The 123,193-nt window shown below is 38.7% G+C and overlaps 6 protein-coding genes across 11 annotated transcripts; 3 read left to right on the forward strand and 3 right to left on the reverse strand.

Annotated features, from left to right (window-relative positions):
- Positions 1–14,047: 14,047 nt before the first annotated feature.
- On the forward strand, positions 14,048–21,995 carry LOC143726074 (uncharacterized; the record flags this gene model as incomplete). The annotated part of the gene is made up of 6 exons (XM_077219061.1): positions 14,048–14,134; positions 14,240–14,405; positions 15,097–15,290; positions 15,446–15,599; positions 15,896–16,023; positions 21,891–21,995. Coding segments are annotated over 6 exons (834 nt in total), but the record flags the coding sequence as incomplete, so codon positions are not given.
- A 4,626-nt stretch (positions 21,996–26,621) lies between these two features.
- ttll10 (tubulin tyrosine ligase-like family, member 10) lies at positions 26,622–45,679 on the forward strand. 3 transcript variants are annotated; one of them, XM_077219198.1, is made up of 12 exons: positions 26,622–27,040; positions 37,476–37,826; positions 39,174–39,279; positions 39,616–39,734; positions 39,816–39,936; positions 40,096–40,172; positions 40,297–40,477; positions 41,564–41,735; positions 41,831–41,971; positions 42,387–42,503; positions 44,271–44,364; positions 44,637–45,679. In XM_077219198.1, the coding sequence occupies exons 2-12, from the start codon at positions 37,550–37,552 to the stop codon at positions 45,356–45,358; spliced, it is 2,127 nt and encodes a 708-aa protein (XP_077075313.1). In that variant the 5' UTR covers positions 26,622–27,040; positions 37,476–37,549; the 3' UTR covers positions 45,359–45,679. The 3 variants fall into 3 exon arrangements, with proteins under 3 accessions (XP_077075313.1, XP_077075314.1, XP_077075315.1); XM_077219199.1 differs by lacking the exon at positions 26,622–27,040 and adding an exon at positions 37,047–37,161; XM_077219200.1 differs by lacking the exon at positions 26,622–27,040 and adding an exon at positions 37,047–37,161 and having other exon boundaries at positions 44,615–44,784.
- A 2,389-nt stretch (positions 45,680–48,068) lies between these two features.
- LOC143725500 (putative pleckstrin homology domain-containing family N member 1) lies at positions 48,069–54,120 on the forward strand. The gene is made up of 12 exons (XM_077217957.1): positions 48,069–48,637; positions 49,893–49,992; positions 50,440–50,490; positions 50,619–50,762; positions 50,906–50,992; positions 51,074–51,155; positions 51,290–51,426; positions 51,595–51,741; positions 51,833–51,919; positions 52,531–52,606; positions 53,465–53,541; positions 53,700–54,120. Exons 1-12 carry the CDS (start codon positions 48,549–48,551, stop codon positions 53,769–53,771), a joined length of 1,149 nt encoding a protein of 382 aa, XP_077074072.1. The 5' UTR covers positions 48,069–48,548; the 3' UTR covers positions 53,772–54,120.
- Positions 54,121–61,615: 7,495 nt separating this feature from the next.
- arhgef19 (Rho guanine nucleotide exchange factor (GEF) 19) lies at positions 61,616–78,133 on the reverse strand. 3 transcript variants are annotated; one of them, XM_077217910.1, is made up of 17 exons: positions 77,881–78,133; positions 77,158–77,624; positions 67,083–67,737; positions 66,120–66,644; positions 65,844–65,976; positions 65,671–65,750; positions 65,316–65,554; positions 65,067–65,227; positions 64,787–64,939; positions 64,524–64,653; positions 64,307–64,381; positions 64,128–64,217; positions 63,776–63,939; positions 63,492–63,650; positions 63,270–63,349; positions 62,558–62,662; positions 61,616–62,445 (listed from the first exon to the last, which is right to left on the reverse strand). In XM_077217910.1, exons 3-17 carry the CDS (start codon positions 67,714–67,716, stop codon positions 62,288–62,290), a joined length of 2,886 nt encoding a protein of 961 aa, XP_077074025.1. In that variant the 5' UTR covers positions 67,717–67,737; positions 77,158–77,624; positions 77,881–78,133; the 3' UTR covers positions 61,616–62,287. The 3 variants fall into 3 exon arrangements, with proteins under 3 accessions (XP_077074025.1, XP_077074026.1, XP_077074027.1); XM_077217911.1 differs by lacking the exon at positions 77,881–78,133 and adding an exon at positions 77,700–77,815; XM_077217912.1 differs by lacking the exons at positions 77,158–77,624; positions 77,881–78,133 and adding an exon at positions 76,133–76,320.
- Positions 78,134–79,678: 1,545 nt separating this feature from the next.
- On the reverse strand, positions 79,679–105,200 carry ano11 (anoctamin 11). Its single transcript, XM_077217913.1, has 23 exons — positions 104,789–105,200; positions 95,057–95,171; positions 94,778–94,971; positions 94,584–94,691; positions 94,325–94,461; positions 94,168–94,225; positions 93,451–93,561; positions 93,201–93,366; positions 91,277–91,367; positions 90,654–90,750; positions 90,280–90,423; positions 89,625–89,762; positions 89,404–89,502; positions 89,166–89,268; positions 88,774–88,885; positions 88,622–88,676; positions 87,793–87,890; positions 86,551–86,687; positions 84,238–84,443; positions 83,642–83,784; positions 83,240–83,330; positions 82,242–82,373; positions 79,679–80,275 (listed from the first exon to the last, which is right to left on the reverse strand). Exons 1-23 carry the CDS (start codon positions 104,918–104,920, stop codon positions 80,252–80,254), a joined length of 2,691 nt encoding a protein of 896 aa, XP_077074028.1. The 5' UTR covers positions 104,921–105,200; the 3' UTR covers positions 79,679–80,251.
- Positions 105,201–106,707: 1,507 nt separating this feature from the next.
- Positions 106,708–121,253, reverse strand: plekhm2 (pleckstrin homology domain containing, family M (with RUN domain) member 2). 2 transcript variants are annotated; one of them, XM_077218741.1, is made up of 20 exons: positions 121,127–121,253; positions 120,123–120,229; positions 119,917–120,026; positions 119,645–119,744; positions 119,447–119,534; positions 119,044–119,218; positions 118,557–118,616; positions 117,325–117,595; positions 114,389–115,135; positions 114,200–114,269; positions 112,977–113,067; positions 112,830–112,894; positions 112,665–112,753; positions 112,447–112,579; positions 111,512–111,702; positions 111,355–111,420; positions 109,527–109,686; positions 109,003–109,182; positions 108,675–108,791; positions 106,708–108,404 (listed from the first exon to the last, which is right to left on the reverse strand). In XM_077218741.1, exons 1-20 carry the CDS (start codon positions 121,184–121,186, stop codon positions 108,267–108,269), a joined length of 3,018 nt encoding a protein of 1,005 aa, XP_077074856.1. In that variant the 5' UTR covers positions 121,187–121,253; the 3' UTR covers positions 106,708–108,266. The 2 variants fall into 2 exon arrangements, with proteins under 2 accessions (XP_077074856.1, XP_077074857.1); XM_077218742.1 differs by lacking the exon at positions 118,557–118,616.
- Positions 121,254–123,193: the final 1,940 nt, after the last annotated feature.

A 123,193-nucleotide genomic window follows, 5' to 3' on the forward strand; every position in this document is an offset into this window, starting at 1 on the left:
TATTCAAGCTAGACTCATGAAAACGCGATGAACCGGTTTGAGTGCAGGTGTTTTTCAGTCATATCTGAAAAGCAATATTGCTCTGTGAATTAGTTTAGCATCGATATCACTCACCTGATATTTTTATATTTAATCAAATGAGTATGTGGCAAGAGGCCAAACATGTGAAGGATAAACAAATAGTACAGAGTACTATGATCACTGATCTATATCATGACATTCTACAGATGGCTTTCTCAGTTGAACTCTCACAGTCAGGGCGCCCTCTGTCGGTCATAGAGTATTGTTGCAATCAAGCTACTGCGGAACATTGAAGTGGATTGATAACTTTGTTTTGGGGGTAGCATTCGGGTTATTGTCATAAAGTAGTAATTTCGCTTCTACAGCGCAATATAACCAGTGGAGATTATGTAAGTATTTACACTTTTATTAGGGAGACATCAGCAGATGAAGTTCGTTTCACGATTGATTGCGTTAAATCTCAAATCAAATATATTAAAAGTAGCCTACATTGTTTAAAAAAAGAAAGAATAGATTTCAACACCGTTTTCAAACAACATTTCTGTAACTACAGACCTTTCAGTAGCTTTTGGTCTGAGCGGTCACCATAGCAACAATTGGCTATCGCGCGCTCAATGGATGATAATCAACAGTTATTCATCACTTAATTAAAAGTTTACTTATCACAAAAAAACACGTGTCTTGTTTTAAATGCAGGCTATTAAAGATTTGACCTGATAGAACTTGATCAAGGCTGGTACACCACCTTGCACAGTATGTAATGTTTTCAAAAATAAACACACACACACAAAAAAACATTGGCCATAAACTGACTTGTTTTTATTTATTTGTTTGTATTCTTATTTATTTATATTAATCGATTTCCAGAGAAGACAGATGCTTTTATCACTTTTCATGCAAGAACACACCTCACTCAATTTTTTTGCATTTCAACTGCAGCGAAAAACCGACAAAAAACTTTTGCATTAAAAATCTCTGATTTTTTTCTGAACTCTCTCAATGCTAAGATTTAAACTTTTTTTTTATCAAAGATTTAACAAAAATGGTTCTGCATACTTGACCCAAATGGACCCTATACGTGTGATTATAATTGATTTATTTTATTTGAAATGTAGGCTACTATAATTTATATATAAACATAAACACAAAATGTTTTAGCCTAATGTCTTCAAGCACGAATTGAATTTGTATTTATTAGCATAAATACCCAAAAAATACAAAATAATATATAGCCTATTTTATGTTTTAAATTTTTCTTTACATGCCTTCATCATCGTATGAGTAGAACCTCTCTCTCTCTCTCTCTCTCTCTCTCTCTCTCTCTCTCTCTCTCTCTATATATATATATATATATATATATATATATATATATATATATATAAGTGCTATATATATAAAATTCATTATTTTTTATTATGACATTTATGGCCTTTAAACATTGGTTCCTTGGGTGACGAGCTGCAGATTTTAGGTCGACTGATTAAATGGCTGATATATCAATATGATCCGAAAGGAGGCGCTGTTGTTGAGTTATGACAATGGCACGGGGAGCTCGCGGCGTTGTCATGTCGTCCTCTCTGATTCACACCCATCTGAAAAAGCCATTGAGTCTCTGGTACAGTAAACCAAGATTTCATCTGATACCTGTACCAGCCCTCAATAATGTGAGTCACAGCATTCAAAGTGTTGATATGCATACACAAATCATATTTAGCATTAAAGTAAAATAAATAAACAAATGAGAACCTTTCAGTGGCACACGATGAATAAGACCAGAGATAAATGTCACCCAAGTGGCTCGAGTGGTCATAAAGTTGCAGGATTGTTTTCAGATGTTATTTGCTTGTGAGTTAGAATGATATAAGACACTTTATTGTGACAGATAGATACTGTATTAAAGTTTATGTAACCTAGGCCTGGTTTCACATAGGCCTACACAGGGCGTTGATTAAACCAGGAGTATGCCTTAGTTCAATTAGGACATTTAAGTACCTTTTAAAACTGTGCCTTAGAAAAAAAAAACATTACTGGTGTGAATCTTGAGACAAAACAATGGCACTGACATATTTTAAGATATCTCAGTGCAAGTTTCTTTCCGTTAAAACAGCTCAAACATGCTCAACCACAGTTGGAGTTAGTTTATCATTCCCATTGTTTTGATTTAAAACAGTTAATATAATTCAGGATGTAGGGTACTTTGATTCTGTCAGGTGCATAACATATTATATATATTTTAATTTTAATATATTATATTATATATTATATATATATATATAGAATATTAAAAATTATATATATATAAATTAACCAACTTGATATAAAAGTAATTCATGTAGTTTCTCAATATAAGATCATTACAAACTGCTTGCATAGTAATTATAAAATGAGAAAATGTTTAAAATAGTTTTAAAGCTTAACATCTCACACTGCTGGTTACTACACTGTTTTAGATGTCAGCTAGCCTCTTAAAATTCCAGCTTAACATGGTTTAATGGTGTTGTATAGTAGTCTGAGGTTCCGTGCGAACACTTGTTTGTGTGTGTGCATTGCTCGATGGAGCGAGCCATGGAGGCCTGGTTTCCATAGCGCAGAAACACTGATGCAATGACACTGTCTAAAAGCCCTTATGGGATTGACTCCTATCTTATCTTCTACTGGTCTCCCCTGATATGTCACTATATTGTTTCCACGTACTGTTCTGTACTGAGTGCCACTTATGTCGGTGTTGAATATAAAAGAAATATGAATTTGTGGGGGATGCATTTTCTCCCTGAAGTAACGTGGGACTGAAGCCTAATACTGTTCACATAAGGCAGAAAGTTCCATTGACTGCACAAACACCTGTTAAACATCATATGGAGTATGTGGTAAATCTGGGGTAGGTGTTTTCTTTACCTCAGTGTACACTATAATTGAGATGTCCTCCTATGGACCATCTGTGCTGTTGTAGTGATGCAGATGGGCCTCGTTAACTCGGTCCGCTAATAATCACGTTCTAAATGAGTCTGTAGATTAGGAGTCATTCGGGGAATCAAGCAGAAGCTCAGAGCAATCTGTGGTTGGCTTTGACTTTCCTTTCTATTGTTGTCTGCCTCACAGACCTTGTACATATTGTCAGTGCCAGTAGAGCCTACCGTTTTTATTTTAAGTTTGAGTAAATGACTTTATACCCGTGGTTCTCAACTGGAGGGTCATAAGTCTGTTCAGCAGAGGAAATTATGTGACAAGATGTTTTTTGTACACAGTTAATCAGTGCATTCAGTGTCTTGAATACACCTCTTCCATTACAAGCATTTTTGTTTAAATTTCTGAATTAAAACCATACCATTTTGAAATATTATTACCATTTAAAATAACACTTTTCTATTTGAAAATATTTCAAATGTAATTTATTCCTTTGATGTCAAAGCTGAATTTTCAGCATCATTACTCTTCAGTGTCACATGATCCTTCAGAAATCATTCTAATATGCTGATTTGCTGCAATTTAATGCATCCACACACACACACACACACACACACACACACACACACACACATATATATATATATATATATATATATATATATATATATATATATATATATATATATTTTTTTTTTTTTTTTTTTTTTTTTTTGCCTGTTCTTTGTCATGGGCAGTCTAGGACAGTTACATTTATTTATATTATTATTTTATTTTATTTTATACTAATATTATATACAGTATTTACTATTAATTACCATTATTTTTAATATATTTTGTAACTTTTAATTTCTCTTGTATGATAAATCATTATGTTGCTGTGTTTGGAACCAGTGCACTCAGGGTTGTATCCAAACGGTCATGAGCAGGTGGTACAAATATATGACCTTGGTTATCAGTGCAAAAATTCTCCTTTACACGGAGCTAGTGCTCTGTTCTGTTGAAGCGAGCTTTGCATGTTGGTTTGGTTACACACATGGAGTCAGAAAAGCATCAGCCAGGCACAGAGCGCTCAGACCAACACCATGTGCTCAGACAACCCATGCAAATGTTTTTGAATAGGAAAATAAAAGCGCAAGTTCATCGCAAGCTCTACTACTCATAAAGTTTGCCTAAACATTTCACTTTCTGATCCTCGTTTCCTGTCTAACTTGTATGGTGTGCATTTTTAGGAAGGATTAAAATCTTTATTACTTGAAGATGACCTGTCCAATGATAGAAAAAAGTATTAACTAGACATTTATCTCATTGACTAATATTTATCCCACAGTATGTGTTTTACTTTGACTAATGTTTTTTTGCAGGTAATTGGTGAAATAAGGCCATTTTTCTACGTACTAAATTATCACACAATAGTGATTTGCTTGTGATGCAAATGTTAACTGAAGCATCGTAGAGGAAGACACACACACACACACACACATACATCCGAGGGCGTATTTGAATTTTAACAAGCGACAGGGGAAATTCAGCTGATTTACGTGCCGTTGGGGGATGGGCGGCCGCCTCTGAGTGTGAGTCTTGGATGTCACCTGTTGACATATGACCCCAGTGTTTACTTTGTCATTGATTTCACAATATTTTTTAATATATAAGAAGGGCATCGATTACTGTTGCCAGAGATGAAAAATTATTGATTTATATTGTATTATTAATCAAAAAAAGTGATTCCTCAGACTCATAAGGACACTGGGCTTGATAAATGCTGATTTGATGCAGACTTTGGGTGAGTTTAGGGCTTCTCTGAGCCTTGTGTGTGACGCTAATGACAGAGTTATGGAGCAGAGTCTACCACACCGCAGCAGTCTGTGTCTCTACAGACTTTGAAGTGTGTATTTGTGTGTGGTGTGTGTGTATTTGTGCCTCAGGATACTGCGTCTGTCTCGCCCTACAGATGAATAGGACCTAAGCCCTGTGCAGTCAGCAGCTGCTTCCTTTGAACACACGGAAACAAAAAGGCTCTAAATCTGCTCTGCCTCTTTCATCTGAGCATTTGATACCCGTCTTCCTCACCTTACCACCATTGATTGTAACCCCCCCCCCCCCCCCCCAAAAAAACAAAAAAAACAATGAAGTGTTCAAAGTCGCTGCGTGTATTTCATTCTAGAATTCTGCTTTATTTTGCTGTTTTCTTTTGTCTAAATGTCAAGTGTCTACCAAAAGTTTCAGTTGTAGGGGTAACCGATAGATTTTTACTCAGTTTACGCAGATTTGACCTGAAAGATTTCGAATATTTTTCATATTTAACATAGGAAAGAAAATATTTCTTTATAAATGCCTTTCATACTTCTCTTTAATGCCATTATTAAAGATTATAATAATGCCATCATTATTATTATTTTTAAAGACACTGCATCCTTTTTTTATGTCCTTTAATACCTCCTCTTTCAGCCGATGACCTCAGACTCAGGGAGGGAATAGGTTCAAAACTAAAATTAGTAAGAAAAAAAAAAGAGCGTGTGTGATAACCTAAGTGTTACATCCTGGGTGAGCCTGACAGATTCCTGCTCCGCGAGGACAATTAGGAATTTTTAGGGCAGGATTCCTTGGCTGCGTGAAGCAGAGGCCCAGCACTGTACCAGGCAAAGGTTTCCACCAAACTATTCTTGCATAACCTCCGGTGATAACACTAGTGCATTCTTCAAACCAACCATCCTAGACGCCCTACATCACTTCCTCACGCATGAGTCCACGCACATGAAGTACACGGTCTCATACAGATTTGGGAAACCGTTGTAAAAAGGTTTCAGGAAGTTCAGAGCGGTCACCATATTGCTTTCTGGATTTTTATGTATGTTTCTGTGAAGTGCGTTGTGATGATCCAGTCTTGAAAGGCCATGTGTTGGAGGACTGCTCTTGAGGTAGGTCACCTGGGGTTAAGACTGAGGAAGTTCTCAAGGTGTTTAATTTGTTATTCCTTCCTCTCTTTTGCTGTTAGCTGTCCATGGTCATCTTCATACATATGCTGTAAGCAACTATATATAAGTGTGAATCTTAAACAATGAAATGCATAAAATTAGTATCCATCTGAGTAGTATTATATGGCACAAGTAAAAATGTAAAAAAAACATGTGATGTGTTGTTGATCCTGAAATACTATGATGGAAAATGGTATGGGTGGAAATGGTTTTAGATTTAATGTAATTTTAAAGGTTTTATTTTGTAAAATGTATTACTTTTATTAAAATAGAATTAATAAAAAAAATGAGGTTACATGGTATGGAATAAATTTATTCTACTGCTTATAGAAATTCATTAAGAAGTTCTTAGCCATAAACTGAAAATTTCAGATACTGTTACAGTATTCTTGCACCTTACACCAGCACTTGCACCAGCTCGTGCTTTGCATCTGAACAGGTCATGTTGTTGGCCTTTCAGTCTCTTGTCTATATCGTATCTCTCTGCATTTAGAATTCTCTCTAATTGTTTGTGCTTTTTTTATTTTATTTCATTGCACAGACATCTGGCCATCTCTCTCTTTATTTGCTGATGCCATAGTATGATTCTTTTTAGTAATGCACAGTCTGTGAAATCGCAGCATACCAGTGCCATGCCATCAGTTATATTCATGAAATGAAACTTGATCAAATGTGATAGCAGCAGTTCTTTGATCTTAGCTTTGTCCTGATTGCTGATGATATTATCGGGGGAATGAGATCTGTGATGTCATAAGAGCGCTTGGGTTTGCCTGTCGCATTGCCTGCATACTTTTTGGCACATGGTAGTGTGTGTGTATATATATATATATATAGATAAACGGCTCAATGTCCTTGTCTACACACAGCTTATTGCTGATATGGAGCTCTTAAAAGCTATGTAGTATAGGCACACCTTGACAAGTTGGTCATGGCAGAGTTGTTCATCAGGAATTTGGCATGTTGTTAGTGAAGATTACACATGTTAGTGTACCAGCTCTATATTGTAAGTCATTAATAACATAGTTTCAATCCTTGTGGTTAGGTTCCATAACATTCTGCTTCACGACAGCCATAGAACTGCACACAAAACACTCAGGGATTCATGTATTCACAAAACATCTTAAGGCTAAAAGTAGCTCCTAACTTGCAGATTTAGGAGAACTCTTAGTTGTAAGATGTGAATACGGCCCCTGATGAAATATTAGTTAACCATGTATTGTGGTTTGGGATCATACTGCATGACTTCAGGATTAAATTGTTCTTCAGATTTTTATAAATGTATAAAAGGTTTTAGTTTTCTAAACTGTCTAAGCTATTAAGGGGTTTTGAAGAAGCTTGACTTTCTCTCTCTTTTGCTTTTTGTTGCAGAAGTAGACACTTTATTGACAGACTGGCCTTCTGGGCTATATTTGTGCAGCAATAAAACTACCCAAGCCCTCTGATAGTGCTGTGTTATTAACATCAGCAAATGTGCTGCGGTGTAGCTCTCCCGTAGAGACAGTATTTGGAGAATGGTGTCAGATGGTGCTTAGATCATTGGACTTTGATTCCTCACCATTCAAAAAATATTATTTGCATGATGTGAAGTAGGCTAAAAGATAGTCTTGCATTTTGAAAATATACATGAACAGCATGAGATCCACTCTAAATCTTGTTTTCTGTGTTTATGAATACACCTCTGCTAAAGTGTGTGTGTGTGTGTGTGTGTGTGTGTGTGTGTGTGTGTGTGTGTGTGTGTGTGTGTGTGTGTGTGTGTGTGTGTGTGTGTGTGTGTGTGTGTGTTCGTGTTCGTGTTCGTGTTGCGTTAGTTCTGCACAAACAATTCACCTCATAATCAGTTTCCAGTTACTTGGTAAGTTGTGCACTGCACTGATGTCCATCTTTCATTTGAATGCTATTTCTTTGTGGACTTTTGTGCTCACAAGTTCAGTTCTACATTCAAACTAATTTCTTAGATCACATCTGTAAATCAATTTTAATTGGGCCCGTCGGTTCCCTGCTCTTTTGAACTCTCTTAATCACAAGCGATAAAGGGCTGGTTGAGCTGTATACATTTCCTACTTATGAAAATGACTCATTATCCAGTATTCTTTTTAAAAACCAGAGGGATGCTTTGCAGTTTGTTTAATCCGTGTGTAAATCAAGTTTGCCTTGGGAGTAATTTTGTGCGTTTCATTCATCACATACAGTAAGAGTAACACAAACATGTTACCCTGCAGCCTACAATGTTGGTTTATTTGATTCATCAATGATTCATTGATGGATTCATGCTGAGATTTATAACAACAGGCGACAGATTTGAAAGCTGGTCTGAATGACATCAGAAAATTGTGGGAAATTTTGATTCACCATCTGTCTATGATGAGAATCCATGTGTTCCTAACTTGTTTCTCGCTGCGGTGAATATTGATATCACCCAGAGGAAAGCAGCATCACCTCTTGGGATTTGAGAACTGGCTCTAATTAAAGCGATTTATGATGTCATACAGTTTCTGTTCAAAAGGTGCCAGTCAGAAAAAATGCTAAAAGCATTTCACATACACCTGTTCTATCATTCTTTTTTTTTTTTTTCAGAAAATATCAAGAACAGAGACGTGTTGAAGATATTCATCACTTTCATTTGAAAATTGTTTCCGACACCTGACTTCTGGATTAATAATATTCTCTTACGTTTCCACATTTAGGCTAAGTTTTTGTACTCTATATATCGTCCTAAGTCACATTTTCATTGGAATTGCCATTCTGTTCAGCAACTTTCATATCTCTGTGAGCCTCTTTTGATCTGGCTAGGATTGTTAACACATAACCGTGTCATGTACATCCAGCATCCTCCATAGTAACGGGTCCAGAGGGGCCTGTGGATGAGTCTGTCTCCCCATGATCAGAACTCCCTGTGGGCAGACCGTCTCACAAACAGATCTTGCATCATTATCAGCCCTTCTGGTGCTCCTCCATCTGTGCTCACACACATTTCACAAGCGCTTTTCAAGCTGAAACAAAGCACAAAGGAACATGGACTTTTATGACATTGACATTAACTTTTGCATGAAATTTCGATTGATCCCTCATCATTATGAACAGAGACACTCATGCAGGATCATAGAGCAAAATGGGCTCTGATGTTGTCCGCAAAATTCTCCATAATGTAATAAGCAAACACGCTCTTAAAACGATTGCGCCGGCAGGTGTGTAATAGAAGTAGTTGTTGTAATGGCTGTTCATAGCATTGTCTCCTGAAAAGCATACATACACACTAAAAAACGTTGGGTTATTTTTTTAATCCAACCGTTGGTGTATGCATGTTGGGTCATTATGTTGGGTTATCTTAAAATTTGTTGGTTTATTTGGTTATGCCGTTGGGTTATTTTTAGTTATAACCTAACTGTTGGGTTAAATACGTTCGCGCTTCGATGGTTCAAATATTAACGGACCAAGTCAGTGACAGACAGTCAACGGACATCAGCGACAGCCTGATTGTAAAAGGTAAGTAATATGATGTTTAATGATGTATATATAACTTTATAACATGAAATAATGTGTAACCTTACTGAAAAGTTAAATATATCTTAGAACTCTTTTTTTTATGTTATCGTTCACTTTTGTAATTTTTTTTATTCTCCGGATCAGATCAATTGTTGTTAGCTATCCCAGTTTTCTTGCTAGCATTAATAACGTCATTAAAACATTACCCAAAAGATTAGTGAAACCGTTTAGAAATGTACTACCTAACGTTAATAACAAATACCTGGTGAAATGTATAGCAGCTACCGATAAACTAAAGTAGGTAACGTTAATCAGTATTTAACGTTACGCTGCACGGACCATTTATCAGCTAGGACCGGCACATAGTTCAGCTCTAAAAGTTAGCTAAGCTCGCACCTCGGACGGACACCACAACAATGCCGTGAGATTCAGTGATAAACGTTTGATTCACTGAATTCTCTGTTATAAAAGTATAAAAAAAACCTAGACGAAAGCGCCTCAGCTGTAAAGCAATCCTGCTCTTTCCGCGGATTTTTGTAACAATGCCCCACCACTCAAACATGTATAGCTATAACGTTAACAGATGTTTGTGGGGTCAGGTCAGTTAACCATCATGTTTGTGTAACGTTAGGTAAGTTAGTTCAGTTTACCATCAGAATGAGTTTGAAACTGATGTTTCAAGGTAAACGTACTGCTTTAATATAGTAATGAATGTTGTATTAACTTAAATGTAGCCTATTACAGGAGTAAGTTAATGGAATGGCATCTAACTATAGTATACGATATGACAATTTTGCATTTTTGTTAAATGTTTTGTACTAAACGTGTTTATACTTGTGTTTTAGATAAATGGATTCATTTGTTAGGGACAAACTAGAACAGTGGAACCTCTGCAATTTAATAGAAACATTTCAAGGTAAGTTAATCTATTTTTCATTTAGTGATGCATGTTTATATATATATATATATATATATATATATATATAAATTTTTGTTTGTTAATGGTAATGAACGGGTTCCCTCTTGCTCTGACATTTGCCTAAATCCCTGTGCATGTTCTAGACAACACTAAATACAGTAGGTATAGCTTCATCTAAATTCAGAGGATACTGTCATATTGCCCAGCCTTAAAATCCTGCTCTATTGTAAATGAGATATCCTAATTTACCTAAGGCCTAATCCTGGCTTAATCTGTGTCTGTGAAACTGAGTCCATGACTTTCTGCAAATCTGCATTGAATCAATATGCATTGTGAAAAAGCACTATACAAATTCATTTGATTTAATGTAAAAAAAAAAAAAAAGACTAGTTTACTTTTCATTGACTAAATGATTATTTTTCTGCTTCATTTTAACACAGAGGAAGAAGTCGATGAAGACAGCTTTATGCTGCTGGATGACACGAGCATTGCTGCGCTAATTCCGCGAATTGGTCTCAGGGTTAAATTCAAGAAATTTCATGCGGAATTTTTGGGAGTAAGTTTACAGTAGCTAAACAATGACTGCGTGTTTGCTGACATGTTTTAAGTGCAATAAGGCAATTTCAGGGAAAACAAAAGATCTTTTTGCACATTTAAGATTGTTTCATGGCATTAACAGTGCTAGCTCCTACTTCAGATGTAGTGAAAATGGCTGTAACAGAACATTCAATTACTTATGGTCATATAAGAGACACATATTAAAAGAACACATTTGTCAAACAGTATCATCTACAACAGATACATATTTGCACAACCAACATATTCCAACACTCTCACCATCAGAAAACATGACTATATCAACAGCACTTGATGATTTTGGGGGTGATGAGGAAACCGAGGACTGGGATGATTTAGCAGAGGAAGATATAACCTACAGAGTGGCATGCTTCCTTGCAAAGCTTAAAGCCCAATCAAATCAAACCTATTCTGCAATTAATTACATGGTGAAGCAAACATCTTCTTTGATCACCGATATTGTAGGTAACTTGCAGACCAAGACAATAGCTCTTTTGCATCGACTTGGTCACTCAGATCACCCCGATGTCACTACCTTAAATAATCACTTTGAGAGAGCTGCTGAACCATTGTTGGACCTGGATTCAGATTTTAAACAGATGAAATATTTTTCTCGAACAGGGTTTTTAATTAAGCCAGAGACTAAGCATTTTCCAGGCATTTCATATGTCCAGCGTTTGGATGCACTGACTGGCAGTGTGAGACAGGTAGCAGTCCAGGACACCTTTCGATATGTTCCTTTGCAGCCTGTCCTTAAAAAAATACTAGAAAGTCCAGGTACCATGGAAAAAATCCTTTCTCAGAAGCAAAATAAAGATGGTGCCCTCATTGATTACATTGATGGTGAGCAGTACAAAACCAGCCACTTGTTTTCAAAAGATCTCTGCATTCCGCTGTCCCTGTATAACGATGATTGTGAAATTGTAAATCCCATCGGTTCCAAGACTTCAATTCACAAACTGGGGCTCATTTACTTCCAAATGAGATGTCTACCACCTGAGCTGCTGTCTTCATTGTCAGCATGCTTTCTGTTGGCGGTGTACAAGTCAGATGACGTCAAGACATATGGCATTGATGCAGTTCTTGAATGCATTGTTAAAGATTTGAGGGATTTAGAACAAAATGGCATTCAAATTGAGACTGATCAATTCAGTGGTACCATAAAAGTTGGTGTTGCACAAGTGTGTGGGGACAATCTTGCCCTGAATTCTCTTCTTGGTTTTTCAGAAAGTTTTGTAGCAAATAGTGTCTGTCGTTTGTGCAAAATTCACAAACCAGTTCTCCACAGCCAGACAACAGAGGATCCAAATTTGCTGCGCAATGCACTGAATTATAGTCAGGATTTACAGACTAACAATCCTACAGAAACTGGCTTAAAACGGAGATGTATCCTAGACGAGCTTGCATTCTTCAGTGTTGTTGACAATGTTACACCTGATATCATGCATGATATTTTGGAGGGTGTTGGCCCTCTGGAGATGAAACTAGTGCTGTCTGAACTTGTAGCTGAAGGCCACATTAGCCTGGATACGGTAAACTACAGGTTAACAAGCTTTGATTATGGTTTTGTTGATAGGTGCAATAAACCATCAGTCCTGTCAAGTCATGAACTTAAGAACCACAGCAGTGCCATGCGTCAGACTGCAGCACAAATGTGGTGTCTATTGCGATTTCTTCCCCTTCTAATAGGTGACTTAATACCACATGGCAACAAGTACTGGGAACTGCTGCTTCTACTGTTGTCTTGTATGGAAATGATATTTTCCCCATCCATGACTGCTGAGGCCACAATATACCTCCGAAGTCTCATTCAAGACCATCATACACTATTCCTAGAGTTGTTCCCTCAGTTGCATTTAAGACCAAAACACCATTTCATGGTTCACTATCCATCTAGTTTCAGAAAGATAGGCCCACTTGTCAACTTCTGGGCCATGCGATTCGAAGCTAAACATAGCTTTTTTAAAAGACTAAGCCATGTCACTTGTAATTTTAAAAATGTCACAAAAACCATGGCATACAGGCACCAAATGATGCTGTGTTTTCAGCTGTTGACAGGCAGGTTGTTCAAGAAGGAAATCGAGATTGGTTCAGGTCAAAAGTCCGTTCTTCAGTCAGTCGAGGGTGTTCAAGATATTACTGGTAGCTTGGAAGATTTTCCCCGTTCCAGTGAGGTTTATATCCCCTCATGGGTCAAGGTTAATGGCACAGTATATAGGCCAGGTATGACTGTTTTCATGTCCTGCACTACAGATGGAGATGCTCAGTTTGGGTGTATTAAGAAAATAGTCACTCTTGATGAAAAAGTGAAGCTAATAGTTCAGAGATGGACAACAGTTTGTTTCAGTCATCATTACTTTGCCTATGTTGTTGTTCCTGACCAAGTTTTGGAAGCACTTAGTGTCAGTGAACTGTTTGATTTTCACCCATTACACGCAGTCAAGTCATTTGACTGTGATGATGACCATTACTATATTCCACTACGGTATCGACGTTTTTAAGTGTTCCATGCACTATAAATGATAGGGGGGAGGGGTTGTTTTCTTTTTATGATTTTTTTATTTTCTTTAAATACACATGAAAATTAGTGAGACCAATTCTGCATAGCTGCACCCATAGAATCTTCAATACAGGTAAAGGTAATTTTCATTGTGGATAATTTCTGATACCATCTGATATTTACCTCTATTTTTCTTTTTACAGTCTCTGGACCATAGCCCTGTTAACAATCAGTCATGTCACAATCAGTCACCTGTAAGGATAAACCCAATAACACCAACTCAGACAATAGTGGAAAGCTGCCAGACAAGAACAAGCAACTCAACCTTTGTAATATGTCTTTTAATTGAACTTCACCTGAACTTGAGTTTTTGGCAATTTTATTATTATATATATTTTTAAGAATGAATTGAATGGAATGTTTTAGTTCATGCATTCTCCTTTTCACAGGATATACGAGAAATACTCATAAAATCTGGAGGATTAACATTAACAACATCCTTAGACCGAGACAGGCACCTAAGCCTCAAGGAGCGACGTCAGATGGTGCGGTTATTGGTTTCTCACTTGATGGAACGTTTTGGGGAAACGTGAGTACAAGTAAAATCACTTGACCAATACATTTAAATAAATAAACTAGCCTATTTAAATGATTGTTTATTTGTAAAGCCCATCAGCTGAGATCAAAAAGGAGATGGCTTTGGCACTAACTGCCCAGTTTCCTTGCCTGAAGAACAACGAGGGCCATGGATATGTAAGTTGTGCTGATTCTGATTAGAAGATAATCGAGAGCTGATAAAGAGTATCAGTCCCCACTTTTTTTTCATAAGAGTGATTTATTTACATTTCTTTGCTGCAGGAGTCATGGTATACACCTGGTCGTTATCGTCACCCTGCAACAGGTTACCTGGAAGAAAGACTACGCAATGTGAGGAAACGTCTTAGAGCCCCACACAGTCAGAGACAGCGCAGCCATCCACAGCCATCACAGAATTCCTCTTCCCGACCAAGTTTTCCACTGCCAGGTTAGAACTAAGGATGTGTCATGATGGATTTTTACTTGCAACTGGACAAGTAGCCAGTACAGGGCTCAACAATAAGGACTGCTTGATGATGCTGAGGACAGTTGATTCATGCGCAAGTGTTACTATTTCATATAAATCCAAAGAGTCATGCTTAAAGATGGCCATCTTTAATTATCTGCAAAGACCAGTGCATTAAAATTACATAAATGTAGGTCTATATTACATGTATAGTCTCTCAGTTTGTTTGCTTCTATTTTAGAACACTTGATGATTTTCTAATAAAATCCTCAGAACTGAAGCAATGCTCTTATGGCTACAAGTGCTTGAATGGAATGGATTACTCAAATAAGCAAATTCAGTCATTTACATCCTAAATTTTAGCTTCCTAACTTACTTGCCTATATGTTTACAACAACTTCCAATGTGGTTCTGTCAATCATAAACAATGGCCAGAACTGTTTTTTAGGTTAGTAAATGATGACATGTTTTTTGTTGTTGTTAATAATTAATTTTATTGGTGTGTGCCAAAAAAGCTGATAATTTGAATCGGTGGTTTTTAATCGGAGAGAGAAAACATTTGCAATGCTAGGGGTACCCCAGAACCAGGTTTGGGAAACACTAAGATAGTTAATTATCACTCAAGTTTTTTCCAGATGTTTTCCCTAATTTTAGTGTGTTTTATCTGCTGTAGAGTCTGAGTCATCTTTGCCTGAACTTCACACTATGATTGAGTGGCTAAAGAACAACAGAAGCCCTCACAGCCAAGTCGAGGAGTTAATGAAACTTACAGCACCTCATCGTGCTGCGTGGATTCGATCCTCTGGTACAAAAACTGTTGAGGAAATAAACAGAGAATATCCCAGACTTTATGATTTTCCTGGAATGGTGAGTATAATTATTTGCATTTTAGGGAATTTAATTTACTGAAGGGTTGTCTTGGCCTGTAGTAGAAATCCTACATTATTTAGAAAAGTAAAATTCTTCATTCTATTGTTATTTGTAATCTTGCAAAAAATGTGCAATTTAATGTTTTTGTTTAGATATCACAGGACTTTGGAGTTTTATTCCCTGACAATGCAGACCGGCTTTATGAGTTTTGGGCTCCTGTCTTCACTGAACGGATTTTACTTTTTGCAAGAAAAGAACCCAAGGCTGCTGATGTCCTTCTAGAAAGTCTGGAAACACTGTCAAATGGTAGGACATCCTATTCAAATCACATAAAGTATACCATTTCTAGTCTTTGCACAGGTAGTTTCAGATCTGTTGACCAAATTAGTTTCATATCACTTATATGGAATTTCCAAAATTACCTTTAGTATCTAAATATCTATGGTAAGCACACTCTTTCTGGCATGTTATTGAATAAAAAAAATACATTTCCTCAGGAATACTGTAATTATTTAAACAAGAAAAAAGTAGGGTGAGACTTGATTTGATCCACTGGTTTTTTGAAAACTGTAAGCATTCTTTCTGTAAACTTGTCGTTCAAGATGTTCGTGGTGAAGTTGCCTTTAAAACCCTTCCTGCTGTTCTGCCATCATCGCCATACCGCACAGATGGGAAAATGGTCCGTCCAACTTATGCTGAAATGAAGCGCAGCTTCATCGACATTAAACCAGTAAGTAAAAATAACACTGCCACATCAGCTGTTAACTGGCTTTATATTTTATTTTTAATTGAATTTTTAAATATATATTAGGGATGTACCGAATCCAGGATTTGGATTCGGATGAATATTGGGCTTTTTAACGGGGTTCGGTTTCTGCCGAACCTTTGATTTTTCTCACCCAACCGAACCCTAGGCTTGCACAATACGTCGACGTCACGCCACCGTTGTTTACGTTAGGCTTGTTCGACTTGAACCAACGCTGCACAGACCGATAGGTGAATGACATCAAAGTACCGCAAGAGCGAATAGAGAGCAGACACTCCTTATGCTTTTGAATTGCTCTCGCGGTACTTTGATGTCATCGGTCTGTGCAGCGCCGGTTCAAGTCGAACAAGCCTGTAGTGTAAAGTGTTATGTCAGGAAGAAAAATAGGGATAGCTCACAGCTAAAGTTATTGCAGAGCCCAGACAGACTCACGAAGGCGATCGTCATCTTACAACTCGCACTTTATTCCCCAATCGAGCTTGTGTAACTGTCTGTCACACGTTCTACTGTCCACAGCGTTACTTAATAAACAAAATAAGATAAAAATGAGCATCAAACAGAAATAGCCCGCACACATGGGGTGTTCAAGGCGCACGGCACATACAATACAGACTAGGGGTCGGCCGATATGTGATTTTCAGGGCCGATACCGATTATTACAGATCAAATAATACCGATAACCGATATTTTTAACCTATATATAGGCTATAGCCTATGTCTGGTGTAAAAATGTAAATTAATGTCAAAATTATGAATAACAAAGGGTTTTGACAAATACTTTCTTTAAATGATTTTAAACATATCTTTGAATCTGAGAACTGTTATTAATAATAATAATAATAATAACTTAAAAAGTGCAGGAAGCACCCAGCAGCATTCTGTAAACATTTTATAAAACTTAAAGATTCTATTTTAATGTTTAAATAAAATTTTAGTAATCAAAAAGCATTTCTAATTAATTGAAATCATCAATCTTATTCAATTTATTTACAGTTTATAAAAAATAATTTTTTTAGGGCCTTATGAAAAACCGAACTTTTATTTTGACCTTTGACCACGGAGATCTTTGAGTTTCTGCGTGTTTATGATATGACGATAACCTTTCTCAGTTGAAGCACTAAAAAGTCACTAATCGGCTCTGGAGATGATGTTCATGTCCTCATTAGGGCTGTCACGTTTTATTGGATATTCGAATATGCATTCGTACATGACGTGAAATATCCGTATACGAACTATAAATAAACTATCCGGTTTTTAAAGTGCCATGTTTAGCGCATTTTTTACAGTCTATGATTAGACCGTTTTATTTTTTTATTTTATTGTTTGCCATCTCATCCAGGAGCGGGCGCTCTAAATGTATTGTAGCGTAAGCCCATGACCAAATCAAGCGAATAATAGCCTCCCTGTTTTGAACATGGAAGATAGCGCACAGAACGACAGCCTGAGCGGAGAATTACGACCTCAACTCATCTAAAAAGTCAAGTCTGGAAATATTTTGGGTTCTACAGCTACACCGTACCACTTCTCTCAACATTGACGCGCAAATCTGTGTGTGCCAGGCACGTGTGCGCGCTCCGAGCGCGTGTTCTCCACCTCGGGGAACAAAAAGAGAGCCGCACTTGATCCAGATCAAGTTGATAAATTGGTGTTTCTAGCAAACAATATTAAGAAATGAATTAGGCTAGGCTAAAGGCCTTACTCCTGCTCCTGTTTAAGCCGTCACGTTATTGTTTGTGCCGTGCTGTTCCGATGCAGTTTTTTCCCATGTAGCTTAGTGACACTTCATATAGATTAAATTGATAACCTGCTGTTTAAAACATTAAGTCAAACAGGCTTTTTTTCAGACAGGCCTGAGTCCTGTTTATGACTGTCAGACTGTTAATAAATTTGTGATTGAATCTCCGTTACGGTGTTTGTTTGTTTTTTTGTGGGGGCGGGGCTCATAGAAATTTGAATATATTTGAAATACATTGCTTGATATTTGATAACCGTTCTAATTTGATTTTTCTCAAAAGTGACAGCCCTAGTCCTCATTTATTGATGTGGCTGAGGCTGAAAACAGCGAAAGCGTCACGCGTGCTCCAGTGAGTGTGTGGTAAATGAAATCACGCGTCTGCGCCATTCATTTAGAGACAGGCAGGATTCTTATTTAAATAGTCTTTTTGCTGTTTGAAATTCGATTTTATTTGTACTGACCTGCTTTATATTAATTCATCAAAAAGTTGACAAATTCCGTGATATTCCGTTTTATAAAGTAAATTCCGTTTTTATGACTGGATTCCGTCTATTTTCTCCATCGCGGAAATCACAGGGCCCTATTATATTGAGGTATTTTGCCATTTCAGTGTAGTAAACACTGTTGCTACAAGTAATTTATTGCTACTTCAGCAAAGTCTGCTGCTGCCTTAACTTTGAGAGACAACTGATGCGTGATCAGTGAAGCAGCTCCAGTAAGTGAGTGCTTTCAGTGTAGAAGTGTGCAATACTTTCAGTGCCTTCAGCTTTCAGCGCTGATTGGCCACACTCTTGACTCCCAACAAATCAGATGTGCGGGGATTTTAGTCTACAGAGTGGTGAGTTCTGACAGAGGTGTGAGAGTTGACAGAGTGGTGAGTTCCGACAAATAAAGCGCATTTCAAAATACAATATTTTTTTCGGCATTTTTTTTTAAAATGGCCTATACCGACAACCATAACAATGCTTAATATCGGCGCCGATAATCGGTCGACCCCTAATACAGACTGCAGACATTTCAACAGGGAGCGTGCAGCTCTTAAAGGGGCCAAACCTTATTTACACTTGTGACCGTTCGAATGCAGTGGGCTGTGAGAAAGTGAAAATGGAACTCGTGAGAAGAAAAAGTGTTGTTTGGCAGTACTTTCAGTTAAAAGAACGCAATTCAAGTCGAGCCACATGTTCAATTTGCGATCCCGATTTGTCTCGTGGTGGCCTAGACAATACACAACATCGCCGCTGTTAAAATGCATAATGTTGCTTATTATTTTTTCTTTCTTTTTTTACAGTAAAAAAAAAAATCCACTCCTGTGGACGTTGTTTACTTCATTAGTGTGTTTACTGTGTTAATGGCCTGAGGACGGGAGTAGGAATAGGATTATTTGAGGTTTATTTATATTGTTGAAATAAAATTTTGCACAAAAATGTAATGCTTTGGATAAAAGCGTCTGCTTAATGATTAAATGAAATGTATTCACAAAACAAATTATCAGTATGTTTTGCCTCATTTGCAAAACAATCTGCAGTTAAATGTTATGAACAAACATAATCCTCTGATGATCCAAAATGCCATTAAAAATAAATAAATCATCCACTCATTTCTAATGCTGGAATCAATCAGAAAGATGTGCAGAAACACAAGCATGCTGTTTATTATGGGCATGTAAATAAATATATTGTGTCCATGGAATGTTCCTCACTATATATGCCAACTAAAGTATATTTATCTTTTAAGGTTGGAACTAATATGGTGCATTACCTAACTAGTGAGACAAGCCAGGATCCACACATCTTGGTGCTTGGGGACAAAGAGAACTCCTCCCAAGTTTTCATCGTTTTCAACGGGGAGGCAATCGAAAAGGAGACCATACTGCAAGCAGTGGATGTATGCTTCAAAATATTCTACATCTATGACATTAACTACCCAAAGCCTTCTGCTCCCATTTGGGAGTTTTTACAGCATGCTGTCTATAATATTCCTGGAGGTGTTCCTTCAATACATTGCCACCTCCTTAAAAGCTTTGTTTTCAATACTGATCATCAGTAGGTCCAGTAGCCAAACACCATATTAAGGTGTTTATAACAATGTGTACAGTATAGTTTTTTTTTAAGCATGTTTATTTTTTATTGTATTAAATTTGTGTACTGTATGTACAGATAGATTTTTTTGTGTGTGTGTAGGCACATCTGTGTATGTTTTTAATTTATGTACTGTAAGTGCATGCATGTTTTAAATTGAATGTGTATATTTTAATATTTGCATATCATAATTGTTTGTTCTATTTATTACACGTGTATATTTATAAAGATTTTACATCCGGATGACTATATTTATTACATTCATAATTTAATACTTGAAACATGTTAAAACATATTTATTGTCCAATAAAAAAATATATATTTGAAAACAGTGTATTTTATTTATTAAAATAAGGCTATAAAAATAAATAATACCTTATAAATAACCTTTATAAAAATAAATATTTACCTCAACTGTTGGGTTATTTTAACCCAACTGGTATTTAACCCAATGCATTGGGTTAAAATAACCCACAGTTGAGAAGGTGCTATACCAACCCATAGTTGGGTTATTCGTTGGGTTATTTTTAACCCAACGTTTTTAAGTGAGTAGACTGACAATTGAGTGGGTGCCTAAAAGCTGAGCGAGCAGACGAGGCATTTAGACGAAACAATGGAAGAAGAGACCTGCGGGACAACAGCCTGCCTCGTTTTCCAAACAAACTCCTTCGCTCTTGTTTTTCCCTCATTATGTTAGTTGACATAAAACAGGCCAGCACAGGTGTGTTTGATGGTCTGTTGAGGGTCATATCAGGAAAGAGAGGCTTTTTGTTGGCTGTGTGCGCAGAGTCAATATATTATGGAATGGGTTGCTTTGAATCAAAATGGAATTGTTTTTTATCAGGTCACGGCTGTAATCTAATAGCACATATTATATTAAAGCACATATGATTTGGTATTTACCAGTGTGTTTGTTTTCAATTGCAGTTCACTGGAACAAAAAATAAATGATTGAGATGGATCTTGTTATAATCCAAACTGTTTGTTTTAGTCTTATATGTTTAAATCTAATGACATTTTTTTTAAAATTAAATACACTGCTGTTTAAATATTTCTTCTTTTATGCTTAAAAATACAACAAAAACAGCATTATAGTGAAATAAATTACAATTTAAAATAACAGTTTTCCAGTTTTAAAATGAGATTTATTCCTGATGGCAAAACTGAATTTTCAGCATTATTACTCCAGACTTCTGTCACATGATTCTTCAGTAATCATTCTAATATGCTGGTGCTCAAAAAACTTACTTTTCTTACTTCAAGTTCAAAAGAACAGCATTTATTTGAAACAGAATAGAAATAGATCTCCTTAAATTAGTGATTTGCTGCAAATTACATAGTACTCTGGAAGTCTTACAAGAGAATCTAGTGTAACTGTTCCAGTAATCTGTCTCCTTAAAGAGACATATTTTGACTAACATCCATTTGGATGGAGTAGAGTTTTCAGTTTCAGCATCCGTCCAATTTGACAACATTTCTTTCCTAATGTCGATCGCAGGCATCAATCACACAACAAAATGGGTGTGGAATAATTGCTTCAGCTCCTTCAGAACTTTGTGCTTGACTCAAACTCTTTGACAGCACAGTGTCAGTGTCAGTGCATCATAACCCATATCTCCTCTATCTGAACTAACAAAAAGGCTGTATATGTGTGATCGAGTTGTACTGGTTGAATAAACCAATGCTGACTTTATTGATAAAATCTCTTGCTTTTTTTTTTTCTAAAATATATGTTTTGAATGAGTGGTCAAGCACAGGCCAGTTTGAGGAGTTAACAAGTGTGTTGTGGGAAAAGGTAGATCATTAATTGGTAGGTCTGACTCTTTTCCCTTCACCTATGGCAACTTCTCCTTGGGGACACACAGACAAACTCAGTGACACACAAGCACTACACCCACGATCCCCAGAGGCCAATTAAACAATGAAGGTAATGCGTGGCAAGTCAGAGCAAGGCTGTGGTTGTGTATTCGTTTATGTCTACCCCTCAAACCTCAATCCCCTGGTGAATTTTTCCACAGGTAAAGAAGCTTCTCAAGATGCAGGAAGGGAACTTTTCACTTAAATTGTGGATATCTGACAATGAGACGATTATGACATTGAGACATTATGGTGTGTTGTCGTAGCAGGTTTGCATGAAGTACTGTGCATTAAATGCAAGAAAACATTGCATTGACCAATCTGGACGAAGCTTTCCTGCTAAGACAACACACACCTCTGTAATTTCACAGGAGTCGGCCTGGCCAAAATACAAAAGCAAAGCAAATAGAGTGAGAGACTCCGAGAGATAAAAACATACAACAGGTGTTGATGGACATGGAGCCGGTAAAGAACACAATCACTGTACAGCACTGTTTTTTTTTTATATATCAGTATTATCATAGGCTACCTTGTTTTATTTTTGCCTTTATTATTAATAAAGAGCAGACAGGAAGTAAAATGAGAAGAATAATCGGTAACACTTTACAATAATAGTACATGAATAATCATGTACTAATACCTGAATTAATAATTACTTTACTATGAACTAATGATGAGTTAAGACATGTACTAATGAGGAACGAACCTTAACTACGACATGAGTCATATGAATTCCTGCATGAATACCATCTTAACTACACATTAGTACATGCTTGTTAATTAATGCATTAATTAACATTTCGGGGTAAACTAAATCAAACTTGCTCTAGAAAATGGACACATTTTGTGACCCAAAAGAAGAGAACCCTAACTGACCAACATCCAACTGCATTATGATATAAAGACAGTAAACCAATCCATAAAATAACCACATAAATAACCATCATCTGTCCTAACACTGATTTGAATTCAGCAAATTGCATCTGTTAATGAATATGTTAGTGTAGGTATTTCACTCTTGATGGCAGCAGTGGAATCACTTAAAACAGAATTAGATTAAATTGCTTTTAATGATGAATGCATCATTGTGTGTTCAATGAGAAAGGTTAAATGTAAACATTGCAAGACATCTAGTGTCATTCACTGATGTTTGTGACAGTTGCTGGTGTCAAATTTATGAAAAATTTTACATTGTGACCTTTTAGTACATCTTTCTTCTGATCTAGAGCATGTTTGATTTAGTTTACCCTGAAATGTTAATTAATGCATGCATTAATTAACAAGCATGTACTAACGTGTAGTTAAGATGGTATATTCATAAAGGAATTCATATGACTCATGTCATATAAGCTTAAATCATCATTAGTTCATAGTAAAGTAATGATTAATTCAGGTATTAGTACATGATTATTCATGTACTATTATTGTAAAGTGTTACCGAATAATCAGTGTAGACAAATGACGTGAGCCAGACTCAGTCACATCACAGCATGAGCACCATGGCTTAATGTATCCCAACACATACGTTCCTTTGCATAAAGGAATTTATATTGCTAATGAAAATTCAAAAGGTCGTGTAATGACTGATATTTTGCTGATAATTGTTTTATTTTTCAAAAATCTCGGTTACATTTTGAGGTGCTTTAGGTCCAATCTGTAAAACATTAAAATACTCAAGGCTTCAAAAGTATAGTCATATAGTCAAAAAGACATTCACATTATGCATTTTAACATGATTTAAGTGTGAAAAAGTTGGCCTAATTTACTTTTATCTGTGTATGGTTATATTCAATTTTGCCAACTTGCCATGACGTTTGCACATAAAGCCCTACATAAAGAAATAGCACATACAAAAAACTCAGCTCAAATTAATGTTTTATAAATGATTAACTTTTAAATGTATAAAAAAAAATTATCCATTGTAAGTGCCCCACCATAACCTTCATTTTTTGCAAGTCAAAATAATTTTTAGTGTTAATCAACATTATGTCACAAATGTTATCGATTGAGTTTAACTTGTACCAGTGTTAGTTTGGTGTAATTGATGTACTATTATAGTATTAATTAATATTTTGAATGAGATTTTATTGTTATAGTTCTCATTTTTAGTTTAGGTTATATTTTGTTCTTTTTTCAAAAATTTTAGAGTTTTGCTTTATTTTTATTTCAGTTTTAGTGATTTTAGTACTTTAACTTAAACAAACAGTTACCATGTTTTTTTTCCCTGTAGTATTAATTTTTTATATTATTTCAGCTTTATTTAAATGAATGGAAAGTTTTTTTTCTTATTATTATTTTTATTTTAGTTTACAACAACAATACTGACTTGTACTGAAGGTTCCTGGGAAATATTTCAGGCCTTTTGTTGTCATGAAGTCATGAAGCTATGTGTTGAAGTAGCCTACTATGAATATGACAGAAAAAAATAGATTGACATCTAGACAAGAGTGCTGCCCAATAAATGTGTGCTGCCACTGATATACTTACTATACTTTTTGTTGAGACATTCAGGTTATATAAAGCGAAGGAGAGAAACTAGTACATGGGCTTTGTGAAGTCATTCGTTTGTCTCCAGCGAGGAGTGACTCATCCCTTGTGTTCGTTCTGAGTCCTAAATGCAAACCAGTATGAAAAACAGCATGTCACTATACATTTACATTGCTTATGTTCATCTGCTGTCTATCCGGCACAGAACATGTGTAAGTAAATAAGTGTGCGTGTTTCTGCTAATACATACATTTTGCTATTTGTCATTCCCATGTTTAAGAAAAATGATTGACGTGCAGTAGATCCCAGTACGGAACTGAACACAGATGAGCATATTGCCGTGATTGCTCTCTTCTTGTGGAAGGGCCGTGGCTGCAGTCTATGGCATGGTTCTTCTGGAAAGGGAACTAATGTCTGTCCCCTCCGCTAGCCTTGCGTGACAGCCATGGGTGATATCTATCTACCCAAATGAGTTTTGGTTGTGCCTGGCCGGTTCATTCTCAAAGCTCATTTGGAATGCAAATGAAAGAATGCTAAACAAAGCAAACCTTTTAGACAGGCCAATTTCCTTCCAGTCAAACCAGTGGGCCTCTTTCGCTGGACAGCCGGGGGAGAGAAGCACGAAGCAGTCGTCCGATTAATGGATATGGCCCTTTGTCCCCATTTACCTTAGTACAGCACTTCTCTGCTCCGCTGATCAAGAAATACTGTATCAGAGGGAACATCGTATGGGAGTCAATGACTAACTAGAAGTTACTTTTTCTCTTTGAAATGAAGTACAGACAACAGTAGGCCTACCTTGCATCTGTAGTTGCATCTTAAGCAATTCATATTTTGCATGTAGCATGGTATGTTTAGTTTTGTTTATTCTCTTTTTATTTTACAGTGAGGTCTAAAAGTCTGAGACCACTATTGAAAATGCTTCTGTTTTTAATTTTTTTTTAAACTGAATAAAATTTTTCATTACAAATCATATTATCAGCAATTTGAGTGGAAATTATTTAATTTAAAAGGGTATTTGTATTTTGCTTTAATAACAGCATCACTCACGCTGTATGAACTCTTGAGAATGATCCGCATAAAGAGTCACTTGATCAGAAACGCATAGTGCGGAATCTTAAATATGTCATAAAATTAACCACATTGTGTTATTAAAAGTAAAAGTTTTATGTTTTTAGTTCAGATTGGTCTGGAAAGATTAATGTGCCCTTGATGTCAAAGGTGAGACAGGTCAACATAGCCCACACCTTGAAGTATCGGGTTATCATGGGAAAAACCTCAGTCTTTTGTTCTGACATGATGCTCACACACAATCAGTGATGGCTGAGGAGTCACCTGCCCATTAAACCCCCTTAACAACATCATTAAAATGTGCTCCTTTGTGCCCCTGACAGCTCCTATGGCGGTAATGCTCTCATTATCCTTTATATGATTACCTGAAATACTTCTCCAAGTAATGTAACTATTATATAATTTATATTATATAGTAATGTTAAGCATTGCATTGATTTTAATTCGAGAGAAAAATTTAATCATTAAAGGATTCAATATCACAGATTTTGTGTGTGTGTGTGTGTGTGTGTGTGTGTGTGTGTGTGTGTGTGTGTGTGTGTGTGTGTGTGTGTGTGCGTGTGTGTGTGTGCGTGTGTGTGTGTGTGTGTGTGTGTGTGTGTGTGTGTGTGTGTGTGTGTGTGTGTGTGTGTGTGTGTGTGTGTGTGTTATTAAAACGTGTGTGTGTGTGTGTGTGTGTGTTTACTAATAATTGATTGTACAACTGAACAACTCTTGACTTCCCACCCCCCAAAAAAAAGAAATTCCTGAGAAAATGCTAAATAACTATGAATACTCACAACAATAGGGTCAATATTTGCCCATTTTGACATCTTCTTCTGACTTTCGTTGACATTTGTCAGACGTAGGATTAGTATCAAGTCAGTTTGCTTTGTTTAAATGAATCCAGCTATTACGTTGAGCCCCAGTGTGTTGTCGGGCCCACCAGCCTGCAGGAGACGAGCATTAGACGGATGCCTCAAGGCCTGATGACACAGTGTCACAAACCTGAGTTTACCTGTGTCCTCTCGGCTCATAATATCTAACTCCCTTTTAGTCTGTTTTATAGGACTGAGGTTAGAGTTCGATGGGTGTGGGAATATGAACAGGGCAAAGGCCAGTTGCTTCTTGGTTTTACCCTTTCTGGTTGTAGAGGCTGTGTCTCCTTGCATGTCTGTATCAGAGGATGAGGAAGAAATTCTTAGTCGGGTTTAGAATAAACATGAATGGATTATTTCTGTTGAAATAGGAAAAGAAGGTGCAATCACTCAAAGAGAGATGACATCATAAACATACACAAAGCAGTTTGGGCGGGGGCAGGTGGTTGGAGAGGGCCCTTCGGGGCGGGACTGACCTATCATGGAGTTTGAGACACACCTGCAAGCGCTACAGGCTTAGGAGATTGGCTGTGGCATGAAAATTACACCTGTGGGGGTGGAGGGGGCCTGTTACATGTAAAGCAAGCTCTTTACAAATTCTGTCTCTCTTCTCAAAGAGGTTAAACAGGTAGCATCACCTCGAGCTCCCGGCGACGAGCGTCTTCGTTGAGACAAAGACTTGCCTTTGCTACTCTGTTAGTTTCTACGCCCAGCGTCATGTTGGGAATCTGGTTTCCCGCCTCAAGATGGTCTCCTTCCTGGCTTTCGGGTTGCAAAAATCTTAAAGGGCGTCGTTCAGCCGAAGAGAGAAGAGAAGGACATGCTGGTGAAGCGGCGTAACTGACGAAGTGTGGTGTCTCTCGTATTTTCGTGGATCGTGTCCCGAGGACGCATGGGTAACTTTTTTAAAACTCTATTTATACCTGCCTTTTTGTATTGCGTGGATTGCTTGACTTTATATTTGCGCTCGGTGTCCCCACCCTTAGTTTTGTTCCTGTTTGCTAATAAACCATATCACTGGTAGCTATATTTACAGTTTACATTTACATTTGTACAGTACAAAGTTAAGATCTCATAAGTGACACAACAGGAAGGGAGATGTTTTTTTAGTTGATTGAGGGGCGCTCATAATCTGTATCAAATTCCAATCCATTTAAACAGAAAGAAAAAGGGAGCACAATAGACACAAACCGTCATTCCTTGACTGGATAAACCAGTTTGGGCAGGTAGAGGCAAACCGCCAGACTTGTCAAAGGGGATAAAGAGGGGGCTTAGGAGCCCTCTCTGCTTTTGCTATAAAAAATACAGCTTTAGAAGGACGCTCTGTAATATATAATCACGGACAAAAAAGGCCTACAGAGAAGCATTGTTGATAAAGAAAGAGGTTGTATTATTTCTCATTATTAAAAATATTTTTTAAAGCTTTTGATAGAGATAAACTAACAAAAATAGCAGCATTTAGTCTATTTTTCATCAATTTAAGTGATGTAAAGATTAATTGTATTTGCTCTTCAAATAGCTTGTAAGGCTTGCGTTTGCATGTCTTTTTGGCATGATTTCAGAGGAAGCAAGACGAAGATTGCTGTTTTGTCAGTTTCTGATGCGAAAAGCAAACAAGTGCCTATTAGCTTATACGCACTAAGCTGTCGTCTGCTCTTTTATCCTTCTTTCTTGATAGTCACGATCGCTGCTTTAGATTAATAATAAGTCCTTTATTGACTTGACACAGTCTTGATATTGTTTCTAAAGGCAGGCTTATGTTGTCCAGTCATTTCATTATTGCTGATAAATGCATTTTAAAAGAGCTTGTCTGCGATGGAAAGAAAATGTCGGCTAGGCAGCACAATGGATGCACAGTGAGGTGGAGGGTTTTGATTGGTGGGTGGAAGAAAATGAGTCTGTTTCATTCCCTCATCTGAATGAGTCACTTGTCACAGTTCTATAACCTAGCCAGAGCATTATGAGAGTTAAGCTCTACCTGGGACAATGTGCAAAGGTAACAGATCTCCATGTTTGGAGGCCGATGAAGCCTTTATCACAGAGCCGTTAGTGCTGGAAGCGGGCATCGGTTCTTGCAGTAATGTTTGTTCCTCCGAGTGAGGGAAGAAAATGGCGTATTAATTACCGCGCGCGGGTGAGAGGTCACGGAAGTGCGGCACATTGAACTTGTGTACTTAAGAGCAGCAATCTGCCACAGTGCACATTCAGTATTTTCATGGGAGGCCAAGTGCGCATATATTAATTTTTTTTTTTGACATTTTTGAAGATGAAGAACTTTTTTTTAGGAGGTTGTTAACATAATTATGCTGAAAAATTATAAAGGGTTCTCTGGAAATTCTGGATGACAGGGGAAATTACCACCTATTCCACATTATGCAAATGACCCTCATCCACTTCCTATTCCCATTCAAACTTAAGAAAAACTTTTTGAACAGGGAAACGTACCTTATAAAACAGAAGAGGAATAAATCTACTACATATTTCTCTCGTTACATGCACATAGTAGGAAACAACACGTCCATTTAAACCTGAAGAGCAATTAGAGTCGTCAGAGCGAGGCCCGCCTTTAAGTAAGGTTTAGGGTTTCCTCGTCTTTGTTCTTCACAAACTATTGATTAAGGCCAAGCCTAGTTTACCCCTCAGGTTGTCCATTTCAGAATGGAGTCACATTCCAACCAGGAGGGCAGGGTTACCTGATCACACCTCACTCTCAACCCAGAGACCAGTGCAGACAGCCAGTAAAAGTTAAACCTCCACCTGACGGCAGCTGAAATGTGAGGGAAAGAACAGAACAGGGGACACTTATTCTACCAGAAGCACAGTGATGATAGACGAGAACCCTCAAGTATGTGCTTAAAACGTTTTCTGCTTCTGACTTCTTCTCATTTCCCTCTCTCTCTCTTCTTCTCTTCCTATTTCTTTCTTTCTTTCTCAGAAGGCCTGCTGCACTGGTTTATAATGCTGATGATTAACCAAATAGAGGCTGCGGTCTGGGAGAGCAGGTCTGCTTGGGCTTTTCATTGCATGGGTCCTGACTGAGCAAGAGGAAGCTGAAACCTTTTCAGGCACCTGCTGGAAATTTGAGATTTTTTTGTCTTTCTTTTCCACCCCTTACTTGCTTTTTTTGTTGTTACTTTACCAGGGTCCCTTTCACGACGGTAAGGTTACAGCCACTCTCTCTACCCTTAAGTTTGCACTCGCTCTCTTTCTATCTTTCCCTCCCATTCTCTTTTTTTCTGCTTCCCCTCATTGCTCTGCTCATTTCTCATTTACTCACGAGATCTACAAATTTAGTTCTTTGTCACAATTTGTCAACACTTTTTTGCTTTGTGGTAATTGTTTTGAATAATTAGCATGATTTTGTGTTTGTTCTTCTCCTTTAACGGTTATAATTAGGTATTTGAAAAGAATAAACAATACAGCTACTACTTCGCAGTCATAAAGTACATTTTAGATCTAGTCTACTTATATCTTATTATTCAAATCAGATCTGTAACTCATTTCACCACCTTTGTCCAATATTTAGCCATTTGTGACAGAAAACATGTGACTATCATTATGTTAAAGATGGCGTTTCTCATTTTGTCCGGTACAAACGTTACTCAGTAAACAGGAAGTGTCTAGATCGACCTTCTCAATGCCGAATTTGGTCGCAGGTCAGTCAGGAACAACATTCCAGCTTACTGTTATCACTACACATTAGCAATAGTCAACCCTTCCCACACTCGCTGTAATTCTGTTTCTCTTAATAATACAACTGGGGTATTAAGTCTGTATCATGCACTGTGAGGATGAGCGAATCTTTGATGCCACCCAGTCAGGCCTTTGTTACTTTCAGCGCAAAGGGGTTAGGTGTGTGTGCGCCGTTTAGCAGAAATGCATATTTTTCCCCCTCTACATTATATTGTTAAAGCGAAAACAGCCCTCCCAGCCTGGCCATGATGTCAAATCAGACCAGTCAGGACAGGTTTGGGCAATTATTAACTGTCTTAGTAGCCCACTCTGCACTTCAGCTGCAGTTTTTTAGATGAACAAAGCCATGCGCCATACTAGCTCTACCTGTTTTTGAGCAGGTTATTTTGCTAGCATACCCCTTTGTCTGGGACAGTTGACTGAGTCAGAGCTGTTATCAAGTGCTGTTGATATTACATGTAGTTTCTGTGGTTGACTCCCCAAATTATGCCGTTACAATCCGATTTTAAACAACACAAAGAACTGGTTGCTTATAATCCTTTTAACATTGATGATAGCATTTTGTTTTTCACTTGTTAAGATTGATTTGGGTAGTCTTCTCCATCTTACGAGGCAGCATTGGATTTCATTACTTTTTTCTAATACTGCCTGGTAATGATGATGATGGCTGTCCACGAACTTCAGATACAGAACTTTTTCTATCAGCGCTCTGGAAATATTAGCACTCATCGCTGGCGCTTAGCAGCCATCTTACCGGACAGTGCTGGACTGTGTATCTGTTTTCTAACACTGTCTGGTAACGATGTTTGTTGGGTGACCTAATTACTTCAAGGGGAAGTGCTTGTGTTAGTTCAAATCCAGTCATTCAATTGAGAATAATGATATTAGTCTACATGCAACTTACTATACATGTGCTTGTATGTGACATGATGAAGCTACAGAGGGAAAGGCTGTATTATCTTTATGGTTTCAATTCTTATCACAATGTTTGACAGCACTTGTTTTGTCCTTTATTTCCACTGTTGGGATGAGAGAGCCACATGAGGGCATGTGTTTGTTTGACAGTTTGCTTAATGCATATAGGCCATGTTTTCACAGAAACCATAACGAACTCTCTGAACTTCCTGGTGTGGTCTTAACTACACTGTCCTAGAAAATGCCTTTTATATTGTATGTTTTTTAATAGTATGAAAACAATTAGCATATTGTTTAGTACCCAAAACTACAATTACAAATTTAGAAGCAACGCTCAAAGTTAATGTTCCAGCAGTTAGAAAGTTCAAAATGTTGCATAAAGAGATACCCTTTGCATGGAAAGCCTTTAGAAATTATCTTAATAAATGACTTGAGGGGCTTTGTTTCATTTTTTTGTTTTTTTGACATTGTCCCATTTTGCGTTTCAGACGTCTGAACCGCACCCAGTCTTAGTTAAAGAATACCAGTCGGTTTACTGTTAAACCAGACCTGCTGAAAGTTTCGTAGTCCCCTCCCCCCCTCTTATGTTGAGTGTGGCTTTTGTGATAACAGGCGAGCCGTGATTGGTCCAGCTCGTTTAACCTGCGTGGCACATCCTGCAACTGACACATGAGCTCAGCGTAACCCTCCTGATAAAAATAGACATAATGACATCCTCAACTCCTCCTCTTCCCATCCCCCCTCTCCTTCTTTTATCCCTGACTATATATTTTCCCACAGAAAATCATCTTGGCAAATGTCCATGTTAAACATGTCATTCAGCGGCAGAGTATGTTTATGAGTATCTTTTATGAGGAGCTTTACTTTAAGTAATTTAATTTACATTACAGGGAAATTTTCTGCACACGTAAATCCTTAACTAAAATGACTTTTGCCACCTGTAAAAATTTTTAGGGTACAGAAAGTCCTGTTTCCTTCATTTTGCCATTAAACATGATGGTTGGGAAGAAGAAATGGTTGTATAGTTGCTTAAGTACTGAATGTTTGTTTAAGGTGGGTGAATTGACTCGCAAATACTGAAATACCAAATACTAAACCACACCTATATTTGCTTGTATAGGGTACTTTTTTATTCTTCACTTATGTATGTATGTCTAAAATGAACTCGTTTGTCATTCACCATCCCCCTTTTTTGTGTTTTTGTTGCCCGTATTTACATAACTACGTCATCTACAGTCCCTTAGGCATTTTTGAAATACACGCAGGTTGGCTGTATGTTTGTTCCGAACAAAATTGTTTTATGGCATAGGCCAAACTGAGTACTTTTCTGTACGTTTCATATTCTATTCTTATTTTGTAAGTTAACATAATTTCTTCTTTATCAGGTGTCACAGAGTCAGGCCTGTTGATAGGCGTCTTACCAGACATGGTTAGATCTAATAATTTGTGTCTAATACTGTCTGGTAATGCCGTCCATCACACGCTAATGTCATCTTTGGACATCAGTATGCTTGAAAGAAGGATGTGGAAAATCTATAATTTTCCTATCTACATATGCAAATTAAGGTCCTGCCATGGTAACTTTTATCAGGACGCATGCAGAGTTTCGTCGTTATGATGCAAACCAGAGCTATAACTCCCAACAGTCTTCACATATGTTATTAATGGGCCGTATTTTTTATAGGTATGCTATATGTAATTTTATAAGAAACTGTGAATCCTACACTGGAAGACTGGTATTTTGCAATTCTCTTCCATGTGTTATGAGTCAAAGTTTCTGCAATAAACCCTGCAAGTAAAGTAATTTGGCCTTGGCAGGAAAGGTATCTGGGACTTGCACTTTTATGTATATTTTATGTTTTTGCTCAGTGTATGTTGATGTTTCATGCAATTACATCATAATTCTTCTGATACATGCTGCAAACTGAGACTGTAGATGTAGGCTACTATCCACATTAAATCAGAGTGTATACGAGGCTAAGAAAAAAACTAGATCAGAAATGGGCATTATAAAAGGATTTTTGTCACTCGCTGTTGATTACCCAACACAACGATCCTCCAGTGTCACCATGGTAACTAAATTCCACATGGAAAAAAAGCTCACAGTGTTCACTACTGGTATGTTGACTAGTTTCTTTCCAACTAACCGTGCTGATTTGAAAATATACGGATTGGAGCAACAAAAGTGAAAACTGCATCAATTGTAGTGTGTTGAAAGGTACAGAAATAATCAAAAGAGTTCAAACTTCAATTGAGTGTGTCTGAGACATTTCTTTCGATTCTATCAGGTCAGTCAGGCATGTATTTAGCAGTCAGGTAAGGTGTATGTAAATCTGGGTCTGGCTCTGCTGCTGGCTTGGTCATTGTGTTCATGTGATTCCTCAGTGGGTCGACCGGAATGCCTGGCCTCGGAGCAAAGCAAGATCCAGTTACATGTGAACAGAGCTCCTTTTTAACTACCTCAATTGGCTCTGTTCTGCCAGGAGCTTGTTGTGTTGCTGTGGAAAGCACACTGCCAGTGAGGCCCCTGTCGTACTGAGGTGCAAGGACACCAGGACAATGATATGTAAAAGAGCTTTTTACCTTCATGCACCTATGTACTCAAACGCAAACTACCGTGAATGAACATATGAATGATTCCTTGAAGTTCAAATGTAAAATGACACAATGGCTCAATAAAGTTCCGGTACAAAACCAATACAATGGTCCTTTATTTTATTTGCTATTTCTGTTACCTCTGAAATATTAGTCTGTCACGGACGGTTTTGTAATGCAGCATTTAGCACCCAACTCTTTTATGACATAAATGAATCTCTTTTGTCAACTGTTAGTCTAAAGGCCCATTCACACTGAGGACAAAAATAATATAATATAATATAATATAAAAATAATGAGTCCACACCACAATTATAATGTTAATGTCACAGAGAAACATTGACAGCCAATCAGAATCCATCCTGCTTTAAAAAACGTAGACATTTAAAGCATCAGATGACAAAACTGCAGCTTTGGTGTGGACACTAATGTTGTTATTATCTTTACAGTTATCGTTTTTAGTGTGAACAGGCCTTAAATATATTTTGTGATCAGTTAGAGTAATACAGCAACTAAAAATAACCCTGTTCAGGGTTATGATTTATGTTTTTCAAAAAAGTATCTTATGCTTGTCAAGGCTGCAATTATTTGATCAAAAATATATTACAATTGTGTCTCAGACAGGATCTGAAACGTTGTCAAGTGCTTTCAATTAGATACATTTTTTAACAGTAGAAAAGGTGTTTCCCTATCAAGTAAGTTACACCTACAACTTACTATATATAGTATAGTATATCAGCATTTTAACTATTTAAACAATAATTGGTACTTGGATAATCAAGGAAAGAAATTTGACAAATTCATGTTTGTTTGAACACAATTATAAAAGTGGATACTTTAATGTTCATAGACACTTTGTTGTTTTACATTGTGAGTTAAATGCATCAAGTGAAAACAGAAAGAGAGCCTGTCATCGCGTGACATCACAAGAGAATTCCACATTGCCGGAAACGCAGAGGAGAATTCCAGCACTGGTCTGTGCATGCTCAGATGTAGCCAAACTAGATTCCAACCAACAGAGGGTGAGGTTAACCTAGGATTTCCAATGAAGTGGAATGGGCTGTCAAGATGAACACGTTTAAACGGCTGTGACATACAGTACCTTTAGGAAAAGTAGTAGTCACATTGATAGGGAAGTCCCCGAAGGGTGAAAAGGGTTTTTACCACAACTCTAACCACTCCATTCTCAGTTATTTAGATCATTCTGAGAAACTTGAGCTTTTATACATCTGGCTGCTGGAGAGAGACTGTTCTGTGCTTCGTAAGATTAAACTTTGGGCCTCTTGCGTTCCTTATTTCACTAAAGCTCCTCATATAAAAGAACGTCACCCCTCATTTGCTTCACTAATACAGCAGTTTGTCAGATTCTGGTGACTGAGAAACAAGGAATGATGGCACAGCATGATGACAATAAGATGACATCAGTCTTTCGCCAACTGTGAACAGCATGAAAATGCATTGTTTTTTTCTGTCCACTCCTCCACACTCCATTGTGTCTCAAAGTTATGGTGAGTTTGAGAAGACCCCACAAAAAAAAGTTACTTTTTTTTCTTCAAAAACGTCTTGAATAAAAAGTCTTCAGTAGGCTACTTCCTGGTTTATGGCAAAGATGAAGAATAGGACAGTCCTCAAAAACAGACATTCTCTCTCTCACACTCACACTCTCTCTCTCACACTCACACACACTCTCTCTCTCTCTCTCTCTCTCTCTCTCTCTCTCTCTCTCTCTCTCTCTCACACACTCACACACACACACACACACACACACACACACACACACACACACACACACACACACACACACACACACACACACACACACACACACACACACACACACACACACACACACACACACACAGTCATAAGCAGATGGTGAACCAGGGGAGTTACATGGCTGTAAAACAAACCTGTTTTCTTTGTCCACCTACACAGCGCTCTGTACACAGCTTCTATCAGATTGCAGCCTACTGGCAAGGTGTGGCTGAAACCAGCAATGTATTTACATACTGTTCATGACTACTAGCCACATCTGACGACATGAAGCCACTGCATTAAGAGCTTGTAGCTTTAAGTAAAAGACACAATCCAACACAAATTCATGTGATACAAAATGTAATGTTTTGCTCTTTACACAATCATTTTGTTTGTATAATATTAAAAATTTGAAAATTAATTGAAATTAAAAAAAAAAGTTTTGAAAGTTGAAAATTAATATAACATTGACCCTCATAATATTGGCTACCCTATTTTTGCACAGAGAAACATGGGTCACATTTTCTTCGGAAAGTTTAAACATTTATTTATAACCTTTTTATGCCTGGGATGTGTACTTATTTTGCTAAAAAAAATAAAAATTGTCATTATGTACATTACACACACACACACACACACACACACACACACACACACACACACACACACACACACACACACACACACACACACACACACACACACACACACACACACACATACATACATATATACATACATACATATGTGTGGTTTAGGATCAGTTCCTTCCCTCCATGAATTCTTAATCACACTGAATAAAGTCTACTCAGTGAGCAAGACCCGAAACTATTGGGATTGTGTGGAAACTGGTTTAAGCTAAATAAGTGTCAGGAGTGGGATTACAGTTAACTGCCACTGGTGTCTAGGTGTGTCTTACAGAGTCGGTTGTTATGAAGAGCAGTAATTTTCACACTTTCTAGGAGACACCCTGAAATGTAGGATATGTGGGAACTGACTAGCACCTCCGCATCTAAAACATGAAAAAATATATATCTGCATTCACATGATTAAAATACATGCATGGAGGTTTAAATCTCTCAGTCCACACTGAAAATGAGGGATTCAAAATCTAATTTAAACCTGGAAATAAACTGACAGTTTTAGAATTTTGAAACATTTTAAACAAAGTAACTTTACAAAGAAAAATGTCCATGTCACTGAAGATTATCACATATTATGTCGATATGTAACAATGTAACAAGAACTACAAAAAAATTAAAGAGAAGCATTACAGTAGCCTACTTGACTATGTGCAAATACAGATCAAATATGTGTTGTCTAAAGCCACACAAAATGGTTACACAAAATTAGTATATGAATAAGAAGGTCTGTTTAGCGTCTATCTTTCTTATTAAGGTAACTGCATACAGGTGTGTTTCGGCTTGATATTTATTGAGGTTTTGTTCTTTGTTTGACGTTTTACCTTTGTGTTATGTTCATGACAACACAATCCTTAAAAAAACATACAGAGACAGATAGGCCTGAGGCCTCTATAAGCCGAGCAATTAAAACCATTGTCTAAAATATTTTTATGGGACATTGATCCATTTTGAAATCAACATTAGCTCCAATTTCCATGTTTTACACCTAATTGAACACAATAGCTTAAAAGAGATCAAATAAACAGCATCAGTGCACACCATTCATTGTGGTTGAAAACGCACTCTCAAATTACTGTAATGCCAAAACAGTAATCTGTAAGACCATTAATAATGAATGGTGTTAGGTTGGAAACACTGAGAATCATTTCCTGGAGTGATTCTTTTGTTCTGAGATTCTAGCCTCCAGTAGTAGCTGTTGCTAAGACACCCATTTCCTAGGTAACAAGCAGTTGTTTACATTGGCCTGGCTAGTTTGAGTTAGCATGCTCTAAAAGTCTCTTAAGTACATGGACTGAATAAACAATGTTTGACTGCCATATCATACAATCACAACCAGTTTAGATGTTCCAAATGGAGACAGCAACTTTTTAAAAGAGGATCGGAACAATAAACATATTGTAATCAGCAAAATCACAGTAAGTTTAATAAAAAATGTATTTACTAAATTCAAAGTAGCTGCTAAGCTAATCCACCATTGCCAAAATGCAGTATTTAATCATTTTTCCTTGGTTATATGTAATGTGTTTTCTGCATTTTTTTTATTGTATGTGTTACAAAATCATAAAAACCAATGTATTGTTTTGCTAAAATAAGTGTTCGCTCACATCATTCTTTGGTACTGCAGTTTCAAGGTTATTTTCTCAAGCAATTCCAGTGACCAATGAATACCAAGTTGAAATGTAGCCAAGCATATCTGATGTTGCTTTTTTGTGGATCACTGGCTCTACAGAGGTCAGTCGGGCACTGCTGGGCAAATCCCTTTTCTTCTCCATGAATCTGGGCTGGTAGGGGGGAGTGACCGTGATGTCATCTAAGAGCCGAGTTGAGCACCGTCAGCACAGAGAAGAGCCAGGTGCTGGACAGAGACAGGACACACAGCATGTCCGTGGATACACACAGCAGACGATGAGCGGCCTGGGCCAATCAGACGAGGAGGAGAAGGGCAGCCCGCTGAATGCTGGGGTTGAGGTTGTGGTGCTACAACATGTGAATGGAGCTGAAATGCAGGAGAAGAGCAAGGAGATAAGGAGACGGGCCGCTCAGATGCACAGAGTAAAACATCTGGATGCAGCCCTGCCAGGTGTGTGAGATTATTTGTGGGGTTTTTTATGTAGATGGGGAGACACTCATATATTCTCTGTGCAGTTTTTTATTACTTTACCTTCATTACTTATTGTAGATGTCACTGCACTATTAAATTAATTAATTCAATGAGCAAATGTTGTCTGGTAATGAGGGGATACAGTGATATAGTATCTGGCTGATCATAACATGGCTGCTCCCATGAGGCGACAAGCTCCACATGAAAGAAAAATGCTTTTAGGTTACTGATATGACTGGAATCTTAAATAAATACATTATAAGTATTATTCAATTCTTTTTATCTATTACTTGTTTAATAAGGAAAATATACCATGCTCATACACTTTTTAACTGTAACTTGGAATGCAATCTTATAATTAATATTTGCTGTAAATATGAATAAGTATAAAAGTATGTATTATTAATAATAATATATCTTCAAATAAATATTATTATAAAAATAAAATTAAAGGGTTTTTAAAAAATCTAATGCTTGAGATCAATGGAGAAACTTCTGTTTAATCATTTAGATAAAAACAAATTTAACTAATTTGAACATACTGTAGTATTGTTGGTAGTATTGATACCTTTTGAAACATATCCAGTCAAAAATGACATATACTGATACAGTATGACTGAAGTCAAAACATTTCTTTATATCTACAACTTATTAATAAGTAAAACATTATACCTAATGCAGTATTTATGGTCTTATATTTAATATTTACAATTATTTTAATTATGATATAATATTTATAATTGTTGTCATTAGCATTGTTATTATACAAATAAATCATTAAATTGAACAAAGTAATAATGCTTCAGAATAAAAACCTTTTAACCAAGGTGTTTTGGATGGGATATTTTTGATAGATCAATTCATGAATAAACCGTATTTTGTTTTTTAACAGTGTTTTTTTCCCCCTTTAACAATATTTAATATACTGTGGTATTGGTAGTATTGATAGGTTCTAAAACAAAAATATAAAAAGGCCACAGTACTTGTAGAATTCTGTAAAATGTCTCAGTGACAGCAAACAAACTAGACAACATGATACAGGGTTAAGTCTAGTCAGACGTGCACCCGCGGTCAGGAAAAGGAGGTGAGATCAATTTAACACTTTGTTGGATCAGGTGTCTCCCACTAGTCCAACTCTGATCCGCCCCCAGCTGACGCACGTTATGACACTCACGATTCTTACAAGGGTCATTGCCAATTTTCCAACCAACTTTTCATTGTATGTCTATATAAATAATGTAAAATATAGTCCATGTATTATTTTAATTTGTTTAAAAAATTGTTTCCAGAAAGCGAAGTTCACTTAGTTTGTATTTCTTTGTAAAGGTTCAGTGAGCAACTCATTTGTTGAGAGGGACAGAGACAAGCGGCCTGAAGATCCACGGGGCCCCGGACCCTTCTTCTTCTTTGGGGGGAGCAATGGGGCCTCCATGTGAGTATATAAAAACCCTTTGACCAGGGTGTTTTGGATGGAATATTTTTTAAATAGCTATTCATTCATGAATAAAACAATTTTAAGTGATTTTTTCCCATGTTGTTTTTTTAGTGTGTGATTTGTCACGTGTTATACATGATATGCAGAAATCAGTTCAATTTGACTAAATGAAGTGTGGTCCTTGAGAGGCCTACAACTATATAATCAATATATAGACATACCAGTGGCTTATGATTAATAAAGAAATAGACAGATTTTCCACTTCTTGAGAATCTATCAAACCATTTTTTAAATCCTTTCAAACATGATATCTTGGTTTGATCTGATATTTAGAGTTGTTTCATATTGTGAGGGTCGAGGCTGGCAGCGCATATTTGATAAGACCAGGACGGACTACAAGCTCAAGTGGTGTGAAACTAAATCACCTGCTACCTACAACGGCTTCAAAGCAGGTGATCTACGTTTCATCATGTCAAGATCACAGCAAGCATAAACAAAACATTCTACACTTTGTCTGTTTTTTTTTCTTACAGGTGGCCAATTGCTTTACCAGATACCCAATAATAAGGTCTTGACCACTAAGATTGGCCTTCTGAACAGCCTACGGGAGTATGACAGAGTCAGCAGCAAGGTTAATTATGGATGTGGAAACAGGTTAAAAATGAATATACTTTTTGAGAGTACCAGTTACACAAATCTTTGAGCATTTTCAGAATATCAGTCATGTTTTCTTCACTATGTTACCACTGAAATATCCTTCTTTTATTTATCGAACTGCCGCATCTACATGTAAACATTTTTTACTTGTTGCAGGAGGATGAAGCTTGAGGACTTCTTTCCTGTCACTTTCCGTATGGATATGAAGGATGAGAGAGAAGCTTACTTTAAAGGCACGACTACATGTTACAGAGATACAGACAGAAACAGTAGATAAAGATATACTGTTGAAACCAAATCTTCAGTACTTCATCTTCAGTGAGAGTCTAATGAATGTAAAATTGATGTGGCCTTTAGGAATATGCAATGATAAATCCAACATGTGGATCTGCAAGCCGACAGGCCTTAATCAGGGCCGTGGTATTTTTCTACTGCGGATGCCAGAAGACATCACAGCATTCAGAGAACGATTGCAGAACACAATAGAGAAGAGCAGGAAGTCGCCTTTCAATACACCACAAGCTCTGATTGTTCAACGGTAAGTAGCTGACAATTTCAAAAGATCACAAGTTTTAATTATATGTAATCATGCTGTGAATCATGGCCTCACTGTCCTATAATCCTACTAAAATTCATGGTCAACACCACAGGCAACAATCAAAAACAGCTTGATGTCTACATGCTAATTTTTTCAGTCAGAAATCAGGCAACATTACAAAATACAGTAGTTGTATAAGCTAACATGCATCTTCTACTCTGCAGGGAGGCTGTGATCAGGGCTAGTTTCTGTTGTGCTAGCTCAGCGAAACTGCAAAGACTATTCTTTTATTGAGGTTGTTAGAACCGTAGCTATATAAATGTTGCATTAGCGACTGTTTCTATGGCACTCTACGTATTCCGTCCGGCGTCCGCCATATTGGAACGCTCACCGTGACTTTCTACCCGGATATGTCCTCAGACTCTGACTTTTGCGTTTCTATCAACACTATCAATGCCGAAATGAAACTGCAGCAGTCAGGTGGTAAAAGTAAGAGCTCTATAAGTTGTTTACGACGCTCATTATTATTGTAATGTCATGTTCTTGGAGACATGAGGTTATTTAACGCAGTCTCTCGTGATGTTTTGCAGACTCTGCTGTGCTTTGTGTTTTGAAGGAGGTGTGGCTTTGGAGACGCTCTGAAGGGAGGGTGGGATCCTATGCTTTTAAAGCTAGCTTGCTATTGCTAGCCTCTCCAAATGCCTACCCTACCTTTAAATCTCAGCTGAAGCTTCGTAATGCTTCGAGTAACTACACGTTGACCGTTCGAAGATGGCGGACACATCGACGTGTGTGGAGCAGTCGAACCTATATGTAAACATACCTACCATGGTTAGAACAGCATGGCAAGCAATTTGCCACTGTAGTAAAGGATGCACAATATTAACACAATAATTAGTAAATAAATAAATATTAAAGTTTTGAATACATACTAATTAAATGTATATTTATTCAATATTATTTATTAAGTTATTAATAAATGTCTGATACATATTCATGTTAAAATGAGTATACTGGAATGCATTTTTAAAAAGGGTAACCTTAATCAATACAAATGAATTTTTCTATGTTCTTCTGATTTTTAAGGTACATCGAAAACCCTTTGCTACTAAACGGCCGGAAATTTGATGTGCGGTCATACTTTCTAATTGCTTGCACCTCGCCATACATGGTGTTTTTTCGCCATGGTTATGTCCGATTGACATGTAACCTTTATGACCCCAATTCTGACAATATCACAGCCCACTTGACCAATCAAGTAAGACAATGTGTATATTTAAAAGACTAATTGATGTTACTATCTATATGCTTGTTTGTAGGCTTTTAAACACTACAATTTGTCCTGTGTTGCAGTACATGCAGAAGAAAAACCCTCTCTACAGCCTGCTAAAAGAGGAGACTGTTTGGTCCATGGAGCGCTTCAATACATACATTAATGAAACATACATGCTGTCTAAGGGTCTGCCCAAAGATTGGGCTCTGGGTCCTTTCGCAGTGAGTTTGATATTTTTTCACACATCAAAGAGGCAATATCCTCAAAATATTTCTATAGATTTATATAATAAGTGATAATCAAAAAGATCAAGTGAAAATATCTGTTAACCTGATCTTTCAAAGTAATGACTGCATGTAGATTTATTCAAACTACTTGAAAGGATGCAGATGTCCTGTTGTCATGGTAACAATGGTTTTGGGAGTAGATGAAATATTAAAAGGGACGTTCATCAAATTTATTGCTAAAGATGAAACTGAATAGGAAAATAAAGATGTGGCTAATTAAAGGCAAAATTTTATCTCGGAGCTCAAAACAAAATTGTATTTTTGACAGGCGAATATGAACTCTAAAACAGAGGAACACCATTTCATTTGAGATTTCAGTAACTAAACTAAATGTTTTGTCATTCTGCAGAAAAGGATGCAAACTGTCATCATGCAGTGCTTTCAAGCTGTCAAAGCCAAGCTGGACTGCAAACTTGGTTACTTTGACCTAATTGGCTGTGACTTCATGATTGATGAGGATTTCAAGGTGCGACACAAAAGAGTGTTTATAGATACTTTAAGAATGAAAATGTGTGTGTGTGTGTGTGTGTGTGTGTGTGTGTGTGTGTGTGTGTGTGTGTGTGTGTGTGTGTGTGTGTGTGTGCGTGCGTGCGTGCGTGCGTGCGTGCATGTGTGTGTGTGTGTTGGAAGCCTGACAGGCTTAACGGAGTCTGACACAGGAGATTAGTTTTAGAATTATCCACCGAATGCGCTAAGACGCATTACAAACATAAAGTCTTTATTTATCTCTTCTGTAATCTAATCCTCTTTAATTTCTTCAAGACAATTATGATACAGTTTTTAATGCTGGCATGATTCTCTGGAAACATGATGTTCAGAGGCCAGTATTGTCCCCCTATGGAGCATCCTAAATTCAATCCCTGCCAAGCAGTTGCCAGGCAACCCGTGTACTGTCAGCGTAAACATGCGTTCCCCAGGCCAGGCACATTCTCGTCTCCAGGCTACCAGATCATGGATTCACACATAACAACCAACAACATTTATATCGGCACACATTACACAGCATACTTATAAAATAAGACTATAACATTACCTTAAAAGCCTTGCATTGAAATATTCTCACTGAACATTTCTTCCTCAGTGAGATGTGTACATGTTTCACACTCAGTGTCAGTGTGTAATCTTGTCATACAGTTTCCTCTGCTCTGATCACATGAAAAATTTTTTTTTTGTTGTACATATTTGTGGTTTAGCCGAAATATGTATTTACATATTTTACTGTAAAATGAATATAGAAATTTAAGTAGGGTAAGACTGCCATCTACTGTTAAAAGTGTGTCTCAGAAAGTAAACTGTAATGTGTTGCAGGGTTTTTGTTGATATTCATAAGAAAAAAGGATGACATAAACAAAGGTTGCATTTTCTTTCCTTTTCTTTGTTTTTTACTAGATGTAATTTCTCTTTATTTTATTGCATTAGATCCATGCATAGCTATTTAGATCATTTACAGAATTACCTATTTTCCTGGCATTATATATTATACATTGTGGCATACAGTACTAGTTACAAATTTGGAAACAATACTATTTTTAATGTTTTTGAAAGTAGTCTCTTATGCTTATCAAGCCTGCATTTATTTGATAAAAAAATACAGAAAAAATAAATTGTGAAAGATTATTACAATTTAAAATAATGGTTTTCTGTTTAAATATACTTTAAAATATAATTTATTTCTGTGATGCAAAGCTGAATTTTACCAGTCTACACTGTCATATGCTCCTTCAGAAATCATTATGCGGATTATATGCTCCAAAAAGTTCTATTTTAAATAAATGCTGTTCTTTTTTAACTTTTTATTCATCAACGAATCCTGAAAAAAGTATCACAGGTTCTAAAAAAATATTAGGCAGCACAATTGTTTCCAACATTTATAATAAATCAGCATATCAGAATGATTTGTACTATTATTATAATGATTTCTAACTTTTGACCGGTACTGTGTGTGTATATATATATATGTATGTATATATATATACATACACATGAGTGTACACAGACACTCACATACTCATTATATGTAATATATAATTATATATTATCATAATTATAAAATTTTGTGTGTGTGTGTATATATATACAGCATACAGTACACACACACACACACACACACACGCGCGCACACATACACACAAAATGTTTTCATTACAGGATTATGGTCATCTTAAGAAAAGAGCTTGTTTGTAACTTTGTAACCTGAGAAGTCAATTGATTGTGTGGTGGTTGTTTTGGGCAGGTCTGGTTGCTCGAGATGAACTGTAACCCTGCCCTGCATACTAACTGTGAAGTACTGAAAGATGTGATACCGCGGACAGTCACTGAGACACTTGGTGAGCTATTTGTTTCACTAAATAATAACTAAGAATGCACTAAATATATGTAACCCAAACATACATAGTCAGACAATTATGTCCAAACAAATGTGTTTTAAAATGCAATGTATCAACAGTGTGAAATTTCATGCCATTCTAAATTAGATTTAAAACAAAAACTTGTTCTAGTTCGTTAGAATAATGTGTGAAAGCTGTGAAAATATAGTGCTTGTGATGATTAAAAAAGGTGTGACAGGATGTGTTGTAGATGTGATATCCTTTCATTTCAGACCTTTCTTTGGAAATCTTTAATAAGTCTTGCTGTGGACTGGAACTGCTTCCACTAAACAGTCGTAGAGAGTTTCTATTGCTGCATGGTGGTGAGACTGCGGCCATAACCAAACAGAGGAAAAACAAAACCACCGGGCCCTTCTTGACTCTCCATCCGAAGAGCTGCTCCACCCACGATAACACAGATAAAACTGTTGCCTTAGAAACACAAACAGGGAAATCAACTTATAGGTACAGCAAGTGTTCTGAAACTCAAGCCAAGTTTCCTTTCCCATCCACCGCCGTCCACTCTTCCTCTGTTTTGTCCAATACCAGCCCACCTTCACAGCAGCCTGTGGACTTACCAATGAAACAACATTCAACTATAGCAGCAATATCAAGGGTTGCAACATCCAAAGCTCAAGAAACAAACCAGCCTCGACCATACCAGTCCAGACCTGTCCGTGCACGTGTGGAGTTGCATCTCAGCAAGTGCACCTGGCATCAACCTGCAGTGATATCGCACCTTAACGTGCCTCCACAACCAGTGAGAAGTGCCATCATGTCATTGTCTACACCAGCTCTGAGCAAAGGCTCAAACCCCACACAAAGACTTGGAACTCAAGGCTGGCAGACAGACAAAATTATGCATATGAGTTACAACCTAAAGATGTCCAAGATTCAATTGGCTGAGCCATACTCCCTCCACACTGTGGGGACAGAAACGAAAGAGCACAAATAAAAGAAAAAGGAAGATGACACTGCACTTTTACATCAAAAGAGTTATAAGAGCTTCTTCTCAAAATAATCAGAATTTGCTTCTGCTTATGACTAATGTTGTTTCTCATCGCCAGAACCATCATGCTCATTAAAACTGATGCTCCTTCTGATTTTTTTAAATTATTATTATTTACGTCACCAATTTATAAACAGTACATAATCTATCCTCCCTCATACCCCTCAAAACTCTTGACTTTGCTCTGTAGAAAGTAAACTGAATTAAACGTATTAAAATGCCAAAGCTGCTCTTTTCCAAACAATAAAAATGCATGGTAAATACTGAGTCTTACTAAAGTCTGTGTAACTACTTTATTTATTATATATACCCTACCTTTCAAAAGTTTGGGGTTAGTAAAAATGTTTAAATGCTTTTAATAGAAGTCGCTTATGCTCACCCAAGGCTGCATTTATTTGGTAAACAAATAATCCTGTAAAAACTGTAATATTATAAAATACTATTACATTTAAAAAAATACTCCTTTCTATATAGAAAATATAATTTATTCTTAAGAGGACAAAGCGGAGTTTCCCATTACTCCAGTCTTCAGTCTAATATGCTCAAGAAACATTTCTTTATTATCAATGTTGAAAACAGTTGTGTTGCTTAATATTTTTGTGGAAACTGTGATAAAAAAGTTTGGATTATTTGATGAATTAAAGTTCAAAAGAACATTGACATATTTAAACAAATGTGAAATATACATTTTTAGTAGCATTTTCACTTTTGATCAATTACTTCATCCTTGCTTCATAAAAGTATCAATTTCTTTAAAAACAAATCTGACCCCACTATATTACAGAAACAATACCCTTAACTGTCACCCGCCTTTTTTAGCATAGACGTTAAAATGCACTTAAAGGGATAGTTCACCCAAAAATGAACATTCTGTCATTAATTACTCACCCACATGTTGTTCAAAACCCACAAGAGCTTTGTTCATCTTCGGAACACAAATTAACATATTTTTGATGAGATCACAAAAATAACGATGACTTCTCTTCTGTGTCAGTCTCTGATGCCGTTCACGTTGTAAACACAGTGCAGCGTTTCCGGGTTCTACGTCAGAACGGCTAGCTCTTGCGTCAGCATCACACGCATGCGTTGAGGTGCTCACGTTAACAGCGTCAGAGACTGAAACGGAAGAGAAGAAATTGTTAAATGAAGTCGTTATTTTTGTGCACAAAAAGTATTCTCGTCGCTTCATAACATTGGTTGAACCACTGTAGTCACATGGACTGCTTTAGTAATGGAGAAGACATTTAGGAATGTCTTTACTATACTGGGCCTTGAAAGTGGTGATTGCATTGTAGTCTATGGCAGGGTCAGAAAGTTTTGGGATTTCATCAAAAATATCTTAATTTGTGTTCTGAAGATGACAGGGTTTGGAATAACACGAGGGTGAGTAATTAATGAAAGACATTTAATTTTTTGGTGAACTAACCCTTTAAATCTAAACAAATGGTTATAATTCATGATTACAGACCAAAGGTCGATCTCTTTATAAAGATGACACTCAGCAGATTATTGTTGAAGTGAAAGCACTTCATAAAGTTTCAATCAACTGCAAAGCAAATTAACTGTTTAACTGTACTAAACAGTTTTTGATGTTCTACAAAATGTTTTTTTTTTATTTTTTTACTATTTCTTACACTAAAAATGCTATAAAATGAAAGCCATATGTCTAACCAAGATGTGTTCCAAATTTGAAGTTGATATCACAAAAATTGAAGTTCCCATGAGATGTTGTTTAGACGCTATAAAAAAAGAAAACATTTAAATGCATTCTCCTGCACAAATTAATACATTTTTGTCACTATATCACTCATATGCCAAATATGGAACCTTGAGTCTCAGACCTTTCCAATGATATGTGTTTTGTCAAGATTAGAAAAGTTTTGATTACAAAATAGTGCCGTGAATTTTGTAATATGAAACATGACACTGCTAGCAGGACAGTTAAGGAGTTACGATTTGAACCATTGCACTCTAGATTAGATTAGATTCCTTTATTTGTCATTTTCATGGTGTACATATGAACGAAATTGTGTTTCACACCTCCACCACTCAGTAATTCAGTGCAATAGTAACCAACCAATATACTAAAATACACAAAAAAAAGATTTTCAAATTTCAAATCACGTTCTCTGGTTAAGCAGTCTAACAGCTGTGGGGGGAAAAAGCTATTTAATAGCCTACTAGTTCTTGCTCTAATGCTTCTATATCTATAAATTCCTATATTATAATTACAAATTCACTATAAATTCCAAACAACACTTCTAGACTAACACATCTTTAAGCTTAGAAGAAAAATGCTAAGCTGCTAAAAAGTGTTTTGTTTTTTTGTGGGGAGGTTATGTCTTATCTTGTATTAAGACAGTATCACTTCTTCTTTCACGTATCGCTCGCTCCTGTCGATAACCATCATTTCAATAGACCAGTTAAGTTTTGAAGGGATTTTGAATGTTCTCTTTGACTAAAGTTCAGACAACCACCCATTTTTTTGTCTGTGGTGTTTTTTTCGTTGTTGGTGGCAGCCACAAGACCCTCCTTCTTCCTCCATCTGTAGCATATGCGACAAAACAAACACCTGACTAGACCTCGACACTCTAACCCAGTCCTTCCCACCAATAAACACATTTGAGACAGTTTTAGATTCAGCTGCAGTTTTGTTGTAGTGGTTAGTCTTTGCTACTTTTGTGTGTTGACCTCATGAGGTGTAATCATAATCTTAAATGGGATTTGCTTTATTGATGCTGGTTGCATTCCACGTGCGTAAAATCAAAGTCAAAACAAACTGTTCAATGCTTTCAAGCTCACTCACAGATGAAACAGTGAAGTGAGGAAGTTGTTTTGCCCGCTGTCGCGTCACTGCTGATAGCAACAGGAAGAAATAGTGCAGCATTTGTGTGTAACTGCTGTGCTTGATAGTTTCATACACCTCTCTTGCTCCGCTTCATTGTCTCCCAACGTTGGCTTCGGTTCAATGACAAGACACTTCATTCAGGCTTCTTTGCATCTCATTCTTGAACCCTGCTTATAGTCTGTTGGGGTGTTGGGCGTGTGGGGGTGACCAGATGGCCCTCAGTCTGTAGTTTAGAGGAGAAGCCATTGGGTACGTGTGTGGAAAGGAGTGGTAAGGTGCAGACAAGCTATGGGATGCTGCAGTGTGACCCAGAGGAATACAGGAACTGATGAAGTGGGCCCAGATGAGATCGAACTCCTGGACATCAACAACGCAGGGTAAGAGATTGACTGCCGCATGGTTGTTTTTTTGCTCATGCATTTCAGTTGGAAGCCAGACTCTTGCGTGGCCAGAATATACTTAGTTGCAGAACTTCCTCCTTTCAGAGTGTTAGGTAATGTTTGATAACATTTTGAAAAACGCAAAGAGTTCATTGTTCATAACCATGTGGATGTTAAAATGTGAATGTTTGAATTTGTTTGACATTATATGTATTCTGAGAGTGATGGTTTTTATGGTAAGAAACCATGTGACAGTTTCAGTTTTAGCCAGTAAGTAATTTATAGAGACCCCTTTTCCATTTTCGTCAAACCATTCTGCTTGATTCTGTCTGTCTGAAATTGATCTGAGGAAACTGTGTGAAACATCTTGAGATTCTTGTGTAAGTTGTAGTTGTCTTATTCGCCTCACAATGATGGTGTTTACCGTGGATGGGCAGCAGACTTGCTGCTAGATCTCATTAGATCCTCTCATACACCAAATGAGGCAGAACTAATGGAACTAGTATAGCTAATTAAAGGAGCCAAGTGTGTTTGAGCAGTCTTGTGTCTTACTCCAAGCTGGAAGCCTCAATCCTCTCATTAGGAGACTGTAGGGATTAGAGTGGGAGTTAATCAGAGCTCATAAGCTTTATGTGGCCAAACTAGCAGAAAAACGGTTATCAGACAACGGCCAATCTGCAGAAATAAACACAGGTTGTTAATATGCAGATATACAACTACGTAAGTGGTGAAAACATGGTTTGTTTGGGGGTAATTACACTGTTAAATCACTAATTTTGTGGGTAATGGTCTTGCAATATATCTGTTGAAGTGTATATAGGTTCTGAGTTTTGCTTAAAGAGTCAGGCCTATTGAGAGTCAGATGGCGGATGTCTGCTTGTCATTCACCACCCACAGTAAGCTGCTTATGTCTGAGCACTTCCCCAGCAAACAGAATGTGTAAAAGCAGCGGGAACAGAGGGTCTGGGGATGAAATAAGTAACATTCAGGGAACTAACCTCAAACAAAGCGTGTACAAATTTGAAAGATGGCTGTTCACTTGTTTCTTTGGCACATAAGGTCAATAGTATGAATCAGAAGTGCCCACTCAATCCAGAAAATAGGTTACTTCCACGTTGCTACATCAGGTGAAATTCTCTCCCACTAAACCTATTATACAGCGCACAACAATTTGCATTGTGTTTCTTAAATCTTCATCTGTTATGCTGCAAGATAAATTGATTTGACACTGTTTAGCCATCTGCGGTTACAGGCTCTGGGGTCTCTCTGAAAGCAGACTCCAAATTTCCACAAGGAATGGCACAGATGAAGGTCCTCATCGTTGTCCTTCTGTGAGGCACCTGAAGCAGGAGGTAAGCCAGTAAACAGGAAGTTGCAATGAGTGCAGCTATGTTTCCAAAGAAGAAGAAAAAAGACACAGTAACATGCAGAGAAAACAAAAGAGAAACAACAGTGGCTCTAAAAAATGTTTGGACACTTAAAAATGTATGAATATTTCTCAATTACACCAAAATAAATGCAGGTTGCTTTTAACAAAATGTGCATCATTGATGTGTAAATGACATTTTTTAAAATATTTTATACATAATTATATAATTGGACATTTTATGTTTTGCTTAGGTGCATTAAAGTATCTAAATACTATAATTGGACATTTTATGTTTTGCTTAGGTGCATTAAAGTATCTAAATACCTTTTGGTGCCACTGTATTCACATAGATCTAGATGGATGTAATATCTGCACTGAATAAGAGTTTTATCAATTTCATCTCCATTTCTGCATCTGTGTCTTGTGCAAGGAGCCGGATCCCGTATCTGTGAGGAACAAAACTAAACAAAACCATTCACAAGTATGTCTTCATCAGCTTCTAAAGAAATAAATAAAATAATCCTCTGTGCATTTGTCAAAATGACATGCTCTTTATATAGCATTATAAGGTGATTTTCTTTTTTTTTTTTTGGTATTTCTGTTTCTCAGCTTGTGCTTTGGGGCTGGACAACAAAAGAGCTCCATCACAGGCTGTACACTTATCCAATCAGAGAATGGGAAGGACAGGCACCACACACCTATGGAGACATTATCCACTCATCTTCTGTGTATTTACACAGTGGATGCACAAAGGTAACAATTCAACTAAATTGCTTTAGTTCATGTGCCAAACAGCCCTTAACTAAATTAATGAATTATAGCTGAATTAATTTTTTTGCATATGTCCAACTTTATGAGTAACTGTAATTTGTATGCATTATGATGTCTGTCCGCAGGCTATGAGCGAAAGATATCTGGTTTTATTTTCCTTCCATTTGTTAATCCTTGCTTTGGACAGCACTAATCATGAATTTATTTATGAGGTAAGACTCTTTAGATAAGGTATAAGGAAATATGTAACGACGTGAGCTTCACTTTAAATTGCCATCTGTGTTTCGTCACAGGGCATTCTTCCTCTGTCTGCCATTGAGGTGCATCTGATCTCACAGCAGGACCCCAGTTCTCCACATATGTTTGAGATTAGTGGTGAGAGCCCCTCTAAAAAACTAAAAAACAAATAAAAAAACCAACTTAAATCTCTAAATTAACCCTGATTATGAGTATTTTGAAGTTACAAAAATATTTGAACGTGGTACACCTATATTTATGATATACTCTAGGACCTATGGTGGACTCAAAGATCTTCATTTGTACTAGTGATGCTGAAAAAAATGCCTGGATGGAGAAAATTGAGGACAGGAGATACAAATCCCTAAGGCAACAGCTGAACCCGTCCCATAGTGCTCTCTCATACCTGGTACATCTTATTTAGCCTTGTAATGCATACATGTAATATACAAGACTCATAAAACCTGGTCAAATATATTTGTTCCTGAATGAACATTGGTTATGTTTGCCCAAAGAAGTAAAACAGAATTAGGATCTTTCACATCATTGCTCAGATAGTTTAATTCCACTATTCCAGGTGCCATGTGATGAAAACTGGAAGAAGGAGGAGCTCAAAAGGTACTTACTGCGGTCTCCGATCTTGCAATGGGAGGGGACGCCCATTCAGCACATGGGCTATCCGAAATACCTTTCATTGGTGCACATCAGCAACATATACAAAGAGGTCAGGCTATAGACTAAAAATAGAGAGTGGAGACCATGTAATTCAGGATGGTACTAAACAGGCCTCTTTCATACTGGACCGGCTTTTGCAGGGACCTCAGGAGCGTTTGCTTGTGCTCTTCCCGTCTGACCTCCTCATTCTATCTCTCGACTGTCATCATGTTCGTGTGAAATATGAGGTAAGCTAATTTTGCTGACTAAACAACAAGCCATACAGAACACTGCATATCAGCATATGTCTGCAGCTATAGGCCATAGAAATGTATGTGGCAGCCTCAATTAGTACACTCTTTAAAATAAAAGTTCCAAAAAGGGGGTTTTCGCAGTCAAGACATAGAAGAACCATTTTTACTTCCCCAAAGAACCTTTCAGTGAACTGTTCTTAAAAGAACAATTTTCTTATTAAGAACCTTTGAAAAAATCTAAACAAACTTTTCCCATTATTAAGAACCTTTTGTGGAATGGAAAGTTTCCATGCTGTTAAAGGTTCTTCATGGAACCATTGATGCCAATAAAGAACCTTAATTTTTAGGAGTGTAAGTAAATGATGAACCCTCTTTAATTTAAAAGTTAACTCAGTTGATATGTGGTGCCAAAGTGCTATTTATAAATAGGCTTCTGTTTCTTTAAAAAAAAAAGTAAACGAAGGACATTTTGGCCACCATTATTGTCATTTGACCTCAGTTTAAGTGATTCTACTTTTTAATACAATAAACAAACATTTAATTTATATTCAAATATAGAACTATTGTATACATCTCAGCACTGAGTTATATTGTTTATACCGAAGGGTTGTCTGCCACTAAAGAGCATCAAAGCCATGGAAAGATCGGCACTACCTGGAAGACTGGAGTTTGAACTCACAGGTATGTATCTTTCTCAACAAATACATTACTCTCATATTCCAACACAACACTTGGACATAACCTCTAAATTGTAAGTAATATAAATAATATTATAGTAATATAAAGTAATATAAAATATATTAAGTTTAATATATATAATACAATACCGATGGGTCACTGGAGGGCAATTTAAATGTCCAGCTTTGGATCTGTTTTGGACAGCACATATCGTCACAGAGAGGTATTCTTACATCACACCCTGCGTATGTGTCTGTGGTAATGGTCTGTATTCCTTTTAAGCACACATCAGTGCTTTTTATCTGTCATGCCAGTCATTTCACTATGACTTGTCAATGGGAACCCCAGAAAATACTCTTACATGATAAAAAAAAAAAACAATTGTGGTTAATTCTTAGTTGTGCAGTTTGCTGGGGGTTTATATATTATCATATATTGGTCATTCATAAACATTAGGAAAGCCAAAGTTGGATACATTGCATGATTTGTTGTTCTAAGAGTCAGAAATCAAGTGATCTGTGGTAGTCATATAGAGATGCTTGTGACTCACTTTCAGAAAATAGCCATGTGATGATAAACACACTCAGACTGGCTTCTCAATGTTCCTCTTATCGCCTGCATTATTTTAAAAAATGTCATTACACCAAGTTATAGAACTGACATGTAAATAAACTTCACAAAATTATCAGAAGCCTTTAAAAAAATAGGAGCTGTGATTAATGTTGGCCACTTCATAGTTCTTCTATGCATTTTTCTGACAGATTTCAAGCCACATATACTTACCAACTTCACACAAGTGTATTTTCTAAACTGTTGTCGGCCTATAATCTTTATGCTGATCTGGAGTGATGTATTTTCCAGGTGAACTGATGGAGCCTCTGCTTGTCTCCTGTATTTACCCTGAGGACTATCAAAGCTGGATTTTCCAGTTACAACAGGCAAGACTGCAATTTTTGGATTTTAAACTGTTTGCATTAAATACAAGAAAATGATCTTTATAGTAAATCTAATTACTTTAGAGTTTACCACACTTTATGAGGTGTATAGCAGCCTAAACAGTATTGATATAATAAATTTGAATACTTTTTTTCCATAGCCTGATAAAATTGGAGATTCATTGCCACATCACACCCCTCCACCTCTGATACCGAAGAAGCGCAGAAGCTGAGGATGATGACGGATGGGGATTAAAATGTTGTAAACATCATAAATACTCCCATCATTCATTGTGCCCAATTAAAGCTGCTGATGACAAATGAACATTTTACTGTTGCATTTTACTTAAAAGTAACAAATCTCTTTACTGCTTGTGAGGAAAATCTTCAATAGCTAGGAAACTCAAAATGTTTAGACATTCTGCTCTATTTCAGTACCCTATACATATCTGTTTCTGAGGTAGTGAAAAGAAAACATGCCTTACACATGCACACAGTAAGTACAATGTATAAAATTAATATAAATGGTTATGTGAGATGTAATTAAGTGTTTTAATAATAAATTAATTCCTGGGTCTTGTATTTGTGAGCTAAATAATCTTTACATAAACTGTCAGAATAAACATCCTCTACAAAATAGCAATTTAAACAAACATTCAACAGCAACATCTTATCCACAATGTGGAAAAGTTTCTCCTTTCCCCCCCCCCCTAATGATAAACAGCATTCAAGTGATTCACATTATATAATTTGTTATTAACTTCCTCATTTTCAGACAATGGGGCAGAACAGACATGCTCAGAGAGTATATAAGTTAACTGGCAGAATGCTAAGTTTTACCTACCCGCGTGCCTCGCCAGAAGATGGCGTCCACAGCTAAATCATACAGGTGTACGTTCCTTTGCTTTTAAAATAATAAATTGTTTGATTGCGGTTTAACCCTTGTGCATCCTTATGGAAAATTTTGGCTTTTTCATTTTTATTTTTTTATCACTTTGCCTGTGTTAATGCTAACAGCATACAATTTGGCACAGTCGTGTATTTTTATTGTAATTTTACTATTTCACCACAATTTCCTTTAAAAAATCTATTTTGCACTAGGTACACAAAATACTCCCTCTCAGCGCCTTTTGGACATAAATGGCCCCATTGAAACCCATTAAAACTGCAATTTTTAATCCCAGGGCCATTTAAATATAAATGATGCAATCTTTGTTAAGAGGCTTTCATTCTGTTGGCAAGGCTTACAAATTTTGCCATTTTTCCAGGTTTGGCCTATAAAGCAAATACTCGCTTTATTTCTGTTTTCTCCTTCAGCATATTATAGAGCCAATTGGATAAACTGTGCAACAATAACTGTGTGGGTGTGTGGGTATGGATGTCTGAGTGTGGTTTGTATGTGTGTTGTAAAAAAATGTGTGTGTATGTGTGCGTTTGTAATATTGAGAGAAAACTAACTCGGTTACTAATGTAACCCTCATTCCCTGAAGGAGGGAATTGGAGACGTGGCGACGTAATTGGGATCACTTCAGGGAGCCCTGTCAACTTCAAGTGTCTACAGAACGAGCCAATGAACATTGGCGTGCGTGAAAAGTGTCACGCGCCCCGCCCCGCAGCGCGGGTATAAACAGGAAGCGGGCGCACGCACTCAATTGTTTTTCGCTGAGGAGCCGAGATTGTGGCGGCCGTACAGCGATGGTCAGCAACCGTGGCGGCGGGACGTCACGTCTCCCGTTCCCTCCTTCAGGAAACGAGGGTTACATTAGTAACCGAGACGTTCCCTTTCAGTCGCTCACTTTCGACGTGATGACGTAACTGGGATCCCATGGAAAACGCCGCGTTTGTTGCCACATCCAGCGCCCTACGGAAGACTCTCAGACCCCCAACTGGCTGGGGCGGAAGACCTGTGTAGAGGGAGTTCACTGCTGTTCCGTTATACCCCACACAGTGGAACTCTTGGATAACACTGGGAAAGCGTGCCTTTCCAGGGGAGAGGGACACTGCGGAAGACACATCCTGCCCGAAGGGACGTAACATGTGGATAATACACATATGGACTGGCCGGAGGGCCGTGCAACATATGGAATGTCACTGGGGTGGCTCCAGCCTGAGAAGGGGGAGGCAACACCAGGCAGTGACGGCAGAGCAGACTCAGCCAAGGGAAAGACACGGGCTCACTGCAGGGAGCTGATCGTGGAAGAATACGCATATGGGATCGCCGCAGGGATCACCACATATGGAACCCAGCCAAGCACAAGTTACACAAACATACGAGCACTAGGCCTGGCGTCAGACGCTCCGCAACGTCTGACTGCCGGAGGTGGTGCGGAGGAACTCTACAGGGTTCGCCTGAGTGGGAAACTCGACTGGAGCAAGAAGCGCACGTATCCGCTCCATGTGGAGGGGAGTGGCGCAGCAAGCCGACACAAGAGCGGAAACTTCGGTGTTACCGGCTGGTTGAAGCGGTGAACAGGAAGAAACCGGCTCAACACATAGGCTATAAAACCTAGTGAACATGTTAGGTGTTGCCCAGCCCGCAGCTCTACAGATGTCTGTCAGCGAGGCGCAGTGTGCCAGCGCCCAAGAAGAAGCGACACCCCTGGTGGAGTGGGCTCTCAACCCGGGCGGGCAAGGCACGCCTTGGGATTCGTAATCCAAGGCGATGGCATCCACTATCCAGTGGGCCATCCTCTGCCTGGAGACAGCCTTTCCCTTCTGCTGACCTCCGTTTCAGACGAAGAGCTGATCTGAGGTCCTGAGGCTTTGCGTTCTGTCCACGTACAGGCGCAGGGCGCGGACGGGACAGAGAAAAGCCAGGGCTGGGTCTGCCTCCTATGAAGGCAGCGCTTGCAGGTTCACCACCTGGTCCCGAAAGGGAGTGGTGGGAACCTTGGGCACGTATCCGGGCCGGGGTCTCAGGATCACGTGAGAGTTAGCCGAGCCGAATTCTAGGCACGATTGGTCGACCGAAAATGAATGCAGGTCCCCTACCCTCTTGACGGAGGCCAATGCAACTAGGAGAACTGTTTCACAGGACAGAATTTTTAACTCTGCTGACTGCAAAGGCTCAAAGGGTGGTCTCTGAAGTGCCGAAAGGACCAGAGACAAATCCCAAGAGGGTATAGAGAGTAGGCGAGGAGGATTTAGTCTCCTGGCCCCCCTCAGGAACCTGACGACCAGGTCATGCTTTCCCAACGACTTACCTTCAACTGCATCGTGATGTGCGGCAATTGCGGCAACATACACTTTAAGGGTGGAGGGAGACAGCCTTCGCTCCAGCCCATCTTGCAGGAAGGAAAGCACAGCTCTGATTGAGCAAGTTCGGGGGTCCTCCTCGTGAGAAGAAGGAGCGGTGCCTTCACCACCTCCTGAAGAGCAACTTGATTCACCTCTGGGTAGCCCGTCTCAGGGTTGTTTGCACCTGCGCTTGCCTCCTGGTTTGGCAGCGGCCTGGACGGGCGTGGTCATCTTCCTGCGGCCTTCTCCACGCTGAGGCCTGGATGGTGGCTGCTGCTGCTGAGGCTTAGTGGGAGCGGAGGAAGCCGCAGGAGGTCGACCTCGGCGACGAGCGGACGGAGGGTCTGCGGCCGGCGGACGGGTGGGAGCAGCAGCGGTCCGCCGAGGCAGGATGTGTCGGATGGCCTCCGTCTGCTTCTGGGCGGCCGAGAACTGTTGGGCGAAGCTCTCAACCGCGTCGCCGAATAACCCAACCTGGGAAAGAGGGGCATCCAGGAACCGATATTTATCTGTGTCCCTCATATCCGCCATGTTGAGCCAGAGTCGGTGCTCCTGGACCACCAGGGCTGAACGTGCGGTTTCCTTCGTCGCTCGGAGAGCGTGGTCGGTTGCCACACGGAGCTCCCGGAGGAGCTCTGGATCAGAACCCCCCTCGTTCATGTCCATGAGCGCCTGGGCCTGGTGGACCTGGAGAAGCGCCATGGCATGGAGGGCGGAAGCAGCCTGTCCACAGGCTCTGTAAGCCTTTGCCGTGAGACCGGACGAAAACTTACATGCCTTGGACGGGAGGCGCGGATTGCCCCGCCAGGAGGAAGCGGACGCCGGACACAATTGAATTGCGACGGCACGCTCCACCAGTGGGACATTCACATACCCCTTAGCCGCTCCGCCGTTGAGGGAGGTGAGAACGGAGGAATCACTAGGACGGCTTCTGGCAGTATACGGCGCCGTCCACGTCCTAGTAAGCTCCTCATGCACTTCCGGAAAGAATGGTACAGGGGCGGCGCCCTAAGAACCAGCACGGCCTGCCCCGAGAAACCAGTCGTCCAACCGAGAAGGTTCGGGACATGGTGGGAGGTTCCACGCAAGCCCAACCTTCTCGGCGGCCCGGGAAAGCATAGCCACCCATTCTGGATCGGACTCAGGCAACTCAACACTCGGTAATGCAGCCGAGTCTTTATCTCCAGAGGACTGAAGCTCCCCCTCCGATGCGGCGATCGACATCTGATCGTCAGGTGGGCCCCCAAAGGACACGGCTGGTCGTCCATGAGAAGGACCAGCGAGTTCCTTTGGAAGCTTCAACGGCGGCAGCGCTTGAGAGGCGTGAGGGGCCCGTGGAGATTGCCTCGGCGGGGAAGCCCTTACGGTAATCCTCAGATCACCCTGACCATGCGCAAAAGTAGGTTTATTCTGAGGTCCAGAATAAACACTAGATATGGGCATTGGCGAGGGGACTGCACCTCCCTTGAGGTAAGCGAGACTTGATCTTAGCGCTGCCATAGTCATATTCCCGCAATGAGAACATGAGCTATACACAAAAGCTGCCTCAGCGTGCTGAATGCCCAAACACGAGAGGCAACAATTGTGGCCGTCTAATGGCGACAGGGAACGACCGCATCCAGAAACGCACAAGCGGAATGACATCCTAAAAAGGACGCAGGGTCACGCTTGTGTTGCTCTTTTAGTTGAAAACAAAAAATATAAAAAAAGAAAAAATAACTCTCTTAGTGCTGAAGCACCCAGGGATAGCCGCGGTGTAATCGGGGTACACACTCAAAGAGGAATGCCCACCGAGATCGACACATACACATACACAGAGACACACAAACAATGCTGTGAAAACAGCAGTTGTGAGCTGTAATGCTTGCGGCCACCGCTGATCGCGCCTCACACCAGCACTGGAACAGAATATATTCCTTTTGAAGCAGTCTTCAACGTTGCAGCATTCTGCAGAAACTCAGAGTCAAAACGAAAGTTCGGCTCTGAAGCGAAAGACAATGAGTGCGTGCGCCCACTTCCTGATTATACCCGCGCTGCGGGGCGGGGTGCGTGACGCTTTTTCACGCACGCCAACGTTCATCGGCTCGTTCTGTAGACACTCGAAGTTGATAGGGCTCCCTGAAGTGATCCCAATTACGTCGTCACGTCGACGTCACGTTGAACGTGAGCGACTGAAAGGCAACTCAACTGCAAATAACAAATCCAATTACTGTGTGCATCAGTGGAGTTTTGCTGGCATCCAATGGGGAAAATGTGTTACTGCGCCCAAACAACATCTTACTGAAAGCTCATTTTTTGAAATATCAACATCAAATTTGGAATACAACTTTTAAAGATTTATGGCTTTGATTTTCTAGCTGTTTTAGAGTTCAACTTGTTTCATAAAATATATATTTTATATAAATAATGTTCATAAATAATTTTCATAAACTTAAACCTATATAACTTTTTTTTGGGATTTACTTATTAATTTATTTACTTCAGCAATAATCTGCCAACTTGCCAAGGGTCTTCTTTAAAATGATACCAAACTTAAGTCTGTGCTCCCAAGATTAAAATTTTTATGACCATTTTTTGACGTTTTTTTCATTGATGCACAAGGGTTAAGCAGTTGACCGATTTCAAGATTGATCGTTTCATTACTACTTTAACTTACCAGGTAAGCAATGTGAACTATATTAGTAGACTAAAGTAGGCAATAGTGAATGAGGGATTTGACACCTGTTAACAAAACAAAACGAGGCTCTAGACAGCCTTTTGGTATCTATTTAAAATTTCACAGAATATGCAGTTTACGTAAACAATCTCTTGAGAACAAAAGATTAGGAATTATGTCAGAAGACCCAGGGCTAAATTTTGAGGATTAAGAAAACCAGTTAATGAAATAAAAAGGATCAGTAAAATATGTAGGCCTATCAGACACTGAAATTCCAAATTTTTTGTTTACCATATGCATATTAAACCACTAGGATGTCTCCATCTTCATCAAAGTAAATGGTTATATACTATGACCATCATATTATGATGAAAGAGTTGAAAAATAGTCAAACTAATGCGGGTTATCAATCCAGTCATTGTATTATTGGTCAAGCCTTGTGAGTGTTGTTGCAGATTACTGTCAGCAGAGTGCAGTGTGTTAAATGTCTACAAACAGTGAAGACGGATTCTATATTTTTCAGGCAACTTTTTTTAATCTTTTTGAATAACCTATAGGCCTACAATATATACAATAAACAATTATACATTGCCACAATAAATCTTTAAGTCTTCAAGTCTGCACAGCACCTAGCGAGACACTAAGTCAAGAACAGCAGAGGTAGGCTATAACTTCAGGATCGCCCCAGGCCAGACTTTAACTTTCATCCTTTTGATTTCCAGCCGCAATTTGTACCCACTCCAGACATAGTTTTAGTATGTTGCCAAACAGGCATACTGACATATTGCTGTCATACTTAAAAAGGACATATTCAAATTAAAAACAGTGCATATGCAATATGCCAGACTTTGGAAATATGTTTATCATGCAAGGGATCTAAAATGCAAGGGCTGCAGAGATGGTCAGCTCTAAATCATGTATCCCCAGGGCATGGTATAGCAATGCAAAGTATGAAATTTCATTTCAATACGCTGATACTTTGGGGTAGATTTAGCCCTATTTCCTGTTTGCCACTGGCGCTGTCGTTGTGGTTTGGTCTGAAGATTATCTAGAAACATATATGGATTTGAGACTTTAGAGACACTGGAGACTTTGTTGAAGATTGGATATTGGATATTGAATTGATAAGTATACTGTATATATTTAGGATGGCAGAAAATCTAAAGGGAAGAGATTCAGATCAGTGAGCATGAGGCGGGAAATCATAATAGACAACTTTTCTATGTATACCTGTATATATAATATGAAGTTGACATCTTTTCTTCTGGCTGGTAATCTGAGTGAAAAATATGCCCCCTGTGCTTGGTCCCCTAAATTTTCTACATGCATCTTCTTGATCTCATTGTCATCAATTCACCTGTGCTTTTCTGAGCTCAGATCTGCCTGCAAACAATCTACAACCTACAATATATATATATATATATATATATATATATATATATATACCAACATTTGTTTTTCGATAATCCGTTTCAGATGTACTTCGCAATATGGAAGAAAAGATCGATCACTATCATTTCATAAAAATTCAATAGGTGCCTACATACTGTATGTGAACATTACTTATAAAGTTATTCCATAAACAATGGAAAAATGGAAAAAATGGATATTCCTTTAACAATGACGTTACCATAATACTTGTGAAATTGAACAAAGAATGTATAACCTATAAGCAGTCTTGAGTCCATCATTGTGTGCTCAAACTTAATTCAATTGCTAAAGAAATTGCTAAAGAGGCTATATACAGATACTGTAGCTAATTATTGTTGCAAACCCATTGCAGAAGTAACTTTAATATGCATTTTGTACAGCACATTATATTAAATGGATACGAAATGTTTCACTGAGATAAATGGCTTTAATTAGAAATGCATTCCTGGTCCTCTGCAGTCCGTCTCTTATCTGTCTCTAACTGCAGTTTCTTTTCTGCAGCTTTTCACCTCTGATTTACAGCAGTTGGAAACCATTCAAGGTTCTCGGAACATCTGTGACAAAGAAACTTTTCTGTTTACCTGCTACCCGGCTGCTTTATTGCCCCATGGGATATGAAGTGAGCCTGGAATGAAACTGAAGTTTATGAGACATGCTTTGTTGTAGTTGTGAGCATACGTGGCTGGGAATAAAGGTTAACTTTACACACAACCTAAAACCTTTTTTTTGGTCTCAGACAGACACTTGAGACACTTTCAGTTAGAATATATGCATTTATTTTATATTTACAAAGTTCCCTTAAAGGATTATTTTTCCAATGTGATTTAACATTCTCAGGAAATCAGTACTCCACAAAGAAATTGGCCCAAAACAACTGCATTACCAAAACAACAAATTCACAAGCAAACAGCAGAATCACTGACATAAATAATGGTCATAATTTGACTACAATTCCTGTTATGACACCAATACTATTAAGTAAATTATCATCTACAGAAGACTAGCGGCATAAAGTAAAATGTACAAACGTTGCAACAGCAACATCATTCAAAAAGTCCACAATTTGGTTTCAATATGTTTCACTAGTAAAAGCAAGCATTTAGCTTTACTGTGTGTCTGTTCAGTGAATCAGCTAACATCAAGAAATCTCACTTTATTAAACTATCTGAGTCACTAGGTAGAAGAGAAGTCCTTAAAGGGGATCTTGTTATTTTGCTAAGCATTTTTAAAAGCTGATATATCCAGATTCTGTGCACCCACATGGTGAGCCTGGGACAGCTATGTTTTAAGCAGAATCCGTTTGTGGGCTGACAGAAAGTGCAGCACCATATGCTCCGGGTCGTCACGAGCAGGGCGATTTCAACCGAGGGGTTAAAATCTTGAAATACAAGCTTTAAGTAAAACAATGTCCCATACTTCAAGGTCTCAGATAGTCTCTCCCTCTAATTTTTGTGAGACACACTTAATGCGAATGTTTTCACGGAGGTTTCGCAAACGAGCACTACGGCTTGTGATCTCCTCCACGTAAGATTTGGGGAACCAGCCCCTCTCTCCATCCGACAACCGAATCCCCTCTACCCACCCTGTGAAGTGAAAACATAAAAATTTCATTTATCTCTTCTGCAGTCCTCCCACTTCTCTTCTTCAAATGCAAAAATGGAGTATAGCAAGGACAAGGGAAATTATTTTCCATACCATCACTTGTAATTGTTACAGCTTGAAGGATGTCTGCCTTCTCCAGCGTCAACTCATCATGCTCCTGTGATTGGTAGCTCTTGATGCATTGAACTTGAGATAGATCTGTACAGACACATGGAGAGAAACATTAGAGGGATACTCCATCCAAAAAGAAAAAATATTGAATAATTTACTTGCCTTCATACTTTCTTTCTTCTGTGAAATGTTTCTATTATTTTTCTAAAAATCTTAATTTGTGTTCATCTGAGAAAATTGTACTTGTTGGGTGGAGTATTCCTTAAATTATTTGAATGCAAATGTAAGCCTTAGCACCATAAGGCAGATAGTTTTTTTTTTTTGGTTTAACAGTTTGTTGGTTTAACAGTAGAAATATGGTCATGCAGGTTTTAAAAGACATGAGGGTGAGTAAATTATTTGAGGCACTTAGTTTACAAGTAAACAGGATATTCTTGAGCAGAACTGTATATTCCACTTTGTTTTAAATGTTGTGTCAGTGAAATAGCTGATGACTTTATATGTCAGGCAAAACAGCCCCCTTTATTATCATCAAAGTATCTGGACCATCTGGTACACACTGCGGCTTAACCTGGCCATGAACGCAACCAGCCACAATTAATTTTATAACATGCCATTTAGATAACAGTGTTAAATCTTAAATGTAGTTAAATCTGAATTGCATGACAAGGGTGAGACAAAATAAATTACACACCATCATTCTCATTGGTCTGCTCAATGGCTGCCTTTGGGTCCGAGGGAAACATAGCTGTGATCCACCTCTGTTTGCTGCTCCTACATATAAAACAAAATGTTCTTTACTCCGTTTCATGCATCCTGTGAGAATATATTTCCCGGTGTGGCTCATTTTCAAGGAACACTCAGATCTATTTGTCAGTGACAGGATTTTGGATGTTAATTATGTGAATGTCCTCACTCTGTGGGTGACTTGAGCAGAATCTGGTGTTTTAGCTGTTGCCCCTCACATAACTGCAGGTAGAATATGAATCCTGAGATTCCCTGAAGTTTCTGGCTTAGATCTTTTACCTTGAGGTCTTCAATCTTTGCATGTACAAACACCATGAACTTCCATGAGCTGTGACAGGAAAGAGAAGGGACACTTTTTTTAACAGACTTATATCATTTACACAGGGTTTTCAAATGGTTTTGCTTGATTCAAATATTACATAGGACATTGGTCTACCATCCCATTAGACTTACTCTTTCCTCCGGGACAGCAGAAGACAATCATTAAACAGGTGAAGGTACACAGGACGAGTGGTGAGTTTAAACTTAGACCCAGATATACTCAAGTTCTGTGTGTCCACTTCAAGAAGTTCACCATGTTTGACCAGCCAACGAGACTGAGAGATGAGAGGGAAAATCTAAAATAAAATAAATAGAATTTTACAAAATAAATTTGAATATTTTTAATAATTATTGTAGGTTAAAAATGTAGACCCTCAAATTGAGATTCACCTTTCAATTACACACTTTACTTACAAATGTTCCCCTATGGTCATGATATTATACATATCTACTTAAACATTACAATAAATGCTTGATGTAATACCTTGCCCTCAAAGTGAATTTTCTTGTTTAGATGAATTAGTTCTTCCATCCTCTTCATGGACTGCACACTGGAGTTACATTCCTTTATTATCTAGTGCAGCAGAGGACATTTAGTTTTCATTTCATGATTTTTAAAACATTGTTTGTGACAATTATAAATTCGTCTCCTACTTTACTCACCCTTTTGAGCTCATTAAGTGCTTTGGTGGCAGTGTCCTCATCTCGTGATCCAGGAGTTGTTCTCTTTAGGATGTTCTATAAATGGATAAGGTTGATAACCACAAGACAATTTAACTGATGAATTTTGTAAGCCTGGTTCTAAAGCTTGATGATAGCTTTCAACTTATAATATAACATTAGAAAAGATAGAGATTGTGCACTGTCCATGATGGTATACCTCCACAAGCATTTTGAGTCGTGTGATCCTTTGAAAAGGAAGGATAAGAAATGATGTAAGAGGCAGCCTCTGGCATATTGGATCCTCTTCCAGGCGTGCAAGGATTCCAGGGAAACGAGGATTCTCTTGCCTAAGAAAACACCACAACGCAAATGCATGAACTACAACGCAAATGCATGAACCTCTTAAACAGGGCAATAATGGCAACATGCACATTATTATGCTTGTTAGAGAATTTTTTTTTACAGTAAGAGACTGTTTACAGTAGCCGTTGATAGGTCTGTTCCTGATAAGCTTGATTGGTGACATAAGGCAGATAAACCCTCCGCAGTGCAGGACAGTGGCCAAAGACAATGTCACACACGTCAAAACGCAAAATGTCCCCTTCTAACCTATGCTCTAGATCTTGAAGAAACCTATGGACATAGGGAGAATTGAAAGGGAGAGATAGACAAAAACAGGGATTTCAACTGTACACATCTCAGCAGAAGGCCCACTCTTTCAAAAATAGCACAAATTGTAGAACTCTTCATCTTTATTCACCTCTCACTGACTTCCTTCACATCAGGCAGTTTGGAAAAGAGCCACTGCCTCTCCTGCATCCCAAGACTCTCACACAGCTCAGGAGACATCATAAAATGGTCAACTGCAATAGACAAGCTGCGTATGTATGAGGCCTCTGATGTCACTAACTCAAACTTGGCCTGAAAAGTCAAGAAAAAAATGAATTATTTCTTTTCAGCAAAAGTTGCTGGTTGATAAAAAAAAAAGACTTTCTGAATGTGGAGTCACCTCCTGCAGTTTACGCTCTTCATTGCTGAAGTTGTCAAGTTGTCCACTGGACCGAACATCAGGAATATCCTGCCAAAGGGAAAAGGCGGAGCCTCGTGATGAGCGGAATGAGCTGGATGGCGAGAGGTTGCCTGGGGACACAGAGTCCCCTCTTTCTTCATCAGTTCCTGGCTCTGCCCCCTGCTGCCTCTGAATCTCTCTGTTGATAGCAACATCACTGTATTCCTGATACAAAATCACTGAGAGAGAGGAAGAGAAAAATTATAAATTCAAATGATACTAAAATATAATAAATCATACAAATGTACATACATACATATATCAAATTCCAGATTTATTTATTTATTGGTCTTACAGTTCGGCAAGAATCTTGATAGACGTTTAGAGCTACTGGGAGGACTGCCTCCATCCTCATCAATGGAAACCTTTCTCATCCTGTGAAAAAATAGAAAATATGTTAAAACCAAATTTGTTATAATCTACTCACTACGTTGTTCTCTGTGGGTACTAGCTGAGTTTTAGAGCCACCTTTGCTTCGAACTCCTCCTGTGCAGTGGCAGATTACTGTCAGCAGAGGGCAGTGGTGGTGCAGACCCCACCAGCATATGTGGTGCAGTGTCACTTGATCCCCCTGAGAAGCAACGTCTGGAGTTGGGTTTGTCTACAAACAGACAAGGGAGGGAGAAGATATACAAAAGGGATAGAGCTGAAAATATATCACTGAAGTGTCATAATGACATCACGGCACAAGACTTTCACAATAAAGTCTTTCATTAAGCTAATCAGTACTGATGAGTCACTTACAGTCTGAGCTGAGGTTTCCAGACAGGTGGCGGTCCCGGGAGGCCACACGAGCAGAAAGAGACTTGCCCAGCTTAAGGGTAAAAGAGTTTTTCCTCTGGGAGAGTTGCAGGCGGGAGATGAGCTCAGATGCAGAGAAGCGCCGGCGCTCATTGTCTGCTGAACGAGAATGGGACAGAGGTAGTGAGGTCCCACTGTTGGGGGCAGGGCCTTCCAGGGCTCTGCAGTCTTCTAGGCCCAACCTCTGCCTCCCCCCATCATTTACTCCCCCCTCTGATATGGCAACCTCTTGAGGGATATCTAAGAATGGCTTTGGAGAGGTCAGTGTGGCAAGAAGAGAGAGGTCCTCATCTACCCCTGGGAGCGGGCTGGAACTTTGGGATGTGGGGATAGTAGAGCCCACCATGCCAAGCCCTCCTTCTACGAACGATTCAAAGGATGTTGGGAGCAGGTAATCACACTCCACACCTGGGCTGCTGAGAGACTCATCACTCAGAGTGTCTGGAGAGTACACCCTCATCCTACGCCCTATAAGCAACAAGGAACATGATAATAGGTACTATCCACTTGTTACATTCACCTGTAGTTTTAACAGACACAATCACTTTAACACAGTAGTACATAACCTTGTTCTTATTGGCCTGTCAATAGAGCAAATTTTGGACAGCTCCTTAAACACTTTATTCAACTCATCAACTCATTAGTAGAGACTCCAACATCCAAAATGTGTATTGTTTTGAGAAGCATCCAGGGACAGGCTTGGGAACCACTGCTGTAGTGTATTAAAACATCTGACAGGACATTAGTATGCTTTTAAGGATTGCACTAAGAAGAATGATCTATCTGAAAGCTCCCATACAGTGCAAGAGTGGTGAAAAACTGTGCACTTTGACAAACTATTTATTGTTTAAAACAGGAATGTAGGGCCAATGTGTAAAGACTTAGTTAAGTGAGAATGGCACTTACTTATGGACTTCTCTTTTATGGATCCCAAAGAGGTGCGTCTTTGAGGGCGAAATGGGTCTAGACTTTGGAACTCTAAGGGGGAAGAGGGGGAGCTCAGCTGTTGAGACTCAAAAGAGTTCCTGTCCCCAGGTGGATATGGGGATAGAGGCAGAAACAAGTCTCGAGAGCAGAGACCCTTAATTTCTGGTTCAGGGTTTTCATAAACTGTCTCAGGTAAGCCAGTAATGGGTGTCCACGTCTGATCCTGAGCCACTTCCACATTATTGCTATCCTGGGTCAAATAATTGTCCAGTGTTGTGTCTGTACTCCCATTCTTGGCAAAGTCAGATGGACTGCTTCCATTGCATCTGACTTGCGGCTTGGAGCAAAGAGAGGAATTACAGTATTCCGGTGTGTGTGATTGGAAACCATTAACGCTTGGCTGTTGAAGGTCAATGAAGGCCAATGTCTCTTGCTGGCACACCGCAATGTGCTGATGCTGTCGCAGGAGAGGCCTACCTTCCCGAGAGTCACTCAGAGCCTGGGCCTCAACTGAGCCTGGGAACCACATGTCAGAGCTCTCGCCTCTGCAATGGAACGCTTGGAGGTGAGGCTGGAAATCAAGAAGAGGAGAGAATCCATAGCCAGGGAGCATGGCTCAGGAGGGACATGGGTACTGCAAGGCAATTGGGAAACAAAAACAGACAGAAATAATGTAAGGTATTATAACTTATGTACCCACATAAACATTGTTCAGAGAGATGCTGCATTTCCAAATTTCAGCACAAAGGAATATATCCTTCTGGCCAATGTTTTTGTTGTGCCAGCACAGATTTATGCACAGTAAAGCTTGGCTTATCTCTACAGTTCTTAATGGATTTGGTGATCCACTGGGTAAAGTTAAGTCTCACTGAACAGTCTCTGCTCTTCCCCCCGTGGCAGATTTGGCTAAGTCGCTGCCGTTGCGTCTTCCTGTTCTAATTAAAGAGCGCTGCATGCAGCCCTACACCCCTATACTTATCTACATCATTTACAGCTGGATCCCTTACTCGAAACGACATCTTCATGCAGAAGCTGCACTACAGACGCAAAGTCAGTCACATGAGGATACTCCAAATTCTCAAACTATGATAATGGGCAAGTGTCTAGTTTTGCTGGCAGCTTATACCTGAGATGGAATGCTTCACAAAAAAGAACCTGACTGATAATGTCATCTTGGAAGAGGTTTTTTTTGTGTGTGTGTGCATATTTCCCATGTTTCCAAACAGCTTTTTATTTACCTAAACAAATCTGGGTCATGGGAGAAGCAATGCTTATTAGTATTCAGTGTCTTGCCCTGAGGGACAGGCAAGCCTAAGATAGCTTGAGCTATGACATTTCCTGGGCTATTAAAGCAATGAAACCACAGCAAACTGTCAGTGCTGATGACCCACATCTGCCTTAATCACTGACCCATGAAATAAAAAGATGTTCTCTAAACTTGGAGATGAAATCCACCTAAAGATGCCAGTTGGGTTGCCCTAAGTGTCTTAAACTCTACATTGCATGCAATTTAGGCGTCTGTATGTCATGAACCAGAAAATAAAAGGTAAAACTTAAACTGAATAAATCATTGTTTATTGTAATAGTTTCAAAACTACCTATTGCAAATCTTTGCACCTCTGCACATTTTATGAGAGGAAACAAAGTTTTATAGTCTCCCCCATCTCAGTTTCTCTTTTAGAGCTGAATGTACCCACAGCTAAATCCAACTGCATGAATTTAACATGACCCACACACACACACACACACACACACACACACACACACACACACACACACACACACACACACACACACACACGAAAAGGCCAGATACCATATAATATGACCCTCTGTCCTGAAAAAAAACTATATGCACATCTGTACCAACATTGCACAACTAAACCCAAAAACACACTGCACAAATGGTTACCTGTTCCCTGTACTCTAAACAAAGGTTCCTTTATTTCCCCAGATGCAGAATGTTGTTAGTTGCACAGGAGATGTGAGATTAGCACAGAGAAATAAAAGTCAGTTGGTATTCTCAGTTTGTCTTATAATCAACATATAATAACCTTCTCATCCTCTGAAATTACATTTCCTTTTTGCTCATCTCACGGCTGTGTGTGCAATTAGATAATGAAAGCAATTGCCAAAAAGCTATTCAGGCAATGTTTTAGCAAACTCACATTTACGTCTGCACTACAGTTTTTCTTGTTGAATATCCTGTCATTTTTAAATAGGTAAAATTGTGGAAGCAAAACTTGGGAGCTGTTGTACAATATAATTGTATCACAATTACTGTGCTACATAAATTAAATGTAGCCTACTGTACAGCTACAGTCACTTTGTGAATGCTGAGCATAGCTATTACTATAAAGCAAATTCAATAATACACTACAGTTCATTACCATATATCTATTCCATACATTCAACTTGATGTCTTGCCCATTTTACAATTCTCAGTAATATCCACCATGTAATTTTCCATGTTCTCAACATGTTATTTCCTTATGTTTTGGTCTTTGTTGTATACATTCTCCCTGTAATTTTGGAGGCTTCCTGTAAGTCAGGGCGTCAACAAAGTAAATGAATTGAAAACTGCCATCTTCTTCATTGTTGCTATGATTAAAGAAACCAATACTGCAAAGGCCCATGCAGACTGTTAAGAACCACATGAATCCAAAAATATATTCAGCAATGTCAACAATAACAATTGATATTAGGACTAATAGTTTGCATTTGAAATAAAGCTAATTTTTTTTTTCATAACATATAGCTATCACTAAATCGAGTTAAATCCTACTGTTCAACAAATATACATTTTTATAAATGACTGTACATAAAGAATAAAACTGCCAAACAAAATTTTTCCCCCTATTAATTTCTAGAATTTTTTGCTTGTTTGAGCACAGGGTCTAACAGTGTGGTGGGATAGGCTTCTGTTTGTATGTTATATTGCTCTGAAGCAGGCTGACACTGCTGGTCTAATTGGCCTGTGACAGAGAGCCCAGATCCAGGGTGCATCATGGCATCTGCCTTTCACACTCAAACACCTCTGCTCATTTTCAGCTGTTGCAACTTGATGGCAAGATGCAGGTGGTAACAAATAAAAGATAGACATTATTTGCCAAAGATTAAGATTAAAGGGATAGATCAATGAAAACAAATATTCTGTCATTATTTACTCACCATGTCGTTCATTGTTGTTCCTGAGTGTTTTGATGGTGAACCTCAGATGAATAGAAAAAGTTTTATATTTTTTGATTATTCAGAAAGTCTCCTTTTATGGCAAATAACAACATACAGAACATGAGTGGGAGTAAATAATGACAGAATTTTCATTTTTAAGTGAACTATTTCTTTAATAGTTTCCTGTCGTGAAGTGACCTTAAACTCAAATGGTATGATACCTTACTCTTGAAACTAGGCAGGGCAGCAGAGTTGCTTAAAAAATAAATAATTAAAAAAAAATGTTTCCTTTATATAATGGATGACATTATAATGGACACCTCATGTATTCTAGAACAGAAGGTGCAAATTAAAATTCATTGTTGAGATTTTTATATAGTAGCATTTAAATTCTGGTGGGGTGAGTGAGGACATCTGGAGGTGAAAAACACTTCTTTGTTTGTGTTTGGTGTGGGGCCTGATCCCCCAAAGTGCCTGAGGCCTTCCTCCACCTACTCCATCAAGACAGACAGCGAAATCCCTTTTCACATTCATTGACAAAGCATTGACATTGCCCTCAACCATCTCAACACCAACACAACAGAGAGAGAGAGCAAGAGAGAAGCCCGTAAGTGTAACAATACCTGGTTTAAGGAATTACTCTAGCAAGCCGAGCTTTTCAGACCACCTTGAACCCCACGGTCTCATCCTAAAGAAACCACACCTTTAGGACATCTGTGCACTCACCTTCTTTCAACTTGAACACCTCCCATAACGGACACACCCTGTCAAATACAGGAGCGATATGCACACAAGCAATAGTGCGGAGTGTGGAAACAAAGAACTATTATCACATGCTGCAGTTCAGTAGAGTACAGATGATTTTAAGTTTTATACACACAATAAACTAAAATATAGTGCTTTGAATACTGCATTTTAAGCAGGAACCACTTCACACTAACCGAAGTCCACTTATGTTTGGATAGCCACTAAAAACAGACTTCTTTAGTCTGTCACTAAAAATATTAGTGCTTTTAAAAAGTTTAATTGCAGACAGTTGCACTGTGTATTGTGGTAATAAGCATAATGATCATTTAATAATACATTCCTGTAAAGAGCCTGCTGCTACTTGTATTATTTTCTAAGCATTAACAAAAAATCTTTAAGAAAATCTCCTAAGTAAAAGTGTTTAATGTCAAGTAAAATCAAAATTGACCCTAATTGCTTTATTAATCAGTTCCTCAGTGCATGTTATTCCAAAGACAAAAATAGTTTGTCTTCACGGTCTTTAATCAAAACATAATAACTTACTCTTCTTCCGAAATGATTGTCCGTCGATGTCACTAACTGGATTATGTTAAACAATAGCCACATAGCTACAACTTTCTTTCGTTCCGTCTCATTTCTGGTGTGTCAAGCTCTGGTGTGTCCAATCAATTTCCAATGGGTTCAAATCAAGCCCCAACCTACATTTTACACTTAGAAATCCATCAGATTATGAAAGTTAAATGGGTTGAGAACATCTCTTTGTCAGTCACAGTATCATGATGATTTACTACTATATTTGCATCACTGCACTCAGTAGTCCTGCTGATGTTTGCCAGATTTATACAGCTCAATCAGTTCTTTACTGTGCTGCTAAATTTGTGTCCCATTGCAACGATGACCTACTTTCACCATTCCAATCACGTCACACTCATTCACACTCAACTTCCTGTTTTCTTTCAGTCGCTGCTCGGGAGGTGAACTGAGCCAGGCGAATGCTCCCCCCCTCCCCCTCCCCCTCCCCCTCCCACTCTCTGCTTTATTATATGGACAGGTAAAGACTAGTCACTCGAATCAGCTTGTTTTGAAATGTGATCTGTACATTGCTTACACCTTGAGACTGGCCATGCATGCAGGAGACGACAATAAAGGTTTGTGACATTGTAACACGAAGACGTAATCATTTTAATCTATAAATGGTCTAATGTTTTTTTTACTTTATTGCTGGTATTCCTCAAGATTTTCTCTGAGAGACTGCATTCAGGTCAATGCATGAAATAAAAACACAAATGATTTTATTCACAATAGGTCCAAGCCAACAGAGCGCCTGAAAAAGCCTGCAGGCTACATAGCTTGACAGGTGTGCATAGAGCGAAGCCAGAGAAAGACCTTTTACACATACCTGTAGGGCTTGGCTTTTTCAGGATCACTTTTCTTAGACAAACACAAACATGTGCAGTGCACCACACACAAAAACAAAAGTCCTAAAACCCTTACATACATTTGTGCACGCATATTTAATGTACAAAAAAAAAAATATGTCAAGATATCCACACATCTTAATTTAATAGGCTTTTTTTAAATTTAGGCAATTTAATAGCCTGTTATAGACGCAGGTTCTTGCGTTTTTAATTCACAAACTTCTGAAAGTTCCTTCCAATGGTGCTAGCGCCTTCCAACACACTACAACAATCACACTAACCAGTTTCTTCGATAGTTCAAGTCTTGAAATCCAAGGACTGTTTGTGAAGGCCAAATGAGGACACAATAAAAATGGTTAACCATTAAGCCTTTTGTGAGCCGAAGAAAAGCAAGTTCATTATCATGGCCGACCCCCACTCCCAATAAAGATCTGACACTTTCCACATTCCCCAAATAACTGCGCTTCTGTCATTCCACTTAAATTGCCCAGTAAGCTGTACCCAAGAACAAACAAAGAGACTCGTCTGTCTGAGCTCACGCAACAAGAACAGGCCTTATTTGTGTGGCTGCATCCTATCTGTGCTGACCATTGGGGGAGGCACTAATAGCGTGCAGTCACACAAACAAGGTCTGTTCTTATTGCTCCCCAAACCTCTTCCTTCACCATCTGTTCATTCTGCAGGTGAGCTCTGCTGTTTTTTTTTTTTTTTTTTAGCCCTTACAAGCCCTTTAAGCCCAGTAAGACTAACAGTTGAGTGAAGGGGCTTTAGATACCCATTCCACCCCGAGTGGCCCTGTTGACCTGAATTCGACAAGCTAAATGAGGGGTAAGTGAGGAGAGAACGTTTTTGCATGCAAAGAGTGGGGACGGAATATTACTGGGTGTGGCTTGGCGTCCTTTTCCCCCAGACTGCAGCTCTAGTACATGTAGGTGCAGATACAGAATCAGCCTGTTGCCTCCAACTGACAGGTGATGTGGCAGGTGCTCCTTACGCAGGACAAACGATGGCAGGGAGGGAGGGAGAGAGGAGTTACAGTTTGCTTTATAGGGTAAATCAGTGTCACGCAATGATATGCATTACACTAAAGTCAAATGATACAAATAATCATTTCGGATTACAAAAAGTTCTGTACCATGTTATTGTATACCATGGAAACCATGGTACTGAATGATTAGCATAAATATATAACACGCAATCTAGGTCAATGACATAAAAGAGGAAAAATATCTCCAAGCATGTCATGCGACATAACCATCCTGAAAAAAGTAATATTACCATATAAACATATTTTCCTTACACCTTGATGACATGTGAGTGTACGAATCTTAATCATTATTTTGACTATATATACCTTTTCCAGGTTATTTTTTTTGTTTAAAAAAGTTTTTGTTTCTGCATGCTGATTCACACCACATGACTTTAATTTGGACATTTTTTCAAATAATAATAATAATATATTAGGTTAACATAATAAAAATAATAATACTAATACTATTTTAACAAACACACATATTTATAAAGAAAGCATAGAATTTTATAAAACATTTTTAAAATTATATTTGAAAAAAAGAAAATCAAAGAAATACTTATAAAAGATTATACCACCTAGCAAGAGTATAACTACCTAGTAAGATTTTATTTCCAGGAATTTCTTTCTTTTAATGAGGCTCTTTTTTTCTTGAATATGATCCTCGGAGAGTATCACCCTGATGCTTTTTTTTCCCTTTTATATCCTACAAAACATCTAAATGAATTTTTCACTCAGAAATTACAAACATGCTTATAATATAAGAGGTATATTCAAGTCATTATATGTATAAATAGCCATTTTCGTTGTTTTTGTTTTATTGTTAATTTTTGAATCAATTCATGACAAAAAAAATTTAATTTATACTAAAGCGTGAGAAAAACAGCATATTTCCCTGGTACACATACCAGTTTAGTTGTATTGTTACTAAACATCCTGTGCCATCTATTGCCCCCCTCCAATCTGTTCTTATCTCTACCAGCATATATGAGCAATCCAAACAAAGAACTATGAGAATGCATTGAGTCATACAAACACACACAGACTGGCACGGCCGAGCTGGAGGAGCGGCGAGCCGCAGGTTACGATAGACATTCCAAGGGGTCTGGCCGCCCCCACTGTCTCTCTGATGTTCGTATCTACCAACATATTGACTAAAGCAAAGCACCATCAAACCACACCCTTGTGGGATCCATCCACGCTCAATTATACATCCTAAAAACTTACAAAATTCAATGTCTTCATGGGTCTCAATAGATATCAGTGGAGAATAGGGAAGAGTTTCACAGACAATTCATCTGGTACACAAGGAGTGCATGAAAAAAAAAATCACTCGACCTGACTCCATTCAAAAAAGACCCATATTTGTATGGGATAATCACTCTCAATACTAAAAGGATATCTCTTACAAATCCAATGATATGATGCAGCACATGCAGACAATGGTTCCTGAAGCTATACAGGATGAGGAAGAATAAGGCAGGGAGATTTTATTGTGACTTGATACTTTTTTGTTTACCCCACATTCTCATGTTGGCATTCACTCATGACCCATCTTAAAAGGATCTCAGTTTCCAAGCAAATTACCTAAAATCGGATATTATAAAACCAGTTTAAGCTACAAGCTTTCTGCCGTTCAATAATTTCGCCTGGGCAGTCAGGATAATTTCTGTTCCCGCACAGCAGTGTAGAGGAGAACATAAAGCCTTCCATCAGACAGGTGCTAAGTCATAAAGAGGACGTCGCACCCTCCCTCTCAGAAAGAAAAGAAAACACTTACAAAACACATGCTCAACACATGGCATAAAACAATCAGTGTGTAAGAACACTTAGACAAAATATTAGAAATGATGCCTTCCTTGGCATCGGCAAGTTTAATAGAAATATTTTTCAAAAACTATATTACTATAATAGTATATAAATAATACCAGAATAACACTATATATTTTTGATATTCAAAAGAATTAACTACAAATAAACTAGTACAATAACTAAAATAAAATAATGTTTTTTTCTTCAAAGTAAACACCCCATTAAACTCCTGTCTCATCTAGCGTTTCAGAAAAGATCTCATCAATGCACATTTGACTAGAAAGCACGCAATGAAAAGTCAGATTACACAAACTCAAACAGTTCTTATCAAACTAGTCCAAGAGCAAATTATCTGGACTTTGCTATCCATAAATATTTTATAGCTTCATACTCTTTTACTGTACATCAACAATGATCTCATTTGTGTCTGATCTTTTTATTCTCCTAAGGAATCGATCTAGAACAAAGTTAATACTTAAATGAAACATAACCAAGAACATTACGTTTTTTGATCTCTGAAAGAGCAACAACTGAGCAACACATATGTCCTCTTTCCTATATCAATCAGTGATATAATTCACTGTTTATTTTAGCAAAACCAATTTATATCAACAAAAATCCATGTTGCATGAGGAAAAACTGACCAACACAAAGTCCAACAAAAAAAGTCAAAATTCAGGCTCCTCTAACTAACATTTCTATATTGCTTCACACAGTAAAACACCCTGTCCCTGACATTAAATTCATGACTGCACTGCCATCTATCCATGTGCAGTTCTTTTACAGCGTGTTCCAGACATGCACTCACCTGCCCCTCACATCAACAGAAGCTCACGCATGCACACACTTACCATCTCTGCTCCCTGCAGCAGTCGAATATTAAGGGTAATATCCTGCTCAATCTATCGAACTATTATGCATGCAACATTAAGTAGCTTGCAAGCGATCGAGCAGCACGGGCATATTTGCATCTGACTGTGTCTGTTCGCAGGGCTGGAGGGCAGTGTCGCTGCCTGCTCTATCAGGATTTTATAAACTGGACCATATCCCAGGCGTATCATGAGATTTGTCTATACAGGTGATGAGTGTCAGATGTGCAAATCAAAACATTATACTGCATGCATGAGCATCTGTTCAAAATAGTCTGGCAGTACATCGCAAAACCCAGCGGGACAGGTATAAAATGACCTAAGTTTATGTGACCTTAAACATTCACCATGTCACAGAGTAAACAGGAAGCAGTGATAATTTTGTTGTTGGCAGCAACAGATTACAATGTGTAAAAAAGACAGTATCAGCCACTTCTTTGAACAGGAGAACCAAAAGTCTGAGACCACTAGATAATGTTTTTATTCTATATACATATATATATATATCATATCAAATATAATTTATATTCATTAACATTCACAATAAATTATATAAGAACAGCAATTGGGAGCTGAAGTTATAATTGAACTTCTACTGGAAATTAAAGTAAAACCTAATGATCATGTTCTCCAGCATGATTTGAGATTATCCAAAGAGCATATTGAGCTTTAATGGAAGCAAGACTATATGACCATCTATACAAAGTTCACATTATCAAATTTACCTGATTAAATGTCGTAGAAATAATGCAGATTCTGAAATATTTCTTCCTAATTTCACTTCACATTGTTTCATTGTTTTAAGTTTTTCGAAATCCAACAAATTTTCATTTATTTCCAAGATTAAATTAGATTCTGGATCCTAGAATTTCCATGTGGTCTCAGACTTGTTGGTCAACTGCATGTATAAATCTTCCTCATAAACACAAAGTACACAGTCTTTCCCCAGGACAATGTGGTGATATCATCTAAAATTCCACAGATTTTGATTTACAGAAAGCCAGTACCTCATTTGTATCAGTGGACTGTGGGCTGGATGGGGTCCAACTCCAGTGCGCAAATCCAAGTCATCCAGGACTGTGGCTGAGGTGTTATAGTGTCCATGACTGCCTTGTGTTCCTCTCGGCTACTTTGTTTCCCCTCAGCTGCTCGATAACTCAGTCAGCATGCTGTGGCTTGAGCCCAGATGATCCAAGTGTTCACTTCAATCCCCTTCAGACACAAAAATATAGTTGACAGTAGACAAATAAAACCCTACTAACTACTTAAAAATACAGATTTCTCCTCCATATCGTTCTCCTTTCCTCATATTTCCACTTCTCTACAGCAACAAATGCAGCAAGACATTTGTCCTCCTCTCTCGCGCTGTCTCTGGCTCCCTCTTGCACTTATTTATGGTTTTATTTCTAACACCTGCCAGCAGAGGAAAAGGAGAGAGGCGCAAGCAGTCGTCTGGTTCAGAGGAGAGACCTTCCTGCCAAGGAGGGAGAAAGACCATGAGTATGTGTGTGTGTGTCTGGATTCCTGTGTGTCAACAGCAGTACTTTACAAGTGGATGGCAGGCGGTCGGTTAGGAGGGTTAGTTTGGTGGGGGCGAGAGATAGAGGGTGGGAAGAAGACTGTGTGCGAGTATCCTTTCGTGCATGCGACTGTGTGCATGTGTGTGTGTATAATTAGGTAAGTATCAGTTTGAAGATAGCAAGTAGCTGAGAGGGCATGCCGAAACTCACTCAGATATGCTCTTTAAATCCTCTTTAACTCCTCTCCCTTTTGCACACCTCATTTATTCACTTATGAAGAACTGAAAGATCCGTTCATCAAGCAAGCACGTGTGAAAGTCTAGAAGATCAGCAAAAAAAAATCATTGAACTCTTTGGTAAACAAAACCTATTCATGTTAATCTCCGGCCAAAAATTAGTCTATTCAGTGGTAAAAGCACATTAAAGCGTGACGGTGTGGAACAGGGTCACTCTTGCAGGTGATGAAGCACACAGAGTTATTACATAGTTATTAATAAGCAAAAGGGCTGCTGTCCACATTGCATACTTCAGCACCTTGACATGTACCAACCAACCCCGCCTGCAGGCTGAACAGCGTAGGAACGCACAGCAATCATAACAATCAAAAAATGAAGGAGAGGATGAAAAAAAAGTCTTAAGAGCCAGAGGCGATGGAGATTCTTTTTCGATTTTTGAGTGGGTTGGGTTAGAGACAAATCATTATCAGAACACCTGTCTGTTTCTCACTTTAATATATCAGAGTTGCTTGATCCATCCATTCCACACACAAAAACACAAAAAGGGGGGGGGGGGGGGTAGTGTAGATGCATTTTTGGTTGGTAACGGCTTTCAAAGGGGCAGGTTGTACGTACAAATCTGGCCTTGATGGTGTGATCAAATTAAATGGAATGTGAGAACCAGAGATCTGCAGAAAGTAGAGCTGAAAAGTGGAGCAGAAGCCTACGTGTTAACCAAAGATTAAGAATCTGATGAGTTTGCCAGCTGGCATCAGCGCTCAAGCTCTGAAACACAGAACTTCAGTGGCTTAGCATTAGTGTTGTCTTATTCACCTTTCTAACTTGTTGAAGCATATCATTTTCGTTCTTGTTCAAGCTAACCATTTTTGTACAATTAGGCATTGTTCGACAGGACAGGCGTAACTAGGAATTAAAGGGGTAGTTTGGCCAAAAATTGCATTTTGTGATCATTTACTCAACCTAATGTTGTTCCACACCTGTATGACTTTGTTCTTCTTCTGTGGAACACAAAATGAGATATTTAGAAGAATGTTCAAGTTGCTGTTTTCCATACGTTGAAAATGAATAGTGACCACAGCTGTCAAACAAGATTTTCCGTGACTAATGATTTAAATTTCATTCTGTTCATCACACAACCTTCACAATTTATCGAAATAAAATCAAAACTTAGTGTTATTATTAAATCACAAAGGCTGTGAATTAATTTAATAAATGCATGCACTGTTTCAGATTAAAGCGCAGCACTGTGTATATTTACACACAAGCAGCTCATGATCCAGTGGTTTCAGTAGCTTAGTTCGCAGGAAATGTTGGTCTACACAAACTGATCTCTGCGAGCTCTGTTTAGAGCACTGTTTAGAGCGCTAATAACAATGTATTTGGAACACAACACGCATAATCAATCTCTCTAAAATTTGTAAAACCATGGCTGTTGCCAACAAAAGAGAAGCTTTAAATTCCCCTGGTGGTTTACCACCTTAATAAAAGCTCCATGGTTTGTTTGAAAGCAAAAAAATTAAGACAACCATAAATATTAGTATTGTAATTTTAGTTGGACTGTAAACCTATTATTATATGGCTCACTTATAATACTTTTGCTGTGCTTTTTTGAACTTTTTCTGAACCTTTAGTATACATAAGAGAACAGTGTGAACATTCATCAGTATGTCTCCTTTTGTGTTTCACAGAAGAAACAAAGTCATGGTGGTTTGGAATGGGTTTTTCATTTTTGGCTTTTAAATATTGTCCTCCAGCATGTAAACACTTCAATGTTTATTTGAACAGTTATTGAAACTAGCTTTATTTTAAAACATGATACCTTAAACAGCCCAGAGATAGACATGACAAATGCAAACATATTAAGGTATTATTCAGAGAAGCATTTCACACTGACACATAATGTAGAACATGCTTCTAATGCTTTTGCCATCTTTCACAATTTTCAGTAGTGAGTAGTACAAATATATACTTTGGTATTAATGTAGAAAAGCAAACCTCCCTGTCCTCCCACTGAAATCTAAATAGGAATATATCATTTATCGGGAGGGCAGAGAGAGTGAATAGGTGATCACATGTCTTAGTATAGTTGGAGCCAGAAGAAGTCGTATGTACAGCCGTTTGTTAAAGTAGAGGTGATAGTGAACAACTTTGGCATAGACCTCTACATTTTGAAATGCATGCTCACATACACACCAACATACATCTACACAATCAACCACCACAAAGCTCAAGCCAAGTTTCAGTCCAAGTGTTATAAAATACTAAGTCCCTCTTGAATCAGTTATGAGTGTGTAAAGTGCATTCTACGCCCCCTTCTGGAGAAGCCTCTGCACTGCAGGTCAGTCTCATGTAGCTAGGCGCTTCGCTTGCTTCAAGGACCACCACACAAGGACGAAGGAAGAGAAATGAGGAAGAAAAAGAAATAAATACATTGTTTAGACACCTCCTCTATCAGTTAAAGGTGAAGTATATCTTTTTTTATATACATTGCAATACTCCAATTTTAGTTTAATATGCAGAGACTACTATAAGTAGTCTTAATTTTATTTTTAAAAGACAACATATAAGGGCCAGGTCAGATCACAGAGGCGTTCACACCACATCACTGACATCTTATCGAGAAAAAGAGCCAGGTCTATTTCTAAACTATTTAAGTAAAATACATAAAATACAATTTACTGTAATTAAAAACAATAGAGACCATAACCACCACAGACATAAAGGGGGAATCTACTAATATTCAGAACAGTAGGATTTCAATGGAACAGTTAGTATGGTTTTCAACTATTACATTTGGTCCCCCATAATCTTGAGTATTTGGTCGCGTCATTGCTCAGAAACCAGTGCACATAGCCAAATACACACTCTGACCTCAACCAGAAGCAGGGTATCACCCTAACACATATTTTCCAAGAAAGTGGGTTGAAAAATTTTTGATCTTCTTCCCTCCTCAACTTTTCAGAACATGTGGAGTACATAAACCAGGGCAGCAAAAAAGTAATCCAGAAGTCTTTGCTCTACTTCTGCTAGAGTGCTGGAACTGTCACACTTTCATTTACTTTTTAAAAAGTATGTTTTTGTGATGTTGGAGAACAAAATAGCTCCAGGAATTGGATAAAGAATATCTTTTAAAGAGGAAATAGATGTCAAATCAGTGTTGTTATGGTTAAAGCTACAATATGTAGTTTTTTCGGCGCTTGGGTTCGCTAACCTCTAACAATAACAAAGGCATAGGTTGATGACGCATAAGCGCAATTATGGATCTTGTCGTCATGCTGATGGATGTTTATGGATGAGTGTATACATTGATGTTTTTAACATGACTGAGGTATGAAGCAGTATAAGCTTATGATTATTATGATTGCTAATAAAAGACAGATATCAGCGTCACACATGAGCTCTTTCATTCTACCGAACTACACGCAACTGCAGAATTACTACTCACACAGGTCAGTTTATTAGATGAATGAAACTTGTGAGGTAACGCAGCGCTGTTTCACTTGGTCTACACTAACACACTAAACTGCATTTGAGTGTGTTGAAAGTTATAATGTTATTCTATGTGTCAGTTGGTTGGCTGTATGAGACTAGCAGTAATCTAGATCAACATTAGAATAACATAATGATCATATTCTAACATTTCATCATGTTGAACTATATAACACTGATTAGTTTTATGTACATTTGCTCACCTGTCTAATAGGCTAAAGTACATGCAAGTGTAGCGTCCCTGTCAAGTCGAAGTTAGTCGTGGACATGGAGCTCTCGGCATCTCGAAAACGCCACACTGATATTGATCCTTGTTTTAGTTCTCCTTTTGTCCCAAACTCTGCTTGCCATGGTCCATAATGTGTGAATGAAACAACAACAGCGTGAGCTAGACGTAACGCCATGGTTACTATGGGAGTACGAGCGGAAATCAGGGATAACACAGATATTACGTCATGGACAAGCGACAATGACCAGGGACGAGCCATTATTTAAAATTGGAATTTCTCTGAAATTAAAAATCTTTGGGAACGTTTGAGATATTGTAAGTACACAACTGCAGGAAATATATCACACTGTGCAAGAGATTTTTGGATATTGTAATTCAAAAATCATACATATTGTACCTTTAACTTAAACTATCAATAATATTTTTGGTTTTCTCCCTCAGCCTTGTGGGTAAAGTTTAATTTTGTAAATTTAAATATTGTGATTAAGAAAATCTTTTTATATTCTTAATCTAAGAGCTCTCTGATGTGAGTGTTAATGAGAAGAAGCGTGGCTCACTGGAGGGTGTGGACTTCACCATGTGCACTGACCTCACCTGAGAAGCATCCTGCCACTCACCAGCAAGGCCTCCTGGTTATCAGCTAAAGCCTGCTTAGCCAGGTAGCGCTCTCGCTTGATCTTCAGTTCCAAGGACTCAGGGATGTCTGGAACCATCCAGTCGATGGCACGCAGGACGAAGAACACCACATGCTGAAGATGTGTACACACACTTATTAATAAGATGACCACAAAAATTTAAATAATAATTAGTAGACAATGATAAAGAAACTGTAATCAATCAGGTTACTGTAAATAGACGATGTAAACTGCTTCTGCAACCCATTTCACTTTCGTAATGTGAGATATTTTACTTACTCTCTTATATTTTTTTCACTGAAACAGACTCACTTTCTTAAATCTCTTTATTTAACTAATTTTTTTTTTTTTCAGATTCCTGAAACCATATAAGAAATGTTTTGGTGATACTATTAATAAGGTTAAAAGTTTTCTTTACTTGTCAATGTTTTAAATTTTATTTGATTTATTTTAGTGGTGTCAAATAGATTAATCGTGAATAATCGCAAGTAACAAAAGTTTTTGTTTATATAATATATGTGTATATATTATATATATATATATATATATATATATATATATATATATATATATATATATATATATATGTTAGAAGCGATTAATCAATTTGACACCACTAATTTTAATATATTTTATTAAATCATGTGGATTTTTTACTTTTATTCATGTATTTGTTTATTTTGCTAATGTATCCGTTTATTTTCCTTTTGTGTGGGGCTCTTTATTGTTCTCCTAAAGGTGTTTGTACAATATAATTTCTGTTTCTTTCATTTAAAAAAAACCCAGGACATTCAAAAAACACTAATGTAGACTGGGATCCAATTTTATCTAGGAACTGACTGGATGATGAAAAGTTGGTGTCACCTACTTAATTTTGATTTAATGTTGACTTTAAACGGGTTACAGTGTATTCTGGGAAGCTTAAATTCAAGAAAGAATCTGACTGTGATGTGGTTTGCAGGAGGAAGATCAATGATCACCTCAAAGGCGATGATAAAGCCCAGTCTTACAGCCAGAAGCTCCCAGTACACCAGCTTGTATTTTCCATTTTCATCCCGAAACGCTTTATATCTGACACAAGAAAAGTCGTGACAAAAAAAAGACCACAAGAGAAGAAAATCAAACAGTGCTGACAGCTACAATTTTACAGTTCACTGCCTTGATTAGCAATTTTCCCCTCTGCTGCGCAACATGGTACGACAGCCAAGACACTGCTGTAAAACATCAGAACATTGCTAATATGTAAAAAAAAAAAATAATACAACAAATTACCCATCCTGAAAAGAGGAAAAATATATTTATGCTTATTTACAATGCATAACTGATATAACAGAGTCTGATTTCAGATTTCTTACACTGTAGAACAGCATCAACAATGTTACCTGCACATGGTATGACTGGAGTGGTTGTAACTGGGTGGAGAGTAAGCCAACGTGAAATTGACATAACCATGCAGGTCATTGTTAAACCTGTACTGGTACAGCAGGCGTGGCAAAAAATCTGAGGTAAATGCAATGAGGAAAGCCTGTAGAAAAAAACAATAGAAAAAAAAAGATATTGTGAAGCCTTCTAAAGACAACCTTGGATAATGTAAAGTAAGAAGATGTGTCGTTTATGTTAGACATTTTTTTTTTTTAACAATGTAACACACTAAAGGTTGTCAAATCTTCAATCACATTTGCTCTGTGAAATTTCATGGGCGAAATCCAGACACTTCAATAGGAATCTGGATAATCTGGAGTTTCGCATAATGGGCGAAAAAGATCCATGTGCAGAATTCAAGTTCAAGTTGGTCACACGAATTTGCCACGCAGACCAACAGAAAGTGACTCCTGTGTGAGCAGTGTTAGCATACATAGGTCAATGGTATTGTCAACATTTTAGCTTTTTTTGCCCACAAAATTTCACTTCGAATTCGCTAATGTGACTGCACCTTAAGTATCAGAATTATTAGTAGAGGTTTTGTGTAGGTGCTCACATTGACTATGACGGACACGTGGGACAGCGCCTCCAGTATGATGAACCACACACCGATGTTCTGGGCTCGCTCTGCCACGGGTCTCCGGTATTCACACACAAACTTATGAGCGTCCAGCCTCACTTCCACCCAGTTATTTAGCAGGGCGAAGAGAGGAGCCAGAGGAAAGGCCGCCACAAAAATGGTGATGAAGCCAAACTGCAGGACTGGCAGCAGTCAAGATTAAAAACGGTAAGGTCATTCATCAAGTGTAGTGTAGCAAAAATATCTGTACAGAAGTGTCATTTTCATTTAATGTTTAATAAAGTTGCATGATTATTGTGCCATGGGTAAAAATGTGCTTGTCTACACTGGTGTGACAGAAATTCACTCTTACACACTAAACCTCAAAATTTTGGGGTCAACAAGACTTTTTTAAATATTTTTGAAAGAAGTCTCTAATTTTTACAGAGACTGCATTTATGTGATCAAAATACAGTAAAAAAAATAGTAATATTGTCAAATATAATTACAACTAAAATTAAAGCTGCAATTCTATTTTAATATATTATAAAATGTGATTTATTCCTGAGATGTCCAAGCAAAGTTTTCAGCATCATTACTCCAGTCTTCAGTGTCACATGTTCCTTCAAAAATCATTCTATGTCGATTTTCTGCTCAAGCAACATTTCTTATTATTATCAATGTTGAAAACAGTTGTACTGTTTAAATAGATAGTTCACCCAAAAATGAAAATTCTGTCTTCATTTACTCACCCTCAAGTTGTTCCAAACCTGTATGATTTTTTTTTTGTGCTGAACACAAAAGAAGATATTTTGAAGAATATGGGTAACCAAACAGTTGATGAGCCCCATGGACTTTCAAAGTATGGAAACAAAAATACTATGGAAATCAATGGGGCCCATCAACTGGCTTCAGATATTCTTCAAAATATCTTCAACAACTATAGAACAACAAGAGGGTGAGTAAATAATGACAGAATATTCACTTTTGGGTGAACTATCCGTTTTTCTTTTTTCAGGATTCTCTGATGAATATGAAGTTCAAAAGAACAGCATTTATTTGAAATAGAAATCTTCAGAAATGTTTTTTTTTTCTCTGTCATGTCTTATCTTGCCTAGTGCACCAAGTGTTCCAGGACTGACACCTCATGAAATATCAATGCATGCTGTTTTGGCATCAGTAGCAACACATTCAAACTGTCACCTTCCCACTACTGGGACACCTACGTTTACTTAAATCCTAATCTAATCATGACAAACTATATATCGTTGGAAAGGTCTAAGACTCCTAAATAGATATTTTAGCACTGTTTTTTGTAGCAAATTATGTAGGAACCGTAATAGATGAATTTATGACAAGAATGCACCTCAGAAAATCTACATCATATCAGGAGTTCTGACCTTTGTCACAAAAAGTCGACACACACTTTTAATAATTGAAACTTTTTTCATGCTAAAAGTTCATAATAAAACATATAATCTAGTACTTGTCAATACAAAATTATAAAATAATATTATCCTCTAAAGTATAATATCTTTTTTATTACATCACATATTTTAGTAGTTATCATAAATTAGGTATCGTTTGAAAGCTTATGAACTCATAATACATCCTATGAAAACCGTTTTGAAATTGGACGTTCCGTTGCCATAGAAACCGTAATTTACATTCTTTTATCGGGTTACTCCCCTTTTGGGCGTCATTATGTTCCATAATTTATGATCCTTTTCTAATTACCTTTTCTAATCTTGAAAAACCTTTAAAAAACCTTTTCTAATCTTGAAAAAACACATTGTCAGAAAGGTCTGAGTCTCAAGGTTCCATATTTTGTGACAGAAGTGATATTTGGACACAAATGTATTAATTTGTTACGGTAGAATGCATACATGGAATGTATGTCCCCCGGTGGCTATTTTTGGTATTACGCTTAAACAAAATCTCATGGCAATCTCATTGATATCAACTTCAAATTTGTAGTAGTAATTTTAGAGTAAAAAATATTTTGTAAAATATATATATTATATAAAAGAAAAAATATTAATTACAGTATATTTGATTTACTGTAAATTTAAACTTCGGTAACTTTCATACTTAAATTTTTCTAAGTGCTTTCACTTCAGAAATAATCTGCTGAGTGTTTTCTTTAAAACAAGACCAAACTTAGGTCTATATTGCAAAGCATTCTTGAATTACAACCATTTAAGTTTGAATATTGCATTGTAATGTCCATTCTCAAAAAGGAGGTGACAGCTAAAGGGTTAAAGTTCATAAAACAAAAAGTTAATTAAAGGTGGAAGACTATCATCTTACCAATCTCCAGATACTCGTCAAAAAGACCCTCACATGGAATCAACTCATAGTCCTGCTCCCAACGCTTAGGCTCCTCTGCCTTCTGGGCCTTCTTCACAGATGATAAGGCCCGTTTCTGTCTCCAAGCCTTTATTTTACTGAGAAGCAGAGAGAGAGAGAGAGAGGCAGAGAGAGGCAGAGAGAGGCAGAGAGGCAGAGAGGCAGGCAGAGAGAGAGAGAGAGAGAGAGAGAGAGAGAGAGAGAGAGAGAGAGAGAGAGAGAGAGAGAGAGAGAGAGAGAGGAGAGAGGAGAGAGAGAGGCAGAGAGAGAGAGAGAGAGAGAGAGAGAGAGAGAGAGAGAGAGAGGGAGATGGAGAGGGAGAGGGAGAGAGAGAGAGGGAGAGAGAGAGAGGGGGAGAGAGAGAGAGAGGGAGAGAGAGAGAGAGAGAGAGAGAGAGAGAGAGAGAGAGAGAGAGAGAGAGAGAGGGAGAGAGAGAGAGGGAGAGAGAGAGAGGGGGAGAGAGAGAGAGAGGGAGAGAGAGAGAGAGAGAGAGAGAGAGAGAGAGAGAGAGAGAGAGAGAGAGAGAGAGAGAGAGAGAGAGAGAGAGAGAGAGAGAGAGAGAGAGAGAGAGAGAGAGAGAGAGAGTACTAAACCTAAATACACAGTGTTCTAATGATAATGATGATGGCTCTTCTGAGTGTATTTCTATGTCTAAAATAGAGACATAGCTGTGCTCATTTGGAAAGATCCAGTTTTGCCCAAGCCTGACTGTGGTGGTGCATTATTGATAGGGGAGTGCTAAAAGCTTCTCCTGTGTGGCATTTATCCTGCTAAACCGCTGGAACTGCAGCCTTAGAGGAGAGACATGCTGCAGAACTGTCATCTGTCTGCGCACTGCACCCTACAATGTTATCTACGGTTAATCAATATGCACATCAATCAATACTCTTAAAAGACAGCTATTATTGCTCACATTTACACACTTTCACTCTCGTACACCGGCATGAACGTACACACACTCTTTCTATGATAGTAGGGACTTCCAATTGACTTCTGCATTTTAAGATGGTCATTAGGACATCATTTAGAATGTTATTAATTATTCAGTATGTTTTCCACAATGTAGGCAAAGCCTGACCACTTCAGCAGTCTTTTAGTTTAAATACTATGTGGTTTGCTCTACAATATAACAAGCTTTTATGGTGCAGCGACACTAAATATGACTTGTTTGATGAAAAGTAAGGCTCTGAGGGAGACACGTACGGGATGACAAACTCCTGAGCATTGTTGATAAGTTGTTTTCCCACCATGATGATGCAGAGCTGCTCAGCCAGTTCGATCAGACAGCCCCCTGGTCCACACTGCAACCACAGGTACATTTTTTTATATATCTTTTTTAAAAGAAGTATCTTATGCTAACAGAGGCTGTATTTATTTGATCATGAATACAGGAAAAACAGTAATAATGTGAAATATTATTACAATTCAAAATAATTGTTTTGGATTTTAATATATTATAAAATGTTATTTATTCCTGTGATGGCCTTGAAGTTTGAATGAAGGATGAAGTTTGAAGTTTAATTTTCAGCATCATTACTCTTAGTCTTCAGTGTCACATGATTCTTCAGAAATCTTTCTAATATTCTGATTTGGTGCTCAAGAAGAATTTCTTATAAAAACCTCAATACATTTTTTCAGGATTTTTTTGATTAATCGAAAGTTAAAAAAGAACATCATTTATTTGAAATTACTGTCACTTTTGATCAATTTAAATAATAACCTTGCTGAATGAAGTTATACATTTTTTTCAATTACCGACTTAACTTCTGAACATTAATATACATAGACATTATATAGGAAAACTTTGCTTCTTTAGTTTTAATAGACTACAAATAAAGTGCAACCTATTGTGGATGTTTTGCAACAGCAGACATATCCTTTATTACAAGGCTGTCTGGAATACATGACTCTGATTTACAATCTTTATACAAAATATTCTTATATAATGACTGCTTAACTGCATGTTTGAGCATTGTTAATGGAATAGGGTAATCATATTATGGCATATAACCATAAAACTAAAAGCACTCACATCCTCATTCCGCATCCCAAACAGTTTGCCATAATGACCAGGATAGCCCACAAATCTGAAATAAAAGAGCAATGAAAGTGCTCTGAAAATTGTGCCTTGAAAAATGCAGCCCAAAAGGTTACTTTGTTCTGTTAGGCTAGTTTACAGGTTACCTGCCCTTGAAGAAGGCCACATAGAAGGGCGACGAGTAAAAGTTGACAAACTGGAAGATGAAGACTTTGAATGTAAAGGCATCTTCATATTGTGTCTGTGTCCTGTGCATTTCTGCAGGGAAAATGGTTTCAGAAACAGCCATATTTGAGTACACAAGATAAATGAGACTTGTTTATAAGGCATGTGTGAAGTCTCAAAGCTTTATTGTTATTGCCTCAGAGAGAAAGACTAAGGACTAGAGTCCTAATGGCTTATTGATTCTCAAAGTCAGTTTGAATGGGCAGGTTCATTACCCTGAACCACAGAAAATGTCAACACTAGCCTGTGAGATTTGATTTAAAGCCATGGGCAGGCGTTCCTTTATGGGGTCTGATGTGTGCCGAAAGCCTACCCCATTTAGTGAGCTGTTCTGCCAGGGCTGTGTAGACCTGCCCCATCAGCAAGATCAAAGCCAGGTTCACCAAAGTGCTGGAGATATTGGCTATATTCCCAGCCTAGAAGACAAAATGTGTGTGTGGAGTGGATTCAGAGTTCAAGAGCTGCTGCAGGTGCGGAGGAGATTAATGAAATGCTGCATTATGGTAAGTCATCTCATATTTTAATTTAATTCAAATCGATGGGGTGCCCACCTGAGTACGCAGAACAGAACTCCCAGTTTCAAACATCATTACACTCACTATACTGCGGTATATGATCACTGTGACCAAGAAGATCATCACTACAAACAGCTGGGAAAACATTTAAAAAGAGGAAGAGGAATACATTTGGGTGAACAATTATGACACATTATCTTCCTTCAAACAGACCAATTAAAATTCTTTAGTTCCATTAAATCTCCAGTGGGTCTCACCATTATAACGATGACCATAGAGCCAGTCAGCATCCGTGAAATCCGCGCTTTCTCAGGGAAGTAGGGCTCCTTCACTCCTGTCACTGGGTTCTCCTCCATCGCAGGGGCCATTGCAGAAAACTCAGGACGTGGTGGTTCCTGTCCATTTCCAAAAGAATAACTTGCTATTATTTCTGATCTATACTACCAATTAAATACAAACCCACAAATGTTAGGAATTATTACATAGGAATAACATTTTTCTTAATATGTATTTTTGTCCTGTTTTCCAGTAAAATATCTAAACATTCTTGGAACAAGTAAAATGTTCTGGTGAGGCAAAATACCTAACTTTTATAAGGACAAGTGTCTCTATGAGTCTTTCCTACCAAAAAAAAGAAAAAAAAAGAAAGTGCAACTAGAAAAAGTTCCAAACACATTTTCTGCATTTTTTTTGCTTCGGATTTTTCCCATATACAAAACTAAAAATTAAATAAAATAAAGTATTTTTTTTTAAAAAATTCACACAAACAAAACAAAACATTTTTCACTTCTATTTTTTCCCACCTACCAAAACAAAACAAAATAATTTTTTTCACATTGCCTTTCAGGAATTCCATAATGTTTAGATACTTTTAAAGGAAAAAGGACCAAAAAAGTGCTGTGTCCATCAAACCTCATCTTCATGGAAATTCATGCAGTCCCAGTGGTGAGCGAGAGTGGCATTCTTGCGTTTCCAGTACTCCAAGAAAGTGACAGCCCATAAAGACATGAAGACACTGAAGAAGACGGTGCCAGGATGATCAAACAGATATCCCACCTAAAGAAGAGTTGTGAATAAACCCAAAACAAACAAAAAGCCCTAATGTTTAGTGTGTTCATAATTGGCAACCAGACTACATTCCAAAAGTGAAGTGACCTAAAATATTCCTACATATTTTACATAATCCATACACATAATATTAACTATACATACATATTATCAAATTATATAATATTGTGTCTCTTTCATAGTACCCAATTCAAGCAATTTGAGCCAGGGGTGATTACCTTGGCCATGGGACAGATGTCAGACATATTCCAGGGTTTACAGGTTTCACACAGAGGACACATTAGATAGAGTCCTCCACTCTCACAGATTTCCTTCCTGTATATGGTACATGGAAACAGGCAACAATGGTAGAGCTAAGGTGAAAGCAAACATACAGCCTGTGTTTTTGAAGAAAATGTTTGAAATCAAGTAATCAGACTCTTTCTCCATTCCTAAAAAAAAAAAAGAAATAGTTTAGTTGCATGTAAAGTTCAATAGAATAGTGGCAAAGTCTACAAAAGGATAGCTTATATTAATAATGAGAATTAGAGAGCAATGTATTTCTTCTAATTGTGTCTCTCTTTATGGTTTCTTGCTCTCTCATTCTCATTATTTTGTTTGTTCATTCTGTGGCGTAAACCACAGCAAATATTTCCAACCCATCACTATTAGTCCTTCAAGTAGATTTGTTTAACAGTTGCTATAGAAACAAATAAAGGTCATAAAGCACATCGATATGAAATTATTTCTCATAGCAGCAAAATAGCTTCGAGGAGCACTAAATGTGTGTTTCATGTAGAGCTGCAAGAAGAGCAGCAGCAGAAACACAGTTTATTGATAGGCTAATACAGGAAAAACTTACGCTGGGGTATTGGATCCCATTGTCAAAATACCCGAAACAAAGACACATGTCCCAACCAATGCAGCAGGCAAGAGCCAGGCTGTATAAAATCCTGTGAACAAAACAGAATTTGGTTATTTATGGTAATTACAATTGGTAAATATATCACAGTTACATGGGTTAGTCGTGTCAAGTCACATTTATTTATATAGTGCTTTTTACAGTACAGATTGTTTCAAACCAGCTTTACAGAGATAACAGAAAAATAATGTAACAAAGTTTGTTTCCAGAAGAAGATAGCATCACAGTCCAGCTTAAGTAAGTTAAGTGATGTTTCATTTTTGTTGTAAAAAAGTTATTAATTTAGTTCATTTATATACACTCACCTAAAGGATTATTAGGAACACCTGTTCAATTTCTCATTAATGCAATTATCTAATCAACCAATCACATGGCAGTTGATTCAATGCATTTAGGGGTGTGGTCCTGGTCAAGACAATCTCCTGAACTCCAAAATAATGTCAGAATGGGAAAGAAAGATGATTTAAGCAATTTTGAGCGTGGCATGGTTGTTGGTGCCAGACGGGCCGTTCTGAGTATTTCACAATCTGCTCAGTTACTGGGATTTCCACGCACAACCATTTCTGAGATTTACAAAGAATGGTGTGAAAAGGGAAAAACATCCAGTTTGCGGCAGTCCTGTGGGCGAAAATGCCTTGTTGATGCTAGAGGTCAGAGGAGAATGGGCCGACTGATTCAAGCTGATAGGAGAGCAACTTTGACTGAAATAACCACTCGTTACAACCGAGGTATGCAGCAAAGCATTTGTGAAGCCACAACACGCACAACCTTGAGGCGGATGGGCTACAACAGCAGAGGACCCCACCGGGTACCACTCATCTCCACTACAAATAGGAAAAAGAGGCCACAATTTGCAAGAGCTCACCAAAATTGGACAGTTGAAGACTGGAAAAATGTTGCCTGGTCTGATGAGTCTCGATTTCTGTTGAGACATTCAGATGGTACAGTCAGAATTTGGCCTAAACAGAATGAGAACATGGATCCATCATGCCTTGTTACCACTGTGCAGGCTGGTGTTGGTGGTGTAATGGTGTGGGGGATGTTTTCATGGCACAGTTTGGGCCCCTTAGTGCCAACTGGCCATCGTTTAAATGCCACGGCCTACCTGAGCATTGTTTCTGACCATGTCCATCCCTTTATGGCCACCATGTACCCATCCTCTGATGGCTACTTCCAGCAGGATAATGCACCATGTCACAAAGCTTGAATCATTTCAAATTGGTTTCTTGAACATGACAATGAGTTCACTGTACTAAAATGGCCCCCACAGTCACCAGATCTCAACCCAATAGAGCATCTTTGGGATATGGTGGAACGGGAGCTTCGTGCCCTGGATGTGCATCCCACAAATCTCCATCAACTGCAAGATGCTATCCTATCAATATGGGCCAACATTTCTAAAGAATGCTTTCAGCACCTTGTTGAATAAATGCCACATAGAATTAAGGCAGTTCTGAAGGCGAAAGGGAGTCAAACACAGTATTAGTATGGTGTTCCTAATAATCCTTTAAGTGAGTGTATATAGCCGCTCTGAGCTGGACGATGACATCATGGTTTTCTCCAGTTCAGTTCTTAGATTCCCAGGGAACGCACATGCTATGAATGCATATCCTGTATCTATATACAGTACATAAGACATAATTTAATATATAAATAAATAATATAAAAATAATATAACTATTTTAGTTATAAAAAAATATTATAAATGATATTAATATATGAATTTAATATAATAATTTCATGTCATCAAGTGCCACTTATTAATGATTGCTGGAATATGCATTAAACTGTCACTCTTGCAATGTCAAGACGATGGAAACCAAACATGGAAATGTAAATAAGATCTAGTTTGGTGCCTACTCACCCAACCAAGCAAAATAAAGTGCAATCTTCTCCCCAAAGTATTCACGGATATGATCCAGAGGCTGGTACTTATACCATTTTAACCAATTGGACCAATAGTGGTACAGCACCTGCCTCTTGTTCAGCTGATCAGGCTTGATGTCACAACCTGGGAGCTCAAAGGGTCCCTTTGAAGCAGAGAAAAAGCTGACAGTGTATCAAACTATACTTTTAGTAAAACGTACATGAAGCAAATTGTTCATATGCCTAACCTCATGCAGAGGGAATGCACCCGTAAAAGCCCCCTCGTTCAGCAGACGAGCGACTCCAACTTCTGCACGCTTCCTCCTGCCATATGCAGTCCTTGCTAGGATTTCATACACCTGCGATGATCACAGGTGTAAGCAATTATCATACACTCGTAAGTACTTAATACACCATCTTATACATTACCATTCTTTTTTTTTAAAGAAGTCAATGCTTTTGTCAATCAAGGATGCATTAAATTGATATAATTGACAGAAAAGATTTGCACATTGTTACAAATTTAAATGCTGTTCTGTTGTCGCGGTTTCCACAAAAAATATTTAAGTAGCACAAGCAGTTTTCAACATTGATAACAATAAGAAATGTTTCTTGAGCGCCAAATCAGCATTTGACAATGATTTCTGAAGCATTATTTGACACTGAAGACTGGAGTAATATCTGCTGATAATCCAGCTTTGCCATAACGGGAAGAAATGAAATTTTAAAAATGTATCAAAAAAGAAAAGTTATTTTAATAATAATAGTTAATGCAATAATATTTTAACATGTTTAACTTTTTATCAAAGAGCCTTGATAAAAAACCTTGACCAAACCTTGGTGAGCAAAACAGACTTCTTTCAAAAACATTGTAAAAATCTTAACCCAAACTTTTGAATGCTAGTGTACTTAATAACAATTGAATATACCATTTGATACACAGTTGCTGTTTTTTGCACACTCACAATGCGGTGTCTTTGTGTGTTGGTGAAGTAGTTTTCACGATCATCAGAGCCCAGAAACCTAACAAAACAGGAAACCTGGGTAAATGTCTACATTTACAAATCCATTTCTGCAAGTAGATGATAATCGTTTTGTTCACATATAGAAGCAGAGCATAACTTTTCCATTTTGGACTTGCGGAAGGCACACGTATAGTAGTCCACAGGACGGTTGGGGACCGATTCTTTCATGATGTTCGGCACCCAGAGTTTCTGCAGAACTTTAGCAGAAGTGTTGAAGTCTGGGTTAGGCTGTGCCTGTCAATGAACAAGTACAACTTATTTCAGGGCTCACAATTCATTTATTATAGTGCTATTTTGAGCCCTCTGTATTTGCATTGAGAGCTCAGTAGGGAGGTGAACATGAAAACGGATCTGACCTGCAGAGGCGCTCTAAGACATAACTCCTCAGCATAGTACACCAACACATCCCATGGAGCATGCAGCTTCAGATAGTGTATAGTCTTCTTTACACTGGATGATTCCTCCTGATAATAAAGAGAAAACCATTAGAAAGATCATATTAAGTTGCATAAAGGGCAATGTACTAAGGAAATGGACCTAACAGCTGAACCTTTTCCATCATAAGTCCAGCACTCTGAAGGTTCTGGATGAATTTGTCCCTCCATCGGGCCAGCTGAGCTTTTCTTCTCTCTGACCTGCTCTCCTCCTGTGCTGCTTCTACGGCCTCCTCCGCCGCGTCTCCTTGTGACCGTCCCCGACTTCGGCGCTTGCGGCGCACCTTCACCTCCCACACCAGCACAAAGTCTTAAGCAAGAGCGACCAGGGTTAATACGACTACATATTAACCTAAGTGGTCGGTAAATTTATAGCGCTTTCATCAAACCATTACCTATTTTTGCTTGGCCATCTCTGAAGTAGTTGCCTTGGGGCTGAACAGGTGGGCTTGCTGTCCGCTCACAATGAACGTATATGGGGTCATCATCATCATTAGCTGCAGTATTCAACTATGTTGACATGAAAATAACTATTTAAGCAACATCATAAGAGCAAAAGAGCTATTGTTCCATCCTTTTTCTGTATTATTGATTTTTTTATTATCATCATCAGCATCATCATATTTCAGCATTGTGTTGCTTTTGCACTACACAATTTTAGTCCTAATTTTCCACTGGCTGACAGTTAATGGAGATCACCAATAAAAGCCCAAATGATGCTTGATCACTCGAGGGACAAATCGCTATGTGTGAATTACATGTCACCATGAAATCAAAATCACTTGCAGCGACATCTCTTCTCTTCTCTGATGACGCGTTTACTGGCACTAGGGCGGGATAACGTGTCACTCACATGACATCACAGCAATAATAGCAAACAATAATGATACGATAAATTCCCAATGGAATAAATCAAGTCACCTCCTACATATTTCTTGTTCGTGAAGCCATTTAACTATATACGCGGGGGTTGGGAATTTGGGCTTTTTATTGTCAATGAGTGGAAAATCAAGGCTGAAGTCGTGTAGCTTGTGGGCGGCATAACCTGCAAAATATCTCTTTGGTATTCATGAAATTTCTCAGATTGTGTCATTGAAAATGTACATAAACTGAAACAATCATCACTGATTTGCCTCCAATTTAAGCAGTTTGTCAGCAAACTCCATTAACTGTCAGCGAGTACAGAAAATCAGGGAGAAAATAATGTGGCATGTGGGTGGCATTAAATATCAGACCTGTCTCTGAATCATCCTGCAGTATGTAATGTGTTTTGCTTGGAAATGATATTGGTGATGATAAATAGCTGTGTAGTGTGAGAAGAACAGCAGTCAGATGAGTTTGAAAGTCCTAATACGTAGGCAGTTAAAGTTAAGTTCTATTTTTGTTCTGAAATAAAAAATAGCTCCAAACGGAGCCAAAGCATAATTCAACCATTGCGAATCTATGAGCAACACATGGGTTGAATTCTGAATAATATAGGATGCTGTTTTTATCACTTTGGCCTTATAAAGAATGAGTTTATACCTTATTAAGCTATTTTCTGTGAATGTGCGACTGAGACTTCAGATTTATTAGCTATATGCAGTGCTGGGCATTTTACTTAAAAAAAGTAATTAGTTATAGTTACTAGTTACTTCTCACAAATTGAGTTAGTAACTGAGTTACATCATTATAAAAGTAACTAATTACCAGAGAAAGTAACTATTGCGTTACTTTTTAAAAGAATGTTCAAATAGGCCTATGTCAAAAAACTTGGATGCCCCCAGTATTAAATATGTTAAATGAATGAAATAGACACTTAGCCTAATAGAACAAATTATTATTATAAAACATTGAACACTAATCTACACTATTTTAATGTTGCTGTGGGACAATGTGAGAGACACCTATTAAATTCAATATTTTATTCTAAATATTATCATTACTAGTAGAACAATAAAACATAATAGATGGTTTATACTTAATATTGCACAGACCACAACTGGCCAACAAATAAGTTTAAAAATAAATTATGCTTCTTAAGAAATGTACCAAAAATGATTAAATAATAATAAAAAATATACATACTCTTTTTAGTGTATATTAAAACAATAAAACTATTACACAACTTCACAACTAGTAGACATACTGTAGCCTAAGTATTTTCTTCCTCACAAAAGTAAACAGTTTAACATGAAGTGCTCTCTCAATATAATACTGAACAATTTACAAAAAAAATAATAATAATAATAATGATAAAGTATAATATTTTGGGGGTTTATTTTTATAACCTACAGAGAACGTCATCATCAGAGGTTATTTAAGCCAAATTAGGCATGTTTGCCCCACGTGTTTACAACCGGTCAAACAAAGATGTTTTCTGGGAATGTTCCCTGCAGGTTATTTTCGGGTTTTTTTAGTACCTAAAGAGAACGTTCCCAAGAACGTTCCCTGTTATGTTTAGGTTTTATTTTTATAACCTAAACAGAACCTTCCCAGAACGTTCCCTGCAGGTCATTTTTTAGATTTTATTTGTATAACCATGTAAATTAATTAAAACGTTGAAGATGATGATACCAATAGGCTATAGAGATTATTCTAATGCTGAAATTTGTCATTTATTTATAAACAAACTATATAATGCTCGGACACCCTCGGTCTCTCTTGCGCAACTGTTGAGCGCGCTCTCGGACACACTCGGTCTCTCTTGCGCAACTGTTCAGCGCGCTCTCGGACACACTCGGTCTCTCTTGCGCAACTGTTGAGCGCGCTCTCGGACACACTCGGTCTTTCTCGCGCATTGTTGAGCGCGCTCGCGGCGTCCGCTTCGTTTTTGTACACTCCGGCGCCTCATAAACACACACACACCAGAGAAAAAACTTTGCAGGTCATATGGTGGAGAGAGAGAGCATACTCGGATGAAAACCGCTTCAATGAGTTCACTTATAGTAACGCCACATTTTTGTCAGTAACGGTAACTGCGTTGTAACGGGGGAAACGACTCGGTTACTAACGTAACCTCGGTTCCCTGAGAGGAGGGAACGAGTATTGCGTAATGCTTACGCTATGGGAAAACTCCTTTTCTCGAGAGAAATATTGAAGTCTTTATGTAAAACGCATTGCAGCTGCACAGCATACAGCAATGAGCGAGGCAGCTCGGTCATTGGCTGTGCTGCGGCAACTTGCACGAACCAATGACGGGGCGACTCTGAACCCGCTTCCAATGAGCGTGCTTCGCTTCCACGCGCGTCAGAGCCCGCCAAGATGGGCGTGGCCAAGGGCTATATATTGGGCGCCCCGTCGTCTGAGTTCTTTAGGTTCAATCGACTGAAGCAAATTGACCAAGCACAAGCACGGCAGATTACGCAATACTCGTTCCCTCCTCTCAGGGAACCGAGGTTACGTTAGTAACCGAGTCGTTCCCTTTCGAGAGGTCTCTCCTATTGCGTAATGCTTACGCTATGGGAACGCCATGTAAAACGCCGTGCGTGCTGACTTCGCTTCTATTAAGCCGGAGGCCGGTGCCTGAGCTTTTGAGCGAAGTAATTATCCAACGAGCCAGCCGAAGGCGGGCTTTATAAAGGGACAACGTGGAACGGCCCAAAGGGCGTCCAAAGACACACACAAGCACATTTTTATGTACTGTCATGTATGAAAAATCCTCCACATCAGATGCAAAGATTCGATTCTATGAGGGAGGAGACAATGCTCAGCATGTACACACCCCAGCCTATGCAGAGGGAGGAGACAATGCTCAGCATGTACACACCCCAGCCTATGCATAGTTAGACCGACAGTATGTTAGAGTGCAATGAGGGGACCTGTAGGTTATAAAACCTGATAAATGTGGACGGTGAGGCCCAGCCTGCAGCCGCACAAATATCTTGAATGGGTATCCCACTCGACCACGCCCACGAGGAGGCCATGCCTCTCGTAGAGTGAGCTCTGATGCCCAAGGGGCACTGAAGGCCCTTGGCTTCATAAGCCAGCGCTATAGCATCAACTATCCAGCGCGATATTCTTTGCTTTGACACAGCCAGACCCTTAGTGCGGCCGCAAAAGCATACGAACAACTGCTCTGTCTGTCTGAACAGGGCAGAACGTTCCAAATATACTCTGAGTGCCCTGACCGGGCAGAGTAAATTAGCGTCACTTTCATCTGCTGGGGACGATAGCGCGGCCAAAGATATCACCTGTGCTCTGAAAGGAGTAGAGAGCACTTTAGGAATATACCCGTGTCTTGGCCTGAGGACAACCCTGTTGTCGTTAGGTCCAAACTCCAGGCAGGTAGCGCTTGATGACAGCGCGTGCAGGTCGCCCACTCTCTTGACCGAGGCGAGAGCCAGCAAGAGAGCAGTTTTGAGCGAGAGCTGTTTAAGGTGCACCGTTCGGAGGGGTTCGAACGGGGCACGCTTAAGTGCGTCCAGGACCGTGGCCAGGTCCCAAATCGGCACCGAGGGGGGGCGTGAGGGATTTATCCTCCTGGCGCCCCTCAGGAAACGAACAACTAGGTAGTTTTTCCCTAATGTGCGTCCTTCGACCGGTTCATGTTATGCCGCTATGGCAGCCACATATACTTTGAGCGTGGAGGGGGTGCGGCCTGCCTCCAACAGCTCTTGTAAGAAAACGAGCACACTCGGTACTTCGCATGTCTCAGGATTCAGGTTCCTGGACTTGCACCAGTCACTGAACACCTTCCATTTCTGGGCATATAAGCGCCTCGTAGAGGGCGCTCGCGCCTCAGTGATGGTTCTCAACACTCCACTGGGGAGGTTTCCGGGAATCCGTTGAGGGTCCACGCATGGAGGGCCCACAGATCGGGGCGGGGATGGAGGATCGTCCCGTTGGCCTGCCTGAGGAAATCTAGCCTCAGTGGAATCGGCCATGGGGCAGATTGTATCATCTGCATCAGTTCTGGAAACCACGTCTGTTTTTTTCAGAGTGGGGCTACCAGGAGCACTGCACATTTCTCCTCCCTGATCCGACTGATGACCTGAGGTAGCATCGCAACCGGAGGGAAGGCATACAGCGGGCGGCTCGGCCAGACTTGGGCGAGCGCGTCCGTGCTCTTTGAAAAGAAGAGAGGGCAGTGCGTATTTTCCTTGGAGGCAAAGAGGTCGACCTCTGCTCTGCCAAAGGTTTGCCATAACCACTGAATCGTCAGGGGGTGGAGAGACCATTCTCCTGGGAGAACTTTGTCTCTGGACAGCATGTCCGCTCCCTGGTTCAGAACACCTGGCACATGCGCCGCTCTCAGCGAGCGCAGGTTGCGCTGGGACCATAGGAGGAGCTCCCTGGCCATCGACTGCAGGGAGCTCGATCTGAGTCCACCCTGACGATTTATATGCGAGACTACCGTCATGTTGTCCGTTCGGACTAGGACGTGCTCGTCCTTCAGGTACGGGAGCAGGGCTCTGAGAGCCAAAGCGACCGCTTTCAATTCCAGACAGTTTATATGTAGGCGCTTCTCCGGGTTTGACCACAAGCCGGAGACAGGCCTGCCCTCGTAAAGGGCCCCCCAACCTATTTTGGAGGCATCTGTCGTGATCATTTTTCTCCTTGTGTTTACACCCAAACTCACGCCGGACTGATACCAGTCGACAGCTTTCCAGGGCGTCAGGGCTTTTATGCAGCCGTGATTTGCTCTGATTAAAAAGTGGCCCGAGCGCCACGCGTGGGTGGGGACACGGCTTTTGAGCCAGCGTTGGAGAGGACGCATGTGCAACAATCCTAGCTGGAGTACAGCTGATGCTGAGGCCATGAGACCGAGCATCCTCTGAAACCGCTTGACGGGGGCGCGCGCGCCCGCTCTGAACGATGTTGCAAGGCGCCGGATAGTGAGCGCGCGCTCTGATGAGAGGCGCGCCGTCATCTGCACTGAGTCTAGCACTATTCCCAGAAAAGAAATATTCTGGCTGGGGGATAGCATGCTCTTTGCAAAATTGATTTTTAGACCTAGGCACTCTAGATGACTGATAATCCAGACCTGTGTGTCACTAACTGGCTCTCTGATTGTGCTAGTATTAGCCAATCGTCGAGATAATTTAGTATTCGCACTCCCCGCTGTCTCAGGGGGGAAAGTGCTGCATCCATACATTTCGTAAATGTACGGGGTGCCAGTGACAGGCCGAATGGTAGTAGCCTACTGTGTACTGGTATGACTGTCCCTCGAAAGTGAATCTCAGAAATGGCCTGTGATGAGGCGCTATTGGAATGTGAAAGTAAGCGTCTTTCAGATCCACTGAAAGAAACCAATCCCTCGGGCGAACTTGCGCGAGGATATGCTTGGTAGTTATCATTCTGAACGAACGAATCATTAAAGCTTTGTTCAGATGTCTGAGATCTAGAATGGGGCGGAGACCGCCATCCTTTTTCGGGACGAGAAAATAGCGGCTGTAAAAACCTGCCTCGCTCATAGAGGGGGGGGCTGTTTCTATAGCGCCTTTCTCTATCAGTTTGAGCATCTCGGTGCGTGGAACATGTGAAACATCTTTTCTCACTTTCGTCTCTACCACCGCTGTGAAGCGGGGCGGTCTGCAAGCGAATTGAAGCGAGTAACCGTGTTTTATTATGTTCAAAACCCATTTCGGCATGTCGGGGATATTTTCCCAAGCTTTCGCTCGCACAGATATGGGCTGAATGTTGGCCGGGGGCGTGTCGCAGTGACGTATGGCTCCCGCCAGCGAATCGTTCTGTGTTAACACCGAGCTTACAGCTCTCAGCGGTGCGGACACGCGCTCAGCAGCTCTGCTGAATGCCGAGTGCAGGGGTGCGTGTGAGATTACAGGCACGCTCGCTGTAATGCTCACAGAGTGAGATGGGGAAATGTTTAACACTGTGTGTATAGTGCTTATGGGTGGGGGTGCATAGACTGTGGTAGGCACGCACGCCACTTTCATAAAACTTCCCGCTCGTGGCGGGAGGTTTTTGGCCATATAAACAGTGTTTGTGAGTTGGGGTGCGTGCATAACAGCGGGCACACGCGCTACTCTTATACAACTTCCCGCTTTTACTGGGGAAGTGTTTAGAACTGTGGGAACAGTGCTTGTGTGTAGTGGTGCATACGTAACAGTTGGCACACAATCTACATTTATGGGGCGTCCAGCCTGAGCTGGGAAAACATTTGGCACTGCGTTGACAGTTTTGATATGTGGGAATGCGCACTTTGGTGTGGACACGTGACCCTTTAATGACACAGGCAGAAAATAGCTCTTTATGTGATTTCTGTGTGTCGCCGTAAAAACGGCGTTTGTTTGCAGGTGGGCGAGCTGTGTGGCTGGCACATTGGCTGCTGTATAGACATTTCCAGCCGCCTGTAAGGGGACTGGGTAATGCTTTAGACGTTTTGGAGAGAACGGTCCGGCTCTTGCGAGACACGCGCTCTCCCTTTTCCTCCCTGTAGCTAGGAGGACTTACGAGGCTCTGGGTTCAGCACAATCCTGGGCCGAGGTCCCCGTCGCTCGGACGGTTGCTTCCTGTTGGCAGAGCGCGAGCGGCGTCGAAAATCCGTTTCAGGTTTGGGCTGAGAAACGGGGGGCGCCGTCTTAGCTCGCTGCTGTTGAGGCGGCCGTTGGCGGCTCTGCGATGAGCTAGATCGCTTGGGCAGGAAGTGACGCATAGCCTGTGAGTCCTTACGGGCTTCGGTGAAGCGCTCGGCGAACTCCTTCACCGCTGGTCCAAACAGGCCGTCTTGGGAGATAGGCGCGTCGAGGAAAGACGCCTTATCTGCATCCTTCATATCTGTTAGCGTCAGCCACAGATGGCGCTCAAGGACAGTCAGGTTAGCCATAGCACGGCCGATGGATTGGGCGGTGGCTTTTGTGGCTCGCAGCGCTATGTCAGTGGCGCTGCGTAGGTCCTTAAATGCCTCAGGCTCGGGTCCAGACTCGTCCATACTGCGGAGAAGTTTGGCTTGAAACACCTGGAGGACAGCCATAGAGTGAAGCGCTGATGCAGCTTGGCCGGCGGCGGCGTATGCGCGACCGGCGAGAGCTGAAGTGGACCGGCAAGGCTTCGAGGGATGAGAAGCTTTAGCTTTCCATCCAGCGTTGGAGGGTGGACACAGATGATTGGCCACAGCCTCCTCGAGGGGTGGAGTCCCCTCATAGCCTCTTTCTTTCGCGCCGTTCACGGAGGAGAGCGACAAAGAAAAAGAAGGCTTCAGGCGAGCGGAGTGCGGGGCTTTCCACGACTTCGTGAGTTCGTTGTGAACTTCCGGGAAGAAGGGGGAGGGTCTTTGTCGAGGGGCCTGTCGGCGCCCCTGCAGGAACCACTCGTCCAGTCGGCTGCGGGCGGGTTCTTCAGGGGAAGACCAATCGAGCCCGAGGTCTTCCACGGCCTTGGAGAGAATGCGGACGATCTCTGAGTCCATGCTGGAGCCCGCGCTCGTGCCCGCTAATGTCGAAGGCGCGGGGTCGAAGGACGAGCCCGGCCAGTCGTCGGATGCAGCATCACAGGAAAAACTGTCATCCTTATCTTCGTCATCCCCTGACGCGCCAAACGAGACGAGCCCCATCGCTCCGCTGGAGGGGTGCTGGTCCGCCTGTGTGAACTGGACTGGCGGCGGGGAGTCTTCGGGTGGCGGTGAAGCACGCGGGGATTGGCCCGGCGTGACATCACTGCAAACCGCTCCGGCAGCCTCTGTGAGCGGCGTTTTTTCTTTCGCGGCTCGACCAGAGGAGATGGCAGCACGGAAGAGGTGGGCTCTTTCGCGGTGAAAACGGCGAAGCGATTGCGCAGCTCGGTGAGGCCCAGGGCGTCACACTCGGGACATCCACCTCGAGTAAGGGCAGCCTCTGCGTGGTCCGGTCCCAGGCAGCGGGCGCAAATGATGTGACGATCCCCGTCTTGAAGAGGGCCTCGACACGAAGCGCAGGAAGGCATTTGACGCCTTGAAAAATTGCTCTTTTAGAAAAAGTGTCGCGGGGGCGAACACTGAAAGCTTTGAAAGGATATAGCGATGATGCGCGCCGGATGGCTTAGCAGAAGGGCGATCGAAGGCGGCTGAAGGCGCCGCCGTCCTCGAAGCAGTCCTGCTGTAGGCTTGTCGACGGCGGCGGCGGCGAAAAGACTCCAACAAATCCGGAGGATCAGCGAAGAGAAGGTTCTTTGCTGAAGGAGATTAAATCTAAAGAACTCAGACGACGGGGCGCCCAATATATAGCCCTTGGCCACGCCCATCTTGGCGGGCTCTGACGCGCGTGGACGCGAAGCACGCTCATTGGAAGCGGGTTCAGAGTCGCCCCGTCATTGGTTCGTGCAAGTTGCCGCAGCACAGCCAATGACCGAGCTGCCTCGCTCATTGCTGTATGCTGTGCAGCTGCAATGCGTTTTACATAAAGACTTCAATATTTCTCTCGAGAAAAGGAGATTTCCCATAGCGTAAGCATTACGCAATAGGAGAGACCTCTCGAAAGGGAACAGTAATTCGTTTGATTACTCGTTACTGAAAAAGATAACGCCGTTATTAACGCGGTTTATTTATAACGCCGTTATTCCCATCACTGGCTATATGTAAATAAGTAGAAGATTATGTTAAGGAAAAGGTGGATCGACACAGTGGTGGAGTTTCATTAGAGTGAATGGTTTAAATGACTCACTCACAGAGTCTGTCACTTGTCACCACCTACTGGTGTAAAGATGTAAGCTACAGAAGGAGTCGCTGGAACAGTAGCTTAAAATCTGTCTGGAATGCTCAAACACAGGCAAGCGGAGTGATACAAAGTGAAAAGTCCCAATGCGGTTGGACTGCTGCTTGGCCAGTCAAATTCAAGGACAGGAATTAAGTGTTGTATATGTATATATTGTGTTGACAATATGAAAAGAATTATACAACTAAACTATACTGTATGTTTTATCAGACAAGACAATAAGACATTTAAGACATTATCAAGAAGAAATTGGTAATATATCATCTTTTAAGTCTAGATATCTTGAAGTAACTAAAAACTCCAGAAAAACCACCAGGTTGCTTAATCAGCAAAGCCATATGATAATTAAACAGCAATTTTTACACAAAATGAACAGCTCTACAATGAGTTTGGTGATATTGTTACACAGAAACAAGGACTCTTGTTTTGATAAATAAATGTATCTTATAAAGTATGCATCAGAACACCATGTTACAAAACACAGATCTGTACACTCACATATCTGGGAGGGATGAAGCCCCCATTTTGCAGGCTTCCATAACTGTCTGGACCATGGGTCTCGCCGCTGTAGTCCAGATCCAGCAGCACCTCCCGGTCCATCAGCACCTCAGGGTTCCTCTTCTTCAGCATGAGAATCCCACACAGTCACAACCAGATGCTGAGGTGAAGCTAGCAGAGACTATGTCGTTTAACTCCCATTCAGAGCTTCAGTAGAACTGATTTATGTACACAGTCCCACGCTCCAGTCCAGACACTTGAGATAAAAGTGTAAGTGCATTCCCTGTAGAAGAGCTGCAGGAGAGGAGACAGAGGAAACGCATTAAGTGCCTCTATAAGCGGATGAGACCAAACCAGGGCAGAAGTGGGTCTGCAGTATCTCTTCTCTCTCGCTCTCTCTCTGATTCACTGCATCCCTGTCTCCTCAGCACTCCAGAGGGACACTTACCGTAACTCCTGGAATACGACCCACTTGTTTTCTTTCATCTTCAGCAAGGAAAGACATCTAAACACACCTTTGAAAGCATAAATCCTGCTTAAGGATTGATTCTACTGTACTATGCAAAACATTGTCACTTAAATCACTAAACGCTTGAGACTCTGGTGATGAGCAAGTTTTTTTTAATGCATCAGAACTGCACATAAATCCAGTTTCAGACAGACTGTTTATAGATGCACTAAATTTAGTTTCAGAGGGTACATAAATCTTGTTGCCAAAAGGGGTAAATTATCTATTGGAAGGACAAACCATCAGTTTAAAACCCTTCAGTGCAAAGAACTCAAGAGGTAAAATTTCACATTTGATATTGAAACATTGCCACCTGAAATTTAGTCACAGAGGAATATTGCCCCCATGTTTAGTTGCATGTTCACTATATGCATTGTGTATATATATGATTTGCACTAATCATTAGCACTTAACAGCAATTCACCTCTGCCATTAGCGGTTTAGATGATATTTGCAGACTTCTGGGTCAGTCTTAAGTGCTGCATGCTTGGCTGAGAGCCACAAATAGCTTAGATTTCTCATTATTCAAGTGCAAGAGGGTTTGTGAGACAATAAACAAACTACAAATGTACAAATGACTGAAAAGAAAATCTCCATTTGTGGCATGTGATTCGTTTCGCTTCATGTGCCCCCATCCCATCCCCCCAATCTCTGTGGTGCATTAATATTTTGATGTTACTGCTGCAGTGCAGACAGAGGGAGGAGAGGAATAAAGAGAAGGGGTTGGGCAGAAAATGGGAGAGGGAGGAAGGTTTGAGCACCTTCTGATCATTGATGTGAACTGCAGGAGTAGAGAGGCAAGGTTAACTGGAAAAAATCAATGCCACCTGACTGCAGAAATGTATCACCAAACAAGAGGAAAGACAGGACATAGATTGAAACAGCCTCTATATTTTCATATCAAAAATATATTTTTTTCGGATGCTTTCTCACCATCACTGGATCTACATACAAGGAAAGTAGCACTAGAGATTCTAGGTGTTCCCTGGAAAGAGGAATGACTGAAGTTAAGCTAGAATTTGGTTACTTTATTGTGAACTAACCTATTAAGGTTGTGTTTAATTGCCCTTGTCTGTAGGATAGTGTACATTGGATAAAGTGTTTTTGCCTGTAGGAAACAAAGGCAAGAAGCTACAAGAGGACTTTAGTTCTATAGTCCTGACGCCATTTGTTCCAATTTTGGTGGGAATTAAATGCATGCAAAAAATGTGTGATCACTGTAAATAGGAGTAGTTCATTATGTCTGGCCATTAGATGGTGCCATGACACCCATTTTACTTTATTTAAAAACCACTGTTGTAATTGTTTGTCTTATTTTAGGAATTATTCTAATTTCTCAGAGCGTTTCACCCCTTTCAAAACGTCAATGTCACTACAAATGCAGATATTATGTTATTCATGCTCTTTCCCATTTAAAAAAAAAAGTCATTTTATTTATATTTGTTATCATATTAATGCCATCTTCCAAAATGTACATGCAGCATTTAGTGTATTTGAGATAGTGTTAGAACAACATAATTGACTACTGTTGGTCACTCCCATAAAAAAAGAACTGAAAGTAAAAAAAAAGAAAAAAAAACAAAAAAAACATAAAACCACATTTCAATTGTTAATGAACAACTGTATTCCATCATTGTCCAGCAATGTACTAGTTAAAATCACTGTTGACTGGAACAAACTTCAACATACCTGAGATTCTGCTTGTGTTTCCATTCATCACAGTCAGGCAAAGATCCACATACATAAGTTTGCTTTCTTTAAAACCATACATTCTTAAAACAACTTTACAGTGTGTCACTGAAAATGGTATATTATATTTAATGTACGGAACTGGGAATGGCTTTGATATTTAAGCTAAAACACAGCAATAGATGATCGGTGTTAAATCAGTTAAAAATAAAAAAATAAATAAAAAGCTGACAACACCTTTCGTCTTTCGAAGAGTGTGACTACCAAATGCCTGATTGACTGTATTCAATTGCGAACAAAAATACAAAAAATGTCTCAAACCCGATAAAAGTTGTACTGTGAATGCTTATATGATCGTCAATCCTTTTTAATGGCATGATAAAAAAGAAGAAAAAACCTTTCAAACCTATCTTTCAACAAAAGTACAAACAGAACACCAACAAACGTGTAATTCTGAACCTTGTGCAACTCTGCTGTAATTGTCTCCTTCACTTCTAAACATTGTCACTTTAGTTGCAAGAGCCTTAATAACTTAAAATGACATTAAAATTGTATGATCCCTAATACAGTATCTCATTACCACCTGATTCTAACAAATTTCTTCAGTCCATTATAACAGCGTTGACCTGCTGGTACCTCACCAGTGTTAGCAGTACTGATTGATATTAGATATCTAAATGAAATCCAGACCAATTTCCCCTATTTCTTTCTCTCTGTTTTGAGTGTCTGTGCCAAGATGCCATGCAAACCGTTATACTTTCAAATGGTTATTTTAAAGCAGCCAAATAATATCAATGGTGTAAACATTAATAAAATTCTCTTTCGCAAGTGCTCACAAAGCAGTTTGTACCTCTTTATACAGTACAGGCATGAACAGTATCTGTCCATAGACTTTATACAAGGAAGAAAGATGTATTTAAAAAAAAAAAAAAAAAAAACCTTTGACTATGCATTTACACTCTTTATAGTCCAAAAGCATGTATTGGTAGAGAACTGCTAGATCTCAGAGTGTCTTTTTGATTTCCTGTAGCAGACTTCCACTTGTAAAAGCCAAAGCCTTTATCTTAACTCCTTAAATATCTGTGCAAGGCAAGTGTAAACGAGGACACTTTATTATCGGTAGTTTGATTTTATATGAGCCCACTTTGTTCAATATTGTCTTTGGTCTGGAGAGCTCACCGAGTCTGCTTGTACCTACGTAAACGGTAGGTTTGCTGCTGAGCTGACTTCCCAATGTTGTCCTATCCAATCCTGGGGCTCACTGTAGTGATGTAGAGGTCGTCAGCACCATGGTTCTCTCTCTGATCGACCTCTGTGAAGGCTATCACTCCTCTGCCAGGCACTCTTCATCAGCTCCAGCGCCTCCCTGCACCTCTTCTGCACCGACGGGTCTAACACCGGCTTACGAGGCAGAGTCACCTGGACAAACATATGTAGAAATGCAAGCTTTAAATTATTTAAATGAATAATTAAAGGAAAAATAAAATGTAATTTATTCAAAGAGAAATTTTCAGCATCATTACTCCAGTCTTCAGTGTCACATGATCCTTCAGAAATCATTCTAAGCGGATTTGATGTTCGAAACGTAACCTTTCTTATTATCATCAATGTTGAAAACAGTTGTGTTTTATTTGAAATAGAAATCTTTTGTAACAAAAACCTTTGTACATATGTTTGTGGTTTCTTCACCTGGTAAACAGCAGTCCAAGCTTGGCTCAATTCTGCTAGTAGCCGATCTCGCTCCTCACATCCGCTAAAATACAAAACCCATGGAGGGAGAAAGTGAGCACGGTCTTCTGAAAATTCCTGCAGAGAGACACAAAGGGTGAGGAGTGCACAAGTTAAAAAAAGACAGTGAATTACAAGCTTTCGCATTCATAAACTAAAGTGATTCATAATGACAAGCACACATTTCCTCAAACAGTCTAAGGAACACATTTGTAGATGTAAAACTACAAACAGCAAACATCTGTTCACAAAGACAATCTTACGAACTACAATCTACACAAAAACTTACAATGACACAGTATTCTTTATCATCCTCCAGGCAAACAGCTGTGACGTCGTTCAGATCAGCTCCTCCTAGAGAACGGAAAAAACTGGTCTGGCAATCCTGGTGACACGTGAGCAACTTCCTGTCTGTGAGCACAAGGCAACATGGAATACAGGGTGCAGGAGCTACTCCTTGTGGAATAATCTGAGAAACAAAAATATACAAAATGTATTGGTCAACATCTGGGGAATTCTGGTTATTTCTGTCAGGCTGGACTAAGAAAACATCTACAACAATAACTAGAATGCAAATGTTGGCATGCCTGGAACTGTTGAGGAACAATAACATATTGTCATGTGGGCGAATTTGAAAGCATTTTGAATGCAAATGCATGAATGGAAAGAAGTCTGAAAATGTTGCATTTAGTCACACTTCCTAAAAAATGCAAAGAGATCTTGTTTCCATAATGCTTTGAAAAACATAAATCAAGAACTTCAGGGAAAATGCATCCAGAAAAAAAGGTTAATATGTGTGTGATGGTGGCTCACCCCTTTAGAGACAGACTGGCAGAGAAGCTGCATCCAGTCGGCCATTTCCAGTTCGTTTTCTGCACTGAGCTCTAATGGAGGATGATCCGTCAGAATCACCTGAAATGCATGAGGCTTCTCTGTGCTGTTTGAACGCCTGCAGCCTCCACAGTGCCCTCCCCTACAGCAGAAACAGAGGGTATGTTTCATATTGATATATTTCTTTCTTTCATATTGATATTTATATTAAGCTGCCAAGAGTGAAGTCTATGAACTGGAACACAGCACTAGTAATTAATTACATGCAAGTAAATGTAATTAAATTATATTACATTTTAAAATACTTGTAATAAGACTACAGTTACTTTTTTTTATTGATTACATTGGCAGTATTTATTTATAATTTGTTGACTCTCCCTACTACTTTTTATTTTTTACATTTTCCTTTCTAAATATGACTACTGCTTATATACAGTGGTGGCCAAAATTATTAGAACGGTAAGATTTTTTAAATGTTTTAAAAGAAGTCTCTTCTTCTCACCAAGGCTTCATTTATTTGATCCAAAATACAGCAAAACAGTAATATGCCGATTTGCTGCTCAAGAACCATTTATTATTATTATCAATGTTGAAAGGAGCTGTGTACAATTTCTTTTCAGGATTCTTTGATGAAAAGAAAGTTCAAAAGAACAACATTTATCTGAAATAGAAAGCTTTTGCAACATAATAAATGTCTATACTGTCAATTTAATGCATCCTTGCTAAAAAAAATTATATTAATTTCTCTCCAAAAAACAAAAAACTCTTAATGACCCAAACTTTTCAACAGTAGTGATACTGTTACAAAAGCTTTCTATTTCAGATAAATGCTGTTCTTTTGAACTTTCTATTCATCAAATAATTTTAAACATTGATAATAATAATAATAAATGTTTCTTGAGCATCAAATCATCATATTAGAATGATTTCTGAAGGATCATGTGACACTGAAGACTGGAGTATTGATGCTGAAAATGTAGCTATACCAACACAGAAATAAATTGCATTTTATATTATATTCAAATGGTAAATAGTTATTTTAAATTGTAAAGATATTTCACAATATTACTGTCAATAAATGAAGACTTGGTGAGCAGAAGAAGGTTTATTTTAAAACATTAAAAAATATTACCGTTCTAATAATTTTGGCCACCACTGTACGTTCAGAAGGAGTTCCAGGTTTGTGGAAATGCTCACACGGACCAGCCACTAGTCATGAGCCGATCACTGAAAGCCGAGACCCACACAGCTTTTGATCACTGGATTTACAGAAATCAATTCACTTTTAAGAAGTGTTTTCTCAACATTGCATATCTTATCAGCTCCTGACAGACACATTACTGATTATTTTAATTATCACTCAGTGAGTCATTTAAAAATGTATGACTGTCATTGGAAGGCTTTTTTCTTTCAAAAACATTAAAATGTACAAATTCACATAATTTCATTTTTGCATGAAATGCAGGGATTTCCCAACTTTTCTGTCGGTTTACTTGTTATTTACTCGATATTTACTTAAAGTACCCCCTGAGATTTTAAAATTAATAAGTTAGGTCACTATAAAATTAAGTAAAAAACAACAACAATAATAAAAATAATAATAATAATAAAAATAAATAAAATTAGGTACATTTTATTTTATTTTAAAATGAATAAAAAAGCTAAATCATAAAACCTAAAATAAATAATGTAGTATTTAATGCACTTAATGTTGTTGAAAACGAAGAATGGAATAAGAATTGGAATCAGTAACCGACTACGATTTGTAAGTAATCTACCCAGAACCCCTGGAACTACAGCGGAAGCTTACCCCATGGTGACAGACATCAGAGGTGTAACATCTGTTCTCTCTGCATACTGATACAGGATGCCTTTGCTGCCAGGTGAACAGTAGATTAAGATTCAGTACACATGAACAGCTTTCTGAAACAATGTCAAATAGCTTAAAGCACCAAACCCTTTTGTACCTGAGAACTAAGTAACAGTTTTTCCACACTTCCTTGCCCAAATAAGAGTTCCCAGCCCGGTACAACAGTGGCCCCTCTTTAGTGCTGCTGGATTCTCTAGATCTGGACGGAGATGTAGGTGAAGCCACGGTCACATCCATGGGATCCTCCCAGTGAACCAGAGAATACAGCCGGATGCTCATCTCCGACAACTACACAAACACAGTTAGCACAAAATCAGCAAGTCCTAGCATGTGCATTTATTTAACTATTTGTTGTGTCAAGTACTTTTGAAATATCTTTCAAAAATAGGCAATTTGACCAGAAATTATGCTGTGTTTTATAAGGCACTACAACATTATTTTTAACTTGGAAAAAAAAAAAGTGTGAGATGCTAAATTATTTCATTTTTCTCTTTGAAATGTAATAATTCATATGCATTAAAGTATAAATATATTGTGTAATAATAAATAATAATAATTATAATTCAAGCTCAAATGGCCTTCCTTAAAAATCATATAATTATGACAAAACTCCTTATTGTGTTTTTATTATTTATAAACAGAAACTAGGAAACAAACAGAAACTATAATTTTTGAGGAAGGATAAATAAATGAATTAATTCATTCATTCTTGGTTGAATTTATTTTAGCATTATAATCACATTAGATTATTTAAATGAAAATAAAACTAATAATATCAATTCTATTCATAGATATTCAATAATAATAATAATAATAATGATAATAATAATATTATATTCATTTTAAGTCATCCTGCATCCCCCTGTTTGCAGAGGCTACCTAGTTGAGAACTACTGGTCTAAACTGTATGATCATTATAAATGCTTTAATTGTTATAGGACGAGTCAGCATGATGAACAAAGATGATCAAAGTGAGCCACAGTCTGCCGGATTCTCATTCATTATTCAGGATGATAGATCTTCTCTATTTACCTCACAGTGTGTCTCTTGGCATACAAACTTAGAAAGAGCAAGTTTCTCCATGGTGGCGTCAGTGAGAACAGAGGGGTAGGGAGGATCCCTACAGCCGCTTTCCATGGCTGCCTTAAGCACAGTCAGAAACCAGCTGAGGAGAGAACAAGAAGAGATAACTCATCAAAGACATGCATATTAATTAATCTCACATGTATGCTTCAATTAAAAAAACTCACACAGTCAAAGATGAGTCGGCTGTGTCCAGCAGGAACTGCCGTCTTCTGTTAGTGCACACCAGAGTGATAGTCTGCTGGTGAAATCCCACCTAAGGCACAAGCAAGGGCTCTAATCTCTCTGCAGCATGCCGAACTGATCATTTAGGCTTCAGATTGTTTACTCACAGAGATGTAGTCAAGCTCGTTATAAGACACTGCCTCCTCAACACTATAAGGCTTCTCTGCTGCCCCTGAAAATCAATGGGACACAACAACTTAAGGTAAACAAGTGCTTTTGCAAACGTCCTGCTCTTCCAATGAAAGTTTGCTGACCTTTACGCAAGAGGTAAATGTAGCAGTCTGTCAACAGCAGATACAGAGGCTGCAAATCTCCTTCCATGTGGCCTGTGCTCATTCTCACCATCTGAAATAAATGTACAAATCCAAAAAAATCAATAGGATAGCACCGTTTTACATTGCATTAGAATGTCCGTGTTCTTTATATTACACATTAATTTAATAGAAGCATAAAACAACATGTTTAATTACAGGTAGGTCCATTTTATTTGAAGTAGGGCCTTGTTTACTTGAATGAATGAATGAAATCTGGGAAATAATACATTTCAAGAGTCTGTTATTTCAGGACTAACCTATATACATTTATTACTACACAAACACAAAACCATTCACCACAAACTGTTTCAAAATATGCAGACATTTTAATATCACTACAAATGTGATGCTTCAAGCAGCATACTTACTCATACTTAGTTGAGAACGTGTATTACTTTGGATATGCATGATTCATGATCATATGTTTATGTCATACTCACATTTTTCCATTAGCCATTGTGCATGTACACTTTCATTCAAAAGTTGTTGTTTTTTTTTTTAATAAATTACTTTTACTTTTTTCCATAGAGGGCACAATAAATGTATGAAATGTGACAGTAAAGACAGTTATAACGTTACAAAGATTTCAATAGAAAAATGCTGTTTTGATCTTTCTCAAAAAAAAATCCTAAAAAATTGTATCATGTTTCCACAAAAATATTAGGCAGCACAACCATTTCAACATTAATAATAATAAGAAATGCTTCTTGAGCAATATTATATATATCCACAAATTATTATTATTTCTGAAGGATCATGTGACACTGAAACCTGGAGTAATGATGCTGAAAATACAGCTTTATCATCACAGGAATGAATTACATTTTAAAACAGACAATGGTTCTCTTAAATTGTAATAATATTTCACATTGCTGTTTTCTGCTCAAATAAATGCAGCCTTGGTGAGCATAGGAGACTTCTTTCAAAAACTCTTACCTACACACACTTTTGAACGGCATTGTATATATGTGTATATACCTTTTTTGATTTTTCCATCTGACTCTGGGGGTCACAAATGTCATAGAATGTTTTAGTAAATTGGAAAAATGAGGAAATGTGGCCAAGAATTCTTGCACTAGTACGCAGCAGCTTGGAAACGATGTAAAATTGTAAATACACAGGTATCAATTTAGTGATATTAATTAAATCGAATATAGTTTTACCTTAAAGAGCTGTTCTTCATTCTCCCTGAAAACATGAATCATGAGCAGCAGCAGGTGATTATTATCCACCCTGTGCAAACAAACAAAAACAAATAACCTCAAAATAAATCGCATATTGTGTCATTATTAGAGCTATTTCTAGGCCTAAAATCTCATTGGATAAAAGATAACCACAGTTTACAATCTCACTTAAACTCTGCAGCATGGGAGCTCTGTATTGAACAGTCTTTATCCTCCTCCTGCTCTTCTTCTGCTTTACTCTGTTTCTCCGGAGCTGGCGTCTTCATGGGGATGGAGGGATCCTGCCCTGCACCTGTTGTCTCTGTTTCTCCCTCATCTTCATCACCAAAAGGAACATCCTGCGGCACGCCATTCCCTGCAGAGTCATTGTGCCCACCACACGAGGCAGCAGGGTCTGGACTCTGGGAGGTAAAGCAGTAGAAGTCTGCAGGTGGCAGGGGGGCCTGCAGGAAGCTACGACTTGGGTCCGGAGGTTCACCGCCCGAGTCCTCTCGAAAGGGCCGCTGATGGGGGGGTTCATCGTGACTAGTGCATATTCCCTCCTCACCTTCACGTGGTTGCCAGCTCTCTCCATCCAGAGAACCGTTCAGCCTGTCCATGACGTCACGGAGGGGTTGGCCCACACTGTCCATAGAAGTGTCAGTCATTTGAGGGAGCCTCAGTCCTGCCTCCAGGTCTTCATCGTCTCCTTGTCTTCCGTTCGTCATGCACTCTGCCCCAGGACCGTCTGGTCCCTCCAGAGGACCCCGACTTTCCATGTTAAGCTTGTCTACTATAATGTCTCTCTCATTCACTATCTGAAGGCATTCCTCAGTGTCAGCAGTGTCAGGAGATATGACATTTTGCTCACTGCTCACAGAGTCTGTCGACCCTCTTCCTCGTCGTTTCTTACCAGGCCTTCTGCGCCTTGCCATTCTGTCGCACAAAGACATATTTATGAAAACAAAACAAGGAAATCATCTATGAATCTACCTAATGTTAAACCTATTTAGCATAGTGTCGTTGTAAAATAAGAAACAAGAACACTATATTTAAGTGGAGTTTAAAGGTGAAGTGTGTCACTGCTGTGGCATTAGTGGTACCAAATATTGCAAAAATCATTTTCAATTGGCATCCATTCAAAAGTATCCATTTATTCAGATTAAACATTTTTTCGCTAGCAACATAAAATTGTAAATATTTCATTAAATTAAAGATGTTTTGCCAGCTGTTTTGGAGGGTCTTTAAACCATAAATAGTGCAAGCAGAGAAACTGTCATCAATATCAATTGCAATGCTAACAGTAAGGGTGGGCGATATACAGGTAGACACGTGTATATAACCGGTTGAAATCTCTCAACCGATAGAGATTTTGGACTATCGTCTCTATCTCGGTTATGCTCACGTGACGTTGACGTTCTGTGCCGTCTCGAAAGCTTATCGTTTGAATGCCTATTTAAGCCTTGCGGTTTAAAAACAAGTGATTTAAAAGCAGCAAAAGACACGCGCACATAAAGCCGGTGCTCATACAGAGCGCGAGTAATGAACTTAGAGCCAAGAGTTCTTTTTAGCACCTTACTGGGCTTGAACAATCAAATAAACACACTTATATGTCAAAATGCCCACCTTTGCAAGTATCTTTGTTTGTTTTAAACTGTTTGTAAATGGTTGAGAAAGAAAAGCGTATGTGTATCAGTATATTAGATTAGTGCATTCACTCTTAAAGTGACAGCAGCCTAATAAACCTGCTTTGTTCTATTGCAGTTCTTTATTTCTAGTGCCTAAAGTTTTTCAGATAGGTCTATTTCAGTAGTGTCTTTGTTCTATTGTAGTTTTTTGTCCTATTGGTTTTTAATTATTTTCTTTGTTCCTATTTTATCACTGACAGTTTACTTTTCTTCAGTGAGCTTAAGTTTTTCTGCTTATCTTAGTTGGGCTAGTATTAGTTTTTTATGTGATTGTTAAATTGGAGATAAGATTTATAAAATTTAAAATGGAACATATCATGAAAATCTGACTTTTTCCATGTTTAAGTTCTATATTTGGGTCCCCTGAGCATCTACCAACCCTGAAAACGTGAAAAGTGACAACCCAGTAACTGTGTTTTGATAAGCCTTTCTCTGCAAGCATGTAAAAAATCTGCCAATCTGATTTTGCTACCCTTCTGACGTAGGAAAGGGATATTATTATAATATTACCGCCCCTTAATCTGCACGTTTCCAACCACGGCACCGCCATTTGGTTAACAACAGTGTAACCAGTTCTAACGCAATGGCAAAAGCTGGAACAAAGCATGCAAACTGTTCTGTCGTTGCTGCACAGACCAAAAATGTCACAGCTGTCTTGAAAAGACCACAGGGAACTGTCAACTTTAAAAGTTAAACAGGACAATACATGAAAGTCGATTAGATTAATCAATGTAACTCCACAACAACTACATCCATGTATCCACTAACCATTCAGCAACGTCCAGGTGCAGTCTAAAAGTTGAACCTCATCCTGAGTCTCTCTATAAGGCTACATTGCGCTAAGGATTATTTCTGAGATTTGACTGAAATTCGCGTTTTTATTGCTGGAGTATCCGAAGCTCGTGTAAAGGATCGGCCGTCTTCTGAACGGAGGCGGGGAGCAGCAGCTCATTTGCATTTAAAGGGACACACACAAAAACGGTGCGATTTTGGTCACACTCAAAAAAGGGGCAATTCTGACAAGCTATAAATGATCTGGGGGATATTTTGAGCTGAAATTTCACAGACACATTCTGGGGACACCATAGATTTATAATCTATATATAATCTTGTGAAAAAGGGTATAAGTCACCTTTAAATAAAATTTTTATATCAAAAACTTATTTAAAGCAAAAATAACTATCGTTAAATAAACTAATTCATATTGTGATATAAGATCTTGTTCATATCGCCCACCCCTATCTAACAGATCTGTGCATTACAGACTTACTTTACTTCTCAAACTGCTCGCAATTTTTTTTTTAAAATGCGTTTACAGTCTTTCGGAAGTTAGCCTATAAATGGTTTACTGTTTTACACACTTCACCCTTCCAACGAATAATGTGTACTTGCCACTACTGTAATCCTACACCATTATTTCTAATGCTCAAGACACACCTAAAAACTTCCAGCTCAGTGCTGGTGATCTCAGCATCTTCTCCTGTTGTGGAAGCATGACGGCTGGCGATGTGCACCGGGGTGACATCAGCAGAAGTGTTAGTGTCGGAGTCCTCTTTGAAGGGATTGTGCCGAAACATAGGGCTTCGCGACAGAGACGTGGTCCTGATGGTGCGTGCAGAGGCCTTGATCACCACACAGTCACTGACAACAGTCTGAGGGTCCGATCCTGAGGAACGGGGCCCACTGACTGGATCGGTCAAGTCTCCCTCTGTCAGAAAACAACATGAAGCGAAACCATCTTAGAAATGCAGGTATTAGTAACTCATATTAGGCAGGATAAACAGCTGCTGAATCATGACGAAAGCACAGAGACATACAACAAACATAAGTTGTTTAGAAAAACTTAGCTTTCCAGCTACTTCCATCTCATCCTTTTATTTATCTAAAAATTATGGGAAAATAATCACAAATAGAGCAAATTATTAAATCACTTTTTTTATGTTAATTTGCTGATATTTTCCTTATACATAAATATATTGCAGTACTGAAGACAGACATGTGTGCTGGAGCTCTTGCAATGGTTCAGAATATGTTAACTGTTTAATTTAGAAAGAGGATGAAATATAATTTTGATGTGGAAACTGCTTACTTTAGTGTTGTATCGGCATTAAATAATGAATTAAACTAAAAATGATAAGTATATTAAAAGTTTACATACTAACAAATAATTTAATATCATGCAAGTAAAGTCTTGGTCTATATTTTAAAAACTGCTATTTGGCTATTACAGTCAGCATTTCATAATCATTAAGTTATGACTGATATTTGCCATATAATTTAAAGCTTAGGATTGGAAGCAGTTGGTTAAAATCCAAGCAGCAAACATGCAAACCAGCTGCCACACTGCTGCAGGTGCAATGGCAGAAAACCCAATCCGTCACCAGACAGCGAGTTTCAGCTGCATCAGGCACTGTGTATGTTTTAGTACCATCCCAAAAAAACCTGCATCAGCGAAGGGTTGGGTTCTGTTGAGTCTAATATAGACCATAGGCAACAGCAACCCATCTATGAACTCATCACAAGCACGTTGCATATAACAGATTCTGTGCATGAAACAAACGTGCACTGAGTGAAACAGACATGCACAATTCTGGTTAGTAGCTTTGAAGGATGGATTGTGTGGGATTAAAAATGTTAGATTGGGGAAGGGGGAAATAACCATGTCCCACCTTCCCAGTCTGCACTTGGCAATGACTGCAACACAGGGAAGATGTCACCAAAATCATAATCTAAAAAAAGGAAAAATAAGACTCATCAATAGGTAGGAAAGAATGATGAAGTGAATGAAAGAAGAACAGATCTGTAAGATCAAAAGTGTATGTGAAACTTGCATGACAGGAAGTAATAAAAACTGAATGAGACAATGTGACATAATGAGCTGTGAAATGTGTCACTGAATTAAATAAAAAGCATTAATGCGTGATATTGACACTGCACTCACTGAGACTGTCCTCATCTTCTATATAAACAATCTTAAAGATAACTGTCATCTTGGTGCAGAATAATGAATTATATCAATGGAAATATACCACTTTGTAGAAGAAATAAAGAAAAGAGAAAGACAATATAAAAAAGTGTGAAAATAAGACACAGAGGTTGGAATCGTAAAAAACACAGAGGAAGAAAAAGATGGAGAATTGAATCCAAGCAGCTCACCTTCACTGGATGGGGCAATGGCGCTGTCGTCCCACTCAAGGTTAGTGGAGGTGAGGGAAGTGAAAGAGTGCAGAGACAGGCTATCAGAGCTTGGCAACCTCTCCTCAAAATCCAACAGATTCTGTGGTTTGTAGTACTCTGGCATGTAAGGAGCAACATCCAGGTATGGCACATCCTGTCACAAATTAAAAAAATAAGCATTATTAGGACATGGAGATATCAATTATACACATATAATGATATATATGTCAGAGCACCTAAATTATACACTTTCTCATACTATTTTGAAACACCTTGTAAAGAGCAGTGAGTTGTTGCACTATTAGACAGACACTTCAGGCCTAGGACATACAGTGGAACAGCCAATCTAATTCTAGACTGGAAAATGAATGAAAAGTAATACCAGTTCGAGGTCAAAGCGGATGAACTCCAGCCCAGAGACAATTGTAAGAAACAGAGTGAGATGATCGTGACTGCAAACCAATGCATTTCTGTAAAGGAGGAAACATACCACAAAAATCAGATGACTGCTTAAAGGAAGCACTTTTATGATCTGAAACCACAGAAGAACAATAATACATATTATCTCTAAGTCACTCACTTGTAATAGTATTTATGGAGCAGTCCTTGATTCTCTTGAAAAAGTCTGAGGTAGCTTTCTAAAGAACTTTCACTGAGAGCCAAGTAGAGCCAGGCACGACCTGTGGAACAACAACACAGCAGTCATAGTTAACTACATTAAACAAGGCATCTTAATATATCTGCAACAACAACAAAAAATCTCACTGACCCTATACTTTTGAACAGTAGAGTACCATTATAAAGCATTATAAAGCACATCACAGAATCGGGCGGTAAAGGTTTTGGTCTTACTTCTGCCAAGATTGGTAGCTATGTGCTGGAGTTCGTCAATCTGTCTGACGGCCTCTCGCCGTGTGAAGTGTAAAACGAGGACCCAGTAACCTGATGAGATGTCCTGCAACCTTCAAGACACAGAGAAAAGAGAAGACCTGTGTGCTTCCAAATGTCTACTTACAAAGTATTTGAATTTTCAAAGGCTGTTGGGCAGTCTGTCTAACCCATAAAGCAGAGCGTGATCCAGGTGTTCACACAACCGCTGAAGAACCCGGTCGTGATTTCTGATGGCTGGCGTCTCATCCTCACAGGCGGCAAAGTAACTCTGCAACTGCGGATCAAATGTTACAAAGTGTTAAAGAATGATCACGTGAACGTGAATGAAAAATGCTTGTCCTGTCTGGTAAATCTCTGAAGCACACACAGCCATGACATTCCAAGCAATCCTTTTCATTCTGGATGAACAACCTAAGATGAGAAATGTATAAAATATAAAGAAACAAACATTTCTTTAGAATTCGCAGTATTATGTGATTCACTGATGAAAGTTTAGCTTTAAGGTTTGTAAGTCCATCATAAATCTTTGAGAATATACTAATGTCAAGCACCTGATGAGCTAAAATCTAAATGACTCAGTCAAAAGGCGGCAGGGTGTGTAAGCCACTAATATTCTGAATCACAGGTGCAAAAGACAGACCAAGAAAGAAAGAAAGAAAGAACAAACATTCTAACATTGCAAACATTCAGTAAGTTTAAACAGAACAAAAAGACAGGATGACCTGGGATGGACCCATAAAATAGGTAGCAAGCTCTGTGTGTCCTATTAATAGGACCTCATTTGATCACAGGACTTCTTAACAGGGGCATCGTGTCACAGTTTTGATGCGTCTATGATGCACATGCAGTAAAGAAGAGTTTACTTGTCTGAAGCCTTAAATTACTGTATCCCTGTCATGTCATTTTACTGATAAGCAGTATTAACTGCGCTATAAGTGCACACTATAACTAGAATAGTCAATCTAGTGCAGCGACAGTTGACTGGCTAACCTGGTATTTCTTAAACCTTGATCTTTATTCTTAAGATATCAAGGCGTTTGTCTTCACCAAAACACAGCAGGAGGGGGAGGGAGGCCCAACTATTTTGATAGCGTAAACATCAAACTAACCTTCAAATTATAATCTAGAAAAGGTCGATATATATCCTCGGTGCATGTATAGAGTTTCTTACCTTCTTGACGGAAAAAGAGATGTTTTCGAGGATCCTGTCTTTGACTTTGAGTTGATCCATGTCTGGCTCTGCTCTCTCTGCGGGTGTCAGCTGACGCGCGCTCCCGACTCGTGTTGTGTTCACAGGCCACGAGCTTAGTGATGACGTTAATTTGTAGTTCTTGCGGTTTTCGTTTCGTAAGGTCTGTTGTTATCATTACTTGAAGATACTTTCGAGTTTTGTTCTACAATTACACGCCGTCATATTTCAATCTTACAACTTTTTGTTTTAAAAACGTACCTTCTACAAGTCGCTACGTAAGGACTAAAATCTATATGTCGGTTTAATTATACGTCATTCATCAAGCACGTAATCTCACATTTTTTCCGGCTAAAAGTTAAAATGATATAACTAAATACCCATTGCAATTAAAGTAATAGAATCGTTTTCTAAAACATCTGTTGTTTATCTGAATGTAAAGAAATGTGAACTTATGGCGGTCAAAGAATGTTCATTGGCATTATTGTAACATCCAGTCAAAACAGAAGTCAAAAATACTTAGGAATTACAATAAGAATAAAAAGAATAGAAGTTCATCAAAATGTAATCCTGTTATCCAAAACACTCAGAGGACGTTTAATCAATGGCTTCTAAGAGACTTGTCATTAAGAGGGAGACTTCTGATTTCCAAAGAAGGTAATTAGGCTGTCCCGGTTAATTTATACAGCTATGGTTTTTCTGTTTGATGATAAAATATCGATGGAGATTGCTAATATGCTCTTTGATTTTGTTTGGAAAAATTTGATACATAAGAAAATCAGTCGTGTTTCGCTGCACTAGATTTACTATTCTAGTTATAGGCTATATGAAAATGGTGGTCTAAATTTCCTGAACTTCTCTACATCAAACAATACATTTAAAATCAAAGGGATTAGCGTCTCTATTTGTAATATTATTCCCCTCCGTATTTTATCTAGCTGGGTGGCATAAATGTATTCATTGTTTCCAATTTTGACATTAACAAGTCTGTGAAACTTTCTGCATTTCAGCGTCAAGCTTTTCTGGAGTTTAATTTACAAACACAACTTTTCACCACACCAATGCTTTATCTGGAATAATAAGGACAATCTTTTCAAACAAAAAAATATTTTCTTTGAAAATCGGTTTCGAAATAATATTGTTTTAGTAGACCATTTTATTTAACTCAGATGGCCTTCCTTTTACTTTAGGTCCTATTCATGTCCAAATATAATATTTCTTCCACCAAGGGAATTTGCAACTGTCTTTGGAGCAATTTCTTCTAAAACATGTTATTTACACAGGAAAAAAGATTAGATTACCAGCAATTACAACCCCTCTCACCTAATCACTCCCTTGTAGGTAAAATAAGTTTCTCCTGTCATTATAATTATAACAGAACAATAGGAGCCCTTTTCCAGAAGGATGTTGTTTCGAGACCAAATGTTGTTGCATATTGGAGTCAGTTTGTGAGTGATGTTGACTGGAAAAAAGTCTGGCTTCTGCCCAATCGCTATCACTTAACAAGGTTAAAGAACTATCTTCTAAACTCGTTCAAAGAATATTCCCTGCTAAACATTATTTAACCAAGTTTTTAAAATATGTTGATAAAAGTAGTAGCTTTTGCAAGCAGAGCCTAGAGACAGCTGTTCATTTATTTTGGCACTGCCCTTATGTGTCTTTTTTTGTTGCAAAATGTACTTGATTTCATTGTTGGAAATTATGAAAATTTTAGATTGCTGTAAAAAGATGTTCTACTAGGTATTATTGTGAACTCCAAAGATAAACCCCACACTTATTTCATTATTTTGATGGCTAAATTTCACATTCATAAATGCAAATTTTCAGGGGAAAAAACATGTTTTATTGCATTTAAAAATGAAGTGAAGCATTATATTGTGTCAATATTGGCCTCGAAGAAACAAAAAGCTATTAGAATTTTTCAAGCATGTGCACTCTTTAAAGTATTCCTATAATGCTGTTTATAGCTCCCCCTATCATTTGAAATGTATTGTATTTCTATCATTTGTTTTCATATTTCTTCAATTAAAAAAGTTAAAATTCCCTATT

This window comes from Siphateles boraxobius, unplaced genomic scaffold (assembly GCF_051911475.1).
Source record: "Siphateles boraxobius isolate OS27281-9 unplaced genomic scaffold, OSU_SipBor_1 77, whole genome shotgun sequence".
Classification (NCBI taxonomy): Eukaryota; Metazoa; Chordata; class Actinopteri; order Cypriniformes; family Leuciscidae; genus Siphateles; species Siphateles boraxobius.

Bases quoted from the DNA above. Each gene is read 5' to 3' on its own strand.
- arhgef19 (XM_077217910.1), bottom strand. From the start codon at position 67,716: ATGCTCCCTGGCTATGGATTCTCTCCTCTTCTTGATTTCCAGCCTCAC. The intron at 63,940-64,127 runs GTATTACATCAA...ATTTTATTTTAG, and splicing joins AAATTCACTTTGAGGGCAAG to ATTTTCCCTCTCATCTCTCA. The intron at 62,446-62,557 runs GTATGGAAAATA...TTCACTTCACAG, and splicing joins TGTAACAATTACAAGTGATG to GGTGGGTAGAGGGGATTCGG.
- LOC143725500 (XM_077217957.1), top strand. From the start codon at position 48,549: ATGGGATGCTGCAGTGTGACCCAGAGGAATACAGGAACTGATGAAGTG. The intron at 50,993-51,073 runs GTAAGACTCTTT...GTTTCGTCACAG, and splicing joins ATCATGAATTTATTTATGAG to GGCATTCTTCCTCTGTCTGC. The intron at 51,156-51,289 runs GTGAGAGCCCCT...GATATACTCTAG, and splicing joins ACATATGTTTGAGATTAGTG to GACCTATGGTGGACTCAAAG.
- plekhm2 (XM_077218741.1), bottom strand. From the start codon at position 121,186: ATGGATCAACTCAAAGTCAAAGACAGGATCCTCGAAAACATCTCTTTT. The intron at 117,596-118,556 runs GTGGGACATGGT...GTTTTCTGACAG, and splicing joins GCCAAGTGCAGACTGGGAAG to AGGGAGACTTGACCGATCCA. The intron at 112,895-112,976 runs GTCAGCAAACTT...ATTGATTTTCAG, and splicing joins CATTTACCTCTTGCGTAAAG to GGGCAGCAGAGAAGCCTTAT.
- ttll10 (XM_077219198.1), top strand. From the start codon at position 37,550: ATGTCATCTAAGAGCCGAGTTGAGCACCGTCAGCACAGAGAAGAGCCA. The intron at 41,736-41,830 runs GTAAGACAATGT...CCTGTGTTGCAG, and splicing joins CAGCCCACTTGACCAATCAA to TACATGCAGAAGAAAAACCC. The intron at 44,365-44,636 runs GTGAGCTATTTG...CTTTCATTTCAG, and splicing joins GACAGTCACTGAGACACTTG to ACCTTTCTTTGGAAATCTTT.
- ano11 (XM_077217913.1), bottom strand. From the start codon at position 104,920: ATGCTGAAGAAGAGGAACCCTGAGGTGCTGATGGACCGGGAGGTGCTG. The intron at 88,886-89,165 runs GTAGGCTTTCGG...TTTTCCCTGCAG, and splicing joins AGAACAGCTCACTAAATGGG to AAATGCACAGGACACAGACA. The intron at 84,444-86,550 runs GTAAGATGATAG...GACTGCTGCCAG, and splicing joins TGACGAGTATCTGGAGATTG to TCCTGCAGTTTGGCTTCATC.